Source organism: Artemia sp. Qi Xiang Cuo, chromosome 19 (assembly GCF_049724085.1).
Source record: "Artemia sp. Qi Xiang Cuo chromosome 19, ASM4972408v1, whole genome shotgun sequence".
NCBI lineage: Eukaryota > Metazoa > Arthropoda > Branchiopoda > Anostraca > Artemiidae > Artemia > Artemia sp. Qi Xiang Cuo.
This window is the reverse complement of record NC_142812.1, coordinates 31,262,190-31,397,759: the sequence shown is the minus strand read 5'-3', so window position 1 is coordinate 31,397,759 and position 135,570 is coordinate 31,262,190. Positions and strand designations below refer to the sequence as shown.

General features: G+C 36.4%; 1 protein-coding gene across 1 annotated transcript; it reads left to right on the top strand.

The window, feature by feature from the left end:
* The first annotated feature begins 14,297 nt into the window (after nt 1–14,297).
* LOC148940727 (uncharacterized) lies at nt 14,298–108,242 on the top strand. The gene is made up of 6 exons (XM_089104721.1): nt 14,298–14,508; nt 49,506–49,648; nt 84,189–84,320; nt 85,538–85,831; nt 99,111–99,273; nt 101,366–108,242. Exons 1-6 carry the CDS (start codon nt 14,478–14,480, stop codon nt 104,584–104,586), a joined length of 3,984 nt encoding a protein of 1,327 aa, XP_088960847.1. The 5' UTR covers nt 14,298–14,477; the 3' UTR covers nt 104,587–108,242.
* Nucleotides 108,243–135,570: the final 27,328 nt, after the last annotated feature.

Here is a 135,570-nt window from a genome sequence, read left to right as displayed (position 1 = left end):
ATTAATTAATCAAACTCTGCTAAGACTTCGAAGAAGAAATAGCATTACATATTAAACAATTAGTACATACTTTCAACAGAACAACAAGAACATACTTTCATTAGTTCTTTTCAGTAATCTTTGTTATTATTGTAAATTTATTTCTTTTTGGTTATTGTTGTTGATATTTTGACAAATAAAACCACACTGTTCAAGATACTTGTCGTTTTCAATGAAGTGCAAACAATATTTTAGTCGTTTAGAGATTTTGATAGGGAGGGAAGGGGCAGGCAGTACATCTCTTATTTGTAAACCTTGATTAACACACTATTTTTTTTTCGCTGTGTTGTTGTTGATGTTATGACAAATAAAAAACACAATTTTGGGAATCGAAATTGTTTTTAATAAAGTGCAAACGACGTTCTGACCTTTAGAAGGCTAAGGGGCCATTATCCTTATCCCTGCTTGTGGTAGTTTCTGTTCGTTTTAACCCAAGCAATCGGAGCCCATGTTCAGGGTTACAACATGTCAATCGACTGTCTGAGTTGTTACTTATAGTGATTCTGAGAAGAAAATAATCCGTAGGAACTTCATCAATCTATGCTTGATCTCCAGATCCACAGGTTGGTGGCAACACTGATAATAAATTTGCTCAGAACTATTGTGTTCAATTATTTCTTTTTTGCGTGTTGTCTTTAGTAAAACAGTGCTTTCCCTCATAATTTTGAATCATATGTTAAGGTTCTTTGTGAATAAACACGTAAATGGTGGGGGGGGGCTATGTTTTCCTCGAAATTCTAGGATTTTTACATTTTTGTCAATGTATTCCGGCAATTGGCCCAGTATTTTGCCATTCTTACAAATATACCCTCTCCCACCCAAAAAATTCTTTTGTATGTACCTGTTTGGAGGGTCTTCGGTTTACACCACTAAAATGAACATGGAAAGAGAATGTATGGATCAAGGCTTACGAATTCAAAATATTTCGCTCTGTCACTTTCAACTGTATTACGTATTTGGTTGCTTTTACTATAACTTTTATGCTTTTATGGAGACAATTTCAGATTTTCTAAGTTTCTACTTTTTGGAAGGGAATAAGGTTATCACTGAGTTTGCTTTAACAATTCAAGTAAAAAAAACACAACAATTATATTAGTATTCTGTTCAATCAAAATTGGTATTATAGGACATAATTTGTTTTATAATGTAATTTTAGTTATTTGGAGTAGTATTTGAATTGTCTTTGTAGGACACAAATGCTTAGATTGACCTCCAGAACAAATCTTTCGAAATACACAAATTTTGTTATGTGTTTTATAACTCTAACAAAATCTGTCACGTTTTGGTTTTACGGAATGCATTACTTCCCTTGTAAAATGTTATGCTTATGTCCGCGTTGTGTAGAGACTATGTTTATTACTTCGGATAAAGATTCAGATATAGTCAGGAAAGGATCTCACTTTGTTTGGCAAAATCAGTATCTGATTATTGAGGAGAATTTTACTCTGAGATTACGAAAATCATTTCTATTAAAATTTAAGGCTTAAAATTGACTAAGACTTAAGAATTGGCCGAACCAATGCTTTCACTTTCAAGAGCCCGGGAATTTTCTTTAAAAATTTTTTTGCAGAATTTCCATTGGAAAATTGTTGCTTTTGAATTTAAGAAAATTCCCTCCGATATACTTGTTCTTCCGGGGATTCACTAGAAGTTTGTCGCAATTAGCCTGCCAGTTTTGTAAACCCAAAAAGGGTTCTTGTAATTGGGTTATTATTGCAACACATTCTTAAAAATTGAGCGTCGAAATAATAACCTGTTCCTCAAAAATGGCATCTAAAAAAAACAATAATTAAAAACTTGCAAAACAGGATCACATGGCGTCCACAATATACGCATACGCTACAGTCAGTCAAACCAAAATATTTACTCCGAAATGGATTTTGGATTAGATTCGCCATGTATGGTTACCAAGTTCGCTATATCGATTGATGGTGTCGGAAAACACCTGACTGTCTATTTTTCCTTTTGTTTGTCCATTTCTAAAACACTAACGGTTTTTGGGCCGTCAAGAATACCATTCTTGAGTATAAAAAATTATTTATATTGGTTTAATTTGAACGGTTACTTACTGTAGTGGTTGTCACAATAACGTTATGTCCAGTAGGTCTCCGGTTCGTGTCCTGTTGGGACAGATTTTTCTTGATTTGATCGACATTTCGCTTCTGTGTCAGGAAATTGCGAGGAGAGTTTGCAGCAAGGGGTGTGTAGTTCCTTTGTAGAGAGGCATCAGGAAGCACTAAATGATTAGAGATGTGGCACTAAAAACATATTATAACCAATTTTTTGCTAATATCTTGTGGCTTACGATATTTTTTTTTTGTGTTCCGTGATTTCATATAGGCTTTATTTATGTAATTTAGGTCCTGAATACAGACGGTAAAAATCGGTCCAAAATATCTGCCAATTCTTCGGTTTTCCATATTAGCTTAATCCAATTACTTTCTTTTGATATGTGTCTTCGACTTGTCTTGTCTATTCAGTCTAAAAAAAATATCTATGTTGGAATCTTGGAGGGGAAGGGTATAGAGTTGAAAAGAAAAACTAAATTGATGCCACTGTTCCAGCTCTGAGTTGAACTGAGAAGAGATAGAATTATGCCAACCATTCAATATAAAATTATCATAAAACTGAGTGGATTCATTTAGACCGTAACCAGGTTATCTACTGCCACAGTAGCCGGCTTCATAGGCAACGTAGTAGCGCAACCTAAGCAAGGAGCGAAGCGACATCCATGTATTTTTTTTCTCCAGGCCACTTCGTATACTAGGAGTTGTCGTAGAAACTTCAGAGGAGACTCATTCGATTAGAAATTGAAAGTTCTGGTGACCTTTTTGAGTCAAAAGTGAATGGAGGACGACCATCCACCCTCCCTCACCGTTTTTAGCTGCTCCCTCTCAACACCGATCAAAATTTTGGGATAGCCATTTTATTCATAACAATCGAAATGTTCCATGCCTCTACGAATAACATGACCTCCACAATCTCTGGGGCATGGGCCACAAATTATGGAAGTTGCACATTGTATGCATATAGCTTTTATTATTCGGAAAGAGGGGATGTTTGATCCTGTGTGTGTCTGAAAAGGCATTCACTAAAGGTGAACTTTAGGGAATGTCGAGGGGAATGATGAACTAAATCAAAAAACATTTTGTGCATCCAGGTTGTCAAAAGGGCCAATCTGCAATACTTCAGGAACAATTAAGTTTATTCAGTTGAAACTCTCAGTGGTCGTTGAAGGATATGCTAAAAGGGTGTTGAAAGATATGCCAAAAGGGTGTATCTGCTGTAAATCAGGAACAGCTAAAGATATTGGGTTGGAACTTTCAGGGAATATTAAAAGGGGTGCCGAACTAAAAGAAAAGAAACTATGTGCATCCAAGTTGTCAAAATGTCACATCTGTAATCATAGGCAGCGCGCTAGCGCTGTCTAAGTAAAGAACGATGTGGGCACTAAGTGTTTTTTTTTTGTTTTTTTTTTCTACATACCCCGGCACATCGTATCGAAGGAGTTGTCGTAGAAAATTCGAAAAGGGCTCATTAGATTGGAAATTTGAGTGGCTAGTGCCCTTTTCAATAGTTGAAAGTGATTGGAGGGCAGCTAGCCCCCCCACGCCCATCATTCCCCCAAACACATCTAATTAAAATTTTAAGATAGCCATTTTGTTCAGCGTAGTTGATTTTCAGATAGAAAATATGTTTTGAGGAGGACACTCCCCCTCAACCCTCAGGGCAAGGGTTTTAAGTTATGCCCTTGGGGCATATAAGGTTTTTATAGAAGGCGTTGTCGTAAAAGCTTCAAAACCGGCTCTTTCAATTTGAAATTCAAAGGGATAGTGCCCTTTTCAATATTCGAAAGTGATTAGTGATATTTTTTGTTGTTGTTGTTGTTTAGACCAGGGCACTTCGTATCGAAAGAGTTGTCATGGGAACCTCGAAAGAGGCTCATTCGATTGAAAATAGAAAGGGCTGATGCCCTTTTTGATAGTCGAAAGTGATTGGAGGGCAACTAATCCTCCTTCCACTCCCACCCTCCGACGCCCACCCTCCCATTCACCCATTATGTTTAAAAACTAAGTGTTGCCTTAAGATTAAATTAAAATGCACTGTGATAATGCTAATTCCCAATAGGGCATCTCAGCAGTATCCCAAGAACAACTGAGGGTATTATGTTCAAACTTTTGGGGCTACTTCTGCTCTTAAAATTTAACCAAATCAAAATAGCGTAAGTGTATCCAAGCTATCAAAGAAAGTAAACAGATTTTTTTGCGAATGGTATCAAGTTTTCCATCTCAGGTCAACTAGAGGAGGTATGAAACTAAATTACACAGCACTATTTGTGTCAAGATTTTTAAAACGGTGTTTGTTGTTAAAAATTGCTGAAAGTTTTCCTCCAGCATACACATAGCAGGCCAAACTATAAAGTCTTAAAAAACGAAAAGATTTAAAGTATTATTTTCTTTTTCCCTGAAAAGACTATGTCAATATATAACGAACAGAAATTAATTTTAAAAAAAATTTCCACAAAATAAGTTTTTCAAAGAAAAGTAAAGAACTCCATTAAACAAAAAATGAGCAAAAATAAAATAAACTAATCTACCAAGCGTGAAACTACCACAAATCAGCATCGGTAAATAAATGAAACCCAAAACAAACAGAAATTACAATAAACAACCGAGTCAAACCCAAAACAAGCAGAAATTAACATGAGTTGGGCGCAAAATCCCTATGCCCTCCCGAGGCTATAACATAATTTGCAATTTACTGAAAAAAATATAAATGTTTTTACTTTTATAACTTTAATAAATCAAATAATTTTAATATTTTTATAACTAAATATCAGTGTATGTATGCTAAATTGACAATGCACGTTCATTTGTATTTTTTCAATAACATGCGAATTCTGTTCTGGTGTTGGGAACGAATAGGAGTTTTTGACCCAAATTGAGTTACTTTATGCTCGTTTTGGGTCTGATTCGGGTATTTGTTGTAATTTATGTTCCTGTTGGGTTTCATTTATTTATCGATGCTGATTTGTGGTAGTTTCACGCTTGATAGATTATTTGATTTGATTTTTGCTCATTTTTTGTTTAATGGAGTTCTTTACTTTTCTTTGAAAATCTTATTTTGTGGGAAAGTTTTTTTTAATTAATATCTCAAAAAAGCCAAAGGGTATTAAGTTGAAACTTTCAGGAAGTGTGGGGGATAATGAATTGAATAAAAAGACGCCAAGAGGATCAAGGTTAGGTTATCTCCCCCTCAAAGACACCAGCACCCCTCAAAGACACCAGCCCCCCCCCAAGGCCAGTTTACCCCCCAGCTGAAATTTAATTTATTCAATAATCTTGTCAAAACTAAGATAAGTCTGCATAATTTAAGCATACACAGAAATGGGTAAGTTTTCTATAGTATATCTTTGCCTTTATGGTACTATATCGCTCATTTTTCAGTTTTCGCTGTTAATTTCACTTGATTTGAGAAGATTAGCTCAAACTTTGCCTCCCCTCCCCCCCCCCCAGGATTTTGAAGAAATTGTGCCACTAGAAAAGGGTGTGTATACAATTTCTCAGGAGCGCCTAAGAGTATTGAGTTGAAACTTTTAGGAAATATCGCGGGTGATATTGAACTAAATCAAAAGACATTAAATGCATCATGGTTGTCAAAATGGTATATATGCAATATCTCAGGATCAGCTAAGGGCATTAAGCTGAAACTTTATGGGAAAGGTGAGGGGCATTTTGAAATAAATCGAAAGACACTATGTGCATCCGGGTTGTCAAAAGGGCGTATCTTTAATATCTTAGGAACGGCCAACGGTATTAATTTGAAACGTTAAGGGAATGTCAGGGGAGACACTAAATTAAATCAAAAGAATCGGTGCATCAAGGTTCTCGAAATGGCATATCTGCAATAACTTAGGAGCAGCTAAGCGTATTAAGTTAAGACTTTCAGGGAAAGTTGAGGGAGGTGTTGACAAAATATTAGTAGACACTACAGAGCGGGTGTACATTATCTCATGCTGGTTAAAATCGTGAAATGGGAAGGTTTTTTATTGTCGAAACTTAACGTAAGAACTCTAAAACTGAAAAAGGTATTCTTGACATTTGGAAGGTTTAGTTATTTAAACCTGAAATTAAGAGGATTGGAGGGAAGAAAATATAAGATTTTTTTTTTTGGGGGGGGGGGGGCAATTGCCAGTTTTTGTCTTTTTTTCACATCTAGAAATAAATGTTTTTGCATACGTCTGATCTCTTCCACTAAAACGTAGACCATCCTAAAATATTTTTCTGCGCACGTGTTTGTCATAATGTGTGGAATTTTGTTGAAAGGTTTATTGAACACCGTAATTCAATAGAAAAAACCCTACAATTAAGCAAGCCTCCAGAAACTTTCGTTTCAGCTTTAGCATAGCATATTTGGCTTCAACCAGATCATTTTGTAAAATTTGATGAAGCCTTGGCTATTTCTAATGATAAGGGGTACACCCAATGGGCCAGGGAAGCCATAGAAATTAAAAAACATATGTTTGCTAACCTTTCCATAAATAGGGACACGGGTAATTAAAATATTGACCCAAATTATGATAACCTAATAAAGAGTGAATCAATTGTCAATAAGGGAGTAAAGATTTTAAATAATCACCAGGGGACTATTTTACCTGTTAGACCAAAACGATTTGCTTCAGTAATAGCTAACAAAAGGATTATTTCGCAACTGAATAATTAAAGTAATTTACAGTTTTTTTATTTTTCCTCAGTTACTCTGGTGTCCTCACTGAAGTAACTCTATATTAGCATTTTTTCCCTACGTGGATTAGTTTGCGCCGAGTGTACATTTTTTTTTTTTTTTGGTGGTGGTTTTATAGGTTTTTAGTTTTATCTTGTTTTTTTTTTGTGTCTTTCGTGCTGAAGACGCCTTGTTTGTATACAGGCGAAATATCCGCGTTGTTTTGTTTCTGTTGTTTTTCTTTTCTCTCCACTGGCCACATTCTCGTTTGTTTTTTTTTTTTTTTTTTTTAGAGATTTTTCTCTTTGTTGGTTTTTTTTCGTGAAAACAGGCTAGGATACATCTCTCGCTCATGAAGCCAGCCATAAAACAGTAAAACTTGGGTAAAATTTGGTATAATGTTTGCATACAGTGGAAAACAAATCGCCTGATGTCGCTATTCCAGATGTATAATTGATGATTAACCTACTGACCATACAAAATTGGGATTACTGGTAATGTTGGATTATATTTCGTATCCTAGTACCTAATTATCAATAAGTCGCTTTTGTCTTTCTTTTTATTTTAAAATCATTTGTAGGTGAATAAATAATTTGATTATTGTTAACAAATAAATCATTTAAAAAAGTAAAATTAACTTAAGAAACAGAAGGTTTTTGAATCACTTAATGAAAATCGTTCTCGAATTGTTTAAAACTGAGACTGTGTCATGCATAACTCATTCAACCACGGGCGTGAGTTATTTAAATAAAGCTATTGCATGCCCAAAAAGAATCTACTCAAAAAGTTAAAAAAAAATAATGTGAGCTTCTTCCAAACTAAACAATTGACAAGAATAATTCAGACTTATGTGAATCAGAGGCTACGCTGTAGCGTTACATTAGTAAAAATCCGTGTTCTTCCGCATTATTTTTTCTTCTCGACCACTTCATATGGAAGGTGCATTAAGTAGCGAGGTAAATCAAACAACGTATGTGTTGCCATATTATCAAAATGGCGTATCTACAATATCTTGGTAACAGCTTGGGGGATGAAGTTGAAACTTTCAGTTACTGTTGGAGAAGGGATAGAGGAGGATGGGGCAAGGGGACTTCAAGTTTTATGCTGGACGATTGGGGAGAGGAAAAATTAATCCAAGGAATTAATATCATATTAAACAATAAGTACCCTTTATTCGTCCTTTCGAGTAATCTTGATAGTTATGACGATTTTCATTTTTTCTTTTTTTTTGTCTATGTTTTGACAAATAATGACCACGCTGTTCAAAACAAACATCGCTTCCAATAAAACGTAAATGACACTAAGGTATTTTAAATGTCTACATATGGTAAATTAATAGTCTGTTTGTATTCCCAATGTAATGGGTTTGTCGTCATATTTCTCATAGAACCAAAAAAAATTTCAAAAGCCCACCAAAAACAGCTAAAAATACTATTCTATCAGTATGCCATACAAAGCGGTAAGAAAGGGCCCTACCCCTTGCCATAGAAATATTCTACACAATTTCGTGAGGAAGGTCATATAGGAGTTTGCCGTATAAACCCACGGCTACAGCCGCTAAAGAAGAATAGGTACTTGTGCATTGTATCTAATACACCGCTATACACGAAAGAAGTTAAGTTTGGTTAATGCTAATAAAATAAATAAAATAGGATAAACGTATAATAGTTTAGAAAAAAATTAAGGCTATATATTTGCACATTACGGGGGGCGGGGGGGGGGAGTAAAGCATAGCATATATTAAATACGTAACCTAACCTAGGTACCTTTTTCCCCCCTAAACCCAAAAAAACAACAGTTTAAATATTGTAAACCCAATGAGAAACCACGCTTTGCAATCCATTTATCTCTTGCAAATAACTGTTTGACGGGTTTCCATTAGTATTTTCTTGTACAGTCTATAGCGCTGTGTTAGATATAATGCACCAGGACTGAAAAATATTGCAGATTCTGAATAGGATTTGCCGCAGAAAGTACCTACCAGAAAAGGAATCGCACCACGTTCTCTATAGGATTTGCCACGGGAAAAAGGAATCGCACCACGTTCTGAATAGGATTTGCCGCAGAAAGTACCTACCAGAAAAGGAATCGCACCACGTTCTCTATAGGATTTGCCACGGGAAAAAGGAATCGCACCACGTTCTGAATAGGATTTGCCACAGGAAGGACCTACCAAAAAGGAATTGCAGGCTCTGGATAGCCCGATTTGTCAGGAAGGACCTACCGAAAAGGAATTGAAGCTGCTTCATAGGATTTACGCTCGGAAGGACCTACAAAGTAGGAATTGTCGGTTTTACATAGGAAATGCGATGTAAACCATTATAATGAGCCCTACTGGCCTATGAAGTGTGAATCGTGTGGTTTAATTTATCGAAACATTGATGAAAATAAAATAAAGTCACCATAATAATCAAGGTGACGGGAAAGAAATAATGAAAGCAAACTGAATGTTTAATATATAACGATATTAATTCCCGGAAATCCCAGCAATTCAAGGTCCTAGGTTTAATTTAACAAAAATTATTGATTTTTCAAGTTATTAATAAAAAAAAACTTTTTGCTCAAAATAAGTTTTTCAAAAAAAAGTAAAGAACTCCCTTAAACCAAAAATGAACAAAAATAGAATTAAAGAATTTACCAAGCCTACAACTACCACAAATTAATATCAATAAATAAATGAAACTGAAAACGAACAGAAATTAAAATAAGTCAAACTCCAAACGAGCAGAAATTGATCTGAGTAGGGTTCTAAAGCCTATGCTTTCTAAAGCCAGAATGTAATTTATACTGTACTGAAAAAAAATTCAAACGAATTTACTGAAAAAAATGTACATTGTCAGTTTAATATCCATATGCTGATATTTATTCCTTAAATTATTAATTAATTTTTGTTTTCTTAAAGTTATAAAAGTAAAAACAATTAAAAGAACTTTTTTCAGTAAGTATAAATTATATTCTGGCTTTTAGAAAGCATAGGGTTTGGACCCTACTCAGATTAATTTCTGCTCGTTTTGAGTTTGACTTATTTTAATTTCTGTTTGTTTTAGGTTTCATTTATTTATTGATACTCATTTTTGGTTTAATGGAGTTCTTTACTTTTTTTGAAAAACTTATTTTGTACGAAAAGTTTTTTGGATTAATTTCTGTTTGTTTTATATTGACATGGTCTTTTTCAGGGAGAAAGCCTGAGCCTCTTCCGAAGTTAAACAACCATCCCTTCCATAAAAACTTTTAATACCCCCTGGTATAGCTTACAACCCTTGCCCCTAATCTCTGGGGTTTGTTTCGTCTCCAACAGGGTTGTCATATTATTTTCAAACTACTTTGATTAGAATTGAGATCTCCAAGTTTCTATCAGACACATTCCGGGACAATAGAACGTGTGTGTAGGCGGGAGTGAGCAGCTGCCCTCTGACCCTTTGACTCTTCAAAGCAGCAATAGAGCGTATTACTACCGTTCCAATGAGGCACCTTTGAAGTTTATATGACCACTCTTTCTATAAAAACCCTATATGTCTCCAGGGCACACCTTACAACCCTTACCCTGAGGGTTGGGGGGATTCGCTATGCTCAAAGACATAATTTCTAGACCTTTATGATAGGCTTAACAAAATGGCTATATCAAAATGTTGATTTGAAGTGTTTGGGGAAATGATGGGCGTGGAGGGAGGCATTTGCCTTCTGATTACTTTCGACTAATAAAAAAGGCACTAGTATTCTCAATTTCCAATCGAATGAGCCCTTTTTGAAGCTTATACAACAAAACTTTCTATAAAAACCTTATATGCCCCAAGGGGATAACTTACAACCCTTGTCATGAGGGCTATGGGGGGAGGGTTGTCATCCTCAAAGATGTAATTTCCAGACCTTTCAACTACGTTGATAAAATGACCATATCAAAATGTTGATCGGAAATGTCTGGGGAAATGATGGGCGTCAGGGGGGGATTCTCCCTCTGATTACTTTCGACTATTAAAAAGGCGAATAGCCCTCTCAGTTTCCAATCGAAGTTTTTACGACATCACTTTCTATATGACATTATATGCCCCAGGGCATAAGTTACAACCCTAGCCCTGGGGGCTGTTGGGGGTTGTCATAATCAAAAACATAATTTCCGGGCCCTTCAACTACGTTCAACAAAATTGCTATATCAAAATGTTAATCGGAAGTGTTTGAGGAAATGACGGGTATGGGGGGGGGCATTCGCCCCCAGATTGCTTTTGACTATTAATAAGGGCACTAGCCCTCTCAATTCCCAATTGAATGAGTCCTTTTTGAAGTTTCTACAAAAATGCTTGCAAAGATCTTATTTTAAGAACTTTAGACTACGTTTAACGCAATAGGTATCTCAATATTTGGATTCAATGTATGTTGGGAAATGGTAGGCTTGAGTGGGGCGTTTGTTGCCCTCCAATCACTTTCGACTATTAAACTGGGCACTAGCACTTTCGATTTCCAATCGAATGAGACCTTTTTGAAGGTTGTATGACAATGCTTTCTGTAAAACCTTAAATGACCCCAGGGCATAACTTACAACCCTTGGGCTGTGGGGGGACTGTGTGGGTGGTGTCATCCTCAAAGACATAATTTCCGGAATTTTCAACTACGTTGAACAAAATTGCTATCTCAAAATTTTTATTGGATGTTTTTGGGAATTGTTGGGCGTGGGAGGCGTGTTAGTTTTCCTCCAATCACTTTTGATTATTAAAAAGGGCACTAACCCTTCGAACATTCTATTACAACGCTCTATAAAAACCTTATACGCCCCCACGGTATAACTTACAATCCTTGCCATGAGGGATGTGGGGGGGGGGTTATCATCATCAAATACATAATATCCAGAACTTTCAACAACGTTGAAAAAAATGGCTATCTCAAAATTTTGATTGGATGTGTTAATGGGGAAATGGTGGGCGTGAGAGGGAGGTTGGTTGCCCTCGTTGGTTGCCCTCTAATCAGTTTTGACTAGCCTATTAAAAGAGGCACAAAATCCTTTCAATTTCCAATTGAATGAGCCTTTTTGAAGTTTCTACGACAACATTTTCTATAAAAAAACTTATATGCCCCCAGGGCATAGCTTATAACCATAGCCCTGAGGGCTCTTAGGAGGAGTGTCATCCTCAAAGACCTAATTTCTAGAACTTTCATCTACGTTGAACAAAATGGCTATCTCAAAATTTTGATTGGATGTGTTTGGGGAAATGGTGAGCTTGAGAGGGGAGCTAGTTGCCCTTCAATCACTTTCACTATTAAATAGGGCACTAGCTCTTTCAGTTTCCAATCGAATGAGCCGTTTTTGAACTCTTCACGAAAAATCTTTCTATAAAAACCTTATAATTCCCCATAGTAGAACTTAATACCTTAGCACTGAAGGCTTTGGGGGGGGAGTGTCATCCTCAAACACATACTTTCCAGACCTTTCAACTATGTTAAATAAAATGGCTATCTAAAAAATTTTATTGGATGTGCTTGGGGAAATGCTGGGCTTGAGAGGGGGGATAGTTAGCCTCCAATCAATTTTTACTGCCAAATAATGTACTAGCCCTTTCAACTTCCAACTAAATGAGTCCTTTATGAAGTCTTTATGAAAGTGCTTTGAATTAAAACCTTATATGCCCTTAGGACATAACTTACAACCCTTGCCCTGAAGGGTGTAGGGGGTTTGTCATCCTCAAAATCATAATTTCCAGAACTTTCAACTACGTAAAACAAAATGGCCATCTCGAAATTTTAATTGAATGTGTTTGGGGAAATGGTGGGCGTTACAGGGGGGCTAGTTGCTCTCCATTCACTTTCGACTATTAAAAAGGGCACTAGCCCTTTGAATTTCCAATCAAATGAGCCCTTTTTGAAGTTCCTACGACAGGACTTCCTATAAAAAACGTTATATGCCCCCAGGGTATAACTTACAACCCCTGCCCTGGGGGCTCTAAGGGGGTTGTCATCCTAAGAGACCTAGTTTCTAGAAATTATAACTAAGTTGAACGAAATAGTTATCTCAAACTTTTGTTTGGATGTCCTCTGAGAAATGGTGGACATGACAGGGGGGTTAGTTGTCCCTACATTACTTTTTACTATTAAAAGGGGTACTATCCATTTCAATTTCCTATCCAGTGAGCTCTTCTTGAACTTTTGTGACGACATTTTCTATAAAAACCTCACATGCCCCCAGGCCAAAGCTAGCAGCCCTTCCCTGAGGGCTGTGGGGGTTGTCATCCTTAAAGACATAATTTCCAGAACTTTCAACGACGTTGAAAAAATGGATATCTCTAAATTTTGATTGTTTGTGTTTGGGAAAATGGTGGGCGTGAGAGGGGGTTAGTTGCCCTCCAATTACTTTCAACTATTAAAAAGGCCACTAGCCATTTAATTTCCAATGGATTGAGCCCTTTTTGAAGTTTCTACGACAACTTTTTCTATAAAAAACCTTATATGCCCCCAGGGCATAACTTACAACCCTCTCCCTGAGGGCTCTAAGAGAGTTATCATCCTCAAAGACCTAATTTCCAGAACTTTCATATACGTTGAACAAAATGGCTATCTAGTGTTAGTTGCCTTCCAATCACTTTTGACTATTAAAAAGGGCACAGTTTGTTTTAATTTCATATCGAGTTAGTCTTTTTTTGAAATTTTTGAGACAAAGCTATCTATAAACTAGATTATATACCCCGAAGACACTATATACAGCCCTTTGCCTGAGGATTGTGGGGGAGTTTCTTTCTCAAAAACATATTGTATATCCGGAAAATCAATTACGCTGAACAAAATGGCTATATCAAAATTTTGATTGGATGTGTTTGGGGAAATGGTGGGCGTGGAAGGGGTGTTAGTTGCCTTCCAATCACTTTCGATTGTTAAAAAGGACACTAACCGCTCCAATTTCCAATCGAAAGAGCCCTTTTCGAAGTTTCTACGACAACTCCTTCGATACGAAGTGCCCTGGTCTAACTTCCCCCCCCCCCAAAAAAAAAATAATAATATATTGTGCCAACATCGTTCTTTACAGCTGCCTATGATAGTAATACAAGAAAGTTTAAATGTGTTTGGCTTTCAGTTGTCCTATATATGAGAGACCGGAGCTACACTTCAATTTAAATATTATCATAAAATGGATATCAGTCCTTCACCCAATAAAGCAAAAGTTAACTTCAGCGTAAAGAGCAGTTTGCTTAGGACTGTAGCCCCTCTCATCTATAGGGAAATGTCTGCTCGTTTTATGTTTAACGTCATTCTTTACTGTTGTTTCAGAAATTATTTTTTTTTATTCATTAATAAAGAGCGATGAACCATTATAACACCACAACTGAACGATCTATTCTGGATATATCACTAATAGCATGAATCATCACGTTTGTTAATGCATTTATGTAATGGGTTCAAAAAAAGTTGAAGAAATTCCCGAAATAACAGTTAAGAAGAATGCGGATTTCAGTGACGACAGATTTTATAACATAAGCTCAACCGCGGGTTTGATTAAAACCAGTATTCATAATCTAGTATTTTATTTAGCTTATATCCTGTTTTAAAAGTACCTTCATAAACGTCCTTGGGTTGACGTTAGACACCAGTACAGATAGTATTGTGCTTATCCGCTGATTAGTTGAAGCTGGCGTGACTCAAATTTCAGTGGCTGACTACTGAATTGCTTATTTGTTTATGATCTATGAACCTAGCTGGATATACTAAAACCAAGCAGATACTTAAATGTCATTGCGATGGTCTCTTATATTTCATGTACTTCTTGGGGTAAGTGTCTATTTATTTTCTTTTTAAGTTTATCATTTCTGTTTGTGGCAAGTTATAAAGACTTGACCTTAACTTTTTTCTATATTAAAAAATAAATCGAAAAAATTTTACCTTTCAAAGGTTTGGCCAGTGATGCACCTTGAGAGAGGTTGCAGGGGACTAAGCTAAGCCCCATCCCCTTTTTGAATTCAGTGCTGTTTACAAAACCCAGGTATTAGCCGTATTACAAGTCTTAGGACGAGGAAAAAATTACTTTTCCACTCAAATGTTGAATCCCCCCACTTTGATTGCTATATCCCCTTTCAGGCTGTAGCGATTGGTAGCAGTACACGCGACACCATCACTGCATTAATATTTGAGCCTTTTAGAAGCCAAATTCAACCAAATCCACTCTAGGATTTTTTTTTTTCGGTTTCAATGTCAAAGTAACCACTGCTTACTGTTGTACAAAAGCTTGTGCCCCGGGAAGGCACATACAAAGGAATTTTTTCTAAGAGGGCCAAATAATAAAAAAAAACGTGGGGATATAAAATTTCTATATCGTTTAATTTTTTTTTAATTTTTAATTATAAAAATTTTGTGATGTAGCATCATAATTGCAGTTAATTCATTTTGACAGTGATTCCATTATACTTTACGCCCAACCCCAAATGTGTAAATGTATAGCCTAAATTGTATATTTCCCTTGCATTATGCCATGTCTCACTCCTGTTTCAACCCTTCTTCCCATAAATTGAATCAACGAGACGATATCAAGAACCGGAAAACCCATGGGAAATATATAATTTGCGCTATATATTTGCACATCAGGGGGGGAGAGGAGGTTTGGGGGTAAATAATTGTAGAATCGTAATCAAAATGTGTTCACTAGAATTATTCTGTATATTATGAACTAAGGATTGTTTTTAACATGTTTCCTTCTCAACAGCCCCAATTCTAGGCTTCCACTGATAATTTGTATAATAATTGCCCAAAAAATCAAGATAATTTTGGATTTTTCGGTGGGACAGGGGCACGGGCCCTCTCTCGTACATCCCTGTCCCCAGACCCAGTCTTGACTTTTGGAAGCCCTATAAGTGAATGAAGCATCTATGGATGAAACTTTCTTTTCGTTTTTTTTTTACTATGTGTCCGCTCTGACAGTTCCAGCGAGCTCACTGGGGATGGGGGTACATCTCGCTCCCTAAGATACTCCCCCTAGATCGTGGAAAATATTTTACCTGGTATTTTCATTGAAAATTGCCTTTTTTGTATTTTCTTTGAAAAATTGAAAAAAATCCTCCCCCTCCCCTTCATTTTCCTGCTCGTGAATTGACACCACTGGATGGTTCCAAAATGATTCTGGGTAGATTTTTGCGTTTTAAATTTATTAATTTAGTAAATTATGGAAACTAATTTAGTTTAAAATTACGGAATACGAATAAAGCTACATTTACACCTTTGAGTAAGAGCTACTTGAAATTAAAAAGTGTTGTAAAAGTATTAAAAAATTACGTCCCGGCCCCTCCCCCCCCTAAAGGGTGTCATATCTAGCTCTTGGCAATATACAAAACTTTAATTTTCTGCTGGTGCTGGTTTGCATTGTGTTTTATTATTCTCCTCAACATTTGTTTCATGATGCAAAATAATGCCAATGTAAGCAAAAATAATAATAAAAAAAAAAATCAGCGAAGTTTTTTGTATAACATAGGGCAGCAAATGGCCCCATTAGGGGAGCGGGGCTGCCAGGATCCAATGGCCATAGTTACAGTTATTATATTTGGAAGCAATGTTGAATGGGGAGTCGAATGCACAGTTTATAGAATTATCCAATAAGTTTATCGCAGATCATTTCTGGTCTTCATTCTCGGAACGAACAAAAGGCTCCTCCCACTTCTTTCTGCATTAGCGGGTTAGTCTGTTTCTGATTGTTTCCAACAAAGTGCATTATTCGTAATAACAGATTTCCACTTGTTTCCGATTAGATCACAGTCTGACTTGTCTACCCGTGAAAAGATCTGATCCCGCCTATGTTTCTATCTGCAAAAACGTTCTCTGGAGCACTCGCACCTTGGTCCGGGTTTTTATAATAGATGAGATAGGGAAAGATCATACTGGATAATTATATAAACTGTGGTCGAATGGTACTACTCTTTTGTTATTATTGTTTGACATTGTGTGACACCTAGAGTAATCAAAGGTTTGTTCCATCCAAGATGAAAATGGGCATATCATCCTTAAAACATCTTCAGACATCCTACAACCTTAAAACAGGTGATAGTCCCTCATAGGCCTATACTGTATTTTCTGGGAAACCTTTCCCAAAACAAAAGCTAGAAAATTTTTTAGTGAAAGGGTATGGAAAGATGCTATTGCATTTTTCCCGGAGACAAGGGGCGTGACCAAGGCTTCTTCTTGAAGTTTGAGAATATACCTTATTAACATTGACCCCCCCCCATAAAATAGGTAAAAAAATCATTTGCCTCCCGACCTTCATATTATAAATAGCCTAATTATGTTTTATTATGAGAAGACCAAGGCCGTGCCCAGAGGGGGGGGGTTAGGGGGTTTGACCCCCGGAATGTTTGTCTGACTCGTAAAACATAACAAAAATGGATATAAACAAATTTTTTATGCGTTTTGTGGATTTTTTATGCGTTTTGTGGGTGTAACCCCCCCCCCCCCCCCCGAAAAAAAAATCTTGGGTACGGCCTTGGAGAAGACCCCAAATGGTTTTATTAGCTATTCCTTGTTAGGCACACCTATCCTTTTTATAAGTTTTATTTTGTATTTGTACATGCATTTGATTAATTAATAAATAAAGCATGCACTCTTACGTAAGCTTTTAATTTAGGCTACTTTTATTTATTTTTATTTTTTTCAAAGTGCGATTCTTTGTCTTTGGGATCGTGACCTACAGGTTGGGAAACCATCCTTTAGACAAACGATGATTTTGTGCTATGTTAAACAAGTCTTTCCATTTTTAAAAGGAAGTTCTGGGAATTTTATTCTTGGGGAGACAGATCTTAAAACAACCGCGTGCCCAGGGCCGAGAGAGCACCGTGACACCAATCCATGAAAACCTGGGATTGGGGAGGCAGAATATATTTTTTATATGGGATATGGGATAATTTGATGTTTTTTTTTAATTTTCTATGAAAATACAAAAAAACGCATTTTCCAATGGAAATAAATAAAAGTATCTTTCAAAGTCTCGAGGAAGCAAAAAATCTAAGAGGGACAAAAAATATATAGGGAATAAATGCCTTCACCCTCCTCCTACAATCTAAGTCCCTGAGAGATTGGTGGATTAAAGCCCTCGTAAATTAATTATTGTAATAAATGCGACTTTTCATAAAATTAACGATTGTTACAAAAGATACAAAAATTGAAATCAATATACTAAAGAGAAAGGACCAAATAGCTATATTTTTCCTTATATACTGAAAGGGTTCTAGACGTGTACCCCCCCCCCAGAAAATAAAACACGCGGGAAACATCCCCTCGGAAAATGCTCCCCGAAAAATACCCCCCCCCCCCGTGAAAAATAAGGCTTTCCAAATTTGAAAATTTGGTTTGAGTTTTATTTTTTTCATTTTCGTATGGGGGAGGAATTTTGGTACTTGTGTATTATGCGCCACTCACTCAAGTTTACGATGTGTAAAGTTCGAGAACTCACCAGTTTTTTCTTTAGTTTCTTCGTTACTTTAGAAATAAATTTGGGCTATAGATTTGCATATTAGGGGGGGGGGGGTAAAGTATATCGGGCCTGCATGAAAAATTTGTTTGGTACAAGCATTCTGCATATTAGATTGATAGATAGAGAAGTGTATTTTAAAGCCAAATATAAGGTCATGATATGAACATAGTAAAATAACATAAACGAAAGGCACAAATAACATAAACTTTGATCAGCGATCATCATAAAACACTTAGATGAAACAATACATTAACCTAATAGTACTTAATACTTGGAAAAAAACACTTAAATGAAACATTAAATTTACTTTATACTTTTTTTTTTTTTTTTTTTTTTTTTTTTTTTTTTTTAGTTAACAAGATTTCCAGATACCTCGCTATTCTTCTGTAATTTTATAGTGGCAATACCTAGAAAGAATTGTTTTCTGACTTTAAACCATCTAAATACTTTACCCCCCCCTTATGTGCAAATATATAGCCCAAATTATATATTTCCCGTATATTCTGTCACTTCTCTTTGTGTTGTCTCGCGCTAAGCTGAAAAAAACTAACGAAGAAACCTGTTTGTTCTCGAGTTTCACACAGCATAAACTTTAGTGAGTGGTGTATAATACACGAGTACCCAAATTCCTTCTCCCTACCAAAAAAAAAACTCAAATAAAATTCTCAAATTTTGAAAGCCTTATTTTCCAGGGGGGGGGGGTATTTACCGGGGTGTATTTTCTGGGGGGGGGGGTAAATGCCAGCCACCAGTGAAAAAGTGTATGTTTAAGTATATTCCTCCCGTGTTTTTCAAGGGAAGAAATCTGAACTTCACCAGACCACTTACCCCTCTACGACTACCCTTGCTCTCATGTTTTCCATTTATATTTATTTATAATCGATGTCTTGCTAAAACTTTTTTACTATTCGTCATTCCAAAAAAATTATGTAACAGGTATTTAAAACATGCGTTAAGGTGGCAGACAAGGAAAATATGCGGTATAAGATTGTAAGCCATTTGAGAATAAGCATGATCGATCTTCCTCAGAATGATGACAAGCAGGAAATTTTTCTTGTATTGCGCTTGCAAAAACAACCAGGATAAATTAATCAAAGTATTCAGCATTAACGTAATATACAATATAAGAAGTTGTTGTAATATAAGAGAGGCCCAAAGACATGCCCTCTTACCAACTTCGTCGCTCATAATTGTAGACCGCTATAAATAAGTTTTTTTGTAGACCTATAAAATTCGTGTAAAAAGTCTTCGCAAAATTGAACAGTGCGTAGTATTGCACAGTCCACATATCTAGATATATGTACTGCGGTCCACAACATGAAAAGGAAAACATTCACAAAAATAATAATAATCTGAATTCCAATAGATCGAAAACTAAGTTGCAATTGATGTAATGTCAACCTTGGAATGTAGACAACTTCGCAGATTTCAAAACTAAACTCAGAAAAAAGGGTGGCGCCAAATTGTCGAACAAATCTTGATTTGAATGTAAAAACCTAAGGTTCATGAGGTCACTTTTTAGTTATTAAGATTCACATGCCGGATTAGTTTTGTTTGACGGTTCACGCAATTTGTACTCACTTACCAAGAATTTAGGGTTAAATCAATAAGCGGTGCTGCAACATAAAAAAGAAACAGATTACTTGTGCGTAATGCATACAAAAATCTACCACTGCTTTCTTTTTCTTGATAGGGAATAAGGAATTTTAAGATACCGAGATGCGACATAATTCACAAATTTGTCTAAATCAGCGAGGGGTGAGTCTAGAGCAAAATCTTGGGGAAGGCCAAACGGGACAAAGGCGCTAATGAGCAAAATCTTGGGGGATGTGACAAAGGTGCCAATAATTGACCAAATTGACAAATTTATTCTTTAAAAAAGAGTAAAAAAGAAAGAACAAGGAATGAGTGTACCAGAAAAATTTTAGGAGGGGCCCGGGGTCCCCTCCCTGGATCCACCACCACTGAAATCAGTCTCCCTCGTATAAATGGCCAGGGAACCAACTTTGAGTGCACTGACCACTTTACTATTATAAATTAGAATAAATTTTTTTTTAAATAAAATAAAAATACCTCTAAAGTATTTTAAATACTTACCAATATAAATTGAAAATAACTAAATTAAATGCCCCGGGAATCTCCTGTAAATTTCCGCATGCATTATGCTTTGGCTGTCAGGCTAATAAGCCTCTTGTTGGTGTATTATGTAGTTGTGTAGCTCAAGGCTGGTCAGTGGCGTCAGTTCATAAAAACTAGGGGAGGGAACAAAAAAATATTTTCAAGATATAGGGGGGGATTTTGCTGGTTTTTTTCAATGAAAGTACCAATAGAAAGCTTTTTTAAATGGCAATACCGACATGAGGTATTTTTCACAATCTAGGAAGCGATACCCCCCCCCTCAATTGACATCACTGAGCCTGGTAGTCCAAAGAAGCATTCTAATGTTGAAACTGTTCTATGACAAAAGGGAAAGAGGCAAACGTCGGCCTGGTTTCAGCGAAACAGCTGAACAAAAATGAAATGTAACACAAAATCAATTACATACTGATCAGTTTGCCAACAAAATTATCAATGAATTAAAGAAACTAAAACAAAATGGTAAAATTACCCCACAATTATACAATAAATTTTTCCCCCGTGGTAGCTTTTGTCCAAAATTTTAGAGTCTACCCAAATTACATAAGGAAGGCATTCCCTTAAGGCCCATCGTAGCTTGTACGAAATCCCCCGCCTCCAATATTTGAAAATGGTTATGTACAGCCTTCAAATTTAGTCGAAAGCTCAAGAACGTAAATATCTCAGAAAATACAGTTATAAGTAGTATTGACATTGTTTCGATGTATACAAATATTGATGTAGCAGTATCTGAGGAATTATTAGAAAATAAAATAAACGAAAATTACCATTTAATAGAAGCTTCAGCAGCAGGAATAGATTGCGAGGTCTTAATGACCTTGGTTAAACTCTGTAACAAGTATTCAATGTATTTCCAATTCCATAATTCTTTTTACCATCAAATTAATGGTTTACCGATGGGTGCACTCCTGTCCGGGTTACTGGCGAATATTTACGTGGAACATATTGAAAATTGGGCGTTGAATTCTTACTTCTTGAAACATATTTTTGGGGACGTTATAGGAATGACGTAATTTCACTTTGGAATTATGAGAAAAATGAACTTAGGTTTTTTTTAGATCACTTAATACATATGATAGAAATTTACAGTTTACCTTAGAGATTGAAAGTACAAATAAAATATCATTTCTAGATGTGTTAATTATTCGTATCTTAGATAAACTCAATTTTACTATTTACAGAAAACCAACACAAAACAATTGATATTTACATTTTAAATCAAACCCCTCCCCACAAGTTAAAAGAGCTGTCGTAATCTCTCTCGTCGATCGTGCCCTAAACATTTGTTCTGATTCTCACGTCACAGCAGAACTAAGCTTTATCAGGGACATACTTATTGGAAATGGGTATCCTATTTTGTTTATTAATAATATAATTAACCGTAGACTGAAAAGAGACTCCCGTAAAGTCAATGGGAGTTTACCATGTGAGAATCCCAATAAGCCCTCTAACATAATTCACCTTCTTTACATCCCGAAAATCGTTACGAATCTTAAAAAAGTTTGCACACAAAATAATCTGTATATAGTATTTACAAATAATTTCAAAATAATAAATTTCCTAAATTCTAGTAAAGACAAAACCCTAGTTACTCGCCAAAGAGGGGCCTATCAAATACAATGGGATTGTGGCAAATACTATGCAGGTAGAACTCACCAGAATTTAGAGAAACGCCTGCAACAGCAGAAACATGATATTGCCAAAGCTCTAAATTCTAATATTGCTACTGTTTCTTTTGATTCTGCCGTAAGCAGCCATGTTTTCGAAAATCCTAGCCACAAAATACTTTTTGAAGAATTTGCCCTTATTAGCAATGACCTAGGCATAAAACAGATGGTTCGAAAAGCAATTGAAATCAGACTTAAGATTAATAAAATATTTCCTCAAATAGGGACTTGGGGGAATATTCACTAAACACTCTATACGCGAATTTAATTAAAAATGACCTTACAAAATATTTTAAAAAACCAGTAGACATTAATACAGAGCCGGTCACAAAAAGACCTTTGAGGTTAGCTGCCAAAAAGGCAGGTTTAGCAATACGAACGTGTTTTTAATTATTTTTTTTTCAGTAGCAATATTAGACGAATCAATGAATCGTCTTGTTTTACTTCATTCTATTTATCAGTCCTGGTTGAACTTTGCTGGAGTAAGGATGCCAGGACTGTTTTGAGAAAAAAGTTACATTTTTGTTTTATTGGTCGCATGTTGTTGTGAGTCTTTTTTCTTTTATATATTTTTGTTTTGCTGAGGACGGCCCTTGGACATAGGGCCGAAATATTCATTCAAATTATCTTAACTGTCTTATGAAAAAATTCCCTATTGTTCTTCTTGTTTTTATTGTTTGTGATGGAAAGGCAGTGGGGTCTTCGTCGTTAGTTTTGTCGGATTTTGTAGATCCAAATTCTCGAGTGACTACTGGCCACGTACTGGCTAACAAATAAGTACCAGAAAAAAGGGGATACTGACATAGTTTCCATGAAGCAACTGAACAAGAATGAAATATAATATTGAAAATATATATCGTATGAGATATGGGAGGTATAACCACCAGTCCTAGTTCCACCTGCACTATATTGGACACCTCCTTAGCAAATATCAGTCAATAATTTCGAAAGTGCTTTCAGTTTCTGACTTTCAGGTAAAGCTACACCGGCACTAAATGTCACTACACCGGTACTAAATGTTAATGCTTTTTCTTGATATCTATTGCATTGTGACGTAATTTGGCCGCTCTGCAAAGGGGTCTTCCGTGTCTTGAAAGGGTTTCATGTTCATGCGATCAAAGATCAGTGCACAGTTTCGACAGGTTGATTGAAGTGATGGAAGTTAGATTCTGATAAATCCTTAATTCTGAAGGTATTGATCTCTTTAAAATTAATCTAACAAATAATATCGCCAAATCTCGAGAAATGCAATATAGCATGAAACCTTTCCATTCAAGACAATAGCACTTGTGTAGCCAGGGAAAGGGTTGTTTTCAAAGAGAGAATTAATGGCCTTAACATGCTTGTGTCAAAATCCAGACAGAGAAAGGAGATTCATAATTATTTCTTTTCATACCAAGTACTGTTGATATTTTGTCATCTACGCCATCAAATAATGCACACTTTCTAAAATTGGCATAAAATATTTAACTATCTTACCAACCATACTATTCTTTCCGTTTGTAAGTACCTTTTAATTGCGGTGATCATAAACCTGGCATGAAGGCTGGGGCACATTTTTCAATAAAAATGGAGTTTTTTTTAACTAAAAGTAAGGAGCAACATTAAAACTTAAAACGAACAGAAATTATCCCGTATGAGGGGAGCAGCCCCTTCTACAGTCCCCGCTCTTTACGCAAAAGTTTGACTTTTCGGCCCAATTCTATAAGAACGACTCTTGAAACACAAGGTCTCTTTACTTGAAATAAAAAGCTTTTTTAAAGCGCTAAAATACGTCATCGCAAGGAGTGAGGGTTAAAGAAGGGGCAGTCCCCCTTATATAAGGAATAATTTTTGTTTGTTTTAAGTTTCAATGTTGCTCCTTACTTTGAGTTGAAAATACTTCTATCTTTATTTAATTTACAAAGGAACCAGAGAAATAGATCGCTGCAATGTATCAGTCTGGTTTTGTAAAACTAAATGTTATACATTATTCTTGCCGTAAATAAAAATGTAATAATATCAAAGAATTACTGACAGTTCTTCTTAGCTAAAAGCTCAGCTGTTGAGTAAGATGAAGGACAAAAGATGAAAGCAATAGTTGATAGTCAAATCGAGAATTTGTAATGACAGGAACTTTTTCCAGAAAAACGTGAACAAACATGCTAAATATAGTTTTCTCACTTACTAGCTGACTAGATAAAAGCTATACTTCCTTTTGACTGCGTTTCTCCTTTAAATGTTTACTTTTAAGTGTTGTAGCTGTCTGGCATTTATTCCATTTGGTTGCACAAATCCAGGACGCGTTGAGGACTATCGAGGACACCAGGACAGGACTTTTAAATCTGGGACTATCCATGTTTTTCCAGGACATTTGATTTTCCTTCTTTAATTGATAATAATTAAGTGGAGCCATTTTTTTCGTAAGTTCTTTGAAGAATTTCTTCGAAATTTCAACACGCTCTCCAGCTTAAGTATGTTTCGGAACTCAACTATCATTAAGGATAATTAATTATTTGCTATTATTTTTGTTCCAAGACAATGGATAACAATTAGTTATAGGCAATTTGTAATACTATAAGCAGAGAATGGACTAAAACGTTAACCCCTTTATGTATATCAACCATTTTAGGGACTGAATCTCCATTTCATGCAAAAGGTAATAAAAAATAATGTGTGCTAATTATTAATAACTGAGTTGTGGAACACATTCTTAGTTTTTTGTTGTTTTCTTTATAAAATTAAAAAGTGGATCATTGCTTTCAGTAAAACAGTGTCAATTTCGACTAGAAACGGGTATTTAGGTGTAGGTCCATATGCCAGCTACGTAGGCAGGACGGGTGAGTTACTTTCTGAAGTTGTTTACCTCATCCCAAATTCCCCCCCCCCCCGCACTAAAAATCCTATATGCCAACCTATAATTAGTCATGGATTAAAAAGGTAAGTAATAGAAAGTATCCTTGTTGGTTCCCGATATTTATCGAAAGGGTTGACATTAGATTGTTCTGAAAGACCATAAAAACCATGAATTAAAGCCGATACGACGGATGGTAGTCATCTAAAAAAGTGGTCGAAGAGACGTCTTAATAAAAAAAATAACTTGAAATTAATGTTGCATTTTTTTAGGGGGTGGAATACAGTGAGGGATAGAAATAAAACAAAGAGAAAAACAAGCAAAGGAAGCAAAACGGTGATAGAGATAGTATTGTATTGAAGGAGGGGGCCTAAATTAATTTAAAGGAAAGGATTCCGGAAATTGTATAAATGTTTTTCCCTTGGTGAAGGGCTCTAATATCACCTCCTGGCTATGCTACCGGAAAAAGAGATATATATATATATATATATATATATATATATATATATATATATATATATATATATATATATATATATATATATATATATATGCTCATTGGAACCTTCCTGAAAATCTTATATTTTTCTTTCAGGGCCATATCCAGGAGAGAGGGTTCAGGATTTTAAACCCCATCCATTAATTTTTTTTTGTGTAAACCTTTCCCCCCTCAAAATATCTCCTCCCGAACAAAAATCCTGGATACGCCCTTAATCGGGTTTCAAAAACTGATGCATAAAGTTTTAGCACTGTAAATTTTCATTAGCTTAACCCGAGGTGGAACAAAACGCTGCCCATGGCTTCAAATAAAGAATGATGCAAATTTAATTACTTGCATCCTAAATTGTTACTTTGTTATCAAATCAGTAACCGGTTAGCGTGACGAATTTTGCTAAAAATAATCAATTAAAATCACAAAAGCTTCGGTTACATGCCTGATTAGGGTTGATCACTACTGACATATTTCTTTTTGTGTTTGCTCTGCTAAGCGAAGGAGTCCTTAGCTCATCCTGTGAGAGCAAAATTGTCACATTTGCCTGTTCGGACTGAAAATTGTATTAGCTTTTTTTGGTACTTTTGTCTTATAGCCACCACACTCAAGATCTTGTATCGTGAACATGAGATAATCACAGGTTTTCATGGTCTTTATGCCAGACAATATTAGCTTCGGCTTGGTGGGAATCTACATTTTAGCTTTATTTCAACTAAATATTTAGTTGGTATTTTGGTTAGGTTAGTTTTGGTTACATATTTAATATAATGCGGTCTGGGCGGCCCCCCTTCCATAATTCTTTGTTATAGTTTTCATAATTTTGTTGATAAAGTATTATATTTTCATCATATTTTGTTTTATTTCATTAGCGTTAACCAAACTTCACTTTTGGTCAGAACTTGAGTGTGGCGGCTATAAGAATCAAGTACCGTTTTATTTTTTGGTAAAAGCCGACTCAGTTTTCAAAATTTGTTTAGCTTTGACACCTCTGGAACATGCGAGAGTAAAGTTCTTCACTGCCAGGAACGGGAATTCCACTCTTAAGGACTCTATCTTGAGCGATTCCTGCGCTAGCCATAATTATTTCCAATAGACTGCCGACTATCATTGATTGAGGATATAAACCATTGCTCCTCAAACTTTTTCCCTGTGCGCAAATGTCTCAAGGAACCTTTAGGCCGTCCGATTCTTCCACTTATCATAATTCATTGTTCTTCCACTCATCGTAGTCAATATGGCTTTGCCGTAGCTTGCACTTTCTCACAGAGTCCTCAAGGACCCCCTTTGGTACTCTAGGGTTTCGGTGAAGCTAGGCTGAGAAACCTGGATCTAGACTGAATCGTAGGCTATTGTTGCTGATTTTATTAAACATTCTTCCCTGAAGATAGGCCGTAAATACAGAAAAAGAACTCAGTTCTATCAAACAGTTCGTGGTAACGAACTGTAAGTAAGGAGCGACCCGGCTCAATAGTAACCAAAACTTTAAAAAACGGAATTTTGATACCTGTAGATCCATCAAAAGAAGCGGATTTTTATGCTAATTTCAAATACTAAAGTTTCATCAAGTTTAGTCTTACACATCATAAGTTACGAGCCTGAAAAATTTGCCTTATTTTCGAAAAAAAGGGGAAACTCCCCCTAAAAGTGATATAATCTTAATGAAAATCAAACCATCATATTCAGTGTATTAGTGAACCCTACTGTAGAGGTTTCAAGCTCCTACCTGCAAAAATACGGAATTTTGCCTTTTTTGCCAGAACAAAGATCACGGATGCGTGTTTATTTGTTTGTTTTTTTCCAGGGGTGATCGTATCGATCCAGTGGTCATAAAATATCACGAGAGGGCTCATTCGAACGAAAATTAAAAGTTCTAGTTCCCTTTTTAAGTGACCAAAAAAATTGGAGGGCAACTAGGCCCCCTCCCGTGCTCATTTTTTGTCCAAAGTCACCCGATCAAAATTTTGAGATAGCCGTTTTGTTCAGCATAGTCGAAACCCTAATAAATGTCTTTGAGGATGACTTAATCCCCCACAGTCCCCAGGGGAAGGGCTCCAAGTTATGAACTTCTGCCATTGTTTATATATATTATTTATTACTTGGAAGCACAGTTTATAGAATTAGCAGTATGATCATTCCCTATCTCACCCATTTTAAAAACCCAGACCCGACTTGCGAGTGCTCCAGAGAACTTTTTTGCAGATATAAACATAAGCGGCATTAGATCTTTTCACGGTTAGATAAGTCAGATTTCTCTTGGACGCGACACTTACAGTTACAGTATAAATAATCGGAAATAAGTGGAAACCCGCTATTACGAATAATGCAATTTGTAACCCTCTTGGACGCGAAACTTACAGTTATAATAGAAATAATCGGAAATAAGTGGAAACCCGCTATTACGAATAATGAACTTTGTAACAATTTCTCATTGATTGACGGAAAAAGACTAACCCGCTAATGCAGAAATAAGTGGGAGGAGCTTTTTGTTCGCACCGAGAATGAAGACCAGAAATGATCTGCGATAAACTTACTGGATAATTCTATAAACTGTGCTTGGAAGTATGCAGACGTTTTCAGGAGTGATTTCTTCTGGTAGGGAGGGGGTTGGAGGAGGAAGCTACGTGGGAGGATCTTTCCATGGAGGAAATTGTCACGGGGGAAGGGACTTTTCTATAATGGGGGCTGCCGGATTTCCCATCTTTATATAAAAAAACGTTCAGAAATTAAATTAAAAAAAAACAAGTTCTTTTAACTGAAAGTAAGGAGCGACATTAAAACTTAAAACGAACAGAAATTATTCCGTATACGGAAGGGGCTTTCCCCTCCTCAACGCCTTGCTCTTTACGCTAAAGTTTTTTTTTATTGTTTTAAAAAATAGAGTTACAAGAAAGAGTCAAACTTTAGCGTAAAGAGCAAGGCGTTGAGGAGGGAACAGCCCCATTAATATACAGAATAATTTCTGTTCGTTTTGAGTTTTAATGTCGCTCCTTACTTTCAGTAAAAAAAAACTTTTTTTTAATTAATTTATCTCAAGATCTAGTATAAAACTGAAAAATGAATAATCCTCATTTTAATTAAAGGCTCTGGGCGTCCAAAACTCCAAAGGCACGCCATGAGCTAAAAAGGGTGCCATTATCTAAAACAAAGGCACGAAACAGTTGGGTCTTGACTACGCAACCGAGCTAAGTGTGAAAAGATGACTCATAGCTTCGCAATTAAGTATAGTATAAGCAATTTCCGAAAGGGTAAAAGGCGTAGTTATCTGATAGATAATTGGGTGGCCTGTACCACCCTACATTTTGCATGTATTTTTCTGATTCTAAAAACATTTTAAATTCAAGAGAATATTTAATCGTAATGATGCGTAATATTCTACTATCACTGGAGAAAACTGTTGTATGTTAAGTATTAGGCTATGTCTACATCATTTGAGCACTCATTACCATGGTTGCACTCTTTAACATATTTTTCATTCAAACGAAAAACTCTTTGGTAGACAACCTACCTTACAGTGGAATTCATCGTTTTTTTTGTTCAGTGTTGTCATTCACAATGTAGCCTAAATGGAAAGTTAGCGATTTATGCCTGATGTTGTTCAATACGAAGTACAGCAATATTGCTCATAATCAGCTGTACCAACATGGTGTATTATGCAGGCTGCATGACACGCCCTTGGTAAGCAGTGCTACTAATACTTTTGTCGTTTATTATTTTTCTCAAAGAGTCAAGCTTGGCTTTTGAAGTGTCCAAAAGGGCATTTTACAACTAAGCAGGGTTCTCTTACGTTCCAAAACATATTGATTCACGCTTTGCAATCCCTTAGGAGCCTTCAAACCTTTAAAGTTGATTTTCTCGAATTTACTTTTTTCAGATACGACCGTTTTCTGTAAGGATGCATTTGGCCAAAATGTATTAAACATCACTGATTTTGGACGGATCCTATGTTGGTCATAGTTTTTCTACATTTATTTTGTAATTTATGCTCACCTACTTTTTACGAAACCAGAGCAAACATGTCCGCATTGCAAAATTACTACTGACCCAATTCAGATCGGTTCAGTTCAATCGGCTGATTTTATGGATAATAAGAAATTCAATTATTTTGTGTTTGTAAAACCGGTGACAAATAGCATCTGGGGCTTGTCGCTTGGGACGTATTGACTTAGATAATGTAGAAAAAATAGATGAAGAAATTCAGTTCAACTTTAATCGGTGACACTGATGTAGGAATACCCTAAGGGTATATACAGGCTGATTTTGCAAATAGTTCGTAATGGGTAAACTCTTTTGGTCTTTAGTCTTGAACTCAGACTGAACGTCATTTTGCTAAAGCTGAGTGCATTTTGCTAAGGCTGAGAATCTATGGAGAAGGCAGTCTAATTCTATGCAGTTATACTTCTGATCTCGTAAATCTGTCAAACAACAAGGGGAGACCCCTCCTTGGCTTGAAGACAGCTCTTAAATACATTTATTCATATCTGCCTGATAAATAATGAAAATAGGTATCAAAACTTAATGTAAGCTACAAAACGATCATCGAAATTTTGTTGAAGGATCGATTGAACAAACTATAGACAGTCAATGTCAGACAAATTGTCTAAGCCTGCACATGAAATTATTATTTTTTTAAAGAAAACATTGCTTTTATTTTTGGAAACTAAAATTCTAGAAGGGCCCTTAAGTCCTTCCCCCTAAATCAAACCTTTGCGGATAATTTTTTTTTCTGTGGAGATGTAACAGCTGAGATCTAGGAGCTCTCTTGGGTCTTTCAAAATAATTTAAAGAAATATTTAGTTAGAAGATCAAAAAGGTAATCTAAACTATATGACATTTTAGATAGATTCATTTTTACTTTAAATATTACTTGTTCTTTTTTTACTTCAATTACGAGAGGTAGTTATATGTACGGGAAAGAAGGGAGGAACCTTAATGTTCCGACTATTTGATTTTACTTATTGAGGAAATTTGTGCTTGTGTCAGAGAGTGAAGGGGGGCCGTTCTGATGTTAGTGAAGAATCTTCTATGCTTGTAGGTCTGAATGTGCGTCTTGTCTCAGATGAGTGCATTCTGGAGTTTATCTATGTCTTTTTTTTACGTACAACCCGATTAAACCTTGACTGGGACAAAATCCCTATTCTCAAACCCCTATTCCCCGATAAACAGGCGAACAATAATGGCAAAGCAGACAAATGGTAAATATCCAGATATTTTGAGGAGGTCAAAAGCACTTCTCCCCGAGAACATGCCTATCTTAACATAGATACATCTTCTTCTGATGAACCCTAATGAAAGGTTACTACTTAGAAGTATTTCGTTAGATTTAAGGTGTTTTTGCTTAAATTTACAACGGCTTACATTTATTGATGACGACTTCGATTTAGTTAATGGTTCGGTTATACTGTTTTGTCCTAGGTAATTGGATAGATGAGTATGGTTAAAATCTCGTTCAAGTGCACATTTATCTCAATTACTGAATTAGGATTTTTTTTTTTTTTTTTTAGCCAAGTAATTACCTATAAAAAAGTATACAAGTGGGGCCACTCCTTTAGGGTGTGTGTGTGGGGGGGGGGCAGTAAAATTTTGGAAAGAGTCCTTCACATATAGTATGGACTTACAGGCTACGGCTCAATTATTTGAGTTGATTATCATTGTTTGCTTCAATAAAATATTGTTTGTTCCTTGTAGTAACAGTAGTTCTACACCCACAATGACCCGCACACGAGTTCACCTCACCGTGGGTCATTATTTTGATAGTATTGTGAAACAAATATTTTGGTCATCTTTGGTGCACGTACCACCCCCTCCCCCCAGAAGTTTGAAATCTGAACTAATTAGAGGGACAGAGGGGTGAAAATACTAATGGGAGAGTCTAAGTTTCGTTGGCCCCCCCCTCCAAAAAAAAACATAAATCAGTACATGCTGCAAACACAATGACAGTAAAAAATAGAAACTTCAGATAATTAAAACAGAATAAATGTAGTGAAGGGACTTTAAATATTATTTTAAAAATTAAGGACTTCTGATGAAACTGTGCACCGAAATAAACTCAACCAAGCACATAAAAACAGTACATTTTATTAACGAGGAAAGTATAGCAACTTCTTTCTCATTTCATTTTTATTTATTTGGCTTAATGACAGCTAAAAATCAATCAATCAAACGCTTCATCAAAAGACAAATTTAAACCAAGGAAATTTCAAAACTCTTAAAAGTTGCCTTTTTGTCAATAGTGGTTACATTTGTTAGCCTGCTTTTAGTAATTAGCTGTATTTTTCTAATTTATGCACTAGTAGGCTTGGAAAACATTTCAATATAACTTGGACCATCACATTCAAATGGTTGTATTCATGTCAAAATACAACAAAACGAACACAAATAAAATCTAATTATAATATTTGCCGATCAACAAAGCCGCCATCAAAATTCACAAGGAAGTGAAAAACTTGGTAGCATTGGTCTGTTTATTGCCTAAAAAAAAGAAAAAAGGAACAACAAACAACTGGTCATTGATATCGTAATTTCTTGTTAAACAGCTCATAAAATTTAAAAATTTCACTAGCACGAAGAAAACTTAAGGAAATATAGTATAGGTTGAGCTTAGATTAGTGCTGCAATTAAACATGGACTGTCATTTCCGTCAAAATACCAGAAATTGAGCGCAGCCTAATTTAAACATTAAAATTTTTCGGCTGGCAGATTCGGCTGAATCCAAAATCATTTTTCGACAAATGGTGCCAATGTCCTCTTGTGCTTGCTGACGGTAATCAGTGGTGCCAATGGAGGTGGGGGAGAGGGAGTGCGTTATTTGTTCCCCCTTCAATTTTTTTGCTCTCCCCTCTTAGATTTTGCAAGTGCCATTTTTTGGGAGTTTCATTGAAAAGGACCGTTTTTTGGTATTTTCATTACAAAAAAACAATTTTTTTTGAAAGGATACAAAGTCGCTCCCCTAGATTTTAAAAAACATATTTTGTGCCCCCCCCCCCTTTTTGTGAATTTTAGAAATTTTGACATGAATTAAACCAATTGAATGTAATGTTCAAAGTTTTATTTGATGTTTGCCAAGCATACTAGATACTATAACCTACCAGTGCATATATTAGAAACATATAACTAATGAATAAAAGCAAGCTAACAGATGTAATCACTATTGACAAAAAGACAACTAAACAATTTTGAAAATTCCTTGGTTGATTTTTGAAAGTACCACTAATGGTACTTGCTTCTTCTGCATTTTGAAAGTTTGATCACTTGGTTGGTCTAAAAAACACTTGGTAAAAACAAAAGCAAGATTGGCATTACTTTTTAAAATATAATTTTCTTTTGGCCCAGAAGTTAGAACCACAAATGAGGATGTAATATATATAAAACAGTTCGTGGTAACTAACTGCAAGTAAGGAGCGACTCGGTTCAATAGTAACAGAAATCTAAAAACGGAATTTTGATATCAGTAGATACGTTAAAAGAATCAGCTTATTATGATGATTCCAAGTGGTTCCATTGTAACTGAACCCCCGTATAACCGAACCCCCGTGCAACTGAACCCTCGTGCACCTGGACCCTCATTTAACTTAGCCTTATGTTATTGAACCCTCGTGCAACTCAACCCCATGTAACTGTAACTGTGTGTAACCATGTAACTGTGTTAACAGCACACAACTGATGAGCGAAAAGTGATGAAAGAGAGGGGTAATACCGAACACTCAGCTACCATTCTTGGGAGACGTCTGACAGTTTATAAGTGACCATGGAATTCCTGTGTTGTTTTAAAGTCACTTTTCTGTGAAAGGCAGCGTAGCGGCAGAGTGCACCTGGCGACGATAAATCACATCAGTCCAGTTTTTGTCTGGAAAAAATTACTCAGTAATAATTTATTACTCCCGCTAGCATTATGCGCTTCTAGGTCCGGGTCTAGGGACCTAGAGGTAAATCCAAATCTGAGCGTACACATATTTCCTTTTGGTGAATTGATTTTCTCTTTAATCACTCTCTGAAAGTTCCAACTTAATAAACAAATACCTTTTTGAGATATGCCATTTTGAAAATCTGCATGAACATATTGTCTTTTGATTTAGTTCAAGTTCCACCTCAAATACCTCATTCTGTCAAATTTTCAACTTGATATGCGTAGCCTGAATAGTGCTAGTTTAATAGTAGCAGAGGTCGTAATAGGAGCAGTAGAAGTAATAATAGAGTTGAATTAGTAGTAGTAGCAGCATTAATAGCAGTAGTAGCAGGTAGATACCCCAGAAGTTGCATCTTGATACGCTAAGCTGTTCCAAAAAAAATTGCTGATACACCTGTATCAGCAGGTTGTATGTTATTGCAAGTTACCAATTGTTAAAATGTACGGCTTTTATTGAAGGGATGATCGTAAAAACTTTGAAGGAGGCTCATTCGATTGGAAATTCGATTGGAAATTCAAGATTCTTCGATTTCGAAGAATCAAAGCTAATCACAGGAGAATCAGCCCTTCCCTCTTAACCGACATCCCCCCCAAATACATCCGATCAAAATAAAAATTTTGTTCAAAATAGTCTGAAGATCAAATAACCATACCTTGGGGGTTAACAGCCCCATCAGCAGCATCTGGGGCAAGGGCTGTAAGTTAAGCTAGCTGCTCATTGCTAACACATAAGGTTTTTGTAGAAATATTTTTTTATGAACTTTGGGGGGGGGTCTCATTCTATTGGAAATCAAAACTTCCAGTGCACTTTTTCAGAGTTAAAAGTGATCGGAGGGCTTCCACCCCACCCTATTTTCCCCCCAAATACATCCGATCTAAATCTTGGGACGGCCATTTTATTTAAAACAGTTTAAACGTTAAACCACTATTGTTGATAACCCTATTGTGTTGTACCCAATGTAAGTCCGGTGGTTGAGTTGCACGAAGGTTCAGTTGCACGGGGGTTCGGTTATACGGGGGTTCAGTTACACGGGGGTTTAGTTAACTGGGGTTGAGTTGCACGGGGGTTTAGTTAAACGGGGTTCAGTTGCACGGGGGTTAAGTTGCACGGGGGTTCAGTTGCACGGTGGTTCGGTTATACGGGGGTTCAGTTACACGGTGGTTCAGTTACACGGGCTCAGTTGCTTGGGGTTCTGTTACACGGGGGTTCAGTTGCACACATTCCATTCGAAATATATAAGATTCATCAAGTATAGTGTTGTTACCCATCAAAAATTGCCAACCTTAGAAAATTTGCCTGATTTTTGAAATAGGGGGGAAACATCCCTTAAAATTCAATGAATCTTAATGAAAATCACGCCATCATATTCAGCGTACCAGAGAATCTTGCTGCAGAACTTTCTTACTTGAAATACTTGGTAAAATCGGATTTTTTTAAGCGGTGGGGTAAATTTCATGGAGAGTGAGCCAGTTTACGCATAATTTGAAACGATCGAATTAAATCAAAAACGAGAAAAGAAATTACTCCATTATAAGTTTGACTAAATTAAACTAAAGTTTGACTGTTTGTTTCAATTTTTAATAACGGCTACTGAAACACGGGGGCCGTTTGATTAGAATATGAATCTTTTTTAAAAGTGTTTGCAGCTTTAGCGTAAAGAGCAAGATTTTCATATACGAAAGTCTTGATTTATAGCAAGATTTTCAACAAATTTTCATATACGGAATAAATCTGCCGAAATTAATATGCAAACTTTCATTTAATTTTTCATGTATGGTGAGCCACATTCGAACCTGCATTAATTGAAAAACATTCAGAAATTAAATAAAAAAAAACAAGTTTATTTTTAACTGAAAGTAATGACCGGTATTAAAACTTAAAACGAACATAAATGATTCTGTATATGAAAGGGGCTGTTCCTTTCTCAACGACTCACTCTTTACGCTTACACACGCTCTTAGCGCTTTTACGCTTTGTGTTTTCGTTAACACGAAACCAACTCATGAGTATGTAATAGACACAGGCTGGTGTCTGTGTGAGTTTGACTGGATTTTACATTCCTGTACTTTTTTTGTCGAACTTCTTCATAAATTTGAATGTATTAGGCCACCCCGTATGATAAATTGGCCGAAGCCAAAAGCGAGTGAGAGCAAGGGAAAGGTAGAAAGCAAGGATAAAGGAAAATTATAAAAAAAAACTTGGCCTTCCCTTGACCAACCTATGGGGAACTATGAATTTGACGATACAATTTGTTATCTCAGCTCCTATTATTTTGGAATTGCGCCATTCAATTTAAGCATCCAACTACAAAATTGAAATTAGCAAAAGTTTTTCTCTCAATAAAAGTAAAAAGACACTGTTGTCATATCTCGTATGTGTAGCTAATAGCAACAATTAGTTTTTTTTATGTGAAGTATAATCATGAAAGGTAGATAATGCTCAGAAAAGTTCTCTGCTCACATTATTTATTACTTTGCTATAAGGACCAGGTTTTATTTTTGATTTGTTTATTTTACATAGAAATCATATCATTTTATAAGTTAGAGCCTAAAACAGGTGGAAATTCTGGAAAACTTGGAAAAAATTCCCATTGAGATACCTGTCATGCCCCCGACAAGTGTAAAAGAACTTACTTTGGAGGGGGGGGGGCGAAAACACAAATAAAAAATAATTATACGAAAAATGGCAGGAAGGTTGTAAAAAAAATGGAAGGATCGTAAAAATAATGCAAAGGTTGATAAAATTTTAAAAATAATGAGAATTTTCGGGAGGCCATGGCAGCCCTCCTAGCGTAAGGACCCGCCCTGCTTTTATGTTTCAATGAACGATTATCTTTATCTGTACACCTTTATAGTAGTTTCTGGCTTTCTGCTGATATTATCTTTTTGTCTCACAATCTATTATTTACAAATGTTGTAGAATTCTAATTTACATTTATAATTCAATTATTTAGTTTCTATTCGTTTTATTTTGGACAAAAGGGACTCTTGATCCCTCTAAATTGTGTGGTATGGATTATAGAATTTCTTACAGTACAATCGATGAGCTGATTAATTTGAAGAAATCTGGAAAAAAAATATTTACAATTTTAGCTAGCATGACATTTTTCGTTAACTATATAAGTAAATTGAATCCTTTTTCAGGGACACTTGACAGCCCAACTACTGTCTTGTAAAGAATCGCTTTTGCATATCACAATTACGTTTTCTTGTCATTGCTCTTTTGAACGAGCCTTGAATTTACTATAAAAAAGTACTGCTATTTTATAAGACTGGCAAAGCCATGTTCGAAGAGAAGATAAGCCATGGAAAGGTCAAATATTTCGTATCTCTAAAATGGCAAGGCCGATGTTTTATAAAATTCATTGTTGAAAACTGTTCATTATTCAAACTTAAAGCGTAGTGTGCGAAGTAAACTGTTATTGTAATTACCTTACTTCCGTTTGGACTAATAAGGAACACCCTGTTTATATAAGCATGGCCAAACAGTTCGTCAGTTGTTCATCTATTTACATAGCAATGCGAATTTGCAATGTCGTAAATTTAGTTAGGGTTTGAAATGGCATTTCATAGTTCTTGGGTGTCCGTAAAAATATGATTATCTACGACTCATTTTAATATCAGTTTGTCATTTCTTTTGCTGCAAGTAGGCTAATTGCTTTGACGTCTTAATAGACATTCCAATTCATCCGTAAGTGCTTTAAATTGGACAAATACAGAATATTGTGTTTTGACCATTTAAAGGCCCTTGATGAATGGATTTCAAAAATTCGTGTTATGGACGTTTCCTGATATTGGATTCCCTCATAACAAGGTCTCGGGCCCATGTGGTTTCAGATTACAGAACATCACTTATTTTTTAAATATAATAAAAAGAAAAGAGAACTAGAGCTACGACATTGATGTCGGTCGATCTTTGACGGCCTCTTAAATTTTCCAATATGTCCTTATAGTCCAGTAAATCTACGAAACTCTGGGATAAAATTGTAATATGAAAGATTTTTACACCGTCTTGTAGAGAAAAAAATTCTGTACAACATATCAAAAGTCCCTAAAACTCCCCTAGGCGGAACAGGGTAAAAAACAGGGGGAAAGGGGAGAAATTGGAAAAATCCAGGGGATGAGGTATTGTGCGCTCGAATTTCACGTCTGCTCTTGTTCTGCGCGGAGAAATCGAAAACAGAAAGTTATGTTGTTTTATCGCTGGACTTTGTTAGATTTCCCCCTTTAATGGGGGAGGGGGAAAACAGTATCCTCGAGAGTTGTGCGAAATGGCTGGTCAAAATGTTGCCCCCTAGGTTTTATGACTCGATGATTAAAAAAAACATGGCATTAAATTCATATCTTGCTTTTCTGTAGTGTTTTCACCATAGGGGAGATAATCAGTGGCGCCAATTCACGAAAATTTAGGGGGGGGGCAAGGATTTTTTTTCGATTTTTTTTAAAATTAAGATGCAAAAAAAGAACAACATTTAGCAAACATACCTAAAACAGGGGGTAGCGGCGAGGTTGCTGCTTGGCAAAATCGTCGACTAATCTATCCAAATCCAGTTTCTTTACCTCCTCTTTTTCAACGGCCATTATAATGAGATCACTGAGTCTGTCGTTTCCCATCGTCGATCGCAGATAGTCTTTCACACGCCCTAATGCCGAGAAGAATAGTTCAATACTGGCATTGTTCAGAGGCAAAGTAGCAAATAACTTCATCAGTTTTAGTACTGCAGAATAGGCAACTGGGAGGCTGGATAAGATTTTGATAGCTCAAAGAAGATCCCTTTTTGAAATATCACTTTTTGACAGATGCAACTTTGCAAGAGAAAACTGGGATTATATGGCATGGTCGTCGACACCGAGGATCTCTTGATAATGACACATAACTCTTTCCACTTTCAAAAGTTCGAGAAAATTGGAGCTTGAGGGGTCGAAGGCAGATAAAGCATCGAGCAGAGGCATATTCTGCATGAAACGTTGGTCCATCTCACTCGTGAAACGATCTATTACCTCAAAGTACAGAAGTTTACCGCAGTCTGATTTAACTGGCTGACTGATATTGCGTTTACCGGTTGTTGAGTTTGAAAGAAAGGCTTTGAGACGAATGGAAATGGCTTGACTTCTCTTGTTTCGAGCACTGGTTTTAGATTGTGGAGATTTCGATTCCTGGATATCGTTTAAAGCTAAGAATTCAGATATGTTTTTGCTTAAGTTGTTCCATTCGTTATCATTTCTCAGCTTTTGGAGTGTCTCATATGTCCCAGAAATCAGTGCAAGTGTCTTATAAATCAACAAACTTCCGGATTGAAGTTGCTCTGATAAACAATTTACAATGACTAATACTTTTTCCATTATTTGTAAAGTTGAAACAAAAGAGGCAGAGTTGCTTTTGTCCAGTAGTCCTTTTGCTTCACACGCTGCCTCGCCGTTGGAACTATCAGAGACTGCGGCAAGCACAGCAACAATACAATCAAATCTGGCCTTCACCTTCGAAATAGAGCGGACAGCGTAAAACCAGCGAGTCTGGACGGTCCTCTCTAGCTCCAAGACTTTTTGCCCGCTAATACGCTGGGATTCCACAAATAGCTCGTGACGAGTATTGCTGCATGATATAAATGCGTAACAGAGAAACCACAGAGAAAAAACAAAACCTCTGTGACACCACAGAGAAAAATTCAGATAGTTCACTGATATTTCTGAGGCAGTCAGTCAAAACAAAGTTTAATCTGTGGGCGTGGCAGTCTACATAAACTGCATGAGGCACCATCTCCCTAAACTTTGCTTGAACTCCGTTAAATTCCCCACTCATAACAGATGCGCCATCATAAAATTGGGCAATACACAGCATCGAATCTACACCAAGCTTTTCTATAGTTTCACAAATCGAGTTGGATAAGCTCTCGGCGTCTAATTTGTGCATGTGATAGCAGCCAATTGGTCGCTCCACTACTTTTCCATTTGATATGTACCTGAGTAGGATTGCTAATTGTTCTTTTCTAGAAACGTCTTTTGTCTCGTTGACAGGAATAGCAAAGTAATTAGCTGATTTTACTTCTGAAATAATATCTTGGCGCAAGGCATTTCCTATCAGTGTAACTGCGTCATTTTGGTACTGATGGCTGCAATAGTAACCATATCGGCGCTGTAACTTGGCCTTCAGCTTCTCGTCGCCTTTAGACATTTCCTCCATCAATTCAACCAAATTACCCCGGTTTGCAGATGTTTCTGATTCGTCATGACCCCTCAAGGCAAGACCCTGGCGGCCAAGAAAGCAAATAGTGCGAAAAATGTACTTCACATGATCTCTATTTTCCTGAACCTCTTGAGATCTGGATTGAACTAAGGCATTCGCTATAGATTTCGAAGCATCAGTACTCATTATCTTAAATTCCGTCCATGCTGACATACAATGCCTATGTCTTTCAGAACCATCATGTTGCTTTAATAGAGCAGAACTGTCTTTCCACTTGCAAAATCCTGACTCAATGAAAGCCCTTTTTCCAGCAGTTACTCCAGCCCTTAGAATCACCATAGAAAAATGGCGGCAAGCAAAACAAAACACGGAATTTCAGTTTTTTGAGTATTCAATCCATTCATAAGTCTTATTGTAATGTGCACTGAATTTCCTTTCCGTTAGAAGTGGAAGCCGGATATCTCTCAAGAATAGGTTGAGCTGGTTTGTCGTGACGCGTCCTAGAGATATCGGAGAGAGTTTCTTGACTGCTACTGGAACCCGCAAGGGGTTCAGCGATGCAGACCGAACTCTCATGTTGATCTGAGCCATTTATTGTTCCGCTTGTTTCCGAAATTCTGTCACAGGTGGGGGAATTTATCTCAACTAACCCGAGACTTTGGGTGCTGACACTATTGCCAGTTTCTTGCACTAAAGTTTCTTCATTTTTCTTCCGCATTTTCACCGAGAAAAAATCCAAAGTTTGTTGTCGCTTTTTACTCATAGTTAAACGAGTAGTAGACAATGACTTCACTCAGACACGGCAAGAGAAGAACTGAAGAAACACGTAGAAAATCACTCCCCTACTCCACGGTGAAACTACCCCGCTTAGAAACCCCATAAACCAATCACTTACATTTCCTGTTCACGACAGTCCCATACACTCCACTGGGACTATTCATCCCATAAACTATTCAACAACGTCAAGAATCTGCTGACCAAAACCCCTTGAAACCCTAGAACACATTTCCTTTCCCAGCTACTAAAATGAAACTACCCCGCTTAGAAACCCAATAAACCAATCACTTACATTTCCTGTTCATGACAGTCCCATACACTCATCTGGGACTAGTCATCCCATAAACTATTCAACAACGTCAAGAATCTGCTGACCAAAACCCCTTGAAACCCTAGAACACATTTCCTTTCCCAGCTACTAAAAAAGGCAATATACAAAACTCATAGTTTACAACGAATTCTTCACAAGAACAAGAACGAAACGGGTACTGACCACATGAAGCTTAGTTTTGAATGAACCCTACTCGGAAATAAAATAGTGTGGACGCGCTCGCTCTTAGACATTTCAAAACAAGATTCTATAATTAGGGCACCAGTTTGTTGGTCGTATTTATTGGACCAGTTGCTGGTTTAATATAGCACATAGCTAAAATAGAAAATAGCTGTGACATATAAATAAGAAGGTAATTTTCAAAGTCTAGGGGGGTCCATGGCCCCCCCCCCTGCCCCCCTAATTGGCGCCCATGGAGACAATGCATCGGGCCTTCGCAGTACGTGGGCAGGTTTACTTCGACTATACAATAGAAATATAAGACAAAATTTAAATGTAAAAAATGAAACAAATCAGGTAGCTTCGGTAATCACAGCAAAAGATAATTACAATTTTTATTGAACTAAAAAGGATAAGATCAAGGATTTATACTAAAGATCGTCTTCTTCATCGTTATCAACAAAAACATATTTATTGGAACGTACAATTCCTGGGCAGTCTTTGCAAGCAAGTGTCCAAGGCAATTCATTTTTTTTGGCAACTACAGCGTGAAATGTCACAGTTGGAAAGCGTGTAGCTGTAACGAATCACATTTAGCAGATGAGGCGGAGTAGGTCCAAGGTCTGTCATGATTGAAGTGAGGTGTCCGTCACGTAATCGCCAACTCCAGTCTTTCGGGTCGAGTTCTGACGCAGTATTATAGAGTTGGTGGAAGTCTCTCTGGGTTAACAAAAGTTTATGTCTTTGAGCTGTTCAGTTTTTCTAGAAAAACTCTGTACCTAGCTTTGTTGAGACCCTCCCCTTTCTTAGCCTTGTAGAAACACAGCAGAATATTTTCACCGTCTTGCGGGACTTCTTCCTTCGTAGAGCGCAGATTAAGGAATAGTTCACAGTTATTCGAAAATTCTTCAGGGTTTTCAAGAATGGCAGGACAGCCTGCTTTCCTATTCCAAACAAACGGGACGTCGTTCCGCAACCAAGAAAAGCGTGGCCAACAAGAATAGAGTGACAAACCTGTCCCATCAAACTTTCGATAAAGTTGATGTGCCAGTATTTAGTTGACAGTGCTCTTGACTTGGTACTGGTTTCGAAGTAGAGATCCCTGGCTTCTGGAGGCAGGTGATGAAGAAGAAGGATCAATAAATTGGTGTCGTTCCCGACTGCTGCGGTTACCCTTTCCTTGGTCGCATTACAACCAGCAAAGGCAATCAGAACGCCCGCATCTCTCTCTGCATGAAGGACAGTGAGGCCAGCTTGGACAACCTTCTTACCAATAGCTCGAATAAGGTTCTGCTTGTTTTTGGGATTCCGCATGAAGTCCTCCTTCTTCCTTTACAGATTCATGCTCAGTGTGAAATCGACGGTCGGACACTGGATACCTTTCGTCGTCTAACCTAGGTGACATCTTTGGTAGATGGACCTGAAGTGTAACCATCAAAGACGATGGAAATGTTTGAATACTTCTGTGTCATGAATGAAACGTAACTTGCAAATCTGTTCGAAAGAGTTTCCTCTTTTCCATGACATATGCTGGAGAAGCCATCCGCCATCTATCACGTATTTTTCCGGCTCTTTTGATAGGACGATCGCAGGTTCTGCCTTGGCTAATTCCCAAATAGATTTCGCTAGCTCCACTTTATCTGGCTTTCGCGGCAGGCTTGACGATTGAAAAAGGGCAGTAGGGCAGCTTGAGAGTTCGAATCTGAGAATTTCTTCCATATCCCCTCCGGCTGTAGTTGCCGCTGCTGTAAGACGTTGGAACAGAAGACTTGTGTCAATTTGTATGTCTTCATCGTCAGCTTCAAAAATTTTGCATTAATAGGCCAAAGTAATCGCTTTGCTTTTGCGCTTGAAGATGTAGCGATCGGCGTCGTCCAGTGACTTCAGAATTTCTTTTCCTATCGCCTTTGCTGCATCCGTGATGACATCCCTTGCTGTTGTCATACCATTCGATATATTGCACAATTGAGTGCAGTTGTCCTGCAAAAAGATCTACTAAAGCTTTTACGTCCTTTCTATCCGAGCTGGTCTTGCGGAAACGTGCTGGTTATATGACACGTACTCAACGCCGGTGAGAGACTACATAAGCTCATTAATTTCAGCTCGCACTGGCATTGACATTGTTCAGATCAACTTTTGCTTCTCACTCATTTCATTTTCCCTCGTGAGTTCCATGCTTGCTTTCAGTGACCTCATCAGTACTTGTTCAACTACTAAGTCGGAAGAGAGCCCAGTCCAAAATATATCGCTTCTTCGAATGATAAACATCCCATCTGCGATGTCTTTACACAGCTTCTGGTTACTTTCTTTCAGCTCTTCCATTTGCTGAAGAAATATTCTCACCGATTTTATATACATGTTGTGGCCTGCAGCTGCAAAGTAAGGGAGCATTTCAGAAAGTGCTTGAAGATACTGCACCCAGTTTGTTCTCCAGCGTGTCTTAAAACTCTCTCATTCGTCTTTGGATTCGACGCACTACCTCTGCGTTGGATGCGTTTTCAACGGTTACTTCCTCATTCAGTAGTGCCATACATATTGCCGAAGCTTCTGCAAAGTCTTGATGACTTGCCTGTTTGTCATCTATGCAGTCGAAATCATACAATTTGCAAATAAGAATGATCTGCAATGCTGAATCTATAAGCTCGTGCGCTCTCATGGCTCTTGAAGCAACCTTACCGCTAAGGATTTTATTAATGGTGTTACCGGCACATAGGCATTCGCGCACTTCTCTTATTCCTGTTTCCGTCATCAAGTGCCCGATCGCTCCAAGAAAGCTCATACTGCAATGGAGACCTCCGATCATTGTAACTGCTGCCTTGAGAGGACTATCAGCAGGCTCAGCATTGATGATGTTCACCGGTTTCATGTGCAAAGGCTGGTCGCAAACAACTGGTACCATTCCGTGCTGGCGTGCTTTATCGGAGATAAAACGTAATGTCGTGTATACACAAGAAAGATTGGAGGGATTATAGAAAAACAATCGACGAAGCGCCTTTGTGTGACCCAGGGTGAATTGTTTGCATAAATCCACTCCATCCGACCCGTTTCGTGTCATGTATCCCATAGCTTGCTTGCCATAGTAGGTCAATGCCATCGATCTTGCTGTCGAAGGTGATTGTCGGGATGGGTTTGTACACAAGACTGTTCTTCTGTTGGCTTCTGTTGTAGAAATAGAAAGGCACTTGTCCAACCTGCTGGAGTACTTCAAGGCTTAAAACTGCTCTATGAATTATGATTGGAAATTTGCTTAGCCTTGGTGTGGCAGCAGCTAGCATGCCCTTCCCATGGAAAGTACCTTTTCCATCGATAGTGCAAATGTCGTGGTCAAACTTGTCGCCAATGAACTGGATGAAGGTTTTAGAAGTCATCCCTGGAAATTTAGTACCATGAGTTACTGCGGCAGAACGCTCGAATCGAAGCACTTCAGAGTAAGAAGTAGAAACACCTAGCCTATTCATCTGGTCGATAAGAAAACGTGAACCAGATTGCTCGTGTAGCTGGACTCCAAGGTATGCTTGTAAAGGGGCGAGCAAAGATCGGGGACGGCAAGCCTGCATTATTGCTTGGCCGATTGAACCTACCAGCAGGTAGTGAATCTCCAGCAAACAGGAAAAGAGAAGCACCAGGGATTAGGATATTAAACTAACGTCAAAACGGTGATAGAGGGTTTTAAAACCGCACTTTTAGACCTTTGTCTCCAGATTCTGTAGAGCCGTCTGACTATCTTTTCCCTTTAGTGGATATATTGATTTCCCCCTCTTTTTCTCTTGTAACAGTAAAACGGAGTAAAATGCTAATGACAGAGCAATCAAAGTAACATATTCGTTCTTCTCGCACTGGGAAACCCCAGAAAACAAGTCTTGTAGACTGCTGTACAGGGTCTTTATTTACCCCCTGTTTGCCCCCTGTAAATGGTGAAAAGGGGGAACGACTTAACACGCAGCAATAAAAAAATGCATATTCGATCTTCTTGGACCCAAGAGCATCAGGAATGCCATTCTCAGCATCAAAAACTACCCGTCGTAGATTTTTGAGTTTTCCCCAAGATTTTTCCCTTTCCCCTGTTTTTCACCCTGTTCCGCCAAGAAGATTCCTGGGGACTTTTAGTATGTTGTACAGAATTTTTTCCTCTACAAAATTGTGTAAAAATCATTTATATTGCAATTATGTCCCAGACCGTCAATTTTCTCCGTAGATTTACTGGACTATTACTTCGAGATGATAGCTATTATCTGGACCAAACAATGATATTTTATTGTGAGAAACCACATTTCCTATTGTAAATAAACCGAGCATTTACAGCCCACCATCTCAGAATTCAAAGTAAATTGTATTTTAGCATGGTATGACTTTTATCTTCTTTTTTTCTTTGTACTCCACCTGTGCTAGCAGACTACTAAATAACCGTAGAGGGGGGATCATTCGTAAGGTAATCTTGTTGTCTATGTATTTTGATATTTTCTGGACTCACAGTTCCAGAACAAAGCTCCATATAGCACATAGGCCGTAAATTTTGGGTTTTATAATGTCTTTTTTACCAGCGCTGGCACCCTACTGGGGAGTCACTTGCTAGTGAGCATATGTGTCCATAAGGGGGAGGGGTGCCAGCCCTCCTGGCTGAATGACACTGCCTTATATTTTTACTTTTTTGTTTTGAGATTTCTATTATACAACATTGGAAGCACCGATTAGACCAGGTAAGCCCCCCCCCTACAATTCAGATTTTCGGCGCCCATGCTAATCACTGGAGCTCATTAGAGCGATAATGTTTTGCGGTACTGGTGCATTATACCTAACACAACGCTATAGACTGTCCAATGAATGCAGACGTGGAGACCTGTAAAACGGGTATTTGCTATCTAAATTCACCGCAAAGCGTGGTATTCTCATTGAATTTACAATATTTTAACTGTTGTTTTTTGGGGTTTAGGGGAGGGGGGTACCTAGGTTAGGTTAGGTTAGGTATTTAATATATACTATGCTTTCCCCCTCTCCCCCCCTAATGTGCAAATATATAGCCCAAATTTGTTTCTAAACTATTATATTTTCATCCTATTTTATTTCATTAGCATTAACCAAACTTGAATTCTTTCGTGTGTTAGGTATAATGCACTAATACCTGTTTTGCTTATCCACTTTCAGAAAACCCATTTTTACAGCACCGGAGGAAATTGTCATTTGGCTCAAAAAATTTTAATTCGATGGGGCATTTTGAGGGTGGCCACTAAGAGCTTTATCGACGAGTCATTCTTTTCTTTTTTCCTAACCAAATTTCATAAGTCTGTCATGATAATCCCAGCAAAAGTGCCTTGGTGGCACTTCCAAAATTACTGATGTGTAATTACTTTTGATGTCAATTCCAAAATTACTGAAATTAAGAGAGAAGAAACTCTAGAGACTAGAAAGGTTTATTCAAGGAAATTACTGATAAAACAGTTCTTGGTAACAAAGTATAAACAAGGAGCGACATGCCAATAGTAACCAAAACTTAAAAAGATTAAACTCTGAAAACAATAAATATATCAAAATAACCTCTTTTTTTACAGTGATGCCAAGTAAATAATATTTATTAAATTTAAAATAACTCATAAAAAGTTACAAGCGTATTCTTTTTCTGTGTCCTCATTTAAACTACTTGGCGTCACAATTTCTTCAAATTTAAAGTGGGATATCCACGTTAATGACATCATCCATAGAGCTAACGTGTCTATCGCCCTCCTTAAGGTCCTAAATAAATTCAGCGTCCCCCCTTCCCACTCCTTAAGAATTTACACGTCTTTTGTCCGCCCGCATCTAGAATATGCTTTTCCAGTTTGGCACCCTGGTATCTCTCGCGAAGAATCGGAAAAAATCGAATCAATTCAAAAAAGGGCCTTGCGAATAATTTTCAAAGAAGGCAAGGTGCCTTACTCTCTGCTCCTAAAAAAAGCTAGTCTGAAAACCCTGGAGCAAAGGAGGGTTTCGTTGTGCCTCCGTTTTGCAAAAAATGCCATAACAAACCCTCGGACGGCAAGTACGAGTATTTTCCCCAAACGTCACTCCCCATCCAGAATACAGCCGCCTCGAGCTGTTTCTGAGCCCATCCTTGCTTTGTCCCCCATTCGCTGCGTTACTTTCAGATACGAAAGAACTTTTCTCTCCTTCATTACAGAAAAAATGAATAAAATGTCTCAATAGTTTCTTTTTTTCCCCCTCTTTTTTGTTTATTAGCTGATGGTACTGCCCAGGTTCTTGTGCTCTTTTGATTGCCCCCCCCCCTTTCTTGACCAGTTTTTATTGTTTTTAACTCTTTTATTGATTTACTGTAGTTTAATTGCTGACACTTTCTTAGTATCCCTTTTAATTTAAATGAATTTATGTCTCGTTCTAAGTTTAGTTTGACCAGTTTTTAATGCATTTATGTCTCGCTCTAAGTTTAGTTTGACCAATTTTTTTTTTTTAATTTTTTAATTGATTTTTTAGTTTTAATTATTGACTTTTAAATGATGTTCATTATGGTTTTCTCTATTTCGTTGTTGTTCTTTGCATTTTTAGTGTAACCATTTATTTGTTGTCGACTCCAAAGTCCGAATTCGGGCCTTTGTGGGCTTGTGATAGCGATTTTTTTTAAATAAATATCTTATCTTATCCTAATGCAATTTGAATAATTTAAAAACTGGTGAAACGCATCCTCCCCTCTCCTAAAAGGAATCTAACATTGATGCGAATAGCGTAATCATATTTATCATTTGAACGTTGAGAACAGAAGTAGTTATGCATGACTCTATACCCATCTATTCCCCAAGTTCCCTAAAAGTACCATCTCAAGGGCTTCTCAAGTCAAATCGATTGTCTTAGAATATTGAAAGAGAGCTCCAAATTCTAATGTTTTCCTTATGAGTTGAAAGTTATTTATTTTTTTAGCAAGACCTCGAAAATGGAAGTTTAATTATTCGGAACAAGACACAATTTTTGCATTCCCAAATGCTTTCAATTAGTTACTAGTTAAATGATTGCGTAAAAAGAGGGGATTTTAGCCCAACTCATTTACTGGGCAGTCTCTGTTTGTATTGAGTTGTAATTTCACTCTTTAATTTCATTCGAAATAAACCTTTTTGAGTTAAATAAGAATCCAAAAATCGTTTGGTCTCTTAGACATCGTGGCAAATACAATGCTATCAAATGGAACTGAATTTTATTGTCTACTTAACTGATGAAGCTAAGGGGTCAGAATAGCTAATGAGCTATTAAAGAGTGATTATTTACGGTACGCAAGGAGCGCTCTAGCCTACTCGCTTATCTTGGTGCTAGATCTGGTGCGGGCATAAATCACTTGTTCCTGTCATCTGCGGGATTAATAGGGCTATTTTCTTGCTCAGAAGTCAGTAGTATTGACAAGTCTGAATTATCTAATAACACTGCTAATGGCATGTTATTAGCAACAGCATCTCAGCAGAGATGCTGATCGACTGTTTCCCTTTGAATTGGGAGCAGTTTACTTTCATGCTATTTTCTCATATTTATATGAATCTGCTAAGTGAAAAATCTATGCAATCATCCCCCCTTTTCCAGTTGCCAAAATCCTTGATCTGATTCTGGCTAGCATCAAAATCTGCACCGTCTTTCAAATAATTTAATTCTCTATCTCTTTGTGGAAACTTCAATTACATTATTTCAATCTAGTTCATTCAAGGGCTGCCGCTGGGAATTTAAAAATGCGCCAGGATTCACTTGGTGAAAACCTTTGTCGTTTGAAAGAAATCCCTAAACATTGAATAATAATACTAATGAAATTTTTAAGATAATGTCAAATTTCAATTCGTATCCCAAGACCCAAAGCTCAGTACCAGAACCCCAAGATTTTAGTGAAAATCCCAAGGATTGGTAGCCCTGGTTCCTTATTTTATCGCAACCGAGTCGGTAACGCACTGGATAACCATCATATCGATTTTGCAAGTAATGGACTTTAAATTTTATTCCGGGGAATTTTTCCAGTGTTTTGTTTTTTATTTCTTTTTTTTATACCTTGTAACTTTAAGTTTGCTATTGTAATTTCATAAGTAAAATATTGCTATTTCAATATTTTTATTCCGCAGCATTTCTTATTACTAAAACTCTAAAAAAAAACCTGTTCAGATTATTTCCTGTTTCAAGTAAATCAAAAATCATAATTTAGCGCTCAAAGTGAATGGTCAGTCCTCTTAAATAAGGATAGGCCCTCTCGCATATTGGAGTAGCATAAACCATATTAATATCAAAATTAAAAAGCAAACAGAAATTGAACTCAAGAAGACAAGTTGCTTTCAACTTGATATAAAAACCCAAGACCGGAAAATAATACCTCTAGGGAGAAGTTTGCTGCCCTCCCCATCCTGCCCCCACTTGTAACGTTCAAGAAGTTCCTTGTGCTCGCAAATATAGAAGCATTTTCATTTTAATGGCAAAATTTCGTAATGTATTGTTGTCACTAAAGCGCAGATAACTACTTGAAAATTAGGAGTGGATGGGTGAGGGAGGCGACAGCCTATCTCCTTTTCCATATAGTTTTCACCGGTTGTAAGTATTTTTCACTGTTTACTGTTGTTTGGAAAAAAAACATCTTTTTTCTTATTAAATGAGAAGGATCAGATTATCAGAACCTTTGAAGTGCTTGTTTATTCTCAAACGAAATGGATTCATGCTTCAGATCTCTATTTTGAGAAGCGATAAATTTTAATGCGAATATCCAAAGTTTTTAGTTTATAAGCACAAAAAATAGTAATTTTTTTAAAAATAAGGTTTCCATAAAAATAGCCTAGTTTTTTTTTCGTGCAATCAAATCAAGAACGCCGTCTCATAGGATAAATCTTCTTGCAGGTTGGCTATATCTAACACTTGCATTGACACAACTCGTCACTGCAGCGCCCCAGAGGTCGGGGTTCGTTCCTCCGACTACTTATAGACCTCGAATAGGAGATGCCAGGCATATTGGTCAAATAGCCCTTAAGAAGCAAAATGATGTAAGTAAATTGGGATTGTCAACCCAACTATTTTCGTTGATGACAATTTTTTGTTCTTGCCTTGTCAAATATAGTCATACCTTAAATTGAAGGGTTTATCTGTAGTTCTCAGGATGTTACAGAAGGGAAAGAAAACCGACTGTGAGATATTGAAGCTTATTTGAAGCATTGGAGAACTTTAAGGGGCACAAAAGTTTATTTTCAGAACACCCTGATATCCCCTTTGGCTTTAGGCATAACGATATTCCTTAGTGCCACTCGACCCCATGATAAGCCATCATACAAATTTATTTTGCATTAAAAAGCGTTGCGAAGGGTGTTATCTATTGTGCGTTTGAGAATTTTCTTTTTAGGATGATGGAAAACCTGGTAGGTTACCTCGTTGCTTAGTTTCTAATTGCTGGGAATGATTTTAATACAGCGCTTTCAGAACATAGTTTTATCGAAAGTATGTAAAAGATGATAAAACATCCGGGCTCATTTTAGGTACATCAATGGTGCAATCCTAGGGAGCCAGGCCCTCGGAATTTCATTATCTGTATGTTTCTTCCTGTAATTCCTATCGTCTTGATACAAGTCATCTGTTTTTATTTTTTGGTGCCTCCCCCTTCGAAATGAATTTAGAAGTACTTGTCTGATGTGCCCCTTCTTTAAATTAGTTGATGGATTCTTATTTGCTTTATTTTATAAGAAAATTATGATTAGAACTAGTAAAGGCAAATAATTTTAGTGAATTATTTTTAATTTTTTCTACTTTATAACAAGTGAAAAAAAAACACTGTTAAAACGTCGTTTTTAGTAACCGCCGAAAGACAATCTTGCATTCACGGGTTTCAGGGGACAAGAGCTCCACTCCTGTTTGTGCTAAATCATGTTTGTCTTAAGTTTGACTTGAGTTTTTGACTTTATGTCTGATTCTTTTAGTTTTTAACACCATTCTTTACTTTTCTTCGGAATTTTTTGTTAGGAAACGCTTTTTTAATGTTAAAAAAAAAAATTATAAAAAAGTCTTAAAAAAGTTATAAAAGCGTCATTTGCACCCCACGCAAGAAAAGAAGAAAGAACTAGGGGGCTGTTTGTCTATTGCTGTACGATAGTGACAAGTTTTTAACAAACCGAATTTTATTTCAGGAAATGGCAGAAACAATTTTGCTATCAATAGCTCTTGTTTTTATGGTTTTTTTTTAAGCGAGAAAATTAGATCTACATCATAATTTATTTTGAAAAAATAAGAAGACGAAAGACATCAAAATATCGTCAGAGCAGAATGAAATACTAGAAAGGTAGTGTGACTAACTAGGTTAAAAATTGAATGAAGTTTAAAAAAATAACGTCAATTAAAGTGGTTTAAATTACCGCTGCAATGATATCCACATAATCAAATATCAATAAACTAGACGTATTTTGAAAGAAGGAAGCTGTTTTTTTTAAGCCTTAGTTCCTCTAATTAGCTCCGCTCCAAATTAACTGTTGCGAATCTGAAATGCTACTTGCAGTTTAGTACAATGCACTGTTTAGAATTGGGTTATAATAGTAAATTTCTTCCATTGATATCTTTTCCTAATCAAGGATGTATAATAATAAAGAGCCGGAATTATGCTTCGCAATCGCTCCATTGATATTTATATTATTTTTTTATCGACTCATTCAAGGAATAATCCAAGGAGTGTATAAATAGAATGGGTATTTAATTCTGGGCAGCGACCGACATTGGCGATTTATGAGTGCGCATTTTGATATATTGGCAGATTTGCGAATTTTACAGAAATAAATGTATACTTGAGGCAATCTACGGCCGTGACCAGGGATGCCATCGGAACGAAAAAAAAAACAATTGTCACTAAACATATTTACATCATGGAGATGCACTCTGATATTGAATAACGTTTCTTTTAGGGTGCTAGTGCATTAAAAGGACAATTTTATATATTGTAAATGGAATGTCAAGCGGGAGAGGATATCGATACCGGGACAGATACCAGGCAATAAAACAGCTGTTGGAGTGGAATTGATTTGAACAGGTGAGCTAACATGAATGTTAAAATTACAGTTTCGGATTTACTATTTATGTAATTCTTATAATTTTTTATAAACCATTATAACCGGGTATCTGTCTCTGGTGAGGTTAGGTCACGTATTTAATATATAGTATGCTTTACTTGACTTCTTTAGCAGTATATAAAAGTGTCCGTATAATGCACTAGTACCTCTTTTTGTCTCTACAGTACCGTAATACTAGTAAAGCCAATAAACCTAAAACTGTGTGTTAAAATGGACGTATCATTTCAAGCTATCTTGCAAAAGAAAAATAATAAAAAACTGTTCTCTTTACCTGGCTCATTTTCAAACATCTGAACATTAAATCTTAAACTGCGCTTACTTTTTTTCTTTTTTTAAGAGGTATCAGAATAGTGAATTAGTGAATACTCTACTTTGGTATAGCCACATTATTACACCAATCGTCTCGCTTGAAGTTCGTAGCCCACTTCTTTTTTTTATGACAAGCAGACAAAGAAGCGCCTGTTTTGAAAAATAAGGTTAAGATTCGTAACTTTTACAAGATTCAATGTTATGTATGGCTCTAGTTTAACCTATATATGATGAGCAATTGCTTGGGGTAACGTAGTTTGTAATGTGTGTTGCTTACCAAGGATTGGGTCGAAAACCTATGTCATTCAGGAAAGACCAGCGTCGAATTTCAGCCTAATACATGTCACTTGGGTTCGGATATCTGACATGCTTTCTACTAAGTGTATTTTTCTAAAAAAAATTTGTATGGTTGAAAAGGTCCCGTAGCCCATAATTTGGATGTGTCTAAGGTCCCTGTTACATCTGAGGTAACCCTATTTCCACCATATTTTTTTCTTCTAAGAAACACCCGTTGCTTGATACACTTTCAAGGAGATGACAAAATTGTTAAAAATAGACTAAAAAAAACAAGTTTAACACTAAATGCAGTAGGAAGTAAAAAGCAACAACAAAAAAGCTCTGCTACCTTACGAAATGGAAGTGTGAAGGGATTATGGTATTTTTTACAACTATTCAAGAGCGAATTTTCCTACCTTGACTTCCCATGCTTTCATTTTCGGTCTAAAAAATATCCAATTTTTATGGGTAGCAGGAAAAGTTATGTTTAACCTTTTAGCGAAAGGATAATAAAAGCTCTATTTTAAAAATTATTTTCATTTGACTCTTTTTAGTTTTTGGCAAATATAGCAATCCATTTTTTCTCACCATACTGCACGCTAATGATTCTAACTTGTAGTACTTCATCACAAGACCAAACTTATTTGTAGTTCAAAACAAGCAGTAGCATTATCATCAGTAGTATCTATATATACAGTCCTAATTGTACATGGAATTGCATAAGAAAACCCACGCCTGAGACACTACAGTTACACGTGGACATTACAAAAAAAGTTGGCTACCTATAAAGTGGCCAAGCATGTTTTGAAACTATAGTCAAGGCTTTATAAGACAATCATACTGGTTTTTTGTTATTGATATGGATTGCACAAGAATGTGCAGCATAGCTTCATGTGGACATTTTAAAAAACTGACAGTAGGAGCGGGTATTCCCCACTGGGCTGGTTTCTGATTTTTTTGGACAATTGCCTTAACTTGAGAGTAGTTTGATTAAGAATGTAACATGTCTAGAATTGTTTGATTGACATTTGCAAAAAGGGATAAGGGGTTCGCGAATTGGACTATACAAACGATATTAATTGAAAAATAGAGAAAAAAAACCGAGCTAGATAGTATTTGCGAATCGGATTGTATGAAGGTGGAGAAAAAGGGTTAAAGTGATTAGCAGTTAAGGTAACCCTGAAGAGCATGTTAATTCATACCTTATTTATTATAAATTTGAGACAACATAAATCTATGAAAATGGTTAATGATGATAGAATGACATTGCGAGTTGACCTAGCTCTACCTCTTCAATGTGTTCTGTATAATACACAAGTGGTGTTTGAACAGTGTTGTCAGTTTAAAATAGAGTCTAACGTTATAGTATACTAAAAGTTGATACTAAGAGAGATGTAGATGGCAAGAAAAGAATTTTAATTATGAAATTCAGAACAAACCTTAGAAATCATTGCAAATCAAGTAGTAAGGTGTATGTGAGTACGAACCATTTAGGATCATAAGTACCAACGACCCTAACCAGCAGAGACATCAACCCCCCAAAGGTCCCCTATCCCCAAACTCGAAGGGCGCCCCCTCCCCTGCAACTTTTGGCCCCCCCCTCCTCATTTTTTTTTAACAGGATATATTTTTTTTCAACTTTTTTTTTACATATCTTCGAATGAGATGAAACATACTTAAATTCAGTAGTGTTTTGTCGTGGTTTACCTTGTCACAGTTACATTCTCTTGATTTTTCAAAGTTCATTTTGGATTTCTTTCATTGGAATGCAAGATTTGGAATATTTCAGTAGTGTTTTGTCGTGCTTTACCTTATCACAGTTACATTCTCTTGAATTTTCAAAGTTCATTTTGGATTTTTACATTCTCTTGATTTTACAAAGTTCATTTTGAATTTCTTTCATTGAAATGCAAGACTTGGATTATTTCAGTAATGTTTTGTCGTGATTTACCTAGTGTCTGTCTTTCTCTGTTTATGTGCCTGATTTTATTTGTTTGCAAGTCTGGGTTAGTGTTTGCCAGTCTAAGTATTTGTCTTTGTTGGTTTGAATGTCTAAAGTGTCTGTCTTTCTCTGTTTGTGTGTCTGATTCTATTTGTATGCATGTCTGGGTTGGTGTTTGCAAGTCCAAGTATTTGTCTTTGTTGGTTTTATTGTCTAAAATGTCTGTCTTTCTCTGTTTGTGTGTCTGATTCTATTTGTTTGCATGTCTGGGTTGGTGTTTGCAAGTACAAGTATTTGTCTTTGTTGGTATGAATGTCTAAAGTGTCTGTCTTTCTCTGTTTGTGTGTCTTATTCTATTTGTTTGCATGTCTGGGTTGGTGTTTGCAAGTCCAAGTATTTGTCTTTGTTGGTTTGCTGTTTGTGTGTCTGATTCTATTTGTTTGCATGTCTGGATTGGTGTTTGCAAGTACAAGTATTTGTCTTTGTTGGTTTGAATGTCTAAAATGTCTGTCTTTCTCTGTTTGTGTGTCTGATTCTATTTGTTTGCATGTCTGGGTTGGTGTTTGCAAGGCCAAGAATCTGTCTTTGTTGGTTTGAATGTCAAAATTGTCTATCTTTCTCTGTTTGTGTATCTGATTTTATTTGTTTGCATGTCTAGGTTGGTGTTTGTAAGGCCCAGTATCTGTCTTTGTTAGTTTGAATGTCAAAATTGTCTGTCTTTCTCTGTCTGTGTATCTGATTCTATTTGTTTGCATGTCTGGGTTGGTGTTTGTAAGGCCAAGAATTTGTCTTTGTTTGTTTGAATGTCTAAAGTGTTAATTTTTTCTGTTTATGTGGCTGATTCTATCTGTTTACATGTCTTGCTTGGTGTTTGCAAGTCCAAGTATTTGTCTTTGTTGGTTTGAATGTTTATTGGTTTGAATATCTAAAGTGTCTGTCGTTCTCTGTTTGTGTGTCTGATTCTATTTGTATGCATGTCGGGGTTGGTGGTTGCAAGTCCAAGAATTTGTCTTCGTTGGTTTGAATGTCTAAAGTGTCTGTCTTTATCTCTTTGTGTGTCTGATTCTATTTGTTTTCATGTCTGGATTGGTGTTTACAATGCCAAGTATTTGTCTTTGTTGGTTTGAATGTCTAAAATGTCTGTCTTTCTCTGTTTGTGTGTCTGATTCTATTTGTTTGCATGTCTGGGTTGATGTTTGCAAGTGCAAGAATTTGTCTTTGTTGTTTTGAATGTCTAAACTGTCTGTCTTTCTCTGTTTGGGTGTTTGATTCTATTTGTTTGAGTGTCTGGGTTTGTGTTTGAAAGTCAAATTATTTGTCTTTTTTTGTTTGAATGTCTAAAGTGTATGTCTTTATCTGTTTTTGTGTATGATTCTATTTGTTTGCATGTTTGGATTGGTGTTTGCAAGTCCAAGTATTTGTCTTTGTTGGTTTGAATCTCTAAAATGTCTGTCTTTCTCTGTTTATTTGTCTGATTCTATTTGTTTGGTTGTCTGGGTTGGTGTTTGCAAGTCCAAGTATCTGTCTTTGTTGGTTTGAATTTCAAAATTGTCTGTCTTCCTCTGTTTGTGTATCTGATTCTATTTGTTTGCATATCTGGGTTGGTGTTTGTAAGTCCAAGAATTTGTCTCTGTTTGTTTGAATGTCTAAAGTGTCTGTTTTTCTCTGTTTATGTGGCTGATTCTATTTGTTTACATGTCTTGCTTGGTGTTTGCAAGTCCAAGTATTTATATTTGTTGGCTTGACTGTTTAAAGTTTCTTTTTTTATCTGTTTGAGTGTCTGATTCTGTTTGTTTGCATGTCTGGGTTGATGTTTGCAAGTCCAAGAATTTGTCATTGTTGCTTTGAATGTCTAAAGTGTCTGTCCTTTTCTGTTTGTGTGTCTGATTCTATTTGTTTCCATGTTTGGGTTGGTGTTTGCAAGTCCAAGTATCTGTCATTGTTGGTTTGAATGTCTAAATTGTCTGTCTTTCTGTTTGTGTGTCTGATTCTATTTGTTTGCATGTCTGGGTTGGTGTTTACAGGTCCAAGAATTTGTCTTTGTTGGTTTGAATGTCTAAATTGTCTGTCTTTCTCCGTTTATGTGGCTGATTCTATTTGTTTACATGTCTGGGTTGGTGTTTGCGAGTCCAAGTATTTGTCTTTGTTGGTTTGAATGTCTGAAGTATCAGTCTCTCTCTGTGTGTGTCTGATTCTATTTGTTTACATGTCTGGGCTGATGTTTGCACGTCCAAGAATTTGTCTTTGTTGGTTTGAATGTCTAAAGTGTCTGTCTTTCTCTGTTTACATGTCTGATTCTTTTTGTTTGCATGTCTGGGTTGGTGTTTGCAACTCCAGGTATTTGTCTTTGTTGGTTTGAATGTCTAAAGTGTCTGTCTTTCTCTGTTTGTGTGTCTGATTCTATTTGTATGCATGTCTGGATTGGTGTTTGCATGTCCGAGAATTTGTCTTTGTTGGTTTGAATGTCTAATGTATCGGTCTTTCTCTGTTTGTGTGTCTGATTCTACTTGTTTGCTTGTCTGGGTTGGTGTTTGCAAGTCCAAGAATTTGTCATTGCTGGTTTGAATGTCTAAACTGTCTGTCTTTCTCTGTTGGTGTCTCTGATTCTATTTGATTGTATGTCTGGGTCGGTGCTTGCAAGTCCAAGAATTTGTCTTTCTTGGTTTGAATGTCTAAAGTGTCTTTCTTTCTCCGTTTATGTGTCTGATTCTATTGGTTTACGTGTCTGGGTTGGTGTTTGCAAGTCCAAGTATTTTTCTTTGTTGGTTTGAATGTCTAAAGTATCAGTCTTTCTCTGGGTGTGTGTCTGATTCTATTTGTTTGTATGTTTGGGTTGGTGTTTGCACGTCCAAGAATTTGTCTTTGTTGGTTTGAATGTCTAAAGTGTGTGTTTTTCTCTGTTTTTTTGTGTCTGATTCTTTTTGTTTGCATGTCTGGGTTGGTGTTTGCAACTCCAAGTATTTGTCTTTTTTGGTTTGAATGTCCAAGGTTTCTGTCTTTCTCTGTTTGTGTGTCTTATTCTATTTGTATGCATGTCTGGATTGGTGTTTGCATGTCCGAGAATTTGTCTTTGTTGGTTTCAATGTCTAATGTATCTGTCTTTCTTTGTTTGTGTGTCTGATTCTACTTGTTTGCATGTCTGGGTTGGTGTTTGCAAGTTCAAGAATTTGTCATTGCTGGTTTGAATGTCTTAAACTGTCTGTCTTTCTCTGTTTGTGTATCTGATTCTATTTGATTGTATGTCTGGGTTGGTGTTTACAAGTCCAAGAATTTGTCTTTCTTGGTTTGAATGTCTAATGTGTCTTTCTTTCTCCGTTTATGTGGCTGATTCTATTGGTTTACTTGTCTGGGTTGGTGTTTGCAATTCCAAGAATTTGTCTTTGTTGGTTTGAATGTCTAAAGTATCAGTCTTTCTCTGTGTGTTTGTCTGATTCTATTTGTTTGCATGGTTGGGTCGGTGTTTGCACGTCCAAGAATTTGTCTTTGTTGGTTTGAATGTCTAAAGTGTGTGTCTTTCTCTGTTGGTGTGTCTGATTCTATTTGTTTGCATGTCTGGGTTGGTGTTTGCAACTCCAAGAATTTTACTTTGTTGGTTTGAATATCTAAAGTGTCTTTCTTTCTCTGTTTGCGTGTCTGATTCTATTTGTATGCATGTCTGGATTGGTGTTTGCATGTCCAAGTATTTGTCTTTGTTGGTATGAATGTCTAATGTATCTGTCTTTCTCTGTTTGTGTGTCTGATTCTATTTGTTTGCATGTCTGGGTTGGTGTTTGCAAGTCCAAGAATTTGTCATTGCTGGTTTGAATGTCTAAAGGGTTGGTGTTTGCAAGTCCAAGAATTTGTCATAGCTGGTTTGAATGTCTAAAGTGTCTGTCTTTCTCTGTTTGTTTGTCTGATTCTATTTCATTTTATGTCTGGGTTGGTGTTTGCAAGTCCAAGAATTTGTCTTTCTTGGTTTGAATGTCTAACGTTTCTGTCTTTCTCCGTTTATGTGGCTGATTCTATTGGTTTACGTGTCTGGGTTGGTGTTTGCAACTCCAAGTATTTATCTTTGTTAGTTTGAATGTCTAAAGTGTCTGTCTTTCTTTAAAGTGTCTTTCTTCAAAAGACAAGTTCTTGCAGTTGCAAAAACCAACCCAGACATGCAAACAAATAGAATCAGGCACACAAACAGAGAAAGGCAGACACTTTAAACATTCAAACCACCAAAGACAAATACTTGGAATTGCAAACACCAACCCAGACACGTAAACCAATAGAATCAGCCACATAAACGGAGAAAGACAGAAACATTAGACATTCAAACCAAGAAAGACAAATTCTTGGACTTGCAAACACCAACCCAGACATGCATACAAATAGAATCAGACACACAAACAGAGAAAGACAGACACTTTAGACATTCAAACCAATAAACATTCAAACCAACAAAGACAAATACTTGGACTTGCAAACACCAAGCAAGAATTTTTTCATGAATTTGTCATGGAGGAAGAGAATTTTAAATGAAGGGAGCGTCGGTTTTTCCCAGAATTGTTTAAAAAACGATCAGAAATTAAATAATAATAAACAAGTTCTCTCAACTGAAAGTAAGGAGCAACATTGAAACTTAAAACGAACAGAAATTACTACATATATGAGGGGGTTCGCCCTATCGTCAATACCTGGCGCTTTACGCTAAAATATTTAGTACTTTCAAAAGAGCTATTTATTCTAATTAAACGGCCTTTGTGATTCAGGGTCATTTTTAAGGAATTGGAACAAAATTCGAAAAGTGTTTAAAGAGCGAGGAGCGAGGTATTGCCTCGCGTAAAGAGCGACGAGGGGGTTCGCCACCTGACGAGGGGCGAACCCCCTCATACGTAATAATTTCTGTTCGTTTTAAGTTTTAATGTTGCCCTTTACTTTCAGTTGAGGAATTTTTTTTTTATTTACATCAAAACAGATTGACAGCAACGCTGTCGAACTTTAGTGCTTGTAAATTTATTTCCGTGTTTGGACTACCTACCTGTGCGAACAAACTTTCCCTGGACAAAGTATACGGAATAAAAATACTGCGAAAATTTGTCAGATGATTATTTCTAATCGTTTCTTATAATTGGTGTCTCAGGTTTCAGCCCTAGCTATAAAGTAATTCTTCAGAAAGAACTGTAGTTCGATCATTCTCGTTAGAAGTTGAATGGAATAACTTTATTCAATTATAGTACAGCTATGAAAAAATACTATAATTTAACCGATTTTGTTTTGCATTGGCGTTTTTGTAATTAACCCGTAAAATGTGTAATCTAAAGCCATCTTAGTCATAATGAAATTGGTCAATTAATATCTTCATGTGGCTTAATGCAAATAGATAAAATCCTACAACGATCCATGCAAAAATATATCGGCACTTCTGATCTAAACATAAGGAGTTAAATAAAAGCGTTTAATCAAGGCCGTACCCAGAGGGGGGAGGAGGTTAAAAACGTAACAAAAATGGATATAAACAAATTTTGTATGCGTTTTTTGAGTTGTTTGTGTGTGTAAAACTAGTGTTGGGCGATATTTGATATCGATATTGATATATCGGACCAAATATCGAATATCGAAACCGATATTTTTTTGCGGTCTCTAGCCCCCTATTTTCCCCGCAGAAAATTCACAACATAAAAATTCTGCGAGCTTACTGCATACACCTTCAATATTCTTTGCAGGCTTGAATTTTTCATCTATAATTGGTTTTATTTATCCCCATCTTACATCATACCCTGGCATCTTTTTCGCAAGAATTCACTTCCGGCTCCCGAGTCAGATACGTGTGAATTATTACCAACTGAGAACGAAAAGTTCAAAACAAATGATGTTATAATGAAAATTTCGGATTTTGAATGTTATCAAAGCTAAACCAGCCGATCAGCCAGGGTGTAAGTTCTCATTCTTGAAAAATTCTGTCAAGGAAAAGGAGTAATCTGAGCTATCACAGATAAATTAAGTTACGGTAATCTAGCTTAATTTTAACTGTGCATGTATAATATATATATATATATATATATATATATATATATATATATATATATATATATATATATATATATATATATATATATATATATATATATATATATATATATATATATATATATATATATATATATATATATATATATATATATATATATATATATATATATATATATATATATATATATATATATATATATATATATATATATATATATATATATATATATATATATATATATATATATATATATATATATATATATATATATATATATATATACATACTGCTGATGCTATTAAGGCTCACCTTACGAAAATTGCCACTGAGTGAGGGATCAAGGAAAAGGTTGTTGCTGTAGTAACTGATAATGGAGCAAATGTAGTTCTGGTCGTAAATGATGCTGCATCCCAAGTAGCCTAGGTACAAGATGGACACATGTTTCGTGCTTCGCAAATACTCTAAATTTGATTGTGGGGGTGGCTATTAATGATGCTGCTGAATTGTTGCCTCTCGTCCAAAATGCTAGAAATATTGTCATTATTTCAGAAATAGTGTTGTAGCTACCGACAAGTTGCGCCAGGTTCAAATCTCTATTGACAATGTTTGCACCAAAAAACTAAAACCTCATGTGACCAGTAGATGGAATTCGTTTCTCACATGTTGCGTAGTCTACAAGATTTGAAAGAGTCGGTAACAAGTTCGCTTGCGCTTCTCGGTAAAGTGGACCTCACACTCACTGATACACCCTTTAAAGAGGCAACTATTGAGCTCTCTTCTGAAAGCTTTCCCTCCATCTCGAAAGTCCTGCCTTTGTCTAAGATTTTGAGACGTCACCTTGTTCAGTTAGATTTTGATGTATTCTCGGATGTGGCTAAACAGCTTCGCAAGGCTTTGCTGAATAAAATGTATTGTAGGTTTAGGTTTCTAAGCCTTGGTCAAGTCACACACATCGCAATTGCCACATATCTTGACCCGCGTTTCAAGAAAATGTATATTTCACCTGACGATCTTTTACAAGTTGAGAGCAAAATTGCAAACGAGATAGATTTGGCCTTGCTGGCTGCTGAATCTCGATCAGAAGATACAAGTACCATCGCAGTCTCTGTGATGTAGTCATATCAGAATAAAGCCAGTTTGTGGGGTTCACACGATGAAGTCCTTATAGTCAATGCAGGACATGCTTCGACAGCAGCCGAATATATCATGGCTCTGCAAACTTTCAATAGGGAGCTAATAGTTTCAAGAGAAACTTGCCCACTCAAGTGACGGAAGTCTCGTGCTATGGGGTCCCAAAATACCTGTACGAAGTTGCATTGAAATTCATGCATGTGCCCGCTACCAGTGTCCTTTCTCAAAGAGTGTTTTCTAAGGCTGGTCAGATAATCACTGAATGGCGGAACCTACTCTCAGGGGAAAACATTATCATGCTTCTGTTTTTGCATAGCCAGTAGCTTATTTTTCTCCTTTCCTGAGCCCGAATAATTCCAACTCTGGGTTTTTATTATATTCATTTTATTTTTATTGTTTGATTTTATATTATTTGAATTTTGAAAAAAAAGTTAGGTACTTGTTAAGAATCGAGTAGTCACGCGGTAAGTGAAGTTTCGTTAATACTAATGAAATAAAACAAAATAGAATGAAAATTCAGAAATAAATTTATATTTGCACATTAGGGTGGGTGGGGGTAGAGCATAGCGTATATTAAATACGTAACCTAACCCAACCTAGGTATCTTTTATTCCCCCTAAAACCCAAAAAACTAAAGTTTAAATATAGTTCCCGGTGTGAGAAACATTTGTTTATATATTGTCTCATATAAGTACCGGGTAATGCCTATCTGTTCTCGCAATACAATTCTCGCGTGACTACTGGATTCTTAACAGGTACCAAAAGTTATACAAAATACCCTTTATTCACCATTTGCGTAACTAAACTTCGGCAAATCCATGAGATAGCAAAAAAATGATCCGAAATATCGATATCGATATATCGAACATCTAAAGTAACAATATCGATATATTGATATATCGATTAATGAAAATATCGCCCAACACTATTTAAACTCCCCCCCCCCCCCCGAAAAAATCTTTGAGTAAAATCCCCTCCGAAAAAAAATCCTGGGTACGGCCTTGCGTTTAATGAAAATTATTGTCATTTTTCATTTATTTTACTAAACGGTGGAACACAGATATTCAAGCATTTTGTTGATCATCTGTAAGAAAAAGGGATGATATGGTTGTTTGAGAAACACCAAGGCACTTCCCTTTCAATTGCTTCGAGTCAAACTTCTATTTGTGCCGTCATTTTCTACGAAATTTCATAATTTTAAGAAGAACCACTCGAAAATATTTTGCTAAGCTACCTTTGCCAAACTATGGGAGTAAATAAATAAAAAAAACAAGTTTTTTTTAAACTGAAAGTACGGAGCGACACAAGGCCGTATCCAGGGGACGGGGGGTTACCCCGTTTGACCCCCCCCCCGAAATTTTTGACCGAGTCAAAAATTAGTAAAACCTTAGTAAAAATCAGTAAAATTAGTCGAAAACCGAGTCGAAAATTAGTAAAACCCCCTTCGAACCAAAATCCTGGATCCGCTCTTGGAGCGACATTAAAACTTAAAACGAACAGAAATAATTTCGTCTATGAAAGGGGCTGTCCCCTCCTCATTACCTCGCTCTTTACGATAAAGTTTTTTATTGTTTTAAAAAATAAAGTTGTGCAACAGATTCAAACTTTAGCGTAAAGAGCGAGGTATTGAGGAGGGGACAGCCACTTTATGACGGAGTAATTTCTGTTCGTTTTAAGTTTTAATATCGCTCCTTACTTTCAGTTAAAAAAACTTGTTTTTTTATTTAATCTCTGAAATTTTTTGAAATAATGCAGCTTTGATTTTGGCTCACCGTACATGAATAATTAAAATGAAATTTGCCAATTAATTTTTACTTTTTTGGCTAAATGGCTTTCTCGAAATTTTGTTCTGACCACAGTTTATATAATTATCCAGTATGATCATTCCCTATCTCACCCGTTATAAAAACCCAGACCGGGGTGCGAGTGCTCCGGAGAACGTTTTTGCAGATATAAACATAAGCGGCATCAAATCTTTTCACGAGTAGACAAGTCAGACGCGAAACAATCTGAAAGAAGCGGAACCCAAATAATACGAATAAAGCAATGGGTAACCATTTTTAACTGATTGATGCAAACACATTGATTCATAAGTGAACAAATAAGTAGGAGGTGTTTTTTATTCTTACGGAAAACGAAGACAAGAAATGATCTGCGATAAGATTATTGAATAATTATATAAACTGTGGTTATGACGTAACTTACGTAACGAACTTCTATATTCGTGTGCTTTATTACGTATATTAGGGAGTTTGCCCCCTAGTCGATACCTTGCTCTTTACGCTAAAGTTCGAATTTTGTTTGAATCATAAACCACTGAATCACAAAGGCTTGTTAAGTAGAATAGATAGCTCTTTTGAAAGTACTAAAAAAAAACTTTAGCGAAAAGGGCGAGGCATCGACTAGGGGGCAAACACCCTCATGTACGCAATAATTTTTGTTTGTTCTAAATTTTAGTGTTGCTCTTTACTTTCAGTTGAAAAAACTATGTTTTTTTTATTTAGTTTCTGATCGTTTTTTAAATAATGCTGGGAAATCCGGCGCCCCCTTCAAAGAAATGTCCCTTCCCTCAAGGAAACATCCTCCATGGGAAGATACTCCCTCGTAAGCCCCTCCTCCGACACCCCTCCATCAGAAAAAAATCCTTCCTGAAACGTCTTTATACTTCCAAATAACCAATACTACATGTAAATAATGGGCGAAGTTCATAAATTGCAGCCCTTTCCCCGGAAACTCTGGGGGATTAAGTCATCCTCAAAGACATATTTATTAGACTTTCGACTATACTGAACAAAATGGCTATCTCAAAATTTTGATTGGGTGACTCTGGGAAAAAAATGAGCGTGGAAGGGGGCCAAGTTGCCCTCTAATTTTGTGGTCACTTAAAAGGGCACTAGAAATTTCAATTTCTGTTGAAATGAGCCCTCTTAAGATATTCTAGGACTACTGGATCGATACGATCACCCCCAGGAAAAAAAAATAATAAATAAATAAACACGCATCCGTGATCTTTCTTCTGACAAAAAATACAAAATTCCACATTTTTGCAGATAGGAGCTTGAAACTTCCGCAGCAGGGTTTTCTGATACGCTGAACTTGATGGTGTGATTTTCATTAAAGTTCTATGACTTTTTAGGGCTGTTTCTCCCTTTTTTCGAAAATAAGGCAAATTTTCTCTGGCGCGTAACTTTTGATGGGTAAAACTAAACTTAATGAAACTTATATATTTGAAATCAGCATAAAAATCTGATTCCATTGATGTATCTATGGGTATCAATAAAAAATTCCGGTTTTTAGAGTTTCGGTTAATATTGAGCCGGGTCGCTCCTTACTTGCAGTTCGTTACCACGAACTGTTTGATACTTTGCGGTATATACAATTGTTCCTTCAAATTGAATTTAGATCGCTGTCACTCGTCGCTTAACTGTATATATTCTTCATCACCAACGAGATAGACTTGTGAGTTTTTTTTTTTTTTTTTTTTTTTTTTTTAACTAGCACATCACCAAATTTCACGTTTTTTTTTAATGGTGAGTGCTGGCTGTGACGTATGTCTTTTTTCCCACTGATTGTATTGTTGCAGGATGTTAACGTTGTCATTCTATAATCATTTGAAACTAGTTCCCATTAAAGTAATTAGAATATACAGGTATTTCCCTCTTTCAATGTCAGAACAGGATTTTGTAAACCAGTTTACGAGCGATTGTTGTCCCATATGAGTCACAAAATGTTTTTTTTTTCATAACAAGCTACTTATTGGATTGTTTGAATGTGGAAAAAGACTAATAAATGGAGTCTGCAGAATGCACAGTTTTATGACAGGGTTGCCAAACAAGGATCGGCCCTAAATGACTTCAGGGTCTCTGAAATTAATTCTTAGAGGTAACTTTAATTTGACAAAACTGATAAAATACCCAAGTTTTGAACAAGATTGAGTTGTATTGGTTTTTAAATTTTTCGAAAGCTCAATAGTAAAGCTGGTCAGAAATTATTTTTCATCAGACTTCTCGTAGAACACTCACCTCGACCAACTCCAGTAAGGGTTGCGACCCAGTGACAAAAAAAAATCTTGATTGTAGCGATCGTCTGGTTGATTTAGAGATTTTCTTCAATAATCTAGCGATTTATTCGCAAATTTAGTGTGTTTTTTTTGTTCAGCAATGTAAAAAATCACTAGAAATAGTGATAAATCACTAGGGATGGCGGGTTTAAAAATCACTAGGATTATAATTCACTAGGGGCACTGTTTATCACCAGTGACAAACCATGGGTCCAGTTCACTTGTGAGAGCAAATTGTGATTCTTTTTTTCTATAATCCTTATCCTACTGCCATTCAGCTTGATACAAGCATTCATGCAGTTAACACCTCTTATTTTCTGAGAGGATTATCTGTTGAAAAAAACGGTTTTTGGTTATATTGACTATCCGGCTGTGTGATTGAACTATTTGTACTATTTCATTTGGATAATTAGAAGGCGTTTATTGGAATGTGGGGGGGGACTTAAAAAAGCCCCCCCCCCTTGCGGGTAAGTCTTTGTTTTGCGACTTTACATTGAGATTTGATTACGCTTGGACCTACGATGGCTGAAAGGGAAAAAATATTTTGAATCCGTTACTGAATTCTATTACGAGAGCAGACGGAACAAAATTAGACTGTATCGTAAAAGCTTGTGTCGCTGTCTAAACACATGAAGATGTTATAAAGGCAAAGAAATCCTTCATACTGAGGTGAATATTACGAATCGTCTTGTGACCTACTCTAAAGATGAAGACATCATTGAAATGTGCTAACTTCTAGTAGCAGCTGCGAAAAATAGCGTCAGCATGCCAAAATTTTTCATCTTTAACCCCTGCTCGGTTCCGGTCATCGGAGATGCGGTGAATGCAACAGTTACTACCAAAGTAAATGAACTCTCTAGGAAGCTTGATAGCTTTTTAGCTACCCAGTCCACTCCAGCCGTCAGTACTTTCACAAGCAGTCCTAGTGCACCTGAAACGTCCAAGCCCAAAGATCCTTCCTATTCTGTTGCCTTAAAAAATCCCCCAAGGAACTCAATGGCCCAAATGACTGGAAAGCTTTCATAGACAGTTTCTGTGAAAATGCAAATGACATTAGCGAACTTCGCAAATCTGCAAACGAATGGAAGCTTGTGGTCAGGTCGAAAGCTGCAGCAGCGAAAATCGTTGAGAAAGCGAAATCTTCCAAGGCCGATCTCAAAATTGCTGTTAGAGCACCCCTGCATATAGCTGTGCGTCGACATGTCCCTGGGGATATAAACTGTGAAGGACTAAAAAATCTAATCCCGAATAGTATGAAGACTGAACAATGCGGAAAATACCGTTCTTTCAAAGTGTATTTTGACACTATCAGTGAGCTCCAACAATTTCTGAGTGTTTCGGTGATTATCGGCTTCAAGCGTCTACCTGCTGATCCGTTTAAGTTCTTGCCAAGACGATGCTATAACTGCCACAAGATCGGTCACCTCGCTTCCCAGTGTACGGCTGAACCTTTATGCTCTGGATGTGCCTTAATGTACATCGTTCTACGCGCGATGAACCACGCAGACAGCCGACATTCCGCGTTGAATGCAAAATCGGCAGTCACACGTGTTACAGTGTAAAATGTCCCTCAAACAGTATTCCTCAAAAGAAATGACATCTGAAGCTTCTGCAGTTAAATGTTTATCGTGGAACATAAATGGCTCGTTCGCGAATAAAATTCCTATCTTAGATGCTGCATTTGAGCAAAATGAAGTTGTCTGTTTACAAAAATATTTCGTCACAAGCCGCAGTAAAAGTATTCTTAGTTTTAATAATTCAGCATCAGTTTATTCAGTTTCAGTGAAGCAGCTAAGTGGAAAAGGGCGACCCTCCGGTGGCATTGCCACTTTCGTTCGTTCGACTCTAAGATCTAGTGTATTTGAAGTCGACGATAATTTTCTAGCGATTCGTGTTGAGTGCTGTGTTTTTATTAATGTATATGTGCCTACAAATTACCCTGATGAGCGTTCGGAGCGTGCTTTTACTTATTCTAGTGATATCATTCAGTATATTAACCGTATTAAATCCTTAAGGCTTCAATGCATATTAGTTGGTGACTTCAATTGCGATTTGAATGAACCGCTCTTATCTAGGTCTTTACGTTCTACGTTGTTGCTTAGTATTTTTGGAGACCAGTTTGATCTCAAGTGCAAAGATTTAAATTTTACACACGTACACACCTCAATGTCTACATCATATCTCGATCACGTCGTTACGTCCGCAAATCTCAGGATTTCACCTGTCAAGGTTGTGCTTAATTTTCAGATATCTGATCACTTACCAATACAGTTCTCAGCTGAGATTTCTTGCCACAGTTCAGATACACAAACGCAAACAACTTCGAAAACACCTCCTAGGTCTAGCCGTGATTGGCGTAAAATTAACCCTGTTTTATTTCAAGAAGAAGCCGCCAGAGTCCTTTTCCATCTTCTCTCTAGATAAACTGCTCTTTCAAAGGAGGAAACACAACTATTAGTCGATATTTATTGCGCAGAAATCGGCCATGCCCTTCGCTGTGATGAAAAAGCTGCTGTCCCTCTAAGTAGACCCCGTCACCCTAACCTTCCTGGCTGGTCTGAAAATCCAGGTTTAGGGGATACCCATGCTAAGTCTAAATTTTGGCTTCAACTTTGGATTTCTTTTGGACAACCCCGTTTGGGGGTAGTCAATTCAATCCGCCTGTTCACAAAAAGAAAATTCGCGAAGGAGCTAAAACCTCACAGAAAAAAGATAATTGATATCGAATCTACAAGGGCCAAAATTAATCCTTCTCTCCTTTGGCGTTTTCTGTCCTCTAAAAGCGATGAGTCTTTGTCCGCATCTGCTATCCATGATTCTGAATGGTACGCGTACTATGGGTCAGAATTTTTGCCTCCTGACCCAGCCCTCAACGAAAGATACGAAGCTGAGTTGGACGACATCTTAGATAGTTGTCCTCAGGGTGATTATGTTGTAACAGAGGGAGCTGTATGCAAGGCCATCTGTCGCCTAAAACCTAAAAAATCTTTCGGGATTGACGGGATCAGCGCACTCCATCTAAAAAGTAGTGGGCCCGCTCTCATTAGTCATGTAACTTTCCTGATGCAGATTATCTTCATTCAGGGTATTGTCCCAACCACTTTCTCAATTGGCGACTTTACGCCAGTTCCTCAAAAAAGGAAAAATTGCCATGCAATGCTCCTCTTTCCGTCCAATCACGATTGCTACTTCTCTTTGCAAGCTATTTGAACTTTTATTCGTAGATGAGTTTGAGAAACTGTGTTGTAGTCCACCAAGACAATTCGGTTTCCAACGCGGTATTGGTTGTGCTGAAGCACTCCATGTCGTTGCATATGTACTCATGGATGCACACAAATCAGGAGAAAGCCTAGCATCGATGGCTTAGACCTGCAGTGAGCGTTTGATTCATTGATTCATGCGCTTATGTTGATAAAGTCAGCTAAGAGGAGTGAACTCAAATATCATTCGAGCTTTCCGTGATCTTTACTCTCGCCTTTGCGTGCGACTCAAGCTGTCTCCCGATAAAAGCCTTCCGCCAGCCCCACGGTCAGCTTTGATACCAGTTCGTAAAGGTGCCCGTCAGGGGGCAGTTTTATCCCCCAATTTCTTCAACAACTAAATTATTGAGCCTCAAGACAGCTGTCCTTCATCATGCATTCTCAGTTCTGTTGACATCTACCTAGTATGCTATGCTGATGACACGCCGAATCTCAGCCGGACGCTTAACCACCTTTCAGAAATATTCATGTCTGCAGTCCAATTACGAAAAAGTCGGTCTGAGATTTAACTCCCAAAAGTTCATTTCAGGGTATTGTCCCAACCACTTTCTCAATTGGCGACTTTACGCCAGTTCCTCAAAAAAGGAAAAATTGCCATGCAATGCTCCTCTTTCCGTCCAATCACGATTGCTACTTCTCTTTGCAAGTTATTTGAACTTTTATTCGTAGATGATTTTGAGAAACTGTGTTGTAGTCCACCAAGACAATTCGGTTTCCAACGCGACATTGGTTGTGCTGAAGCGCTCCATGTCGTTGCATATGTACTCATGGATGCACACAAATCAGGAGAAAGCCTAGCATCGATGGCTTAGACCTGCAGTGAGCGTTTGATTCATTGATTCATGCGCTTATGTTGATAAAGTCAGCTAAAAGAGGAGTGAACTCAAATATCATTCGAGCTTTCCGTGATCTTTACTCTCGCCTTTGCGTGCGACTCAAGCTCCCTCCCGATAAAAGCCTTCCGCCAGCCCCACGGTCAGCTTTGATACCAGTCCGTAAAGGTGCCCGTCAGGGGGCAGTTTTATCCCCCAATTTCTTCAACAACTAAATTATTGAGCCTCAAACACAGCTGTCCTTCATCATGCATTCTCAGTTCTGTTGACATCTACCTAGTATGCTATGCTGATGACACGCTGAATCTCAGCCGGACGCTTAACCGCCTTTCAGAAATATTCATGTCTGCAGTCCAATTACGAAAAAGTCGGTCTGAGATTTAACTCCCAAAAGTCGGAATTCTTGCTTTACAATTGGAAGAATGACCCTCCTACTAATGTCACACTAGGTGATTGCTCAGTAAAACCAGTTGATAAAATAGTATATCTGGGGCTGCCAATAGGTACCTCATTACAGCATACCCGCTCCCTCCTGATCTCACATCTTGAACGACGAATTTCCAGCTCCTATGATTTGATCGTTAAATCCGTTCTGAGATTTAACCGTCTACTACTGGCAAGTATTTACAACGCTACCGCTATGCCACATATATTATGTGTGGCATATTATTGGCAAACCGTGAAAAGTCTAAAATCCGCTTTTTATTTTTCCGTTTTGCCAAGTACCTACTAAAATTGCCACCTTGAACAAAAAATAGTTTTCTGATTCGTTGCTACAACCTAGCGGACCCAAGTCTAGCTGTTGAGACACTTATTAGCCGGCAAAAAACAAAACCAACAATTCTAAAGCACGAGTGGGTAAGTTTGCTTGTTTAATTTTCCGTCTTGTTTCCCTTTTTTTTCTCCTTTCAGAAGTTGCTGTCCTTGTTGCTATTTTCGAAGTTGTTGTTGTTTCTGTTGTAATTTTTGAGTTTGTTATCTTTCTGTTCCCTCTTTTCGTTCTATTTTGTATACTATTTAAGAAGTTGTTGCTTTTGTTGTTATCTTTTCGTATGTTTTCTTTTTGTTTCCTCTTTTTGCATTTTTGTATACTCTATGATTGTACATTTATTGTATACGACGGGTTTTCAATATATTATTATTATTATTATTATTATACTCCCTCTCTACAGATTATGACCATTATGCCTCTTGGCGAATAGGTATGCCCTAAAACCTAAACCAGGGTCTCATAAGAGTTTTTTTGGCACCACAGCAGAGAATCAGAAATCAGATGTTAAGGACAAGCTGTAGAGACGATCCAATTCCATCACAACCCTTTAAGCAAGCGATGTGGTTAGAAATCGCATGTTGTCCATGCTGAAACTTTTGAAATCTTTAGTACGTTGACAAAGCCATCTATCATTCCATACAAACCCATTTTGGCAATAAAGCTCAAAAAAAGTTTTTAGATTTTATGGCTATTTGTGCCATTTTTGACGTTAATTTTATCCGGTATGAAAAAATTCCGGCATAAAAAGTAAAACTCGTGATTTCCTTGGTAAAATCGATCAACCCATGGCACTTGGAGCAACCCATGCATGGGAAAAATACATGTAATCATGGATGAATCCATGGTGGTGGTAACCCTGCCAAGTGGCCTACCATCCTTGTTCAAAATTTTCGTGGTAGCCGCTGATATTTTTTGGCGAGTTTCTCGATTGTTTTGTACATTCTGTGACTATTTCCTAATTTAAAATCATTTTCGCAAGACTCGCATTTCCCTCGTACGTAATTCCAGAGGGCTGCCCGTACCTTTTTTGTACTGTTCGTTGAATCCTCTTGCATACTTCCTTACGTTCGCGGTCCTGCTTGTTGCATACCCACCATTTTTCAATTTAGATTGACCAAGAATTTCTTCGGCTTACTCAAGAAGTACGGTCAAATTCATCAAAAGTTACTGGGGAGGGGCTCCATGTAAATCCATGTAAACATGGATAAATCCATCGTGGTGGCAACCCTGCCACTTGGTGATATTGAAGCCATTTATGAAAGATGGAAAAACGATTTTGAAGAAAAATGGAATCCGCTTCTTACGTGTAATTCTACTGTACTATTAGGATTTCCCAAACTGGAGTGCGGTCCCCCCTATTTTTTAGTGAGATGAAAGATGCCATTTGTAGGCTAAAGAATAACAAAGCCCCAGGCCCTGAAGGTATACCTGCCGAACTACTTAAAGTCGGTTCTACGATGTTAGACAACATACTTCATAAAGTGGCAGTTGCCGTTTGGACAACAGGTCATTTTCCAAAAGCATGGGCCAAAGGGATGATCGTGCCGTTCCATAAATAAGGTCCAAGAAACGACTACTAAAACTATCGTCCATTAGCCTCAGCAGCAACCCAGCTAAAAATCTAACAAGGATTCTCCTAAAACGAATCAGAGCCATTGCAGACCACATCTTTAGTGATTATCAGGCCGGTTTCTGTCCTGGACGATCTACCACGGACAGATTTTTGTAGTGAGACAACTTGGGGTAAAGTATCTTGAGGTCGGTAAAGAAATAATTCAATTATTTATTAATTTCAAGCAGGTCTTTGTTTTTTTTTTGGCGAAACGGGTTATGGCACATTCTGGCACACTATGGTGTGCCAAAAAACTTAATCAACGTTATAAAAAAAAGTTACGGGAACTACCACAGCTACGTTCAGACTCCGGAAGAACAGATAGAATAGTTTCCAACGACTTCAGTTGTGCTTCAGGGTTGCATACTTTCTCTCCAACTATTCAAGCTGTTCTTGCACGCTATTCTATCCCTACTAGAAAATGAAGTAGGTCTGAACAATACGGAGCCTCCATAGACACCCTAGCTCAGTGGTTCTCAAACTTATTTAGACACAGTACCCCTTTTCACCACAAAACATTTTAGGTACCCTTCTCAGTTACCGGTACTAAGTAAACTATAGCTGAAATATAAATAAAATTGCCAATCCTAGAGTTAAAGGGTTTGTTTTATTTTTATTTTTTTGGCCGGCCGCGTACCCCCTAAAAATTTGTGTGCACCCCAAGGGGTACGCGTACCACAGTTTGAAAACCACTGCCCTAGCTTATGCTGACGACCACGATATGCTTACTGAAACTCTACCTAGATTACAGGCCCAAGCTTCTGAATTAGAATCCTCAGCAAATAGCTTCAGCATGACCATTAATCCGAAGAAGATGAAAGGCATGCGTAAAAAGAGAGACCCCAGGCGATCTCCCGTTCATGTCGTAGTAAGCGGCGAAATAGTTGAATCGGTTACCCAGTTCGTATACCTAGGAAGGCTACTAAAATCGGGCAATAGTTTCGGTGACGACGTAAAAAGAAGACTCGCATTAGGAAGTGCAAGCTTCAAGACGCTGCTCCCCTTGTTCAAGAATAAATATCTATCAATACAACTAAAGCTTCGACTCCTTAATCGTTAATCGAATTAAAACGAGAGAAAAAAAGGTCGAGGGTAGTAGATCAGTCCCTTCGTATATCTCCATAAACAGAAATAAAGCGGGGAAAGCTGCGGTGATCATTCTATGAGAAAACTATCATATTCAACACGTCCCATTATTATCTGACATATTCTCATCGAGATTAGAATGTTCAATATAAATGAAAAGATCTAAATAGCAAATATTAAATATTCATCTTGTCTAATAGATAATTTGAAGGTTTTTTGAAATAAATTGGTAGATTATTACTCTATGAGCTAATATCAGATTTTTTAGAGATCACCAATGTTTGGACGCTGAAATAAAGTTAAATGACCATAGTGATGGAAAATAAGGTAAAAATATTCTATTTTGATTTTTGGTCTCTGATCGTATGTTCTGTTCTGTGTGCTTACGATATATTGTTCAGCTGTAACTTAATATGTGAGAAGTTCAGTAAATTTAGGTAGTTTATAAAACTGCGAAAACCTCAGGACTGTAAAGATAATTTTATTTCGAAATAGAGCAATTAAGCCTTTTTGTGTTTTTAATGGATTGGTAAGACTTACAAGTTTTGACCTGCCCACTTGAGGTTTAGGTGTGCAATGGGATATATTTCAATGAGAATTCTTTCAGGGTGGAATCGAATTCCCTTTTTAAGCTGGATAAAATATTGACAATGGATTAATTTGTTAAAAGTGGAAAATTCTGCAACAATGACGACGCCAGATCTCACCGGACACAGAATCTTGCATCATTCGGGACTCGGAAGAGAAAAAATAAAATCGTCGTTTCGGCGTTACGAGTTTAGTACGTTAGGAGCATCTATACGCCGAAAGGTAACACCGCGAGCGATGCGATCGGCAAATTTTCATTCTCTTTGACAATGCACTTGCTTGCCGTGGATTTTTTTTTCTCGAGCCGGTGGCAACCCTGGATGTGATTTAGCATCAAGAAATTTAGCGTGAACGACACAGAAAAACTATAAATAATTGTAAATATTTCTAATCACCACCATGAACCTCCCTCAGCAGCAACATAAAGAGCATAAGACTTGGTCGTATTGTGTTTGTCTTTGCCAAGGAAAGCCTTCAAAAGCATGGTCGAAACACTCCGAATTCTTTGCAGTTTTTCTGCGTCTTTATTTGTAAAATGCCTCATTTTTATCATTATTTTCCTAGTCATCCAACTCGCACGGTCTTAATAATTGTAACTGAAAAGAAAGCTTCTTTGAATTCCTAATTGACTGATCAATCTTTAAAAAATGACAGAGAATGACAGATTTACATTTTTTAGATTCAATGCCATCAAATTTCTTGTCGTTGGCTTTGCCTAATCCTAAAGAGGGTGTATGAACTTTGGACCCTTCCAAAATTAATAACTTTCTTGCTTTCAGATTAGATAACCATTTCGTGTTATCAATTCCGGAATATGTTTTAAGAGTGGAGTTATCTAACGCTCCTCTAAGATATCGAACGGTTTATTATTGGTTCCCGTGTGATACCATTCATCATATTGAAACAAAAAATGTTTTCGAGTTATTCCTTGGAAGCTAAAAAAAATAGCGTGTATGTGTAAGATGCTCAGTATAATTCAAGATACATAATTGGACTATTAACTGGATTAATTCAATACCATAGATCCTGTTCCCCCAAAAAATTGGTGGAGCGAAATTCGGTACGGGCTCATTAAGAATGAGCATTTATTAAAAATCTTTGTTTTACTAGTCTATAACGTCTGATGCTTCGTGGCGCATTTTACAACATTTTAGCATTTGGTTGGATAAATTAGACAATAACAGCTTCAAAATAAGTCTTCTCTTTCACTTTCAAGATCTATCTCACAATGCCAAACAGATAGCAATCAAATCACACTGTGTATGTCAAAACAATTCATCTGTAAACCTAGCTAGAGTAACATAAAAGAGCCAATGCTGACAACATGTTTTTGTCCTTTTTTTATTATTCTATGGGTGATTTTTATGCACTTCTTGTGTGATATTACTTTCATGGTAATGTGTGATATTTCATGCTAAACACTATGAAATAGGATGTTCCGTCAATTAAAAAAACTATGTGCTATTCCAAGCTGGCTTGAAAATTATGCCTCTCGTACTCAAGACCTGCAGAAAAAATTACAGAGACGAGCAAAATCTAATTTTTCAGGGGGTATCAGGCTTCTCTGGGCGATGAGATGTTTAGTTTTTAGTTTCAGTAACGTAATAGGAAAAAAATTAATTACTATTAAAAAAACTATTAAGAAAATAATCAAAAAAGGTAATCATAATCTATCTTCCTTCCATTTAGATTGTGAAATATTTAGAATTCCTGTTCTTTCCTCCGTTCTGGAAAGTCATCTTCTTCTGAAACAGAATATTTCTAGTTCTGTCGAGTTTCTTATCGGATTGATTTGTTTTATCCTTGTTATTTTAAGCCAGAAAGGTTTTCTGGAATAGTCTTCAAGAGGAGATAATTCAAGCAAAAGTACTTATTCTTGCTCATCTTTCTAGAAAGGCAGGTACATGGTTCGTCCAGCAATAGAAGCTCCTGAGCTCAGTACCGAACAGATCTTCTGCTACTTACGGCTCGATAAGCTCACTCCAGAAAAATAGTTAAGGATGTACTCATCAAATTCTTATAAATTTTAAATGCGAATACAAGATTCTATGATTAAGTGACGTTTAATGGGCCTGGGACACTCCACTTTCCTCTAAATGCCACAGCTTGATGTGCAATACTAAGCATTTACGTATTTAGTCTGTTCCATATGTCTAAAATTATTGATTTCATACAGTCTTGATATTTTTATTTCTTTTTTTTAAGCCAATATATTTTATTTTGAAAGATGCCTGTGCTGCACATCATCAAATACTAACGATAAACCCTTTGATGACCTAGATTTTAGTACAATATTAAGTATTTGCCCGATGTTGTCTTCGTGCCCATTAGGAAATCATTAGAGTTTGGGGGCCAAAAAATTAGAATTTGAATCCCCAGTTTTGTAATGCGTGATAGCATGTACAGCTATATAAATTAAACGGTAAAAAAAAAGATGAGGGGATGAGCAAGGCTGTATCCAGGAGTGAGTGGTTCAGGTTTGACTCCCCCCCTGAAATTTTTGTCTGACTCGTAAAAACGTAACAAAAATTTATATAAACAAAATTTTTATGTGTCTTTTGAAGTTTTTTGTTCCCCCCCCCCCAAAAAAAAACAACAACTCCCCTTGAATAAAAATCCTGGATACGATTTTGGGCAGTGGCGAAAATAACCTTTTCCTGTCGTTTCCATTACAGAAAATGAACTGATGGTAATTGGAATTAGGGGTTGAAATTCGAGCTCAGACCTGCAGAAGTGACTGACTCTTAAATTTGATCTGTTGGAAAGGTTTTCTCCTCTTAATTCAATTGACCCATGATGCTCTGACAGGGTCGTACCCGGGATTTTTTTTTTCGGAGGTTAAGAAGGATCTTTTTTTTGGGGGGGGGGAGGGGTGGTTACAAAAAACTTTTAAAAACGGAGCAAAAACTCGTTTATATTCATTTTTGTTACCTTTTTACGAGTCAGACAAACATTTCGGGGGTCCAAACCCCCTAACCCGCCTGGATACGTCTTTCTCTGACTAAATTCTAATGTGGCAATTTAATCTTGAATAGCAAAACCGACTAAAATTACAAAGTTTTGAACAGAAGGGAGTAGTCTTTTTCACTAAAATTTTCTACCCGTGCAATAGTAAGATTTGCCAGAAGTCATTTATTTGTTAACGCATACTTAGCCAAAGACTAAGAAAATCGTGATTTTGTAGTTAATTTGTGTATTAGCTTTTAGTCAGATTGTGCACGGGTTTTTGACCCGGCTGTTGGGCTTTACTTTTTTGGCCAATTATGTAACTTTGTGGGAAATCTTTTTAAAAATATAGTTTTTTCCATTTATTAAAGTAAATTAATCATCAGAGGACAGCGATGGAATATCAGAAGCCTGGATTGTTAACGTGTTAATCACAATTGGTCTTTAGGTCATATCTTAATCATTTGTCTTTTGCCAGTCATTCGCGAGACAATAGTTCAAATTAAGCTGAATATTTTTTTTTAATTACCAAATGCATGTATGCTATTACAGTGCATCTAGGTTGACATATGCATCTAAATCCCTGGATACACCCTCCTAAGATTAAAAGTTCGGTGGAAGAGTCGAAGATTGGTTTTTCGTTATGTTCCCCAGTTATTGTCCTACGTGAATGCATCTTTCTGAATTTAATCTGTACTAAAATTGAATTAAAAAAACTAGCGTTTTCAACTTAAAGTAAGGACAAATATTAAAAAAAAGATCAGGAATTATACCGTGTGTGAGGGGGCTGCCCCTTCCTCGTCCTCGTTCTTTACGCTAAAGTCTTAAAGTTCTTTAGAAGTTCTTTTCATTCAGATTTAACTGCCTTCGTGTCTCAGGAATTGTTTTAAAGAAATTGAGACAAAAGTCAAACTTTAGTGTAAAGAGCGATGGATGAGGAAGGGACAACCCCCTCGCATACGGAGTAACTTCTGGTCGTTTTAATTTATAATGTTGCTTCTTACTTTCAGTTAGAAAACTTGTTCTGTTTAAATTTGATTTCTGACCTTATCATGCCAGGAAATCCCCCCCCCCCCATGTAAAATTTTCCCTGGAAAATTTCCCCTGAAAATTTTCCTCCCCACAGAAAATTCTCCCCATTGAACATATTCCCTCACAGAAAATACCCCTCCCCCTTAAAGAAAATCCGCATATTTCCCCTATACAAATACTACCACAGTTTATAGAATTAGCAGTATGATCATACCCTATCTCACCCATTATAAAAACCCGGACCAAGGTGCGAGTGCTCCAGAGAACGTTTTTGCAGATATAAACATAAGCGGCATTAGATCTTTTAACGGATAGACAAGTCAGATTTCTCTTGGACACGAAACAAGTGGAAACCCGCTATTACGAATAATGCACTTTGTAACCATTTCTCATTGATTGAAGGAAACAGACTAACCCATTAATGTAGAAATAAGTGGGAGGAGCTTTTTGTTCGTACCGAGAATGAAGACCAGAAATGATCTGCGATAAACTTACTGGATAAGTCTATAAACTGTGATGTGAACAATGGGCAGCTTGCGCAGCTTACAGCCCTTTCTTTAGGGACTAAGGGGGTTGTTTTATACCCAAAGGCATAGTTATTGGACCTTTCAGCTATGCTGACTCAAATGGCTGTCTCAAAAGTTTTATCGGATATATTTCGAGAAAAAAGGCATGGGAGGGAAGCTAGCTGCTTTCTAATCTTTTTGGTCACTTAAAAAGGGCACTAGCATGTTTGAAATATGTTCAAATTATCTCTCTCTCTCTCCATCTTCTAGGACCATTGGTTCGATACGATCAGCCAAACAAATAAGCACTTTCTTCGAAAATACAAATACAAAAATACGAAATTACGAAGAAATACGAAAATTCAAATACAAAATTCCATGTTTTATAGATAGGAGCTTGAAACCTCTACAAAATGATATGCTGAATCTGAAGGTGTGATTTTGATGGGTGACATTCAACTTAAAGAATTTTTTATGCTTGGAGTCAGCATAATTCTTTTAATTTATCTATTGTTATCAAAATTCCTTTTTTTAGAGTTTCGTTTACTATTGGGCCGAGTCACTCCTTACTAATAGTTCGTTACCACGATCTGTTTGATGAGTGCCTTTCTCCACAAGAATACAAGATAAATCATTACATGACACCACTTAATCCACTTTAGTTCTTCGTGGTGTAAAATGAACAGTTTCTTTTGCGAATACGTTTCTAGAAGTGGAACCACGTGTTTTTTTTTTGTTTCACTTTTTTTTTATGGTCAAGTTTTAGTTTTTGAACTTTTTGGCCAAAGTGTAATATTTCTCTGTCGATAGGCGTAAGCGTTTCGCCTATTAGGTGTAAGGTATTAGAACTTCAAATTGAACGGTGAGATTCATTTCCGTGGCTACATACTTCACAAGTCGAACAAGCTTTCACCTTGTTTATTTATTTAGTCATTTCCCTTTTCGTGGATGTGAACACCTGGTACTGTATGGTTTCGTCGATATCTAAATGAAAAATTCTGGCTACGACTACTTGATCTCCCTTGAATTATTTTAATTCTTCAGCACGTGATTTATGATACCGCATAAGTTTAAACCTAATGAAAATATTTATAGCAACAAATATTTAAACATTTAGTAATACTTTGCCCTATAATTGTGCCATGGAAGCACTCTATCTCCCTCTGTCCCTCCCTATTCTCAGACATGCTAAAACACCTGTGTATTTTTAATCCCTATTCGTCATTGGAATGGCGCTTGATAAATTACTGTTTACGAAATAATTTAAACGATCGATGACTTAAAAATTATTATTTAGCTTTGTCGTTCATGTTTTTTCCATGTCATTCATTTCGGTTTATTGCAAGACCGTCATAAGGGCTTAGCTTCTGCAGTTTCTTAGGAAAGCGTCAACTTCAAGCTGAGCTGGTGAATGTGGCATTACATTATGAAAAGTTACGTTAATTCTTGTCTGGGGCCCCAAAAATGGTTTTATTTCTGAAAGGACTATCTGGAGCAGTTTCGACAAGTTTTCTTTTCTTCGAACCATGTTTCCGCTTTCGAGTAGAAAGCTCCGCTCTTGCAGGCAATGAACAGGTACCACTTTCAAATCAAAGTTAGACTAAAAGCTAAAAGTGGGTGAAGTAGTATGTATGACCTGGCCTCTCACCAAAATGTCTTTTTGGAGTACTAAATATAAAGAGACCTAAAAAGGAACATTATCCCAAGGGCACGAAAGCGCTGCCATCCCCTTTGACCAGATGTTTGGGGTAGTGGTTGAGCTTATCATCGATTACCGGCGTGCACCTGGGCAGAAGAGTTGTATCACATGTACCCTATAAACCTTAAAAATTTTCTCAGTGCTAGAAAATAAAAATCGGGGAATAATTATTATGTACTATATAATAATGTAGGACATTCCCTTTGCTTGGGTTGCAAGCTGTTTTGGTTCATTTGAAAGCCGGGCCTCGATCAAAGCATGGCTGGTGCTCCATCGCGTCAAAACTATACAAACTTTTCTGCCTTATACTATTTGTTCTATCACATCCATGGTTCTATCACTATCACATGTCCAAAATTTGTCTGTGTATTGTGCTGTTTAAACAAAGATATGCCCATCATTCTAATTTCACTGTCTTCTATAAGAACACATTCAACCTAGTTTAACAAACAACATGGTTTGATGAGGATGTTGGGGCTTTTTATTTTTTGCAACCTTCTACAGTAACTTCAAATGATGCCCGAACTACAGATAGGTTTGGATATTTAAACAGCCCACTCAAGTTTTACAAAAAACTAGCTTTTGCTTCTTCAAGGGTGTCTCATGTTGAAGAAATCCAGGTTTTTTCCACCATTTTCGTCATGCTTTGTTTCTAAGTGGCGTTTGAGCTTAGAGGGTTTCATAGATTCAGCACAAAAAACCACATTGCACAAAACGCATTGTGCTAACGGCGCACCGTAAACGCTCTATGCTAAGGGCGCACCGTAGGGAGGGGGGGGGGGGTCATTAGAGGCAATTGCTCCTCTCAAGTTTCCTGAATGTTAAAAAAGACACAAATAATTTAAACTTCTTTTTTATCGCTTTATCGTTATTTTTATTCTTCACATAAAGGTTTATTCTGGATTTATTCAGATAGAATCTATAAAAGCTTCTTCTGGTTTTTTGAGCTGATATAAATCTCGTATCAGGCAACTTTTGACAGGAGATTGGTCAAAGTCGATTGGCTGACCTTAAACCAAGATTCGACAAGCTCATACACTATAGATGCTTAAAGCTGCAACGGTAATGGCAGAGAGTATGCCAGCCAAATCTGACGTACGTATGCCCTGACATAGCACATCTGTCTTCTAAACCTGATACCAATTTAGTCTATGGAAATGATCCAGGACATTTTAATAATTCTAAGATTGATAGAAGAAAGGGGCTGCAGGGAGCTTCAAAATCCCTGGAACACTACAAGTGCTTGCAAAGTCCCCCACTCTGTACATAATCTAAATGGTATAGCGATCAAGCCGTATTTAACAATGCAGCATTTTGAAAAAGACAAGTGGCTTCTTTTTTACATCTCAAAGCAAGGTTTATTTTGCAAATACTGTGCATTATTTTCCTAGTGAAGAGTACTTACTTACTTGATTCCCCTACCAACTTGGCACCAGGGCTGAGAGAGCAGACACCATCCTCCGCCAGGACACCCGGTAGTGAGCAGCGACGAGTTTGATTTGAGCTTTGGCTTGAGTTGTACCCATATATTCAAAGTCGTGTGATCAGTTGGCCAAGTTTCTGGGAAATAGGACTGAGCATACAGATGTATTGAGTATCTGTTTCTTTGTGTGGCGCTTGACTACAGGGTTACGCCAGATCTTGTTGAGTCTTCCTAGGATGGAAAAGGTCTTGGCGATTCTTGCGTTGAATTGAAAACAAAACTCCAATTTCAGTTAAGTGTATCGAACAACTCAAAAACACATGATCCAAGTCAATTAAACTAATTGAATATGGTAAAGAAAAAGGCTAAAATAGGAAAAACCGAACAAAAATTTAACACCAACTTTAATCGAACAGGATTCAGAAAAGAAAAAATACTAAGAAAAAATACTACTAAAAAATACCTACTAAGAACATAAAAAATAAAAAAAAAGGCAAAAAATAAAATAGAAACAAAATTATTAGTTAATTTTATTGGAATAAAAGCTTAGATATTTAAGTTTTCCATTGTCTCATTCATGGCACTTTCAGGAACATCTGCTTTATTATAAGTTAGCCTCTTTTGTTTAGTGACTGTGCTTTGAAAAGAAATGTGATTATTAGGTTGCTTTGTTTCACGTAAATTATTAAACAAATTTACCCCACCCCCTCCTGCACTTAATACGCTACGCAAAGAAAAATTCTGCGCATTACATTTTTGTCATTTAAAGCGGGTCCTCTACAACTTCAACAGAAAGTGGTAGAGGGGCCATCTAACGTTAAATATAATCATTCACACCAAATCACCATATCTCAACTTAGGGCATTTAGCGGAAAAAAATTGAATAATTACATTTCCTTTAGACAAGCCAAAAATTTATCCCCAAGGGATAGATTTTGCCTTGCTATACTTTTAAGATACGCTTTTTTTTAACAGAGGGCTAGTCGCTCTTTCTAAGAACAACTCCATTCTATTTATCAGGCACAACCAGACCACCAACCTTGTTCATACTACGAAGTTTGTCTTGTATGCTCTCTCCCGGTGAGTAGCGAGACCATTTGGCCTTATAAAAGACGAATGGTGACAGACTACCAATAGTACTGCAATGATTTTCGGATCAAACAAGACACTAACTAGCAACAAACCCCTTAAAGCTATTCATACACATACCACCAAAGGGGCACCGTAATGAGGAAACTGTCTGCAGCAGTTGTCTTCTTTAGAAATTGTTCCGGGAATCAATGAAGCTACGAGTCTCTGAAAATAAGAAATGTTTATCTATACAAGCTATATTTACCGTATCCAGATTGTGCTGAATATAAGATAAGACTCTTCGCTTTTTGATAGACATTGGATAATTGTATTGGGCAGAGCCAATGCATGGTCGTCATCTATAGTCCTATAGTAGGCCTACTAACAGTTCCAACCGAAAATTTGCTGCTACTTGAGATTTTGTGGTCTTGTGCTTGGGTCTTTGGTCTCAAGTTTTCATCCGAATGGATTGAAAGCAATATAAGAAGAGTGTAATATTGTAGATGACTAATCACAATAAACGCAGGCTTTGTCACTGGTAACATCTCAGAAAAACTAAGACAACCCCTTTAAGGTTTGTGACCCACTGGTTGAGAAAAACGGATCTAGATCTTGAACTTCTTGTCTCTTTTTTTGTGTTAATCTGATACTTCTGTACGAAAAAAAAAAAAAAAATCTAATTCAACCGAATATATTTTTATCTTTGGTAACTTGATTCTAAAAGTCCTAAGGTTAGTTTCAGATGAGTTGAGATTCATGAGCTTCTAAAGGCTAGTATTCAAACCTCTTACATGCTTTGCTCCAGGGTCGTATCTGAGATTTTTTTTCGGTGGGGGGTATTACAAAAGGATATTTTTCGGGGGGAGGCGGGGTTACGAAAAAGATTAAAAACGCATAAAAAATGTGTTTATATTCACTTGTGTTACGTTTCTATGAGTCGGAAAAACATTTCGGGGGGAGGGGGGTCAAACCCTCTACCCCCGTGGATACGGCCTTGTTATGATCTCAAGCAGGACTGTCACTGATCATTCTTCATAGCGTGTCGCAAAACCCCTAAGAAATTTGATTTCACGGCCCTAAATATATCCCCAATGCGCCGAAATTTTTCACCAAATGGGTCACAAAACCTCTCCAAAGATTTCAACGTTTCCTCTTACTTACTAGCAACCACCTCAAGGTTTTCAAACCTTAGAACCTGAAGAGTATTGCCTCTATGGTTTACTCCTCATGTAATCAATTTGATCAGGAATATCAAGCAATAAATTTGGCTTCAAATTACCATTCTCAGTCTAATTTTGGTTCTCGTTTTTTTTTTTTTTTTTTTTTTTTTTAATTTTGGATCACACTCTGGGATTAGTAGCAGAAGAGAGGTACTAGTCGAAAACCCCTGAATGCAGAGGAAGGAGGGGGGCATTGTAACAGGTCTTTTTAGTCCAAACCCCAAGATTTGTGGGCTAGGTTTAAACTGGTGAAAAGAATAAATTGGTTTAAATTGGAATATCTGTTCGCCCTACTTTTACGTACCCATTAAATTTGCAATTGGATAAGATATTTTTCGAAGCTTAAAACTGAAATTTTGCGGTAGAAAAAAAGACTTGGCATATCCTACTCAACGTTAGGCTGCGAAGCGCAAAAGGGCTGAAGAGTCCCTATGACATTAAACGAAGCTCAAAGCTCACTCACAATTTTTTTGACGTACAAAACTTCCATAGCCTTAAGTTTGGTGTTGGAATTGAGTAACCTGATGCACAAAATAAACAATTTTGGGTTTTTGTTTTTTTTTTTTCAGTGTGTCCATTTTTTAACTCACTGAATTTCTATGTCCTTAAAAGGAAAATATGCACAAAAAATGAACTTGGATCCTTCCTGAGTCTTACTCGTAAGCATATAACTTCACTACTAAACTAATTTACTGGTTTATTTGTTTTTCAGGTATCGAGAGGATCGCCGCCACCAGATTTTCTGAATCGTTTTGAAGGCACTCGCACTACTATAAGACCGTCTATTGTAAGTCACCCGAAGCGACAGTTTAGGCCTGGCTTTGCTAAGGTGTCGCTAATAGAGGTATGAACTTTGTTTCTCAGCATAGCTATGAAAGGGTCTACCCTCTGACAAGAGCTTGTTAGAAGATTTCTCCAAAGATGCTCAAAATCACCAAAGCAATCCCATTTTGGACAATTTTTTTCCTGTAGGGGAGTGGGAAAAGGAAGGAGCTCTCATTTACCATATTTTAGCATCCCGTCTATCTCCAAAACTCAAGAATTATTTTCTAAACATCAAAATAAGATCGTTTACATACTAGCATGAAGGGAAGGATAATTCCTTCAACTTAAAAAAAAAACTTTTTCATGACAATTTGTACCTGAAAACACGCCTCTTCCTGTATCAGATCTTCTTTTGAAAACGATATTTTGGTGCCTTACTCGCTATATAAAAGTTTGGTGTGTACATAAATGTGCACTTAAAATGTCCGATGGCATTTGCTCTGGATGTTTTATGCATGAGTGATAGATAAGTAGCTTTAAGTTCTCAGATGAAAAGTAAGATAGCCTTTTTTTTGCTTCTGTGAGATGAACCTCAGAAACTAGACAATTCACAGCAGCAGCAGTAACAGTCTGGTCACTGCAAGCATGAGTTTCCTTGTGTATGGACACTTAAATATGTATAGTTATTTCTTATGGCTAAGGAGGAGGGAAAAATAAATTAGACTTAGGGAGGGAGGAGGGCAATAAATTAGATTTTATATCAGTATGTTACAAATTCAACTCAAAACCCGGCTTTAGGAGGGAATATGATTGATTTGAACGCTTTGACCTACCAAATAGTGTTTTATGATGGCAGAAGAAGAACGGGTATGGTAGAAATTGTTCAGCTGCATAATTTTTATTAATCTGAATAGTCTCTGGTTAAGCTTCAAATCGAATTTAAGTCCAATTGTGGATCCAGCTTAAGAAAGCTGAAGGCCATCATTTAGATGTCTCCCCAGCTTTATTCGAAGGAAAATTCTGATCCAAGTGCCATCTATATTGGTTTCTCTAAGAATATGAATTTCAGAAGGTCCCGATAGGAATGAAAATAAGGAAGAGTCCATTGTTGCAATTTAACTGTTTTACCTTTTATTGATACTATACAAATTTTCTTTCATTATTTATCCTTATTTTATACTTTTGTCACTTCCTTGATTGCCATAATTGCTTCTGCATAAGTTAAGTTTTTTTTATATATTGCAGTGAATAGGTAATTGTTTTGAAAGTGTTTTTGTTTACTTGTTCTTCTTTCAGACGGGAACAGATTCTCCAATCCATCAAGATCGCCCATTTATTCCACCACAGGCATTCAATCAACTAACCACCGAGACTCCTTTGTTGTTAGCTACTCCAGTGACAGTTCCTCCAAAAGTTGAGAGCTCGACGAAAAAAGTGCAACTCTTATCAGATGCCGGAAAGCCAGGAAGTCCGTATGAATTAATCCACAGAATCTTCCCTCCAGAAAGCATAACACGATCACCTGAAGAAGAAGAAAAAGTTCTGAATTCTTTGCAGCAAGAAGACTTAAATGGACTGAGGCCTGACGAGGTGGGTATAGAAAATAACCGCTTCTGTATTCAGGATTTTTCTTTTTACTTTATTTTTGTGAGGTTTAAGATTCCGAAAAAAAACGCTTTATCTGCTCCAAGTACCGAGGCGTAAAATCAAATCTTGAAATGACAGTAATTTTATTTGCTTTCTATCTTAACAAAAATTTCTGTAAACACCACGGAAAGTGATCTAAACAGCTCTTTCATAATCAGCCAAGTATAAGGTTTTTTCAAGGGATATTTTACAGTTTCCTTGTAGACTGATATAAAGTTAACTGAACCATAATTTGTATATAATTAGTTACCAGTTATTCATTTTGGTATATACTATTCAGATTAACGATATTTTCTTCTTAACAGTCATCATGATGAGAAGTATGTTTTAAATGTTTGATTATTTTATTTTGCCTTTCCTCCTCTACTAACAGTGGTATGCCGCTAGTCATGGTGCTCAGAAGATTTTGCTTAGTTTCTCTATGAGTATATAAGATATGTAAGTTTCTAGTTTTGTCGACTAATCATTCATGGATGATCACCCATCTTGGTATATGAGGTTAAGGTTGACTTCATTTTACTTCTAAAATACTGTATAGAAAGAAGCATTATTTTGAGAGTTTTCATAAAAAGATTTCGTGGCAGCAGAAGTGCAGAAGATATACCGCTAGTAATGGCAATTATTCGTTTTCACGGCATATGACGATCGAAACGAAGCTTGAAGAAGCTTAGAGATGCATATGTTTTATGGATCTAAGTAATATAAAAACTGCGAAACAGGCGTTTCGACATGTTGTGGAGTTTTTCTTTGTTGTTTTTATGGCATGTTTCATGATGCTAGGCTAAAACTTTTGCTGGGTAGGTTATGCCACTATATATCAACTGTTTATGCAAGCCTTTTCCCCTAGAATTGTGTCTGTTGAAATTCTCTTTGAAGGTATCTACAAAAGAGTTTGTCGGGATAACCTCCCACGGGCGATAATTCCACGCAGGGTCCAGAGTTTTACAAAGCTACTCTTCAAGTAATCAGTGTGAGTTTAACCTCTTCTAGGTAATCTGGCCGTACCATCTTTCTGCATCTTTGCCGTATTGGCTTTGCAAACGGTGGTACTAGTCAAGATGGCTTGTCGGAGGAAGGATGGTGGATCCACTTGCTCAAAACAGCCATTATGGCCACTCAAAATCTCTCACTTAGAGACTGAAGTGGTAGCTGATTGGTGCTACATTCCGCCCTTGGAGCACTCTTTCAGATAATCTTAAATGTAACTATCGTATGGACATTTTGACTGAAATATTGACATTTACAGTGTCTTGTTTTGAACTGCAATTTATCAGAGGTTTAGTTGAAGGTTTATCTCACGTGGTTAATAGATTTTAAATGAGGTGATATAGAATTCATTAATTCAGGCAGGAACGAGGGGACGTTTAGGCTGTGAGTAGGGCTTAAGATGATTAAGGAAGTATCTGCGTGATTCTGATTATGCTTAGAAGATGTTTATAACAGAATTCTATTTGCTCGTTTTGTGAATGAAAAGAGTAAGGTTTCAGTCATACAACACTGTAAAAGCAATTGACGGAGATAATAGTAATTCCGATGTATTTAGCATAACTGATGCAGGAATAAATAGATGAGATCCCAGGAAGAAATATGAGGGTTTTATTGTGAGATCTTAATACCCAGATCGGCTTACATAGCGACATGGGTATCCTACCTCTGGCCGATTTAAGGCAGAGAGGAAAAATAACTGTAGTATTGGACTCCTAGTGTTCTGCACGAACCGTAATTTGGTTATCGCCGATGTACTATTTGGTCATAAAACAGCGTATCCGTTAGAATGTTGCTCTCACAACGGTAAGAGGGCTAACCTTGCTGCTTGTGTTACTGAAAATTGAAGACTAGCTGGATCAATACAAGCCGCTAGGCATGGGTACAGGACTTTAAGATGGGTATCTCAAGTCTCGACTCTCGGAAGTTGGGAGAAACCTTCCTATATCGCTGGATATAAAATCGGAAAGCTTTGAATTTGATCAATTAGAAAAATAGATGAAACGATATTGTTGACATAATATCAATTGGTCAGCTACTTTCTTTACTCCTCTTTTTTCGCCTTACTCTTTTACTTCCTGTGATATTTGCTTTTATTGATTTATTCTAGAGTCAAATACTAGGTGTAAAAATATTAAGAGCTAGTGAAAACTAATGAAAATCCATTCTTCGTAGTTCTCTCGAAAGGCCTTTACTATTATCAGCAAGGTAGACCAAAAAAAGCTGGCCAGTTAAATTTTTGAAAACAAAGAACAGAAAGCACGAACTAGAAATAAAGATGTGTCTATTCTGTTTAATGAATTGACAAATTTATGTGTGCAAGTTGGTGGTATTACTAAAGTCTGGGCCGCACAGGGAAGCCACTAATATGTTATTGGGTGGCCGAAGCTAAAATTATATGACAATTCTTTTTTATGAACGGGAGGTTGTCTTTTATGACATGAAGAATCTACACTAGACAAGGCTCTAGTGCTAAAAACTTTAAGCCCTTATCCCCTTAAGTTCAAACTTGAAGATTTTTTTAGATATTTGTAGACGTTAAAACATAAGACGAGTCATTTTTCTGTTGTTCAGGGTGGCATTTTCAGTACAGTCAGGTCTTCCGCTATACAATTATGGGGCGTAAACAGTTTACAAGATCTCTGAGTTGAGCTATCACTTGAACCTATCAGTATAGTCTTACTTATATGGGAGTGGACACGACTTTACAATAAGCCATTGTTAAAGGTTATATGGTTGAATATTATACCAATTTCTGTAGTAGTCACCGAGACAATATAAACGAAAAAGGAACACTGAAGAATATAATACAAAAAGATGATTTCAGTGAACACATGAACACAAGGATACATTATGTCTGAAGTGACAAATCTCAGCTGGGAAGTATTTTTTAAGTCAAACTAAATCCTATTCATCCAAGTCTATTTCCAAACATTGTCCTAATCGTTTGAATTTTCTATTAAATTCCCCATTTTCTAGCAATGGGGGCTAAATTGTTAAAATCAACATTATCTTGAAGGGCCTTTTGTGTGGTTGTTTGGTCATTAAAGACTTTTGCTTATTACATGTAATTCAAACACTGGAACGTGATTAGTTGTTGGTAAATCTTAGTTTCATTGCGATGGGGGAAGTATAACTCTTCTATCTTTTTTTTTTACTTGCGATGATTGCTTTTGTCATGTTAAGTTCAAATATTTTCGTACAAAAGGACTAGAACGTCCAGGCTGAAAAATATTGTCCATAAATGCTGCAGATTTCAACTGAAAAAGTCTCTTGTAGAAGTAAAAAATACAATGCTTTCTTATTTCTGAATATTTCGTTTGGTATCCATTCAGTGCACCTCGTTATGTTGGAAGCGATTTTTTTCCATGCCCCTTAAGTTGCCCTAGTTCAAGAACAGTATATGCCAGATCCAATAATTGCAGACCTAGAAAATTAGCCACAGTAACTCTTTGACCAACGCATGTATCTTAAATCTGGCATTACGGAATTAAATTAGTCATAAAAAGCAATTGCATAATTCCGCTACCCTCTGGCAAAGTGTAAAAATGTTTTACGCATAACTACTCAGTATTTCCCAAACCTTTTTTTATCTGTATAAAGGAATCACAGACAATTGTGTCTAGTATGTTTCAAAATAATATAGCACAAACTTATTAAGATTAAAAACAAACCAAAAATCTTCAGTTGGATTATTTGTTAGGTATTTTTGTAGAAATTACTAAATGACCCTTTGAAAGCCAATAGCATTGACCCAATGCCTGCACCTGGCCTTTTTTTACTCCTTTTTCTCAACTCATCTACATTTTTGTACCGTTTTGTGTTTTCGTTACAATTACAAGACTTGATAGCGAAGAAGTAAGAATACCTGCCTGTAGCCGTGGTAACTTAGATTTGAATCTTAAATAAGACAAATTTTAGGGGGGCTCAAAATGGAATTCGAAATCAAACTGGTTACAACTGGAAACTTAGAAGACACAACAGTTAGAAATATGAAGTGCATCAATGTATGTATAAGAATAAGTACCATTTCATAATAATAAAATCAGAAGATTAAAAAGTCGCAAACAAAAGATATTATATTTTTCAAAACTCGTTTTCAGAATGGACTAAAAAGTAGACAATATTTTTTTTTTCGAGAATCTATGCATATAAGTGAAAAGAAGGGGCCCAATATGGATTGGGATTTACATAACTTGATCTTTTTTACTCGTTTCCCTCAACTCACCGAGTTTTTTTCATTTATGTATTTATAACTTTGATATCTTGAGATCAATTTGATATCTATGATATGTAAGCCCAATCCGTTTTCCCCTATTTTTCACTTATATATATAAATTCTTGATAAAAGAAAGTTGATTTCTACTTTTTAGTCCATTTTGAAAACGTGTTTTTTTTTTTTTATTTGTATCAGCTTTTGGGCAGTCGGGAGAATGTTGCTTCAGCTTTGTACTCCTTTTATTACTTCTCCTAAGTCTTCTAAAATGATTTTTCTTAAAAAAAAAAAATGAAGTACATTATTTTTATCCGCAGCCGTTATTTACATAGCTGTGACAAATAGCGAATTTATGGGAGAGCGTATATTTTTGAGAGTCCAAACACCTAGATTTTGCCCATATCTATATGTTTTGTTCAACTCAAAGGACTGGGGGAGGGTGAAAAAACTAGTTTTTTCAAAAGAAAGAAAGGAGCAACATCAAAGCTTAAAACGAATAGAAATTATTACGTATATGAAAGGGGTTGTCCCCTCCGCAAGACTTCGCTCTTTACGCTTAAGTTTGTTTTATACAACTAAAAAAGCTTATTATTCTAATTAAACGGCCTTTGTGTTTCAGGAGTCATTCTTACAGAACTGGGACACAAAGGTCAAATTTTAGCGTAAAGAGCGAGGCCTTGAGGAGGGGGCAGCCCCTTTCATATAAGTAATAATTTCTCTTCATTTTAAGTTTTACGCCTTACTTTCAGTTGAAAAAAACTTGTTTTTCTATTTAATTTCTTATTGTTTTTAAATAATTCCGGGAAATCCGGCTCCTCCTCCACGGAAAATTACTTCCCCCACGAAACATTCCTCCATGAAAAGTTATTTCCACATATAATACAACCCTCCCCCCTCCTACAAGGGAAATTCCCCCCAGACAATTACATTCTAACTGAAAATTCTACCCGGAAAAAATTCTTGCGGACGATTCCAGGTGAAAAATATTTCTTAGTGCACTTTCATTTCAAAAAGACTTTAATTTATTATTGTCTTTAGAATCATGCCGGAAATCCCCTCCTATGTGGAAAAGTTTTCCCGCAAATAGCCCCCCCCCCCGCCCCAAGTAGAAATTTGTTCCCGCAGAAAGTTCCCTATGGAAAATTTATCCCTTGGAGAACCCCCATACCCCTTACGGGAAGATACTCTAGACAATTCCAACCTGGTAAAAATTTTCCCCCGGACGATTCTCCTTAACATCTCCACATGTAAAATTGAGTCGGCAAAGAGAAAGTAAGACAAATAAAAATAATTTCGTATGGGAATTCTGGCAAACTCACCCAGTGTAAAATTTCCCCTGGAAAGTTTGCCCCCGAAAACTTCCCTCCTCACGGAAAACTTCCCTCCCTGTGGAAAATCCCAATAGCGGAAAACTCACCTCTCCCCCCGAAAAGTGTCTGTATAGTTCACAATAACAAATGCTTACGTAAACAATGGGCAAACTTGATCACTTGCAGGCCTTTCCCCAGGGACTGTGGGGGGTCACGTCATCCACAAAGACATAGTTATAGGAATTTTCAACTCTGCTGAACAAAATGGCTACCTCGAAATTTTGAAAATTTTGATCGGTCGAATTTAAAGAAAAAGGGGGGTGGGAGGGGGGCTAGCTGCCCCAATATATTTGGTCATTTAAAAAGGGCACTAGCATTTCTAATTTCCTTTCAAATGAGTCCTTTCCCGATATTCTTGGACTATTGATTCGATGTGATCGCCCCTGAAAAAAACAAAAACAAAAAACAAACAAACACGCATCCTTGATCTTTCTGGCAAAAAATACAAAATTCCACATTTTTGCAGATGGGAGCTTGAAATTTCTAGAATAAGGTTCTCAGATGCTCTGAATTTGATGGTTGATTTGCACTAAGATTCCTTGACTTTTGGGGTATTTACCCCTCTTTTTTGAAAATCATGCAAATTTTCTCAGTCTCATAGCTTTTGACAGGTTACATTAAACTTCATTAATTTTATATATTAGCAATCAGCACGAAAAATCTTCATTGATGTATCTGTTGTTTTTAAATTCCGTTAGTAAAGCTTCGGTTACTATTGTGCCGAGTCGCTCCTTACTTACAGTTCGTTACCACGAACTGTTTAATAGTGTCTATTTGAATTTTATGACATGAAAATTAATACACTTAAATTTTAATATCCTAATTTAAAGACCTAAAATGAGAATTTAGATGGGTTAATAGGAAATGAACCATTCTGAAAAGAAACTACAAAATGAGTTTCAAAATCATTAATTCCCTTCCTTGTTTTACTCTTTGAAACTTCAGAGTAAATAATAATCAAGTCTGTATTGATTAGCCTCACCTTTTCTATCTTATTTTAACCGAGCGTGCTTTAGACGTTTTCATAAATAGAAAAAGAAGGCAAAGATGAAAAACTAATCTTTTATGAAGGCAAGGGATATTAGAATTTTCATGTATCTTCGCAAAACCAAAGAGAAACAGAGAACTTCTGGTACCTATAAAAATTGTTGTATTCCAAAGGTGCGCTCTCATTTCCATTTACCGCTATTTTTGAGGGGGTTCAAGTTCTTTCTCGAATTTCCCATAAATTTGTCTTCGCAATAGGCTTTTACTGTTAAGATCAAGCTATATAAAAGCTACTATTCCTGAATCAGCTCCAAATTACAGTTTTTATTACTAGTCAGTTTTTGTTTTTTCAAAATATGTTTTTAGACTTTTGGTCCCTATGGGACGGGATCTGCTCTTTACTAAGTTGCAGCTATTGTTGCAGCCAGGACTGCAACTAATTCAAGAAAATGTTCCTCATTGAAACTTATTGCAAATAAGATCTGGAAAATATCCTTTAAGGCCAATATATAATCGTCCTTTCAAGATTGAATTGAAATCAGCCTGCTTCTTGAGTGTACAAAATCTTTTGATGCCTATTTTCAAGAAATACTTATATTATCAAGCCACAGTGTGCACATTTTTAGCTTTTTGGCGTGGCTAAGCCCCACCCTTCTCTGGTCCATCATATGCCCTTTAATATCCGCAAAATAGCATCATTGGTCCAAAACAGTTTTTTCTTTAATTGCTATCGTGGCGCTTTTAAATATTTTACTTTCCATGTAAATTTCCTTTCGATCTCATTAATTCGCTTCTTTTAAGGGAAGGATTGGAAAGAAAATGAAACAAGTTATTAATTCAACCAGTGAAACATCACACTATTAACTGTCCTGACTTATTTATAATGTTTTTTTTTACTACCTCTCTGTTTAATTAGCTTAATATCTCTTAATTGTTAAGGGGATTATTTTTTAGCACCAAAAGGATCTTTTTGTAATCTGAAAAGTTGGTTGTGTACCTGATGATACAACTCAATGGTGATTATTCATCGACAGTTCAAAGCCAGACTTCAATCGCTTCTCCTTAAAATAGTGGCTCACCACCAGTGGGTCACGACCCCCAAGTGGAATGTCTTAGCCTTGTCAGTGGGTCGTCAGTGAATTGGACTTGACTGAGAACGGTTCGTCTGGAAAATTTTGGTTTCGATGCACTGGAAGTCAAGCCCCGCGTTAGTTGTGATATGATAAAATCTACCGTTCTCCACTTCATCATGTTGAATATAGTCGGCTTAGAAGAATACTAAAAGCCAACGACCCCAAGCCCTGATATCTTGCGTGTCAACAAATGTTCGTTTGTAGGTGATTTCGAAGATGTTACTTCACCTACTGTATTGTAAACTTAGCAGTGACTAGGGATGTAGTGCAAGAAAGACAATCCCTTCCTTTCTGCGCCGCCTGTTCGTGATACTGAAGATTATTTGATATTAATACGAAAGCAAGAGCTTTGTCTTGTTAGTCCGATCTGAATGTTGTATTTTTGGATCTACATATCACAACTATGATAATAAAGAGATAATTCTTGTGCTGCTTCATTGATTCCCTGCCAGTAAAAGGGATTTTTATTCCAGTTTCTAGAGAAAATAGCTGCTAAGTAAATATGGTGTTTATTTCTCGTTTGTTTTCGAATATTTTGTTGGGTGTGCTGCAAGTAAATTAAATCCGAAAATCGTTGTTGTAATGTTGATAGCGTGTCTCTTCTTATCAAAAAGAAAGCAGCATTTTCCGTGACCCTTACAGAAAATCGGTCCTTGCCAGGCGCAGACTCTAGCTCTTAACCACAAATGAATTGTAAGACAACTTTTTCTGATGGAAGTAAAGACTAAAGTTGTTGATTTTTAGGTTTATAAAATATACACAGTAAACCTTACAAAATCCTCAATCAGCTTCAAATGGTGGTTCTACCTCACTTTATATTTTTTTTAAATATCATTTAAACTCCCAATTGCTATGACCATTGTTTACTCTTTACTAGGTTTTTGCTTAAAACTTTTGTTTTGCTTAAAACTTCCTGTTTAGGATCTTAGCCTATGAATGATTAAGTTTTTTTTTTTTTTATTTGGTCCCTTAGTGACAGGTCTCTATTATAATTTGCATTCCTCAGCATTTTAATACTTTTTGGGCGAAAAACAATATTTCGTGGAACAAAAAGACACAAAATGCCGCTTTACTGAACTTCGTCAAGAGGGGGGGGGGGTCAAGACATTCTTCTTAGCTTTAAGACCATGAAAAATATAACGGCTATCTTCGAATGTCAATTCTGTGTTATTTTGAGCCTCTTTGGACAAAAATTGATGTTCGGTGGTCCAAAATGGCAGAAAACGCCGTTTTGTTTTGGCGATATCTCTTTTGTTACTTAAAAAGGCGCTAAATATGGTAATTATCTTTTGAATGAGCCCTCTACTAAGATTCTACGACTATTGGCCTGCGAAAAAAAGGAGACACGATAGTGCTTCTCATGCGAAAAAAGTGAGTTTCCCTATTGTTCAAGATGGGTGGTTTTAATTCTCAGATATGGGGTTTTTAGCCATAGTGACTCCAATGGTATAATATTCATTTCAACCCGACGCAATTATTGAGGAGTTTCAGCAAGGGTGTGTCCAGTATTTTGTTCTGGGGGGGGGGGGTAATTTTTTACGAAATAACTTCGCAAAATAGCAGATCAAAAATTAGTTAATCTGAATTTTTGTTACGTTTTTACGAGTAGGAAATAACTTAGAGGGAGGGAGGGGGTGGGTTCAAGCTCTGACCCCCTGGATACGGCCTTGGGTTGCAGGTTCTTTTTTGAAATTTCCATGATTTGTTTTCGCAATAAACTTTTATTATTAAGATTTGCCGACATAACAGCTATCATTTCTAAATCAGATTCGAACGGTGATTCGTCATCACTTGACAGTTTCTTTTCAAAACACCTTTTAAAAGTCCGGTTACTATGGGCCGTAGTTTGCTGCCATAGCCTTTACTAGGTTGCAGCCACAGCTGCAACCATGATATTAGTTAAAATCTCTCGAAGTCTCTTGGAAACAGATTAATATTCCCCTGGATATAAGCATAGAAACGGAGAAACAATTGGACTGTTAATCTAGGATGATTTTCCTTCTCAAGGAAAGTTTACCTCCGTTTTGGAAACAAGAATATTGCCCTATTAAGATACTATGGCTTCTTAATCGCAAATTAATTGGGACCCAGTTTAGTTGCTATATTGATGAAAGAAGACAAAAGATCATGAAAAACTTTAAGGCAGATTTTTGACAACAGACCATGTGAAATCAGGATTTTCCTTTGTCTTGGCAATTTCGTTCAAAGGGAATTGGTCGTGAATAATGGATGAAACCTAAACGAAAATAACTTGAACCTATCGTGTTATATATTTCCAATGGAGGTGGACGAATTGCTACATACATCGTGTTATATGCACACCTTTTAAGTAAAATAAAGAAAAAATATCCGAGAGTAACTTTTTTCCTCATTGAATAAGTAATCACAGGCGGATCCTATTTCCAAATTTGGGTCCAGACGGATGTTTTTTTTTTTTTTTTTTTAAGCTAATGTCTCAACCCTTTTTCCTTTAGAATATTGAAATATACGTTAATCTAACATAATTCTTGCTGTTTAAATAAAAGTTTTAGGAAAAGATTTGCACTCCAAATCATGGGATGTAATGGTGTTTCCAAGTTCTAACCTCCACTCCTTACATCAGTGACTGCCTCAACTCAAGATACTCGTGTGACCTTACACTATCGTACTGCATGTATTTGAAAGGTTGAAAAATGAATTTCAAAACACCAACTCAGAGGATCGTTTGGACCAAATGACAACTTCAGAGAGTTTCAGATACGTGTTGTAACCATTTACCTCACTTGTTTTTGGGAAATATTTAGTGAAAACAACAGTATTTGATATCCTTACGACAGCAACAGTATTTGTTGTCCAGAGTACTTGTTTCAATTTGACTTGAATATATTACATCTAAGAAAAAACCTTCGGCTTTTTCTTAGAAAAAACTTAGTAAAGAACGAACCACGTTGTCATCACTTTTACCAAGCCGTTCTTTAAAGAAATGGGAAAAGTGATTTTCCTTGTTGCTCATGATGAGTGATTCTTCTAAATGGATTTTCGGCTATGGTGATCCCAGTGGCGCGGTTCACATTACGATCTGGCACCATTTTGTGGGGTTTCGGGCTATTTTTGAAATTCCCACAATTTTTTTTTTGTAATGAACTTTTATCATTAAGATTAATTGAAATACTAGTTGTCATTCCTGAATCAGCCTGACAGTTATTTTTTCAACGCGTTTTTATATTTTCCGTTACTTTGGGCTAGAGCTTTTTATTCTTGCTTCATAAAATTACACACACAAAAAAGACTTCGACTTCTTCTTATTGGATCAAGTAAAAAACGAACTACAGCAAATCAGGCAGTGGAATCACTCAAATATGACATCGTACACCAGAAAAGTAGCTTTTTAAAAGATCTGTATGTGATATATATTGGGGTTGATGATCAGCTTGGTAATGTGGGATCCATAGCTCAAAACAAGCTGTACCAAGACACTGCAGGGCCGACGAAAGGACCTTAGCAGTCAAAAAATGTTGTTACATGCTCTTGTATGTGAAGATGTACTTAAAAGGGCACTAGATATAGCAATTTCCTTTCAAGTGAGTCCTTAACATCTTTATGATATTTCAGGACCCCACTGGGGGACATTAAAAAAAAAAGAAAAATGAGACACATCATCGCTTCTCATGCAAAAAAGTGATTCTCCTTGTTGCTCAAAAACGAGGACTGTAATTATGTAATTTTCGGCCATGGTTATTCCAATGGAGCAGTTTCCATTTCAATTCAACACCATTTCGTGGTGTTTCAGGCTATTTTTTTACATTCCCACAAATTTGTTTTCGCAACGAGATTTTACCAGCAGCTTAAGATTAATCGAAATAATAGTTACCACTCTCTAACCAGCTTCAAATGGCGATTCTTCCTTACTTGGCAGCTTTTTGAAAACACATTTTGAAATTTTCGGTTACTATGTGCTAGGTTTCGTTCTTTACTAGGTTACCTTTAAGGGGGCAACCATGATCTCTTTTCAATTTTTTTAATTTTTACAACTTAAAAAAGAGTTTAAGTATTTAGATTTGGGAATATTTCTGAATGAAGTGAAATAATTCTTTTGGCTCGACACTATGGATTCGTGTTTTCTGAAGGATTTTCCGTTCTTAGAAAGGGAAAATAATTTTGCTGATTATTGAGAAGTAGGGAAACCTTTAATTTCGCCTCGAAACATGGACTTAGGCAGTCACAGAATTCCTGTAATTCTTGATGAAGGAAAGAACATCCATCAAAGAAGGGCTAATGTATCTATGTCGGAAGCTCAGATTATAAAGCGTCCTACTGAGGAAGTTCTTCTCCTCAAATATCTTCATGATTTACTTGTTTGACGGATGATAGTAACGCTGGCTCAGATTGCTCTGCTGCTTTGTAAGATGAGTTTTTGATATCCGCAGAGACTGGCGTTAGAATCGAAGAGAAAAACTGTGACAGTGATATCACTGCTGAAGCGCAGTCCTTGAATTATTTTACTGATGAAAACAGACTGTTCAGCGGATTTGTGTTGCATCACACGGCCAAAGGTCTTTTCTGCAAGTAAGACATGCTTTAACATCATTGATATCAATGAAAAGACTTATTTCAGCAGCAGGGGATATTTTTACTTTGAAAATAGATTTATTTGGGAAAAAAACTTTTGGTATGCTGCTGTTGCTGAACGCAATTTCAAAGCAACCGATGCTGCCGTGAATCAGTTTCATACTCATCTTTTGTTTCTTATTGTCAACTAAATATTCACTTGCTTTATTCGAATTGCGTTTGGAATAAATAAGACAATGACTAATACAAAGTGTTTGGGCTCATGAATACCGAAATACTTTTTACAGAGTAATTTATTACTGAATGCTTTTCTCGATAAATGTTTGTAGAAACTATCTTCATAAATTTTTTGTTGAGGTTTTCGTATTTTTCTGAAGTGTTTTTTACAACAGTGTTCCCAACGCATGCTCACTGTGATTCACTGGCGAACAAAAAAATAATTTTGTTTGTAAAATGAAAAATGTTGTCTACTTATGTTCAAAACAAGGATAACGATACTAGAAATAGAATTAAAACGTTTAAATACAATTTTTTGCAGTTTGATTTCATTACATTTTAGAAAATATCAATGTAAATTTTTGATATTCGCTGTATTTTGCTTTAGTGACGTCTTGTTACAGTGTCCAACAGGGGTCTGCGAGATTACGTCGTTTTTTATCCCAGAAATTTCTTGATGAAATCGTTCACCATGTCCACCTTACAAAAAAAAGTATTTTTCGAAATCAAGTGGTTGGGTGAATGTGGCGGAAGCAAATGCCCCTCCCTGCTAAATGAACAGCTAAATGAAATCTTGGATACAATAATTTGCAACCATCAGATTCATGAAAGATTTTGTTCATGTCAATTTAGAATACATAAGAGGGAAGAATACATAAATGTACATACTCAAAAGTTAGAGTGTTATTGTCTTTCTTCAGTATTGTTGTATTAAATTTCCAGGTAGCCTATGTTCAGGTATGTTGAACTTTCGATATATTTTTCAGGTATATTTAGCCGACAAGGACCTGTTTATAATCAGAGGTGCTGGATTCCCCTCTACATACGAGGAGACAAAAACAGAGGTGCCTATTAGTGACTACCAAGCACCAGCTCCTGTCCCACCCCCAGCACCAGAACCTGGAACTCTTCTTTTCACAATCCAAAACGGTAAATGACTCCTATCGGTGTCTGAATAGTTAGGTAGAAATAAATAACATTAGCACGATTTTTCTTACAGGTGCTCACAACAATAACTTTATGGAAAGACTTTTATATTCTGAGATGCTTGGTGTATTTTCGTTGCTAAACCCTTAGAAAAAGTATCAGACCTTTTCCTTGTCATTTTGAAAAGTCATTGTTTTCCTTTATTTTCTAACTAATATATATAAAAAAAAAAAATTGACCTTTAAACTAGTGTAGGCAACGTGTATTAAGTTATTAATGTAATTGACTAAGTGAGCAAAATCAAAATTAAAGAAAACCTAAACTAAACAGGCAGTTACTCAAAGAAGCATAAAAACTCATAACAAATTATAAAGATGCTAAATTGATGAAATCTATCCTTAAAAAAAGGTTAGCCTACTAATTTCATCATCCTTCGTGAAATCACCGGTATACGAAACAAGAATATTGTCCATTGAAACCATCCTATTGTGTAATAAATAAAAAAAAACTAATTTTTTCAACTGAAAGTAAGGAGCAACATTAAAACTTAAAACATGCTACAGCATCTTAAGCTGTTTAGTACAGTATATTTTTCACTCATTTTCTGTAGATGCACCAAAAGGTGCATTACTTTATATGGAAGTGTTTTTTTTATTAAAACCTTAATTTTCAATTTTTCTAATTCATTTTAAAATGTATAGGATTAGGAAATTTTCACTTGGCCAATTTAAACAATTAGGTCCCATTTTCACCGTCCTTGGTACTTTATGCCTTTTTGAATCTTTTACTTTAAGTCATTTGTAATTAGTATTCGGAATTTGAATTTGCTCGACACAGTTTTATTATGGCTAATTTATAGTGATAATTCAGATTTTCAAGATTAAGATTTTTACTGAACACGCAGAAATATTCAAATAGAGCCAACATGGAACTGAGCTTGAATAGAAGGCTATTATCAAAATAAGATTTATAATCCACCGAAAGACGCAAATTGTAAAGAAACCCCAAAACATGACAACTTAAAGCAGGAGAGGGACAAAGAAGGCTTCCCCGGCGTGGCAAATTCACTGAAATATGCTTAAAAAAAACAAAACAAGATGACCCTGTCATCAAGGGTAAATAACATATTCTGCTAATTTTTTGTTTAAAATAGACCAGCTATTCAGATTTTAAATATTTTATTCAGTTTAAGCTTATTTGCTGTAAAACGGATTTAGAATCTCATTAGAAATCTAGCTCTTTCACAATTCACTCATTGGAGTCTATATATTCCAAAATGAGCCAGAGAAGAAGGGAGCGAACGACAGGGGGTGGCAAGAATATGGGAATAAAAAAAATAATTAGCTGGACACTGAATGTCATAATGCCAAAATAATAAATACAAATTTTTAAGTTGTCTAAGTTGGCTAATATATTAAGAAATTAGAAGAGAGTTGCTGTTTCTAAAAGACTTTGACGTCGTCTAGGACGATGAAGGAAAGTATCAAGGATTCTTACAGCTTGATATTCTATTATGTGGAGACATTTAAAACGAATAGGGAATATATTTACGTACATAATTGGACAATATCTTAGGCATGACTCTATTAGTGAATCATAAAGAATTTTAATAATTGGAAAGGAAAAGTATATTTTATTTGATTTAAACAACCTAAGTTTTGGGCTAGTTTTATACGCGGATGATGAGAATGACTACGAAAAGATAAAAAATCATCAAGAAAAATCTCATCAAAAACAGAAATGATCTATTCCCAAAGCCAAATATTTTGGGTGAAACTTTCTTTATTGATCACATGGACTCTCAATATATAAAATTTTTTACTTCTTGAAGTTTTTTTCTTCTTTTTGAAATTTTAACATCTTGTAAGATTGTTTGTGATAGATATTGAAATTTTTAAAAGTAAGGCCTAATGACAGCTATTCTGAATAAGCAATCTAGTAAAAACATTAATTTTTTTATTGAAGTAGAAAGCTGTCTTAGAACAGTTATTTTTTTTTGTTAAAATAGTTATGTACAACTTATAGATAGATAATAATTGTAGTAAATTTTATTCTTTCGGCATAGATAGTATCTTATAGTCTTATTATTTTACAGGAGTCGATAATAGAATTCCCGACCAGTCACCACACTTTAATGGAGGAGGTTCGTTGCCATTCCCGTTCCCACCCTTCCTGGAGTTTGGAAGACCAGCCTTGAATGGTACAATACAGCCCTTCTATCAGGGTCCAAATGTTATTCCGTTCCCAGGAAACCTGCCATCTAAAGAAACTTTCCCAAATGTGGCATACCAACCCGGATTCAACCCAGCTCCTGAAAAGATAATAACCGATCTTCCTCTAAATCCATTAACTGGAAAGCATCCAGTTAATGTTAAGAATACTCTACCAGATTCACAGCCATTTGTAGTGCCCTCTCCTGGCTTACAAAGCGAGCGTCCTCTCCATGAAAAGCCACCATTGCCAGAGAACGAGAAATTTATAGCTAGACCTCCACCAAGTCCAATTTCTGAATCTGATGAAGATTATGAAGATGAGGTACCTCCACCTCTATTTCCTCCTAGGGATGTGGAGTTTTACTACCCAAATCATAACGCTACAGAAGTACCTCCAGGCCCGGCTGGCCCTGGAATTTTCGTGCCCCCACCTGTTAATTTTTTCCAACCAAGTAATGACACGAGACATAAAGAACTTCTTCAGAAAGTTCATGAAGCTAAAATCTTCATGCCACCGCCTTGGACAAGTGGCTTTATACCCGTGAACCTAAATGAACCGATTTTTGAGCCTAGGGATCCAGATGGTTTTAAACCACTTGCATTCCGGGAATTGACTGATGATTCTGTAGTTAAAGGAGAAGAACGAGACAATATAGACGAGGAAATATTTCCATTTACTCATGAGTTTTTGCTAGGAAAAGATCCTGGGAAAAATGAACTCCACAAATTCTTTGAAAATCAAATTGAAGGGTTCGGTCGTCCCAGTTTGAAACCCGGTGTAAGTCCATTTCTAGAGACTTTTCATGACAAGACAAGACCAAATAATAATAAAAATGTACCCACTGAACTATTAATCAGCCCTCCTAGCTTTTCCAGCCTACCAATTTCAGGTATAAGACCTGGCAACAAGCTTGAATCTGATGTAGCAGTGATAGATCCTTTTGTAGAAAGTGGAAGAAAAGGGCCTTTTCAGCAACTTAAGAAAGATTTTTCACAAGCAGAAGAAAATCCCGGTGATTTTAAAGGAAACAGGCGAATAGATGAAGGAGGTACTATTGAAGAAGGTGTATTCCATCCCATGATCTTCTCTCACAGCAACGTTGCGCTTGAAGATAAAAACCAGAATGTGCTATTACATTTCTTATCTGATGGATTGAGTCCAAGCAATAAATTAGAAAACTCTCTTTTTGTAGATGGCTCCCTATCTCCTCAATTGAATGGAAATGAATCCCTTGAGGTAATTGATGGGATAAATCCACGCTCGTTTGAGGGAGATTCGGATCAGCATGTAAATCCTGACAAAGAGTTTTCAGACAAGACTGTGGAGTTAACCAAACAGCTTCCTTTATTCCCTGCTAAGCAGGCATTTGACGCTGAATTTTCCTTTCCCACTGAAAATACAGTAGTTCAAGGTATTCAAGGGGTACCTAAAGACATGTTAGGGCCAGTGCCTCATGATATAATGGAGGAAATCCTTCTTGAGATGAAAATTTCAAGTGAATCTTCAAAATCCGAAAACATAGAAGGCTTAAGTCTCAGTTTCCTATCTCCAAGCACTGATAGTGAAAAATCTGACGCAGCCTCCGTTCAGTTGATTGACGGGACAGGATTTCGAGACGAAATAACTGCTACTGGCGATCATATTCATGAGCTCGGGTCTATTGAAATTAAGCCTTTTTCTCCTCGAGAATTACAAACTCAAGATCGGGAGCAATCCCAGAGTTTTGAGTTTCCGAAAGGTCTAGAAATTTTTGATATTGAAATAAAAAATAGTCCTATTGAAATTGGATTAGTTGAAAAGCCATATATTTCCCAATTTGACGATTTACTAACTGAAATAAAAGACTCAGTTCCAGGGACTTCCTTGCTATCAAATTTCAAAGAACAGACTGACTTTTCAAAAGAGCAAGAGCATCTCTTAAAAGATATTTTCTCATCAAACCAAGAGCATAATGATTCTAGTGGTAAATTGGAAACTTTCCCGAAGCTAGATACAGAAAAAGTGTTAGATGTAGGTACAGAAACAGACCTAAGACCAATTAGTGATAAAAAGCAACATCATCTGGAAAAGGCTTTTGATAATCTTCCTTCTCTGGAGGAAGAAAAGTTCGTTACTCCAATTGACAAACCAGAGGTTATAAACGCACTAAACATTGGCAGTTTTACTGAAAGGCAACAGCTCGATATCCCTTTATCAGAAAATGGTGACATATTAAACCTGCATCAATTAAATAATGCTGAAATGGATTTAAAACAGGATGAATTACTACTTCCACTGAATATATATAGGACCACAGAAAATCCAATTAGCTCAGTAGGAATATCAACAGAGATTTTAAACCCGGATTCACATATTCTAGTGAAAGAATTTGGAGATAGTGTAAGTGGAGATAAGCCTTTCACTAGTGTTCATAATGATGCTCCTTTGTTACCCAAAGATGAAAGTGACATTCACTCACGCAGGACTGGTGACTCGAACATCGTAATTATTGATGGAGTAAAACCAACAGAGATACCCGTACATTTCAATCATCCTGCGACTCTAATTGAAAGAAAAGAAATCATTACACCATCTGGTGAAATTATCAATAAAAACGAAGCTTCTGGAAATATATTAAATAATGAGGAACTTCAGAATTATTATGCCGTTTCTTCTGTACCTGTTAAACCACCAGGATCATTCAAAGGTATCGGGGCCAATTTGAAGTTGTCTGGCCTCAGCACTGCCGGAGTAGACAATAATCCAAGTGGGTTAAATGCTGAAAATTTAAGCCCAATACCGATTAATGATGGTGAATTCGGTAATCTTGGTGATAATCCCCATAGTTTAGTTCCTACTTCATTGCCTATTTCCCTGGAAAGTGACATTGACGTAAACTTTAAACCACCTTTTCCTGAAAAAGAAGAAGAAAGTGAAATTATTCCAGTAAAAACTTCAGTTGAAACACAAACTATTTTTACATACCCATTCACATTTTTTCAAACAAGTGACGTGAAAGTACCGGGCTCCTTCTTTAAGTTTGAAACGAGACCGAACCAAAAGTCTTACGTTAGTGTATCTCACTTTGGACCAAGTGGAATAGGTTATAGCTACTCATATTAATTTGTATGTGTGTGTGATTTTGTTACGATCTCCATTTTGTATTTTTGCCCGTTTACTATTTGTTTTTTTTTTCGAATCTGTAAAACATTTGCATGTAAACTAAATAAAATTACTATTGAAGTCACCATTAGCTCATCGTAAGAAAAAAAATAATATGATTTATGTAATAGCCGTAATCGCTTAAATAATAAAAGAAATGTTCGTATTAAAATGATTACACGACAATCGAGTTGCACTAAAGAAGCAATACATTATAAATTGCATAAAATCATTTACTGAAATTTGTTCTACTGAACAGTGGATACCCTGTGAAGATATTTTCCTTAGCGTATAGCCCTTTGCCTCTCAACATGGAATTATGACTATGTGCATTGCGTTTCTATCAAAACAGTGATTTCTTAAGATTCCTAAATAAAGAAGGTATTATCTCAGGTGGCCAAATCAAGGGTCTTAATGCACCGCAGCACACACTTTGAAATAGAATCTTAACTTTGCAGTGCAGATTAAAATTTTTTAAAAGAAAATGTCCGACTTTGAAATCCTGTGTTTTTGACATACCACCTTTTTCGGTTCAGTCTTTCATGATGCACAATCAGTATATTACTTAGTGTATATACGTATACCTCACTAGATCCATGAACTGAGAAAATAGGCCTAGACAAAAATAAGATAAAATCCATCTGAATAAAAGTCGAATGCGCCATCCTATTTTTTGTGTATTGCTGTGATTGCTTTAGATTTAGTTTTTTTTTAATTTGGGATCATTTGCTGTAACAAGATGGCAAGAACCTCTTATCTAACGAAAAAAAGAAGAAAAAAAAGAAGCTATTTTGAACTAAACATATCTTAAGATGACTTGAAGTCCAACGAACTTTCGAATAATTGAAACTCGTAGCTACATGTTTAGTGTCAGAGTAGGTCATATTTAAATGTATTATATTTCATGCTTGTTCTAATATTTGGATCTAATATATAGACAAAATGTTCTAAAAACTGAATTAAAAAAAAATTACTGGGAAAAGTTTTAAAAACATTCTATTCACTAAATTAATGTTAAGTTTCTTTTTCTATGTATTTAGGTTGGAACTACCAAAGGTAAACCATACGAAAGGTGAGACAGTTCGAACACGCAGGATAATCGAACCGAAACTTTATAATTCATGAATATCCTACTCTATATTAAATTAAGCTGACAGAAGCTCTGCAACTTAAGTACTTATGTTCTTCTGTCATAAGTTTATAATCTCGTGATGTATTATCTTTTGACTTTACTTAGAAATTATGGTTTTTAATCCTAGAAGGTAAGCCAAAAAGTTGCAGATGATGTTTAACTTTGATTCTTAAGACGGTGTTTACATGCCTGAATTAAGGTGGATGTTACAATGTGCTTTATCTTCTGCTTTTCGTGGAAGCGCAGACAGGTTGAACAACTTAAACCAGGCTAATACCAAAGTGGTATTAGCCTGGTTTATAGTATCCTCTTTTATAGTATCTAATCCAGCATTTGAACTGTCTGACTAAACTGAACTGTCTAAACTAACTGTTTGAATAATTCGGCTGAGCTTAAAACTTGTGTACCAGATTAAAAATTTGACACCTCGTTTTGTGCATTGCTTGTTGGAATAGTGACTAGAAAAGTTTTCCAGATATCAATTATTCAAGACTAAAAATAAAAACAAAATGTTATACACTTTAAAGTTTACAAATTTTATAAATTAGTTTTTTTTTTATGAAATAGAGTTTGAATAAAAGTTTTGAGGTTTTATGACTAAATAGTGCTTTTTCAGCGAGGAGAAACAGAAGAGAGGTGCTAAGCGATTCTTTTAACCTCGCCAATCAATGCATTAGGTGCGATTGCAATATTTGGTGCTTTAGCTTCAAAACCTGTTTTTGCTGGAAGTGTGCTACTGATTTTGTGCTACTGGTTTTGAACAATCGTTCTGTACCTCCCAACCCCCTTTTTGTAATATTATTAGTATATGATTCAAAATAAAGATTCATGTGAAATAGATTTTAGATCTTTAGATGGGGAAATGTCTTTAATGTTTTAATGCTTGCAAATTGTAAAGCACTTCATCATATTTTAAAAAGAATTTAAAGTGATACAAAATATGTAATATAATTAATTCTTGAGTAATAAAATCTAAGCTATAATAAACGTAAAAAACGTAAAGCTATAAACATACTGTAATGAGAAGACTAATCTGCCACATTGATACCTAGATTGAATACTATTTTGGCTTTGATAGCCTAAAATATACCGGATTACAAAACGAGTAAAAAGGCTTTTTAGATGCAATAAAGAGGTTTTGGTACCAGTAACGTCATTTTCAACTTGCGAGGAAAGAATAAATAAATCATCCTAGAAAAATGGAAACCTCTGTATCAAACGATTTTCACTATGCGTCATTTTTGCATTTTGAATGCATAGAAAACACAAGGGGGCTCATACCAGCCCAAAAATTATACATGCCAAATTTTATACGACAATTAATTAATCTAAATATAAAACTAGCGGACGTGGGAATGGTAAAGATCTTTGCCTGGTACAAAAAAGGATGGTTAATGTTAGCTTCCCAAATAATCTTATTTTTCTCTCATTTTCTACTGCGTTTTGTCCAAAGCACATGAATTTTTTATTTACCCGAAAATTGTCTTTGACGAAAAAACACTTTTTTTTAAAGGAAATGTTCCAAAAGTATGTGTTTTTCTGTGGAAACTTATTAGTGTGAACCTAGAGCTTGCAATACCAATTTACTCATCTAAGTGTCTATGAAAGAATGCGGAGCATTTTCAGTAGGTTCTTCGGTCATGAATATTTATAGTTTTGGTTGGTTTCAATTATAGCATCGTATGCTTAATATGAATGATATTTTTTGTAATTTCTTCTTCTTTTTATATTCGATACGCATTAGAAAAGTAATATTACTGTATTTTATTTCTACGAATGTTTGTAATGAACAATGCTATTTAATTTTCTTAGGTGCTATTTTTTGTATTTTTTAGAATTTACGTTTGTATTTTAGGACTGATTTATATTATACTTTAATTTTCGATTTTGCGTTAGATTGACTTTGTGAGCATACTGACCTAAGAGTCTGTCCGACTACAGGCATAAAAAAAAAATCATGGCGTATGCTCATTTGTGAGGATCAACAAGACTATTTCGTTCTCTTAACCTAAACATCAAGTTCTATGTCCTCTTACCCCCCCCCCCCCCAAATTGCCATATTTTTGTGAAAGTTTCAACGTGATCCCCCTTCCGTGAGAAAAAATATGGTATACTTGCCAATGCTATTTACAAAATTCGTCACCTTTTAACGAAATCATCGAACTGTATCCAACCTCTGTAATAAGGAACACTTGCTTGCCTTCAGGCTTTAGATATCTATTTTATAGCATTTTGTAATTTTTTTCAGAGCTAAAGATTAATAATTGTCTGGGAGTTACGGATAATTACCCATAATGTAGGTAGACAGTTTAAAGTGAATGCAATTATGCGGGAAAAGGAGTAAAATAAGCGCTGACTGTATTTTGTTTTGAATCAGAGATTTATTTATATCATAATTATGCTATATAGTTCCTAGATATATCGTTGTGTTGTACAGTCGAATCGGTTGTTTCTTATTTTGTATTATGGCCCCTGTCTTTTTTTATCAATAAATGGTGATATTTTGTTGCAAAGATATTATAATAGCTGTAGGTTACCAGTGTAAGGACTTGATAGGGCAATAGCAAGAACACTTATCTATGACAACTTAAGTTTGCATCTTAGATAATACAAATTGTGGTCTTAGAGAAGGCTAAAGGCTTTTTAATCTTAAAGAAGACTAAAAAGTCAAAACTAAAAATTTTGTTTAAAAGAAATAATCTAGCCGAGATAATGTTCGGCTAGAAAGTAGAAACCAATTTTTTCCTCGAGAACCCTCGAAATTAATTGAAAATAAAGGGGCAACAAACTCACATGGTTTTGTATAACTTGATTTTTTTTAACTCGTTTTCCTCAACAATCAATCAACTCAAATCAATTTGATATCTACAGTACGTAAAGCCCAACCCGTTTTGCGCCCTTTGTTTTCACCATAGATTCATAGATTCTCAAGCGAGAAACTATTTTCTGCGTTATATTCATTTCGAAAACGAATTTAACGAAATTGTATTTATTTTCAAGTCTATTTTTAATTAATACATTATGAATAATTCCCAAAAAGCTCTTACTCAGGTATAAAACCTACATTGAGCTCTCTTATTTACATACAATGAATTGTATATTTCTTTTAAAATCTAATTTTAAATAATAGATTTTTATACATCCTCCTCTTCCAGCTCTATCTTATTTTTTTTACTAAGTATTAAATAATCTTTATACTATATAAATTGTACTCCCCCCCCCAAAAAAAAACATAGGCGCATCCCGTAAATTTTTTTTCAAGGCTGACGTACTTAACAAGAAACCCTCTCCCTCAAAAAAGGTAATAATATTCATTCTTTGTTTTCTACACTAATTTTGAATAAAATTGTACTCCTCCCCCCAAAAGAAAACATAGGCATCCCCCCCTCGAAGAATTTTTTTTCAAGCCTAGTTTTAAATTATAGTAATACTTCATCAAACAGTTCGTGGTAACGAACTGTAAGTAAGGAGCGACCCGGCTTAATGGTAACCGAAACTGTAGAAAACGGAATTTTGATACCAATAGATACATCAAAAGAATAAGATTTAAATGCTGATTTCAAATACATAAGTTTCATCAAGTTTAGTCCTACCTATCAAAAGTTAAGCGCCTGAGAAAATTTGGCTGATTTTCGAAAAAAGGGGGAAAGACCCCCTAAAAGTTATAGAACCTTAATGAAAATCACACCATCATAACAGAGAACCCTACTGCGGAGGTTTCAAGCCCCTATGTACAAAAATGTGGAGTTTTGTATTTTTTGCCAGAAGTAAGATGACGGATACGTGTTTATTTATTTGTTTGTTTGTTTTTTTCCCAGGGGTAACCGTAACGAACCAATGGTCCTAGAACATCCGGGGAGGACTTATTTGAATCGGAATCAAAAGTTCTAATGCCCTTTTTAAGTAACCAGAAAATAGAGGGCAACTAGGCTCCCTCCCACGCTCATTTTTTTCCCAAAGTCACTCGATCAAAATTTTGAGATAGCCATTTTGTTCAGCATAGTCAAAAATTTGATAACTATGTCTTTTAGGATGACTTTATCCCCCGAAGTCCCCGGGAGAGGACTGAAAGTTATGAACTTTTACCCAATGTTAACATATAGTAGTGGTTATTGGGAAGTATACAGACGTTTTCAGGGGGGATTTTTTCTGGTAGTGGGGAGTGGGGGTAGGGAGTGAGTCGGGGGTTATGTGGGAGGAACTTTCCATGAAGGAAGTTTTCATGGGGGAAGGGACATTGCTATGAAGGGAGCGCCGGATTTCCCAGCATTATTTAAAAAAAGATCAGAAACTATATATAAAAAAAACAAGTTTTTCAACTGAAAGTAAGGAGCAACATCAAAACTTAAAATGACAGAAAACATCACGTATATGATTGGGTTCACCCCCTAGTAAATACCTCGCTCTTTAAGCCAAAGATTATTTAGTACTTTCATAAGAGCTATTTATTCTAATAGACGGCATTTGTGATTAAGAGGCCATTTTTAAAGAATTGGAACAAAATTCGAACTTTAGCTTAAAGAGCAAGGTATTGACTAGAGGGCGAACCCTCTAATATACGTATTAAAAACATATGAATATAGAAGTTCGTTACGTAAGTTAATTCCTAAGTTACGAATATTTATTACTAATAAAAACGTTCGTAAATCAAATTAAACAGGTTTCGAGAAAGCCATTTAACCAAGTAAAGTAAAATCAATATTCAAATTTTGTTTTAATTATTCATGCACGGTGAGCCAAAATCAAAACCTGCATTAATTAAAAAACGTTCACAAATTAAATAAAAAAAAACAGGTTTTTTTTAACTGAAAGTAAGGACGACGTTTAAACTTAAAACGAACAGAAATTATTCCGTATATGAAAGGGCTGTCCCCTCCTCAACGCCTCGCTCTTTACGCTAAAGTTTGACTTTCTCACAACTCTATTTTTTTTAAACAATGAAAACTTTAGCGTAAAGAGCGAAGCGTTGAGGAGGGGACAGCCCCTTTCATATACGGAATAATTTCTGTTTGTTTTAAGTTTTAACGTCGTTCCTTACTTTCAGTTAAAATTTTTTTTTTTAAATTAACCTTAACAAGAAGCCCAAGACACTTAATAAGCCTTCTCCCCTCCCCAAACACTTTAATCACCCAACACTAATTCCTTCTTTCCTTGGAGTTTAATTTCTTCTGTCCAATGAAAGTAAAGTTTACCTTTAAGCACCTATTGTATTACGTATTTAGACTTCAAAAAGGCGTATAATAAGTATCCCAAGCAGAAATATTCTAATTCTGATTGGAAAATAATTATCTTATCTAGCAGAAGTTAGACTGCTAACACATCATTATATTCACTTATGTTTGTGGTAGTTTTTTTATCTTTATATATATTTTTTTTTAATAGAAAACTCTCACATTATGCTGTATTTCAGACACATTGCTTGGATTATATAGCCTTTAAATCTCTCTTGAAGAGGACATAGGAAATCTGCGCCTAAATCTGTTTCTTTTATTTGTATCGAGAACTCTTGCAACCTAATTTTATTCACTCAAAAGAATGGATACGACAAACACAACAAATAGCTCCTACGAGATGCGATACGAGCTTTTACCTACTATTGTGTTGGTTTGTGCATATGGTGCTATATTTGCAGTTGGGGCAATAGGAAACATCTTAGTTGTACTTATTGTTTCGCGCTCACGCCGGATGAGGACAGTGACTAATATCTTCTTGGTAAACTTGGCTATCGCTGACTTATTCGTGATATTATTTTGTGTACCATTCACGGCTACAGGTCATATTTTTAAAGGTAACGGTTCTGTTTTCCATAATTATTTTTAGCTTCTATTCAAATAACAGCATTAAACAATAAAGAAACAGCGGAAACCTTACCATAAAACACCGATAATACAGTTTAGTTCAGAAGAAGAAAACACAATATCTAAATGTAAATGTTATTGAAAAGTTTAACATAAGATGTATGGCTATGACAACAAATTGATAGATTTACAAACCTTACCCTTCCCTCCTTGGAAAAAAATTGGATGAAAAAGTACTAAATTTAAAACCCATTTGAAAAGAGTTTCACAAAATGATGAATTCGAATTCACATAAATGCTTGAATAGAAAACTTGTTAATAGTGCAACAAGTTCTATTTTTAAATACACACTGAACTTAATATCGCACTTACCTTTTCACAGTCGGTTGTTGGAAATATGTCATGGAATTGGCACTTTGAGACTAAAATGAAATCCTCTTCTCTTTTTGTACGCTCCGACACAAACTGTCCTTTTCCCAAAATCGCTACTTTTCTGGAGTGCCATTTTACCTCTTAACAGAAAAAAAAAAAACACTAGCGACGCTTTGAGAGACAAATAGTGTCAACATACTAATTTTATCCGTAAAAGTAGTTTCAGAGAAACATATCCGGAAAAGAGACCCTGGTCTGGTTTTTGATTTGGGGGTATAAAATACTTTGAATATGAGTATCGTCCTAGTAGAAAATAAAAGTTGTTTTGAATCTTGAAAACTGGCATTTTCAGATTTAATCTTTGATATTTGTGTCCCTCAGCTGTCAAGATCAACTCCTTCTTTTTCATTAAAAAAAGCCAATCCAAATGAAATTTCCATGAATCCATTAATTATATCCATTTCGAATATCTTTGAGATTTAAAAGTATAAGGGTTTAATTTACTTTTACCTTTCAAGATTCACCGAAAAATTTTCTAACCTAGCCTAAACCTAGCCTATTGACGGCACCATTAATGCTACCAGAAGTGAGCCTGAGATTCGTATCAAGCTGGTTCATATGTTTGAAAGGGTAGTTTTTTCTCTTGATTCCTTTTACCTGACCCTGAATTTTGAGAGGTTCAGCTTTCTGATTTTCTAGAGGGTCTCTAAAGTTTGTCATCAACCATCTAAAATCCGTCTTTTAGGAGGTTCTTTTAGAAGATACGAAGATCGGTGTGTCCGAATTCTTGGTATTGTTCTTGATGAAAATGTCTCCTTTCATGCGTCTTATTAACCTAATTAGGATGAAGGCATGGAGGATTCTTCAAATTCTTTGCAAATTCCACCACACTTTTACCAAAAACGCTCTCATCTCTAAATGCAGTCACACGTCTCTTATTGTCCTACGATATGGTTTTAAACCTTTTCTCCTTTTCTGAGACTACTCCCTAGTACCTACTCTCTTTGAGCGAGAAATAATTTTAGATTAATCTTTCTCAAAAATAGCTCGAAAGTTTTTTTCTTAAAATTGACACACTAACATTTTCCGGCCTGAAACATTGGTCTAGATAGGTCACAACTTTGGGTAAATTTGTTTATAGCCTTAATTTTGGGAAAAAATTGTCACATGAATGGCGTCATTTTAATATGCATTAAAAGAGCAAAATTATATAAGACGATGATTTAATCCGAACAGCTAAAGTAATAGGTATGGAAAAAATGTCTGACGAAAGGATGAACGTAAATGAAGAACAGCGAAATCTGCAACTGGAAGATTTGTGAAAACAAGTATAAAAACCAACCGCAGAGGAAATCTCAAACGAAAATGATGCATAACGAAATGTGCGGTTAGAAAACCAGTTAAAATTAAAATGAAATGAAGAAAATATTTTTTTAGCGCCGTTTAAAAAAGAAGTAACTAAAATTAGTGCTGAGTTTATCGAAGACCTCCCAGGAGAATGTAAAGCCTGTACAAGTTATGATTCTGCGAAGGAGAAACAGGGAGGAAGAGTGAAATTCACATTAGAAGTCCTTACCGACGATTTTCCTACAGTCCTCATAATTAGTCCATCTCAAATTCTTATAATTTTCGTAATTCAGGTAACATTTATTCCATTCACCCAGTCAGTCAGATCGGACTTCAATTTTCTGACTATCTCCAATTGTGCCTGAAATATTCTGCCTTAGTCACTAAAGAATTTCACTCGTTCGGTGCCTTTACAAAATTGTAAAAAAGAGTTGAATTCTAAGTGATGTTTTCTTCTGTTTTTTCCTTTTTTCATTGTTCTTCTATTTTTTTTTCCATTTTACATCAGTGCTAAATAACTCTGGGGTATGTTCGAAATGTTTAATGATAATGTTCATTGCTTGTAGTACGGTATCTCATTTAAATATTATCTCAATTACAATAGTTGCATTTCAATTAGTTACTCTATGATAAACAAATGTATAATAGTGATAATAAAGCCTGTCCTTTACTTGTCTACGAATGTTACCAGCTTAACAAAGAAAAACTTCCGAAATCGGGAATTTCGATGCTGGACTGAAAACCTTGAGGTCTAAGGGTTTCCGCACATGAGAATCTTAATGGTATGCTGTTTGTTTCGATCTATTAACGCTTTTAAGGGTTTTTAAGACCTTTTTGGTAGTTGGATTTTTTTTGGTTTCGTATATAATTTTTATATTGAAACTAAAGATGGATAATAGTTGTCAATTTTGAATCAATATCGAATGGTGCTTCTTTTAAATCTGAAAATCTATTTCAAAACTTGTTGTAAACTTTTGGTTACTATGATCTGCGGTTCACCCTTAATAAATTGCAGCTATTGCTGCAATCATGATAGCGGCTATTCCATATGCTCTGGTGACCTGGATCGCTCTTTGTAATCTTCGGTTTAGAATAAAATAATCAATAAGATTAGCCATTGTGTGAGAACCGTAATATTTCAAGGGCCATTCTGTGACCAAATACCGCATCGGCTATTAGCTAGACTCAAAGAGTTTCAGCACTGGACGTTACGTCCATACCAGCAAAAGTCAACGTTCTGCACAAACTCAAGCCTATTGCCTAAAACTGGCTGTTTATTGATATTAATTAAAAAGAACATTCTGAAAAATAGGCTTTTCAAAGAAAAGTAAAGGCCATTTTAAACTTAAGCTCAGCAGATACAAATACCTGTTAAAATTAAAACTCAAAACGACCAGAAATTAATATTAAAGAACAAATAAAACCCAAAACGAACAGAAATTAAACAAACAGTCATAGCAAAAAACATACAACAAGTAATAATATAAATGAATAAATAGATCTTAAGCAGGGGGAGAGGTATTACCGCTACTAATACAAGATCATTGACCTCCAATGAGCTAGAATACTGCCAGTACAAGATCACAGGGGTAACCATTTCTAAATTAACAAGATCATTGACCTCCAAATCACAGAGCTAGAAATACTAACGGGGACATCATCAGATAAGGAAATTTCAACATTGGAACATTCTTATCAGAGAGTTGGAAATACTGACGGGACAAGATATTTGTTTGACACAATTTCTCCATGAGACATGTTTTATAAATTTGGAGGATTTCATAGGAATTTAAAATAAATCTGTGCACAGTTGCCAAAACATAGGAAACGTCAGAGATTAATTGACATTTTAGGGGATTTGAAAGTAGAAACGAAAAAGGTAAGGCATCTCAGGGAATGCTAACTCTATTAAGAGACACATATTATTTTTTATTTTGGTGGTACTCGAGTGTGTTCTGTATAATACACAAATACCATTTGAACAGTGTTGTCAATATAAAAAACTTCTGGCTGTTTTCCAAATCATACCCGGACCTATCCAAGATATAATTTGAGGCTTTTACCGAGGACATTAAATCTCGTCCAGAGTTTTACTAAGGTAATTAATTTTCGTCCAGACTTTTCCCAAGGTCATTAAATCTCCTCCAGACTTTTACCAAGGACATTAAGTCTCGTCCAGGCTTTTACCAAGGATATTAAATCTCGTCCAGGCTTTTACCAAGGACATTAAATCTCGTCCAGTCTTTTACCAAAGACATTAAATCTCGTCCAGCCTTTTACCAAGGACATTAAATCTCGTCCAGGCTTTTACCAAGGACATTAAATCTCGTCCAAGCTTTTACCAAGAACGTTAAATTTCGTCCATGCTTTTACCAAGGACATTAAATCTCGTCCATGCTTTTACCAAGGACATTAAATCGCGTCCAAGCTTTTACCGAGGACATTAAATCTCGTCAAGGCTTTTACCAAGGACATTAAATCGCGCTCAGGTTTTTACTGAGGATATAAAATTTCGTCCAGGCTTTTACCAAGGATATTAAATCCGACCACACGTTTACCAAGGACATTAAATCTCGTCCAGGCTTTTAACAAGGACATTAAATCTCGTCCAGGTGTTTACCAAGGTCATTAAATCTCGTCAAGGCTTTTACCAAGGACACTAAATCTTGTCCAGACTTTTATCAAGGACATTAAATATCGTCCAGGCTTTTATCAAGGACATTAAATCTATTAACTTTACTAATTGGGTACAATTTGCGTATTTTTAAAAATAAAGTTGGGTTTTAGTTTTCAGGAATATGAACATCCCAGTTTAAAACACCTGCTACAACATATAATTTCCCGAACTTTCAACTACGTTGAACAAATTGGCAATATCAAAATTTTGATTGGATGTGTTTGGGGAAATGGTGGGCGTGGAAGGGGTATTAGTTGCCTTCCAATCATTTTTGACTATTAAAAGGGAACTAGCCATTTAAATTTCCAATCGAATGAGCCCTTTCTGAAGTTTCTACGAAAACAATTTCTATAAAAACCTTATATGCCCCCAGGGCATAACTTACAGCCCTTGTCCTGAGGGCCGTGGGGGGGGGGGGTTATCCTGAAAGAACAAATTTTCTGAATTTTCAACGACGATGAACAAAATGGCTATCTAAAAATTTTGTTTGGATGTGTTTGGGGAAAAGATGGGCGTGAGAGAGGGGTTAGTTGTCCTCTAATCACTTTTGACTATTAAAAAGGGCACTAGCCCTTTGAATTTGCAATCAAATGAGTCCTTTTTCAAGTTTCTCCGACAAAGCTTTCTATAAAAACCTTATATGGCCCCAGGGCATAACTTAAAACCCTTGACCTGAGGGCTGTGGGGGAGTTTCCTCCTCAAAAACATAATTTCTATGTGGAAATCAACTACGCTGAACAAAATGGCTATCTCAAAATTTTGATTGGATGTATTTGGGGAAGTAGTTGCCTTCCAACCACTTTTGACCCTTAAAAAGGGCACTAGAGCTCTTGATTTCCAATCGAATGAGCCCCCTTTGAAGTTTTTACGACGACCCCTTCCATGTGAAGTGCCTCTGAAAAAAAATAATAAATAATAATAAAAAATTGGAGCCTATGGCCTTTACTATAGGCAACGCTATAGCGTTGCCACTGACCTTCATTTATTATAATAGAATAGAGAGAGAATCCATTATAAATGACATAGCTAGGAAAATGCTATTTACCCTAGAAAAATCCACTAAAACGAAGCTAATCCAATATGATGTCCACTAATCAAATTTAGTTTAAAAATGGGTCGTTAACTAGGCTGTAATCTCCTCGTGAGGTGCCGACCCTCAAGGACCCTGTGTATCTCCCTTTGTTGCATATATATATATATATATATATATATATATATATATATATATATATATATATATATATATATATATATATATATATATATATATATATATATATATATATATATATATATATATATATCATATTGAATATATAATCATATTGAAGTGCCTCTGGGGAAAAGAATAATAATAAAACATTGGAGCCCTACGGCCTTTACTATAGGCAACGCTATAGCGTTGCCTCTGACCTTCAGTTATTATAATAAAATAAAGAGTGACCTTCAGTTATTATTATAATAATATTATAATACATTATTAAACTAATCAAATTTAGTTTAATAATGGGTCGTTAACTAGGCTATAATCTTCTCGTGAGGCGCCGACCTGATGTATATATATATATATATATATATATATATATATATATATATATATATATATATATATATATATATAAAAAATAATATACCAAATTTCCCCTGCTCCAAATATCCATTATATCTACAGTAGTTGGTCAACAAGGCAATTCCATATAGAAACTTTCTCACCAAGAATATGGTTATTGATATTTCCCCTATATAATGCAATGACTTCTGGAATATTTTGTGTTTGTTAAGCGAAGCCTTGTAATGACATAAAAGAATGAAGATTGATTCATTGCATGGACCACTGAGCTGGAAGGTAACTTACTGGCTGACCGACTGTCAGAGCAATAAAATGAGAGTGGTAAACCATGGATCAGCTGGCTGATACTAGTAACACTGAAAACTCTAATATTGCTTCAACTGGGAGTACTGGGGAAAAGTATTTATTCGCTAGAAACAACCACAGTGGATGTAAACAAGGCCATATAATTAGTACTAGTGACTACAGTTTGGATAATAATAAGTTGGATTATTTTTCTTTATCTATATTAGTTCTGGGTCATAAGTCTATGCCTTTAGTCGGACTTCTCAACTTGTTCTTGCTTAATTTGGTTATAACGGGTATATAGTAAATATACAAAGAATCTAAATTCAAAAGCTAATATTCAAATTTGAGAAACTGTTAGAAGTAAAGTTTTTCTGGAATCTGAATTCAACTTTAAAAATTGTTATTCTGAACTACCCCTAAAAAAAGAAAAGAAAAAATATCATGAATCTGGCTTTTGATTACAGCAGTTCCATGCTTATAACGCATAGGGTTTGTTAAGTTCAAGAGACTTGTACTTACGTAAAGGGACTGTTGCCTCTAAGCACTAATGCAAAAGTATTGAGGTTACAAATACATAGATCATTTCCAGATATCAACATGCATACTTGTTCCCAAGAATATATTGTAGTTCCTTTAAGTCATTCAGAAAACCATAATGTTCAATATAAAGCTTCTTACCCCCATAATCCCTCCTCCCAGGAACTTGTTTCAAGTGGTAATTCAATCATAATTCTTGACAAAGATTTGGAGGTGAAAGGGCTATCTAATGCGGCGTTCGCATGCGTCTCTAGCTAGAATCCCATGTCTAGACACGTGTCTAGCCAGATTTCAATGTCTAGGCAACGACCGTTCACAAGTAAAATTCGGTGCTTAGCTAGTAGTAGGCCTACAGTAATAATACGGGAAAAAAAAAAATGCCCGAACCAGGAACAAATTGATAAAGTAATGCTTCCTTCACCATCCGGACCAGAAAAAAACGCTGAACAACATATCCAAAATCTCTATCTCTAACCTGTTGCGAAATTTGTTTTTTTTTCGCTATTTTTGTTGCAATAATTTTTATTTTTCATGAAAAAATGAAGTGTCACGAAATGAGTGGTTGATACGTCTATCTGTATCAGAATTGAGAACTGAAACCGTTTCTGACGTTATTTTTTCTCATAAACGTCAAATAAAATGAATAAAAAAAAAATCCCTTTTAGTAAAAAAAATAGCAAAATTTCGCAATTTTTGGCAAAAAAAACGAAGTGATAGCCATGATATATTTTTTTTGTGTTTTCTGTCCGTTCGTTTGTCTTTTTTCAGTATACATCCAGATCTTTTCAAGCTAGCGTGATTACATTTACACACGTTCTCAACGCCATCTTGTGGCAACCGAGCTTAAACAACGTCTATCGTCGAATATGTGCTGTGTCAGACCTCCATGTGGTAGACGCAATTTACCAAACAGCCTGTGCCTCTATGTTTCGTGGTAACAGAGGCATTCCTGCATGGTTCAAAACACATGAACTTGGTGAGATCCTAATACTTACAGAGCCGGAGAAAAAAAGATCCAAAAAGGGGAGACCGGATGACCATTTAAAGCAGGAAGCCTTTTTGAAAGTGGCTGCTTTTTTCGAAGGAAACGACGATGAACAAATGAAAATTAACGATCTAGTCAGTAAGATGGACGAGTACCTGGACGACGCCAACGTCGAACCCTATTGTAATAAGTACATGAAAAGGAAGCTCATCGAGTAGTTCAGAGATCAACTACTTTTCGCCGCTATTGATGGTAAGGCCGATGTAGTATATTTTAGAGAAAAGGCATCCGAGATATTTAACGATTTTATATTTACCTAGACAAAGAAAATGGTGAAGAAAGTGAAAAACTAAAGCTCATTAAAGCAGCAGCGAAAATGATAAAGAGTGATATTAAAGGATTACCGTTACAGAAGGAATTGTACGCCACGGCGCAGGAACTTTCATCTGAACGGGAACTTGAAGACTCCTTAACTTATAGCCTCAAGGTCCTTCTGGAGGAGCTGTTTGTTGGTACTAAAGTGTCATTCAAAGTCCTTGCCATCGGCAGCTCCATTGTTCAAGAAGTTCGTCCACGCGCAATCATCTGCCCTCTTCAACTTGGTTTAGCGGTTCAGCTAGATCACCATTTCAAATAAAAGTTCTTAATCGACACTTTGCACAGTCATGGGTTCTGCTCCCCATACGCCGAAGTTCAAAGGCCGAAGTGTCGTGCAGCGGTAAATCAAGGATGCAGTCTTGACGGTGTTACATCTGAACACGTGGTGCAACATGTAGCTGATAATGCAGATCACGATATATGCACGATTGACGGAAAAGGAAACTTTCCACGGTATGGCAATTCTAGCATCTGTCATTCCCCCTCTGAAAAACAGAGTGGCACCAATCCCAAGAGGGAGTATTTCTCTAGACACCGTGACGCTCAAAGGTCGAGTCCCTATTTACCCTAATCGGATAAGTGAAGCGGTGTTTTCTCAGATTCGGTCGAGACTACATTCCAAGTGTTACATTTCAACGAAAAATCCTGAATTGAACTTTGAAACACCGACAGAATGTAACAGTGACAAATTAATCATGAGATAACACTTAAGTCCGGATTCTGTCCCCGGAGCGAGTTGACACTGACCAAACTCCCCCGCAGCGTGCGGGATAGTTGGGGGCAAGAATGTCACCCCTTTGCGTGTTTATTTTATATTTTTGCTGAAAATGCCCCCATTTTTTGCTGAAAAATGCTCGGCGGTACGCCGCGGCCGCGGCCTACTGCCGCGATCGCGGCGGTACTTGTAGCGGACGGAGGCGGAATAACAATAAATAAACACTTAGAAAAACATTGAAAACTACCGCTTTGTGCCACGAAATATATTATAAATAAAACAGTGGAAAACAGGCAGTGTTGAGCTGGCGACGGAAAAAATGGCCCTCCTCCCCCCAGCGATGGCTCCCCTCCCCCATCTAAAGAGCTTTCTCCAGACCGAGTTGTTTCAGAGACGACAATGCCGTATGGGGTGCGTTCGTTTCTAAAATGTATCATTGATTTGAAATTGTGTGAATATAATATCATGAAAAAATCGATAAAAATATAGAAATAAGTGATATGTATTGTAGTCTCACGATATATTTTATTGCGTAAAAATTAAACTCTAATATCAAGGGTAAGGGTGGGAGGGGCATATTATGATGATGGTGTGAAATCTAACATCCAACTCGAAGAAATGGATAGTGGGAATTCCGTATGAGGCAAGTTCATTTCTAAAGGGTACTGCAAATGCTATAAAATAAACTGATAACATAGACATTTATTTTCAAACAGTTCGTTGTAACGAACTGTAAGTAAGGAGCAACCCAGATCAATGGTAAACGAAACTCTAAAAAACGGAATTTTGATACCAATAGATACATCAAAAGAATCAGATTTTAATTCTGATTTCAAATATATAAGTTTAATCAAGTTTAATCTTACCCATCAAAAGTTACGCGCCTGAGAAAATTTGGCTGATTTTCGAAAAAAGGGGGAATGACCCTCTAAAAGTTATAGAACCTTAATGAAAATCACACCATCATATTCAGTGTATTAGAAAACCCTATTGTAGAGGTTTCCAAGCTCTTATCTACAAAAATGTGGAATTTTGCATTTTTTGCCAAAAGAAAGATCAAGGGTGCGTGTTTATTTGTTTGTTTGTTTGTTTTTTTTTCTTCTTCTTTTTCCCAGGGGTAATTGTATTGACCCAGTGCTCCTAGAATATTGTAGGAGGGCTCATTGGAACGGAAATTAAAAGTTCTAGTGCCCTTTTTAAGTGACACAAAAATGGAGGGCAACTAGGCCCCCTCCCACACTCATTTTTTTCTCAAAGTCACCCAATTAAAATTTTGAGACAGCCATTTTGTTCAGCATAGTCGAAAATCTAATAAATATGTCTTTTACGATGACTTAATCCCCCACAGTTCCCAGGGGAAGGGCTGCAAGTTATGAACTTTGGGACATTAAGAAAGTAATTTCCTCTGAAATGGTTTTTGAAGAGTATTTCTTGGATTTGAGGTATCCAAAAAGCGGTAAAGTATAGTTGTGGGTGAAAAAGATAAGTACTCCAAGTTGGAAAATGTTTTTAGGAAGGTTATTAGGAAATTAAATTGCTCCGACATGGTCTTTGAAAAGTATTTCTTGGTGTTGAGGTATCCAAAAAGCTGTAAAGTATAGTTGTGGGTGAAAAAGATAAGTACTTCAAGTTGGAAAATTGGTTTAGGAGGGACACTAAGAAAGTAACTCGCTCTGAAATGGTCTTTTAAAAGTATTTGTTGGTGTTGAGGTATCCAAAAAGCTGTAAAGCATATGTGTGGGTGAAATAGATAAGTACTTCAAGTTGGAAAATGAGTTTAGGAGGGACATTAAGAAAGGAACTTGCTCTGAAATGGTCTTTGAAAAGTATTTCTTGGTGTTGAGGTATTCAAAAGCTGTAAAGTATAGTTGTGATAGTATAGTATACTATACTATGATAGTATAGTATAGTATATGTGATAGATAGTATATATACTCCAACTTGAAGTACTTATCTCTTTCACCCACAACTATACTTTACAGATTTTTGGATACCTCAACACCAAGAAATACTTTTCAAAGACCATTTCGGAGCAAGTTACTTTCTTAATGTGCCTCCTAAACCCATTTTCCAACTTGGAGTACTTATCTTTTTCACTCACAACTATACTTTACAGCTTTTTGGATACCTCAACACCAAGAAATACTTTTCAAAGACCATTTCAGAGCAAGTTACTTTCTTAATGTCCCAAAGTTCATAACTTGCAGCCCTTCCCCTGGGAACTGTGGGGGATTAAGTATTTTTCTATGCATGAAAATGAGACAAGCCAGGGGCTATATCCAAATGATATTTGGATACTTCAAAAGTATCCTGCCAGAATAGCTGATTTACCGCCAGAATACCTTATGTCCGACAACGTTGACAACGATGACAACGATATCCGAACATCGTTGACAACGATGACTTAATCCCCCACAGTTCCCAGGGGAAGGGCTGCAAGTTATGAACTTTGGGACATTAAGAAAGTAACTTGCTCTGAAATGGTCTTTGAAAAGTATTTCTTGGTGTTGAGGTATCCAAAAAGCTGTAAAGTATAGTTGTGAGTGAAAAAGATAAGTACTCCAAGTTGGAAAATGGGTTTAGGAAGGACATTAAGAAAGTAACTTGCTCTGAAATGGTCTTTGAAAAGTATTTCATGGTGTTGAGGTATCCAAAAACCTGTAATGTATATTTGTGAGTGAAAGAGATAAGTACTTCAAGTTGGAAAATGAGTTTAGGAGGGATATTAAGAAAGGAACTTGCTCTGAAACCGTCTTCGAAAAGTATGTCTTGGTGTTGAGGTATTCAAAAAGTTGTAAAGTATAGTTTTGGGTGAAAGAGATATGTACTTCAAGTTGGAAAATGGGTTTAGGAGGGACATTAAGAAAGTAACTAGCTCTGAAGTGGTCTTTAAAAAGTATATCTTGGTGTAGAGGTATCCAAAAAGCTGTAAAGTATAGTTGTGGGTGAAAAAGATAAGTACTTCAAGTTGGAAAATGGGTTTAGGAGGGACATTCGGTGCTAAGATTCTTAGATGACTTCGACCAAACAATATCTTCCAACAATTTATTTTACTAAATTCTATCCACCTAAGATTTATTTTAGAGAAAGGTTTTATTCATTTCTTCAGCAGTGAAAGTGAGGTTCTTAGAGCATATAGATCTGCCTCACGCCTTCTCTGTGGATACTAATAGAATCCTTGCCTCTAAAATTATAGCCCTTGTTCTGGTTTATTTATTCTATTCTCTAAAATTTTCTATGTATTTCTTCTTAAAATTCACTTTTAGAGAGGTTAATTTTTAATAGCTTCATGGAATAAATATCAATTACTGCCCATCTACGGCAGTTATTACAAAAAACTACTTAGTATTACTTGACCTAAATATGTATTTATTATTCCTATAACTTCTTGTTCCTAGAACCACGAGGTTCTAACCTGCATTTTTCGTGTAAGTTGTTCAGGAAATATTTCTTTTTTTCTAAAATCTATTATGAAAAATGTCATCAACATAAAAGTTATCTTTAGAAAATGGTAAAAGCAACGATCAACCACAAACCTGAGATATTTCGATATTAGTTTGAGACGAAGGCCGACATTCATGCTGTCTACTAAGATGGAAATGGAAAGCATAAAAGTATTTTTCTATGCATGAAAATGAGACAAGCCAGGGGCTATATCCAAATGATATTTGGATACTTCAAAAGTATCCTGCCAGAATAGCTGATTTACCGCCAGAATACCTTATGTCCGACTCGAGGGTAATCTGTGTTCTGTCTTTTGATGCAGGGTACTTTTGTTCAAGCATTACATCGATATTATCTTAATACGTGGGAAATTCCTTTGCTTTATATGAGAAGGATTTAGCTTTTGTGCTTTGTACTTTTTGAAGAACAAGATTAGTTAGAACAAGAACAAGGTTAGGTTAGAGAGGAGCTGAATTCTAGGTGGCCATCCTCTTACGAAAATTGGGACAGTTAAAACTTTCAGGAAATCGAATCTAAATAAGGGGTGGTGCAGTTTAAAACTGCAAACTGCAAACTGCAAAACGAACTGCAAAACGAACCTTTAAAAGCTTAAAGAGAGGAGGAGGAATTGGCCTGTTTGAGCATATTGGAGATATATTCCAGATTTTGGAATTGGCGTGTTTGAGGTTATTGGAAATATAAAAATTCCAGATCCCAAATCATAGGTTTCAGACAACACTCACCTATGAACGGCTAAGAAACCTAGCTCAGAAAAGTCAAAAATAGCAAACTAGTCATCCCAAACTATAGGTTTCAGACAACAAACACCTATGAAAGGCTAAGAAATCCAGCTCAGAAAAGTCAAAAGTAGCAATCCACCCATCCCAAATCATAGGTTTCATAGAACACACGCCTATGAAAGACTAAGAAATCCAGCTCAGAAAAGTCAAAAATAGCAAACTACATATGCCAAATCATCGGTTTCAGTCAACACACACCAACGAAAGACTAAGAAACCTAGCTCAGAAAAGTAAAAAATAGCAAACTATTCATCCCAAACTATTGTTTTAAGACATCATTCACATAAGAAATACTAGAAAACCTTATTTCAGAAAAGCCTGAAATAGCAAACTATACATCCCAAATCATAATTTTCTGACAACGCATTCCTATGAAAGGCTAAGAAATCCAGCTCAGAAAAGTCGAAAATAGCAAACTACACATCCCAAATCATAGGTTTCAGACACCACACACCTATGAAAGACTAAGAAATCCAACTCAGAAAAGTCAAAAATAGCAAACTACATATCCCAAATCATAAGTTTCACTCAACACACACCAACGAAAGGCTAAGAAACCTAGCTCATAAAAGCCTGAAATAGCAAACTACTCATCCCAAACTATTGGTTTCAGACAACATTCACCTAGGAAATACTAGGAAACCTTAGCTCAGAAAAGCCTGAAGTAGCAAACTACACATCCCAAATCATAGGTTTCAGACAACACACATCAACGAAAGACGGGTGCTCGGGGAGAGCCTTTGAGGGTCTGTGGGTCCCTTGAGGGTCGGTGGTCTTTTGGGAGCTCGGGGGGACCTTTGGGGACCGGGGGATGGGCTTTGGGGGCCCGGGGATGGCATTTGGGGGTCTGGGTGGGCCTTTGGGGCACCGGGAGGGCCTTTGGGTGCCTGGGGGACATTTGGGGACCGGTGGAGGGCCTTTGGGACCCCGTTGGTCCTTTGGGAGCTCGATGTGCCTTTGGGGGGCCCGGGGATGGCATTTGAGGGTCTGGGTGGGCCTTTGGGGCGCCGGTGGCCCTTTGGGAGCTTGGGGGGCCTTTGAGTGTCCGGGGGGACAGTTGGGAGCCTGGGGGACATTTGGGGCCTGGGGATGGCCTTTGGGGGTCTGGGTGGGCCTTTGGGGGCGCCGGTGGCCCTTTGGAAGTTTGGGGGGCTTTGAGGACCGGGGGCTTCCTTCGGGGTTGGGGTAGGAGGATTGGAACCCTTTGGGGTTGGGTTAGAGGACCTCACAACACTGTTCAAATGAAACTTGTGTATTATAACGACCACAGAGTTTCACCATTAAATTCTCTTCTAAAATCTCTTCAAAAATCTTCTTTTAAAATGTCTCTATCTGTTTCGCCGAAATAGTTCCATAACCTGTCTAAAACGGTTTCGCCCAAATAATCCCTAAACGTAAATTCAGCGTGTTCCTTTGTTATTGGCATCTCTGCGCTAACGCATTTCAAATTAATATGAAACCTTTTCGCGCGCTAAAACAATTCATCGCTAAGATGTTTCTTGCCTAATTGTTTCCATGGCCTTTGGTTATTAATATCCTTTGGAGTTCGACCAGTAGAACTGTTCCCGAGGCAAAGACATTAATGATTTGGATCTATTCCTGGAGAAATGTTTCTAGGCGAAAATTTTTAAAGTCTGACAGATGATGTCATTGATTGATTGATCTGTCAAGAAAGGGGAAATTAATTTGTTGTTTCTAAGGGGAATTATTGATTCACGATAGGTGAATTGAGGTCGACAGCACAGGTGTTCTGACTCGTGACAGCACCACGTGGTTTATTGTTTTGTCAGTGAGAAAGTTCCTGTTTTTTCAAAGTCTCACTGACAAAAACCATAAAAACATACAAAAATGTGAGAAAGTTCCTGTTTTTCAAATCCTCACAGACAAAAACCATAAAAACAGACATAAATGTGACAAAATTCATGGTTTTTCAAGTGAGAAAATTCCTGTTTTTTCATTCTCACTGAGAAAACCGTAAACCACGTGGTACTGTTCGGAGTCGGACCCCCTCCTCTGCTCATCTCTAAAGGGTACTGCAAATGCTATAAAATAAACTGATAACATAGACATTTATTTTCAAACTGTTCGTTGTAACGAACTGTAAGTAAGGAGCGACCCAGATCAATGGTAACCAAAACTCTAAAAAACGGAATTTTGGTACCAATAGATACATCAAAAGAATCAGATTTTAATTCTGATTTCAAATATATAAGTTTAATCAAGTTTAATCTTACTTTAATCTGGCTGATTTTTGAAAAAAGGGGGAATGACCCTCTAAAAGCTATAGAACCTTAATGAAATTCACACCATCATATTCAGCGTATCAGAGAACCCTACTGTAGAGGTTTCAAGCTCCTATCTACAAAAATGTAGAATTTTGCATTTTTTGCCAGAAGAAAGATCACGGGTGCGTGTTTATTTGTTTGTTTGTTTGTTTTTTTTTCTTCTTCTTTTTCCCAGGGGTAATTGTATTGACCCAGTGCTCCTAGAATATTGTAGGAGGGCTCATTGGAACGGAAATTAAAAGTTCTAGTGCCCTTTTTAAGTGACACAAAAATGGAGGGCAACTAGGCCCCCTCCCACACTCATTTTTTTCTCAAAGTCACCCAATTAAAATTTTGAGACAGCCATTTTGTTCAGCATAGTCGAAAATCTAATAAATATGTCTTTTACGATGACTTAATCCCCCACAGTTCCCAGGGGAAGGGCTGCAAGTTATGAACTTTGGGACATTAAGAAAGTAACTTGCTCTGAAATGGTCTTTGAAAAGTATTTCTTGGTGTTGAGGTATCCAAAAAGCTGTAAAGTATAGTTGTGAGTGAAAAAGATAAGTACTCCAAGTTGGAAAATGGGTTTAGGAAGGACATTAAGAAAGTAACTTGCTCTGAATTGTTCTTTGAAAAGTATTTCTTTGTGTTGAGGTATCCAAAAAGCTGTAAAGTATATTTGTGAGTGAAAGAGATAAGTACTTCAATTTGGAAAATGAGTTTAGGATGGACATTAAGAAAGGAACTTGCTCTTAAATCGTCTTTGAAATGTATGTATTGGTATTGAGGTATTCAAAAAGCTGTAAAGTATAGTTTTGTGTGAAAGATATATGTACTTCAAGTTGGAAAATGGGTTTAGGAGGGACATTAAGAAAGTAACTTGCTCTGAAATGGTCTTTAAAAAGTATATCTTGGTGTTGAGGTATACAAAAAGCTGCAATGTAAAGTTGTGGGTTAAAAAGATATATAGTTCAAGTTGGAAAATGGGTTTAGGAGGTACAATGATAATGTAACAACATCTTACAAGGTCAAAGAAAACTAAATCTGGGTGAGAATGTATCCAAAAAGCTGTAAAGTATCGTTGTGGGTGAAATATATAAGTACTTGAATTTGGAAAAGTGGTGTATGATTGACAGTTACAAAGTATCGTGCTCTGTATTGTTATTTTAAAAGCGTTTATTTTTGTGTAGTTATCCAAAAAGCTGTTAATTCTTGATACTGGTGATTAAGATAAGTACTTCAAGCTGGAAAATTTGCTTTAGAGTGACATTAATAAAAAATCTGTCTGAGAAATTGCCCTTAAACGGTGTTTCCACTTATAGATGAGTCCAAAAAAGCATTATAGTATATCTTAAGGTGAAATAGATCAGTACCTCAAGTTGGGAAATGGGTTAATAAGGGACATTGAAAAAGAAACTTGCTCTGAAATGGTCTTGGAAAAGTATTTCTTGGGGTTGAGGTATCCAAAAAGCTGTAAAGTATAGGTGGTGGTGAAAAAGATAAGTACTTCAAGTTGGAAAATTGGTTTAGGAGGTACATTAAGAAAGGAACTTGCTCTGAAATGGTCTTTGAAAAGTATTTATTTGTTTTTAGGCATCCGAATATCTGTTATGTTTTGTAGGGGGTTAAACAGAAATGTACTTCTAATTTTATAATGGGTTTAGTAGGGATATTAATAAAGTAACGTGCTCTGAAATGTTCTATGAAAAATATTTATGTGAGATTAGGTTTCCAAAAAGCTGTAAAGTATAGTTGTGGGGGAAAAAGATAAGTACTTCAAGTTGGAAAATGAGTTTAGGAGGGACATTAAGAAAGTAAGTTGCTCTGAACTGGTCTTTGAAAAGTATTTCTTGTTGTTGAGGTATACAAAAAGCTGTAAAGTATAGTTGTGGGCGAAAGAGATAAGTACTTCAAGTTGGAAAATGGGTTTAGGAGGGACATTAAGAAAATAACTTGATCTGAAATGGTCTTTGAAAAGTATTTCATGATGTTGAGGTATTCAAAAAGCTTTAAAGTAAAGTTTTGTGTGAAAAGTATAAGTACTTCAACTTGTAAAATGGGTTTAGGAGGGACATTAAGAAAGTAACTTGCTCTGAAAAGATATAATAATGCCTTAAAAAAGTATTAAAAAATGGGGAGGGGACTCTTTGGGGGCCCGGGGGGGAAACTTTAGGGGGTCTGGGGGACCCTTGGGGACCGGGTGGTCCTTTGGGGACCCGGGAGGACCTTTGGGGGGCGGGGGTCCCTTGGGGGGCCGGGGGCTTCCTTCGGGGTTGGGAGGGGGGATCGGAACCCTTTGGGGTTGGGGTAGAGGACCTCACGACACTGTTCAAATGAAACTTGTGTATTATAACGACCACAGAGTTTCACCCTCACATTCTCTTCTAAAACCTCTTCTGAAACATCTTTTAAAATGTCTCTACCTGTTTTGCCGAAATAATTCCCTAAAATGTCTAAAACGGTTTCGCTCAAATAACCCCTAAACGTAATTTCTGCGTGTTCCTTTTGTTTTTGGCATCCCTGCGCTGTCACATTTCAAATTACTAAGAAACCCTTTTCCCGCGTTAATCTCTCCATCTCATAAATGTTCCTAGCTACACTATTAAGGTTTCGTTAGAATATAAATTTATCTCTCCGACTTAAAGATCAGTGAAGCCGTATTTAAAAATAGAATTTCTATCTCTTTAGACTCCCGCATAATTCTAAGTTAACATGTGATGTCATTTCTAATTCCTGACACTAAAGATCAAAGAAGCCTTATTGAAAAATAGAATATTAATTTTTCTCTCTAACCTAAAGAGCGTTTATCCCTCAGACCTAAGATGAAAGAAGCCATACTTGTTTCTTTATTCCCCCTTTCGTAAATCAATAATTCCTCTAGCTATTATGTAAATCAAGTTCTCAAAAATTCTCTCCCCTTTCGTGTATTAATAATTCCCCTCGATTATGTAAATCAATTTCATCGAAACCATGAAAATACATCAAAGTGAGAAAAGTGCCCTAAGAGTAAAGGGCTTAAAAAATATTTGTGAATTTGTTTATTAATAAAATGCATATACTCGTATATACAACAATGTCTTTAAATCTTCAATTTAGATTTCTTCATCGGTGTATAGGCAACTGTCGTGAACCACTAATGCTGGTAAATCATTTGGATTCACTGTATATTGATCTTGATTGACTGCAAAGTCAGGGTCACATTTTCTACAGTACAATGTAACTTCACTCTTGTCATATCTCTTTGTATAGTCAATGATACTATTTGTATTCATATTATGAAATTCACGAGTTTCAATCTGTCTATTTGAAGCAATATCACATACAGTGTTTTCAAATGGTGAATCACATTCGGTAACTGCCAAATAAAAATCACTCGGTTTATAGTCATACTAGGCAGTGTCGTCACAACGATGACGTAGAAACCATATTCTTTTGCTGTTCCAACAGTTGAATCGCTGACCCGGCTCCTCCTCCCAGAATAATTTAAATCCACGACGATACCAATCTCGTAGCAATAAACTAAAATCACGTTTGGGATTCTTTCCAATCATAGCGGGGTAAGTATTCTCCCACTGATAACATCTATCATAGTGACAATTGGAGCACAGGTGTCCTCTAGGGTGAGAGTCACAAATCTCCTCAAGACATGAATTACATTCTTTAATCTTTACTGCATATCCTCTATGTAATTTACAAGTATTACATAATTTGCAATTTTCACTATTTTCATCAATCATTGTATAAGTTTGATATTGTGTCCAACTGCAACGCCGTTACATGCATAAATGACCTGTCTCGACAATTTTTGGTTTGAAATGTCAACTCTGTTGCAGGTAGAACGAAACTGTTAGTCCCTGCCGATGGATAAATTCAAGGTGGAGGAAATGATATGTAAGCAAGCCTCTGATTGGCTGGAAAGGATATGTAACCGAGTCGCTGATTGGCTGAGAAGGATGCATGTATTTCCGGTTTCCTATTCCTGGACACCTTGACATTAATCCCTAGCATGCACTTGGCCAAAACAACAACAAAAAATAAATCCCTCAGGTATAAAGATCAAAGAAGCCATGTTTGTTTCTTAATTCCCCTTTCATGAATCAATAATTCCTCCCCCGATTATGTAAAACTATTTCTCAGGTTAGGTTAGCCAAACAACAAAGAAGCCATGTTTGTTTCTTAATTCCACTTTCGTGAATCAATACATTCCCCTAGCGATTATGTAAATCAATTTCTCAGGTTAGGTTAGCCTAAAGATCAAAGAAGCCATGTTTGTTTCTTAATTCCCCTTTCGTGAATCAATAATTCCCCCACTGATTATGTAAATCAATTTCTCAGGTTAGGTTAGCCTAAAGATCAAAGAAGCCATGTTTGTTTCTTAATTCCCCTTTCGTGAATCAATAATTCCCCGCGATTATGTAAATCACCCATAGTCATTACACCTGGACAAACATCAACAAATAAATCGACCTTGAAACATCCATAAAAGTGAGAAAATTCATGTTTTTTCATTCTCACTGACAAAAACCATAAAACATCCATAAATTGATGTTGACATCCATCAATGTGAGAAAAATCCTGTTTTTTCATTCTCACTGACAAAAACCATAAAACAGACATAAATTGCTGTTGACATCCATTAATGTGAGAAAAATCCCGTTTTTCCATTCTCACTGACAAAAACCATAAAACATCCATAAATTGCTGTACTCGTCGCTGTTGTTTTCATTCTCACTGACAAAAACCATAATACAGACTTAAATTGATGTTGACATCCGAGAAAACCAACAAATAAATTGACCGACACTCATAACCGTCCAAGAAACAACCATAAATGTGAGGAAAATCATGTTTTTTCAAGTGAGAAAAATTCTGTTTTTTCATTCTCACTGACAAAAACCATAAACCACGTGGTGGGCATGGGACCTCCTGACCCCTTTCTACTCTAACATGGGCGTAGGCAGCATCTTGTGTAAAGGGAGGCAGCCGCTTTGGAGATGGAGGGGAGAGGGGTCTTACTAATACTTCCCGAGGTCCTTTGAATATAGGTGTTTAGAAACCAGTCATTCTATATTTCACTAAAACTCGGCCTTTAACATTTTCCATGTTCTACTTTTCCTGCAACAGTATAATATAAGAGACCCACTATCCAACTTCCAATTTCCTCAAAACGTAAACACCACAAAAGCGATTTGACACAAATCACGTTATGGATAGATAACAGCTTCTTCTAAGAATTCAATTCAAAAGTTTACAGTTGGCAAAATTAAATATCAAAATTGGTATAGGGGAGACTGGCCCATGTTTAGCCAAAGCAAACAGTTCAATATAAGAATCCATTGGGCTTCTGGTGGATTATAAAAGCTCTGACAGATGGCAGTGTATGTTTTTAAAATGTCTGTCCTTAGTTAATACTTTTACCAAAAATATCAGATTGGATCTGGTTTTAAGGTGATTAACTCTGGAATTTTGTTCAATTTTGTCTGAAAGCATACGCCTGATTACGAATACTAGAAAACTCACGTAGTAAATTCACATTGTATTCTCTTATTATTTGCCTGTTTTTGGCAGCTTCCGAGACGTGCCATCTTCACCAGTTTGCTGTTAGTATTTTTTCATCCTGCGGGATAGCGAACTCTCATGTTCGGCCACAATACCTGAGGTAAATTCCGCATGCCGTACCAAGGTGTCCAAAAGTAGGCCATGCTTGTAAAGGCTGTGTAACCAGCATATTTAAAGGTTGAAGGCAAGCTTATAACCCAAAACTGTGTTAATTCTGGCGTTGTTTAATCTTGTCAGAAAAGTAGTTGAAATGAAGTTTGATTTTTTTCAGTTAAATCTCAGTCAAGATAAAATACTTAAACTTAAAAGAGAAGAGAGAAGGAAGAAAGGTGGCTGTGATCCAGAAGAAAATTAAACAGCAGTTTTTTCGGTCTTATTCTACAAGAAGTCAGTTGGATTCTCTAGAAGTGCCTTGGCTGCAAGACTACATAAAAAAAAGTTGAGAAGCTGAATATCCCTCTAAAAAGTCTGGACCTAAGTTTCCTTACACCCTGTTACAGAACATGATAAATATTTACAGAGGAACAAGAAAAAGGACTAAAAACTTACTTGAAAACGATAGTTGATATGCTTTTAACTGTACTCCCCTAGAAGCGCGTAAATTTGCATATACTTATGCCATTATTAAGAGTATAAAAGTACCGGATAACGGAACTGCAAAGGCAGTGGAGACAGTGGAGGAATTACAGGCAAAGATAGGTACCGTGGTTTTATGGATTGCCTTAAAACTCTATCATTAAAAACGCCGGAAACTACAAGCCTATGACGCACAACTGCTTTCAACCGTTACAGTGTAGGAGCTTTCATTAACCACCTGGAACGAGGCCTATATAAACACATGTTCAGGCCACAAGACACTTGAAACAAGACATTTGAAAAAGTAGCAACTGAAGAACTTGTGGTCCACTTTTGGAAGAATACTGGAGTAATAGACTTGGCGCTAACTGACGAGATGGATACTATCTTGAAGACAAAAGTTGAAACGAAACTGCAACTATTGACAGGTGGAACACCAAGATTAGTGGAGCGCCTTACTTTTGGTGTTGATCTGTCAATGTATGATTATAAATTAATGCTCTTTATTTTTTTTTTTAAACCTTAATGAAATTCATTTTGTAGTTTTTCATGCTGACCATATTCTTTCTTAATTTTATAGCCGAAAAACAAGCTTTAATGTTCCTCTGGTCACTTTTCTTTTTATTTTGTCCGGTGGCCAAACATAAGCCAGAGACGGCCGAACCAGTGCCAGGGTGGCCCAGGTTTAGCACTCTTGACCACTTGAATAGAGAGGCATCCAGGTGGAAAAATGGTGGAGTCTTTTTAATTGTCTTTTTCAAGGATGGTATTGAATGAGTTACTTTTGCTTTGGTATGCTCAGCAACTTCTTATCGCTTGAATCAACTCATAGAGAATTAAACAAGTCAAAATCAGCCGATCGTGGGCCGGTCTCCTATCTATATATCGGACCGAAAATCAATATTGAAGATCGAAACGTAAATGTTGATATCGCAAACGATATTTGGAAATTTCTGTTTGTTTCCAGCTTTTTTTACCATCTACCAAGTAACATCCAACAAAAAATTCCAACATACGAAAAGTTCTCGTTAGTGTCTAATGTAAATTTGAAGTTCTAGGGGGGGGCAGCTGCCCTCCCCTGCCCCACCTTCCCTACGCCCATGACTGCTAATGCTATGAAATAAGTACAGGGGTTTTCAAGCGAATTGTGGCCTAAAATAATCATTTTAGCCAACGGAATGCCGAAAAGTTAAATGTTTTAGAATTACGATAAATCAATACAGATATTAGAGATCCTCTTTGAGAGACTAGAATGGCCCATGAGGCCAGCTCGTTTCTAAAGTGTACTGCTAACGCTATAAAATAAGATAATAGACTAAACATTCATTTTACCCAAAAAGACTGTGTCTTTTCACTCCAGGGGTTTTCAAGCGAATTGATATATAAGACTGGTATTCTAGCCAGAGCAATAGCGAAAAGCTGATATTTGGATGATTATGTACCTGGGTAGATTGAAACGAACATTAAAGCTCCTCTTTTAGAGACTGGAATGCTGCATGATACAAACCTATTCCTCAAAGGTACAGCTAATGTTATAAAATATGCTGAAAATATAGACATTTATTTTAGCCAAAAAAGACTTTGTCTCTTCAGGTTTTCAAGCAAATTGTGGCATAAAAGTATCATTCCCGTCAACGGAATGCCTAACAGCTAAAAGTTAAATGTTTTAGAACTAGCATAAATATATAGTTCTATACTAGCATAGAATTACAGCATATGTTTTTAGTATTATTTGTCAATTTGTTTGAAATAATAAAACTTTTATAAACAATGTCTGTGTTTTTAAGATGTATTCTCTAGCACAAGTAAGACATGCATTTCCCTTAATAATATCTTGAGAGTAAATATCTCCTGGAGCGTGTCAAATTGGGAGAGTAACACGTCATTCCAGTGTTTGTCAAAAATGGGGAATCTTAGCTGTCACGCAATAGGTTAATTTTAGAATATGGTTCCAGATACAAAATACTGGGAATAGCAGTCTAGTCCTTCCAGTTAAAACATTGCCATTGGCTTATCTGGCCACAAAGCCATTGGAAGGAATGACCTTTCGAGTCCTGGCGGGGTGAAGAAGTAGGGGAAAAAAGAGAAAAAATATGAAAGGTGTTTCAAGCGAAAAAATTAAATGCCATAATAAAGAAAATGCCTTGAGGTTTTTGGGCGAAAAATGTCAAAAAGGCATTATCTGCCATTGATTTTGCACAGTCGTTACTTGACCTTACTTAAAGTGTGTGCCACTATTAAGTTAATGAAAAAAAAACGCTTTGGGTGTTTCGGGTGAAAAAAAAAGAATTACGTGACAGTGTTGCAAAATCCTTACTTAAGGTGTGAGCAGTTATCACGTTACAAGCGGGGGGTCCCCCATGGGCTCCTTTGGTAGGATCACAAAAAAAATGCGTCAAGTATATTAGACCTGACGGTTTGAAACGGGGTAAGTGGTATGGCGTCATTGGACTACAGAAATGTGTGTCAGGGAGTCTTGCCAAGTGTGTTCCCTTTAATA

What these genes read in the sequence shown, in the direction of transcription:
- LOC148940727 (XM_089104721.1), top strand. Translation starts at nt 14,478, where the DNA reads ATGGTCTCTTATATTTCATGTACTTCTTGGG. An exon ending in CCCTTAAGAAGCAAAATGAT is followed by an intron (nt 49,649 to 84,188) that starts GTAAGTAAATTG and finishes TTTGTTTTTCAG; the next exon opens with GTATCGAGAGGATCGCCGCC. An exon ending in ATGGACTGAGGCCTGACGAG is followed by an intron (nt 85,832 to 99,110) that starts GTGGGTATAGAA and finishes TATATTTTTCAG; the next exon opens with GTATATTTAGCCGACAAGGA.